Here is a 114,203-nt window from a genome sequence, read left to right as displayed (position 1 = left end):
AATAAATAAAACTTTTAACGTTTTTTTTTTAATTTGTTTTTTTCTTTCTTCAATTTGAATGGTAAAATAAGAACTTATCAAAAACAATTTATTCCATTATAAGTGCATCTTTTATATATTAAAAGTATCAAATTCTTTTTGGAATTAAAAGTTTTGAGACAAATCCGAAACTAAGTTGAACGTTGTCAACTTTGTACACGTATTTGAGTATTGTGCATTTGTTTGTAAGAACTGAATTCCTTACCATGAATAATGGTAACTCTTGAAAAAGAAATTTGTTAAATTTTTTTTATATTGAATTACTCGTGTATGACAATTTGATTTAATATAAAATTTAGTGTGATTTTCAAGTTAAATATAAATTTTGTAATTAATTAATTTGTAGACATATTATATTTGATTCACATAATAACAAAATTTTGTTTCAAATGATAAGATGGTTTTGGAAATATTTAGAAAAGGTAACAAAAATTATATTCTATTATTATATTAGAGGTAATAGAAAGTAAAATTTTATTATAATTATAAATATTTTAGTTTATTTTACTATATTAAAAAACATCATATCATTATTTTGTAAATCATATAAATACATCATATATCATCTATTTTAATTTGAAAAAAAAAATCCAAAACAATGAAGTGCTAACAAAAACTTGATTGTAATAATATCTATGTTTAAGATACACGGTTGAAAGTAAGTATCTCCCGACAATGTACAAAATAACACTCTTTGAAAGTTTGTAATATAATATCTCTCAAATGTACAACACATGTCGAGAGTTTTTAATAACTCCCGACATGGTCCACTATCCAGTCAAGAGATTGTCTTTCGAAGAGTTTTTCCCAATTAATCAAACTAACGATATAAGTTTGAACAATTGGATGCAATTTGACTAAAACTTAGGATGCAATACTAACACATCACTTTTGTTAATTTATGCACATAAAAGGTTCAAAGCCTTCGCAAGTCCAAAATATCATATGAAATGGTTGTTTGGTAAGCAAAAGGGTTATAAAATTGAGGCAGTAACAATCAATTTTGTGAGTTAAGGGATTAAAATCATGCCTTCGCTTACAAACATAGATATATATATATATATTGGAAAGTCATAACTTCTTATACAATTGAAAATTTGAATCTTAAAAAAAGAAAAACTACATAATTAATTTGACAAATATATATATATGATTTAGTAGGTAGAAGGTGAGACAATTTTAAGAAAAGACAAAGCAAACACTTTATTTACTCAAATATGCTTAAGTTTAGAACAACAAATTAAAGTGGATGGAAGAAAAATTCAGAAAAAGAGTTGTAATGTGAAGGGACATCACAACCCTATTAACATCCAATAATAATAAACAATAATATGATCAAGACACCATGTGAGATCAAAGCTTAAATTTAGGTAAACACTAATTAATTCATTTGTCTTTACTTTTTAGTCTCAAACATACACACACATATATACTATTGCAAAATTCAGTGCACCTTAGTTTAAAACACAACAACAATTATAATATGTTCAAAAGTTAATCAAAGATTTTATTGATCACAATTTAGTTTTAATTTTTTTTTCTTTTTTTGCTCCAAAATTTCTAACTTACATAAGCATTTAAACTTGTAATTCAACAACAACAAAAAAAAAGGAAAAAAACAGAAAACATTTTCATTCTTAGTAATATGTAGAACAAAGATTTGTAAGTGCACACTGGTAGAGACTAAAAATTTAAACATATGAAAGTATAAGAATCTATAATCTTAAGACAAAATGTTTCACGTGACGACTTGTGATTGAACACCGAGTAGGGTTAGATTATAGAATAGGTATAGGTCGGAATACATAGTTATTTATTTATATTAAAAAAAAGAAAGGTGGTGGGTTTGAGTTGTATGGGAGTGGGTGTAGCCGTGGGTGTCATTGAAAATAGTTATTTGGTAATGTGTTTCTTTCTTTCTTCTGACTCTTTATTGGCATGCTTCATATATTCCCCAGACCAAACATCCTAAACCCACATTTCCCCATTTCTTTATTCTTTTGTTCATATATTATTCTAAATCATATTCTTTTTTATTATATTATCCAATCTCTTGTCACCTTCTATATATATATATATATATAACATCCCTCTTTGTGTGAATGGTGCAGCTTGTAAAGCCATTTGAAGAAGAAGAAGAAGAAGAAGAACCTGATCAGTTTCTCATTTTCTTTCAGGTTCTTTCCCCCTCTCTCTGTCATTTAATCTTCTTTGCTTCTTTTCCATACAATGTGCTGTTTTTCTCATATATTCATCATGTTATGATAAAAGAAGTTTGTATTTGGAATACACGTGAGGACTGAGGTAGTTTTCTTCTCTATGTTTTAGTCTCTACTTCGTTTTCCATTGTTACTTTGATGTGGAAGCTCTCACAAGAATTTTGGTTCATCTCATGCTTTGCATCATTATGTTATCAATGGTTTGGTCACATTATATGGCTATTTTTTCAAAAAGCCTTTAACCAATTTAAAAAATATTTCAACAATTTACTAATTTGTTTTATATTATTGTTTTGATGTTTAGGGAGGTAGCATAAGTCCACTAAAGTAATGCATGCACATATTCATACCACTTTAACCATGCCACTATATGTTTAATATATAGTACAACTTTTAAAAAATCAAGTAAATTACTATTCTTTTCTAGATCACTGAAAATTAAATAATAGAAACATTTGTTTGTTTTCTTCTTCTGATTTTCCCAATTCTATGATATTTTGGTACCAAAAATTGCTACGTTGTTGTGGACGAAAAGAAATACTAATAATAACATGAAAAAGAAGAGATAGTGTTTGATCGCCACATGAAAACATATGATTGAAGTGTACAAAGACGAGTGCAACTCGAGATCTAGCCAAGTATTTTTAGTTTATAAAAGGGAGAATCCCCACTAATTTAGAGTTAAATTATATGTTTTTGTTAGGCAAAAATCTGAAGATCTAATTGTTAGATTGATTGGATGATCCAAAGCTCCAACATTGTCGGAACCAAGAAAGCAGCAACAAAATTCTGACCATTCCCAAGAAGAAGAAAGAAGAAATTTCCATAACATCTCTCAAATGGCTAACCTGCTGGAGCAATCTTACTCTAAACACAATATGAAGATGGCCATGTTAAATCATGAACAAACTTTTCGTCATCAAGTAAGTGATTTTTTTTCCCTTTTTGTTCTTTTTTTGTTCTTTTTTCTTTTCTTGAATTTTTTTTAGAGATGAACAATGGGTCTTGTTTATAGGTTTATGAACTGCATAGATTATATAGAATTCAGAAGGTTTTGATGAAGAACATAAGAGAAAAAAACAGAGGAAAAACAGAGGAGGAGGAGGAGGAAGAAGGGGAAGAAGAAGGTGATTTTATTGAAGAAAGTGATATTGAATTAACATTGGGGCCTTCAAATTATAATAATCAAACCGGTGGAAGAACAAGAACAAGAACAAGAAGAATGAAGAAATTTGGTGAAGGAAATTCAGATTCTGGGATGAGTTTTTCTGCTTCTTCTTCTTCAACCAATGGATCTGTTCAGAAAATTAAACAGTTTTACAGAGATAATGGTGAATTTGTTAATGGATCTCAAATGGGTTTCTTGGGATTTCTTGATGTTCAAGATGATATCAAGGTTTCTCATCACCATCCTAATCCATGGCTTTATCAAACTGTAAGCCTTAATCTCACTTGATTTTTACTTTCTTTTTTTTTTTCTTCTTATGTTCTTCATCGGGGTTCTTTTTGGTTCTTCACCTTAGTTTTAATTCTCTTATCAATGGCTGATTTAGAGTTTTCTCCATGTACAAGTTTATAACCAAGTTAATATAATTATCACTAGGTCTTTTCGCATCACACGTTGTTAAAGAGTCTCTTTCTTTTCAATCAATTTTGGTTTAGTTACTGTCTCTAATGTTGATTGCTTTGTTCTCCCTTCTGCCATTGTTGAACTTAAAAAGAAACACTTTTAAGGGTCATTCGATATCATATCAAATGCTAATCGTTTGATCGTTTCCTTTGCAATCGTTGAACTTAAAAGAGAAAAACCTTTACGGGTCGTTTGACATCATTTCAAATGTTAGTCATTTGATCCTTACACAATCATTGGACTTGAAAAGAAAAAAGTTTGCTGGTGATCATTTGATATCATCTCGAAAGTTAATCGTTCGATCCTTTCCTCTCTACAATCATTGAACTAAAAAAGAAACTTTTTTGGGTAATTTGATATCATCTCAAACTCTAGTCGTTCAATTCTATCATCTGCGAACGTTGAACTGAAAAGGAAAAGGAAAGACTTTTACAGGTCATTCGATCAAAGTTCTCGAAAATGGATGTGAATGGTTATTTGTTTACAAGCACTTCAGCTTCTTTTTCAAGTCTCAAAATTAAGTGGTGAGTTTATTATAAACAAAAGGAAGTATTTATTTCGTATAAAATTGGCCAAATTAAACTATTCATTCCTCAACTGAGCTAGAAGGAGGTAATATTTCAGTAGGTGTTTGCCAATGCAAGAACAGAAGATTCCTATTTCATAAAAAGGAGGGGAAATGTATAAATGGGCTTTGATTAAGGTATAAACATGTTACAGAACTCAAAAAAGAAAAGTTGAGTTTGAAACATATTCTTTTTTTAGGGTCCATGGAGAATTGCCTCAGAAAACAGACCAAAACCTGCTTGTTTCTGCTGTGTTGTTTTTGTTGGGTGTTGAGTTGGCTGTTTTCTTTGCCTTTTTAATTCAAAAAGCTTTCTGCAGAAAGAGATTTCAATTATTCAGATGCATACCCCACTAACACTCCCTCTTTTCTTTTGTTATGATATCGACAAGTAAAGACAAACAAAATACAAAAAACGTAAAACAATAGAAAATCAACACACAGATTTACTGTTTTTATAAGAGAGAATATTAGATTAAGATGAAAAGTTGCACCAAACTTCAGAGTCAAAATCATACAACATAGATTTACGTCGACCGTTTAGAGCAATAGATAACAAATGGAAGGCATTCCCAAATCTCCCAATTGGATTGGTTTACTTTTTCATATCTCTGCCAATGAAGAAAGTAAGATTTCTTTTATTCTGTTTCTCAACTATTGAACTTATTACAAACACTGAGAAATGTCAATATTATTTACAACATAAGATTAAGATAGATTACAAAAGAACAAGATGGCAGAGGTTTTTGAAAGTTTGCAAATCCTTGGAAGCAAAACAAATAAACAAGAGTCAAACCAAAAAAAAAAAAAAAAAAAAAAAGAGAGAGAAAACCAGACTCTTCAAAATGCTGTATACATCCAAGGCTGCCTTAGGATATCGAATGTCGCCGATCCTTGGCTGGTCTTACTCGGCCTTTCGATGTGACTCCATCGGCACGGACAAAGGGATAGAGCCTACCAAGCCTCTTGGACACTGAGTTTATGAATGATTTCTTGGGCAGTGGAGGCTTCTCAGCATTAGGCTGCAGCTGAGTGTTTGTTTGTGGACTGCTTATGGATGGTTTCTCAAACTCTCTCATTTTCATTTTCATTTTCACAAGCTCTAACTTTAGATCTTGATTCTCTCTTCTTAAAATTGAGAGCTCATCTGAAACTGGGTGTGCAGCTGCTGCTGCTGTTTCAGCTGAGTATATGTTTAATTTAGCAGGAACAGCAGGCACCTCGACTCCGGTGGGACTGCCATTCATAACGTCCCGGAGCCGTTGCTGCTCGTAATATAGCACCTGCACCACCGTTTGAACTGGAAGACGATCGTTCTGTGCGGCGTGTGCACAGGCCTCTCTTGATAGCTTCTGGCAGTCCATTAAACTGCACACTTTCTTCCTTTCCATATCACTCAATGATGGATGAGCCTATTAATAGTCATACAATCTGATTCAGGAAAGGATATACTCATTTTGTTTAATTTCAAATGGAAAGTTGGAGTATGAGAGAGTTTTTTTCACCTTCAAGTAGATGTCTATGGCCCTATACATTCCATCTTCTGTAGCTCTTGATTGTTCAGGAATTAGTTCAGCAAGATTAATGAATTTCGAGACAGATACATTGCGGTCCGAGGCAATTTCAGCTAGATAATTCTCCATTAATTTTCCCACTCTTTCAAAGTCGCCTGATGACGACGATGAAACGTGTTCTTCATTTACAGTGTACCCGAATTGATTCCCATCGACTTCTAATTCAAGATAATTCACCATGATCCGCTGCACGGTGTCAACGTCAAACAATGTATCTCCAGTGAAGGCATATGAAGGAATCAAAAGATCATCCAAAACAGCCTGTCCTAATTGTGCAGCCAATCTCTTCTCCAAATCTAATCGACAAGCAACTGTTGTCTCAAGATAAATCGCTGCACGGAGAAGCATGGAAAGAAAGCTAACTGACAATGCGTTCTTCTCCCTCGGCAAAAGACTCACAATTGTTTCCAATACTACTCTCTTCTCATGCTCTTGTTGTGGCTCAATTTTCTTCCTCCCCTTCCCAAACACCTCCTGCTGCACAAATTTTGTTTAGACAAAAACACAAGAAAGAGCAAAAAAAAGGAAAGAATAGAAGGCATCCTTATTAATCCACTCGTATTCATAACAAAATCTCACCAAGCCACGAAGCGATTTCTGTGCATAGAGCATTAGAACCGGACCAAGAGAGTAATGTTTGTAGCCTCTTGACATCATTGCAACAAGAACTCTTTGAAAGATATCAATTCTTAGAACAGTTAAATCCTCAGCCCACCAATCAACAATAGGCTTAGAAGGCAACCCTTTATTATGATGACCAATATCAGAAGCTCTTCCCAACATACTAAAATGGCTGTCTTTACAAGCAACAAATGCAATAGCATCAATGCAACGACTCACTAATTTAACCTTCTCAGCTGTTGGAAGAAGGCTTTGTGACATATGCAAAACAGACACTGCCCCTGCAAGGCTTTTGAGTGCAACTTCATTTATATAAGCCTCAGTTCTCCCCACAAGGTTTCCGACTGCATATTCCTCCGTCATCTCGAGATACTCTGCGGCACAACGGAGCATCGCAATGTTCTCGGTGCCGATCTCAAAGTTTATCCCGTAACAAAACATGGCAGCTAACTCAAACGCCTCTGCCCCACCGGGACAGTTTGGGAGCTCAACAGTTGCAAGATCAGCATCAGTTGATTCTGATACTAGTTTTCTTATGTGTCCACATTTTGAAACAAGTGGGAACTGAAAATTCATCCAAACAAGAAGAGAAAAAAAAGTACTAATTTGAATTACATTTCATCAAATTCATTTCCCACAACTTAATTATAAGAACATCTTGAACTGTATACCTTATGTAAGGAGAAAGATGCTTCTCCAACATGAACTGTGACATCGCTTGGAATTTCCTGGGAAAAGATCCTAAAGAAGAAAAGAAAAAAAAAACAATCATAAGAGGAACTACAAGACTTCCACTGAAGCTAAGCTTTAATGAAGAAGAAGAAGAAGAAGAGAAACATACCATTCACTTGTTCTTTTCATGGCAGTGGAAAGAAGTTCTTTCTTAGCTGACATGTTAAGAGAAGAAGAGAGTTGAGCTTTTTCTGGTTCAGGATCAGCCATGGGAGAGATTGAAGAAACATAAAATTCATAATCATAAAACAATACAAAACAAATGATAAATCTTCATTTACTTGTAATAACATCAACATATATATCAAAATGTTGCAGGCCTCTCAAATGATCAAAGAGTAGTATAGTATAATGAGCAAGATTTGCACAGTGAAAAGACAGAAATGGGCATGGGAGAAGGGGAAGGAAAGTGAAGGCATTTGAGACAATAAAGAGAGAAAAAGAAGAAGGGTAAAGTTGGGAGCTATGAGAAAAGGGATGGGGTTAAGAGCATGTGGTGTGGGCTTGGGGAAAATTCTGATTTAAGAGATGAGATTGGAAGATGTTGGGTGGAGGCAAACAGAGCAAAATACCAACATGGGAAGTTGCAAAAATTCCCATCCACAAATGTTAACATCTTAATTTTTCTACAAAGGTTGTGTCTTATCTCAAAATACAATGTTACCAAACTTGTAATCTTACCTTTTTAATGTTCTAAACAACAAACAAAAAACCCAACATATTATTCGACTTTATTTTTCATACAATTCTGTCGCATCTGAAGTTTCATGGTCTCGTGTAATTTGTTATATACAGTTGAAAAACAATGTAAGAATGGATGGAGAGAAATTCAAACCAAGAACTACTCCTTCATCGCCCACTAACCCATCTTATATTTTAATCGAACTATTCTTGAATTCAATTAGGAAAAAGAAATAGTATTTCTAGTGATGTGAAACCATCAAAAAAGTCATATCTTTAAAAGTAGTACTTCATTTTTAATTCTTGAACAATTAATTCAAGTCAATCAACAATCGAATTACGTCAATTATCAAAGGTACTAATTTTTCAACTTTAACATAACTAGCTAACATGACTGAAAAAGAAATTATCTTTACTTTAAATGCATAATCGATCCAATCCAATCGAGAAACAAACAACCGTACTTGTGCGTCGTGTTATATCATATGGGTGTTGTGTTATATCATCATATGGTGTATTTAAAGTGGAAATAATGAATAAAATGTTGAAACATATATTGATTGGATGTGAATAATTGGATGTGAAATAGAATAAGAAGAGAAGGGTTTAGAGAGAAAAGTATAAAGAAAAAGTAGGGATATGGTGGAAGGTGTGGGACTGAGTATGAAGGTGATGGGAGTTTGCTCTTCAACTTCAATAAATGAGGGGACCTCTTCATGCAATTTGATAAGAAAGGTTGTATTTATGATCATCACTTCTTTCAATTCTATTCATATACTTCAAACTCAAATCATTATTCTTTTCTTAAATTATGTATATTAAAAAAAGTAAGTGAGTCTGTTTTTGGATTGTTGTCGGCCTCTTTCTATCCATTCCAAAATATTTATAACAAAATTTTGAATTTTATCTACGGTCCATGTATTTTACTTTCATTTTGAAAATATCTCGAATGCTTCTTTCTCGTTTTCAAAGGTAGTTTGATATATGTAAGTAGTAGGTTTTATATAATACTAATCGGACAAAATTTTAACGATGAAGTTTGAAAGATGCACAGTGTTATTTAGGTTTAAATAATAATAATGATAATGAGTGATAATTGATTTTCTAATTGTCTCGTTTATGCTTAGTTATCATTTGCTTTCAAATGTATAGACCATATTAATCAAATGGTCCATTATTCTTCTTATCATTATTATTATTTCCAACCACTATTCACCTAATTTTTGGCTTACATGTTCTTCAACTTTAACCGATTGCTACCCAACTTCTATTTTTTCAAAGTAAATTGTTATTCAATCAACGGTTAATGTTATCATATTATTTTTTTTAGAGTAATGAATGAAAAAATATATTAGATATCATAGTCTATCATTTACGATGGTAATAGAGGAAGATAGAATATTCTATGTGTTTATTTATATCATGATAGATATAAATAATAGTCTATCTTGACTAATTTATCAGGATCCATTATATATATATATAGATATTTTGAAGTTTTATTGCTTAAAAGAATATTTTTCGTTAATCACTCTTGGTTTGATTTCAATTATAATAGTTTCAAATGTTTAAATTGAATTAGTATAAAAATGTCATTTTATTATACTTTCATTTCATAAAATATCATTATATGAATCAGTATAAATTAGATTCATATACTTCCATTTCAAAAGTGTATGAATCTAATTTTGGAGCAAAAAGACTAAAATTAGCATTTTTGTTCTTTTATAAAAAAATAATTGTTTTTCATCCTATCAATTACTAATCTTAATTAACTTTTAATTTTATCAATTTAAATTTTAAAACATGAAAATTCAACGTACGTTCTTAGTATAACCTAGGTCGACCTTTTTTACAAATACGTCATTATAGTTTTAAGAAGGGTAAGTTAATCTCACTCTCAAATTCTAAAGCTCCCAACTTAAACATCAAAGCTTTCTTATTATTTTTCTCCCTCTAAATATATTTTGATATAAATTGTTAGGTGTATTAATATAATTAGATTATTCTTAGGAGATATTATTCTTAGGAGATATTATTCTTAGGAGATATTATTCTGGAGATATTATTTGATATTATTTCCTTAAGTGTATTTCTCTATGGTTATATATAGGCTTGTATCTCTATTAAGTAATTAATGAAATATAGATTAATTCCATAAAATCAACAAGGTGAAGGATAGATTCTTTCCTATCTAGATTTTGGCACTAACAATCTCGATTTAACCTTTGATATTTGACTTAGAGCTCAAGTGTATATTTAAAATCGTAAAAGTAATATACATTAAACATAAATATTTTTGGGTTGCTCGTGTTACTTTGGAATAACTTTTCCTTTAACCTAATAAACTAAATTTCAAACAGATAAAAGTTAGAGAACTGTTTCAATAATAGTAAGTTAAAAGGTTATTTCAACTTTACATCTTTCTCCTCGTCCTCCTCTAGGGTCTATGTTCTAAGGGCACAACTAGGGCATGCTCTTGTCCGAAAATAATTGTCCTATCAAATTACATAATTTGGATTCATCAATTCATTCAATAACAAAATTTCTAAAAAAATCAATCTATTTATGATAGACCAAGATAAACTATGGTAGTCTTTTACGATTCAACGATATTTTGTAAATATTTGGATTTGTTTAGTTATATTATAATAGCAATAATTAATGTGAAGTGTGTATATTTTGTTGGGTCCATGAATTTTGTTAGGGAGAATGTTAGCCACAAATGGAAATGAACATCTCCCAAAAGCAACCAAACCTAAAGGGCAAATTGTCCCCATCCCACATGGGTATGCTTTTAGTTTAATATGAAATTTCATTTGGCCCAACCAACTGGATTATTTTGTTTCTTTGAAGTGATAACTTCAAATGGTATCTTTTTTCTTTTATTTATATTACCAACAATGACAATACTATTCAACATCTTTCTTTTTCTTTTTAAAATTTTGTTTTTCTTGATTTTTCCTATGGATTTTTTATGTATCATTGCATTATTAACATTGTGGGAAACAAATGTGGAAATTTACAAACAAGAAAGCGATATAACAACGAGATCAAACAACCATTTGTTAAGTTTAATTTAACACATTTCTTTTCGCTCGTTTGGAATAGATAACTTTTGCAAATTTTGATGAATCTTCATTATAGCTTAGTTTAACTTTTATTAATTCAACACTATGCAAAGTGGTGGAATCGAAGCTCTAATATCTCGATCGATTATACAGATAGTAAATAATTACAGCCAACTTTGGTGAAATAGTTTGCATTCTGTACACTAAAAAGTTTTTAAATTTGGCAATGTTTTTATTAAGCTCTGATTTTTGCTTCCTTGTTTTAAGAAGAAATAAATTTGTGTCTGATGATTTGTATTTTTTTTTATTGGAAAAGGAAGAGTATGATTTCTACCATTTTTTTCAGTAGTACATTGTATAAGTTCCATTCTCGCTTAGTTTCTAAATTTTATTATATGACGTTTTCATTTTCATCATAAAGTAGTAAGTTTAATTTTCATTTGAACCTAACTATTTACAAATGAAGAAAAAATTCAGTCTTGCACCAATAAACACTAATACATTCTTACTTATCAATATTGATAAAAATCTATTATTGTTAAATAGTAACATTTTGTTATATTTGTCAATCTTTTTAACAATTATATCATTTAAAATACTTCCAAAAGTTAATGAAAATTTGAATAATCATTAAATAAGTATTTAAAAAATGTATATTTTGAAACTTGAAAAAGACCAAATAGTACCTCAAGATAAAAATAAAACATTTGAAAACATAAAGATTAAATTAGCAAAGTGATCTTAGCACAACAGACATACTCTTCTATAAAAAAAAATTAATCATCTGAAAATTAAACACAAACTTTAATGCAAAAGTGTAATATTTAAGGTAAAGATATGAAATAGAAACTCAACAGAGAACCTAAGAGCCAACAAGGTAAATATTTTTCCACTCTAAATTTTCGTTCTATTTGGCATTTGCATGGCAGATTGATTATGAAGATTAACAATGTGCATTGCCATAAATTTTTTCTAAACTTATCTTGTTGAAATTAGGGGGAGCGTTTGTATCACTGGAACTGAATATGGTTATTGAAATTATGATTACGATAGAGATTTGCTATCTAAAATCAAGATTACTTTTCAATGTTGAAGACTATGTTTGAGATGGGTTTGGTAGATTTCTTACGAGTATTTAGATTCACGAAAAAAGGAAAAACAAAGCAACTATCCATTTGACAAATATTTACATACAATGTAAAGAGAAAACAATGAAGGTAAAATGAATGGATATTCAGCATGCCTACCTCGGTTATATGTGCAAACTCAAAATGTTACTACAAAATTTTGCAACTGCACCCAGCCATATGCACTCCGATCCCGAATGCTTTGAATTGTCGTTGCAGCTAACTCGACTACTGGCCGAATACTCGCCATTTCTTTCTCTAATGTTACCCTTGCATGAACCTCCAACTGTAGCAAAAAACCATCATATTAATGCCTCCATCCATAGCTTAGCAAGTGGATAATGGCTACATTGTCTCAACTAATTAAAGAATATAAGAAGCGAATGAAGAGAGTCAAACAACCTTTTCCATACAGCGTTCAGTATCCAAAATGTGACTAAAATATGAAAGCTGCTTGTACAAATCGGCTTCTGTGTACTGATATACAAGAACATTCGTGATTAGAATCGTAACTTAGAGATAAAAATATGTAGGACTAAAGTGCTTCAAAGTTGGATGATGTAATACCTTTCTTACTAGATGCCCATTGCAGTGGGGGTAGTTTGGGCAGATGGTTCCTTTCTCAGAGTCGCCCATAACTCGAAGATTAACGGCACGTGTGGCATATTTGCAGGTTTCATCATCACACTAATATCCAAAAGATTTGTGAGATTTACAAAACTTCACTAGCAGTACAATGTGCCCCACAAAAAAATTCTAGGAGATAGAGTTTACCATCATTAAGCCATTATAATACATTGAAATGAACCTATCTGCTTGCCTTTTCACCTGTGACATTAAAAATTTGTGATATTGTAAAATAGTATATTGAGTTTCTAAATTGAACAATGTCTTCTCAAGGGACACGACAATGTCTAATTTTGGGACCCCATTAACAGGGATTGCAATACCATATTCAATCCAAAATAAATTCAGGAGCCTTCTTGCTGTAAAACCACATATGCATGTTCTAGAAAGAGCAGTACGATTGATTGTTTGTTTGGAAAAAATGGTATCAAATTGCTACTCGTACATACCTGGTTGGCAATCATTCCAGGAGTTATTCTACCCGCATTAGCTTCGTCGGGACATTTTGGACAACGCAAATTATTCCAAAATTTGGTTGTAGGTTCATCAACTAGCCTTTCTTGCTTTCCTTCTGCAGATTTGTATATGGAACTAAAGATAGGAGGACAATTAAAAGTACCAGAACAGCTGGGGCAAGTGAATGTCAGCGGTGTGCATCCCTGATACCTGTAGGTGGTTGACCAAAAGAAGCGTTAAACTTTTAAAATCCATATAAAACTTTTAAGTTCCCAAGAATTTTGGAGAAGAATAAGTGTAGGTTTGACAAGCAAGGAGTGGTTTGAACCTTAGTAGTTTAAATCATTACCTTTCTTCATCATTTACAGAACACAGGAGGGAAGTGGAGATATCACTTCGGGAAACTTCAATTGATCTGTTTTGGAACTGAAGTACAAAGTATGTCAGTGCAAATATAATATTAGAAACTTGGGGAACCTTTATTATTATTATTTCTTTTCTGATGTCGGGATGTATATACCTTTGATGAATCAAGCCCCAGACAATCAGCCAAGCGTTCTGGGCTGGTGCCCTGAATTGAGGCACATAGACGAGAGACCACTGGGTGAATCTGTGAATATATTGAAAGCATCATAGCATTAGAATGACAGTAACAACAGATCATGATCATTTGTTACAAAAGCAATTAAATGCCACAGAATAGGAAGGGGAAAAATACCTGCTGTGAAAGATAGTATTCGATGTCAATCATCCATTTTCCATCCTCTTTTTTCAATTCATCAGGATGTCTAGCCCGCTGAGCAATGCCTGTAGAACCACCAGAAGTAGACTCCTGACCAGAAAAGCAGGGCAAGAAGAAAAAATGAAAAGAGGATCTCATTGATAATATTCTACCAGCTTTCGGTATTCTTCACAAAGTTATAACCACCACCACAGTTCTAGAATTATATATCAGAATAAATATCAAAACACTTCCACAAACCTGCTCACAGCAAATTATATATGGGATCGTGTCACCAACAGAACAGCCAGTAGTATAACCCATTTGTTTTAACCTTTGTGCAACCTACATTGACCACACATCTTCAAGACAAATGTAATGGTTGATCAAACAATTTAGCAGGGGTTTATGGATTTTCTTACTTGAACATGTGGTTGGTTTCTGGCATCAGGATATGCTTCAGGTGGCTTAGTCAATGTCTTCGTGATGATATATTTCTCAAGTGCAACTTGCCCTTTCCTCATATCCTCTTGGATCTGTGAAAAAATTGCACAGTTAAGTCCCAAGTAATTCTCGACAAACAATAGTAATTACAGAGTGCTAAAGGCTTGTTTTTCTATTATTTTTCCTTTCTCGAAGCAGTGACTGTTTTCATCTGTTTTTAGGTTGTTCGGGAGGGGAAGTACAAGTGGAAAGAAAGTTGAGACAAGTTGTCATCAATTTGACATGTCCACATTTTGCAAAGTTGTCTGACAATCATTTTCATTTTAAGCACACATCCCAATTTAAACTTTAGGAACATTCTGAGCATCAACCCATCCTCCATCTTTCTTGATAGTGAAAGAACAAAGTATTCACAAGTCAACATGAAAAGGTACATGTTTTTTACCTTCATAAGTGAGTCATGTATTGATTCAACGACATCCTCGCATGACCTATAAGCATGAAAAAAGATTAATGATCAGGAAAATTTTAATTCAGTTTTTAACAAACAAATTTTTCTAAAGTTTTTAACATATAAGTTTTATTTAGAAAAACTTATTTGTTAAAAGCTGCAGCTATGAAGGTAAAAATACTGCAGCTAAAACAAGCACGCAATGTAACATACCCTCCAGACAATATTTGATTCAAGCAGAAATCACCTAATTCCTTTGACAATAAACTCCAGTCACGCCGAACCATATCAAGACCCTTACGCTCAATAACCTGAATATAAAATCAACTTTGACATTGCTATATCTCCCAATTATTTCCACATAAGATCCAAAGAGTAATACATCATAGTTACCTCGTATGGCATTCCATCCTTAAACTGCAACTTTACAGCAGCATACTTCTTTTTCTTCAGAAGCAACATTCTCTTGTACAAACCATCGAGATCAATTTCTAAGCACTTGTACTTTTTGTTAACCTGGAAAAGAAAAAACATGCAAGAATACCTCACATATGAGACTTGAGAAAATAAGTGGAAATACTTGCCAAGGAAAAGTTCTGTTGTCCTACACTAGTTTTTTGTGGTGACATATAAGCATTTGAGTAGATTATGAATAATTTAGATGGACCTGCAAACTATTTTCGAGCATTTTTCAATAGAAATTTCAAAACAAGGTTAAAGGGTTAATTTTTTTCCTTTTCTTTTTTCCCTTTACTTTATTACCATAAATTTGTGTACATAAGAAGAGTATATGAATACTGAGAACTTTCACAATTTTCAATAATATAATAATGTGATTCTTAAACAATAGATCTGTTCAGTAGGTTAAGGTTAAGGTTCCCTTTACTTTATTACCATGAATTTGTGTACGTAAGAAGAGTATATGAATACTGAGAACTTTCACAATTTTCAATAATATAATAATGTGATTCTTAAACAAGAGAGCTGTTCCGTAGGTTAAGGTTAAGGTTAAGGTTTAGATAATAAATCATGAGATTTCCAAAATAAATAATACCAAAAATACTTGAGATAAATGCAATCAGATCCACAACCTTACCTCTTGTATAACTTTTCCTGCAATTGCTTTTACTTTGCCAACATCATCCAGTCCACTGTGAATCATTATTGAATCTGTATCGCCATAAATTACCTGTCATGTGAAAGATATTCTATTCATGAGACAAGTGGACTCGGTAGTGCATTGAGATTATGCACATGCGTTCAGAAAATATAACTTGTGAGTTTCAGTGTTCAACTATGACCTCTAGGCTTAGATTATTCTTGACAAGATCAACAGTGCTCTGCAGTATTTCTCTTCCCTGCAAAATAAGCAAATAGGTAGTGTAAATGAAAGTTTCTGCTGATTCTTTTTTGTTTCCTTTCTTTTTACTTGTCATTTTTTCGTTTTATTGAAAAATAAAAAGAGGGTGCTGTCTTTGACATAATTGGCAAACACGCAAACTGAAACATAAGCAACCTTTCCCTTACCTGTGAAGTAATAAGCTCTGCTAGTGGTTTTGCATAAAACCTTGAATTAGAAAACCCTAGACATCCATACATACTGCAACCAGATCATGTAAATGCACAATAAAAAAGGATGATTAGAACAAGTCTGGAGTAAAGATGGAAAAAAAATAAGGAGAAAAATACCTGTTTGCAGTGAGCTTTAGTGCCTGCTGCTGAATGTCAAGTTGCTGAAGCTTGAGACCAGAGGCATTCTTCATCCATGACTTCACCATTCTTCTTCTCTGAACCAGATTTTTAAGCAACTGTAGAAATAAGAAGAGGAGTATCATCATTGCCTATTCTTTCTACTGGGAAGTGGAAAAATATAAGAATGTTGCTCAAAACCAAGTTAGTAAACCATGGACATATGTCGCCTGACATGAACCAACCATTCACGAAAGGAACTCTTGTGATTTAAAACAATGACAAAAGGAGATATAATATAGGTATCCGAGCTTGATCTGTTAACCTTATGAAGACAGACATGTCTAGCATACAATTGAAAGTCCTATACATATTAACAATTTATTATATCTTCACATGGAAGAGTCCAGAAGTTCTCATGAAAAATGCTTTCATCAAAGAAGATGATAGCCCAATGAATCACTATTGATTAAATTTAGTTTCTATTCCATCGTGCATTAAGATTGTACCTCAGGAAGAACTCCCGTCACTCTACTAGATGGCAGAGGAGGAATAACACCATCTGGGGATCTTTCAACAGTGGTAAAGCAAATATTATATTCCTGCATGATCAAGATACAAGTGTGGCATACGGATTACAATTTTATCACTGCATCCATGTTTAAAATTCAACTGGAAGAAGTTGATGAACATTTAATGGGACCAACAGACTAACCTGAATGATAGAAGGGTACAGACTGTTAAAGTCCAGGAGCAATACATACTTATCATATAAACCTCGCTTTGGCTCCAAGACTAGCCCACCTAAATAGGAGGGTCCCTTTTTGCCCTTTCCACTGTCAGTATTGGGAGCTTCTACATTTCCATCATCCAAATCAAATTGATCAACATTTTTTTCCTCAGATCCATGATTTGTTCTCTTTTTTACAATCTTTTTATCTTTCACATAAGATGAATTCTTGTCGGGGACAATATATTTTTTGGCATGGAATGCATGAAGTAAGAGATACTCTACTCTCTGGGCTCTAGCACCCTGAAAAAGTATATACATCAAATTAAGACTAGTAAAAGTCTCATTACATTATAACATCATGGTCAAATTGTGGAATGAAATATGCCTATAGGGGTTACCTGTAGACTTCTTCCCCAGAGGTTACCACTGATATTAGTTAACTGTCGAGTAAGGGGAAGAACACTTAAATGAAACATGAGTTCCAATGACAACCATGCATCTGTCTCACCATATTCAATCTGAAATATCAAGACCTCGTGAGAATGAAGCACTTTAAAATAAAACATGAAATCCAAAACCATCATGCACAGTGTCACCATATTCAATCTAAAATATTAAAACATTTTGAGAAACAAAAATTGAAGATTCAATTTTTTTTCTTTGTGGGTAAGAAATCAAACTTTCATTAAGATAAATGAAAGAAATCAAGGAGGATACAAAATCAACCCTTCGAATGGTGCGCAAGTAAACTAACAAAGGACTCCAGTTAAAAATAAAACCGAAAAGATAATTACAAACAATTATAAACATGGAGGCCCAAAGAGAAGTGTGTTTTTCTTTTCTTTTCTTTTTCCTTTCAAGAAATTAAGTTTTCATTGAGAAAAAAAATGGAAATAGAGTAGGCATACAAATAAAACAGCCGGAAAAGAGGGGAGGAGACCTAATTAACTACAAACGAGGCTTCAATCCAACAAAATGATGTCGAGATAAGACTACAAAATAGACACCCACAAAGGGGCATTAAACCAAGCCACCTCCCAAACCTCCTTCCTAGATCTTTAAACCTCTCTAAAAAATCAAATTCTGCCTCCCAACTCAAATACCCCGAGCATCCCAAGGCTTCCCAAGTCCTAATAATTCTGTCGTTTCTTCTCTCCCAAAAACCTCATAAAAATAGCATGAAGGCCAGCAGACCACAAATATTACAAATATTATATTCAAAACAATATAGCTATTACAACTATTATATTCAAATTGTAATAATTGGTAATAACTATGATGATTCTAAGGCCGAGTTGCAGGATATCGAATCCTCTACTCACCAGGTTCATGAGAGACTCGGATGCCTGGTACATTTTTGGAATTTCATGTGAAGTGACTTCCTTGCGGTCCTTATTAAGTTGAGTTTTTGCTAGCTCTGTCAAAGAATAACTTATCTGAAAGAATAAAAGTAAGCTTTAAAACCCAAATAAATAAACACAAATATATTTCCAACATAAATACTGTACCTCCTTCAATAGGTCACGGGAAGACAAGTACGTATCACATAAGAGTCGACCAGCAATGCAAGACATGAGTCCTGGACTTGCTCCAGACCCAAAAATGTTCCCTCCCTTTCCAAGTTTTGGCATTACAGACCGCTTAAGGCGGCCTATTTTGGACCACATGCTGCTTGGTACTCGGCAAAACTGTTATAATAGAAAAACTTGAGTAAAATTGTACTGCTTTCTAGTCATTTAGTCAGCAAGGCAACAAGGAACCACTTCTAGGAAGTAGCTTCCATGAGATCATCTAAGAAACAGTATGACAAAACTATTTTGTATGAATAGTACATGTGCTAATAACATAGGATAAGTAATGGGAGGCATCAACTTGAGCAAAATTTGGGGGTTTTAATGACAGATGAAACACTCACTTTTTTGAATAGTTTCATTTACTACTACAAGTCAGCTGTTAAAACTACGTTTATACTAAGTGAAAGGAAAAAAGAAAAATAAACTACGAACGAACAAAATGTTGAATTGAATCGTACCAGTCTTTACTGGGGGTTATTACTCATTTTTGTACTTGCTGTTTTATTTTCCAATTATTTCTAAAAAGAAAAATAAACTATGTGCATAAATTTCATAAAAGAAAACGAGAGAGAAAACTCTAGATTGCAATAAAAAGAAAAGCTATTAGCTTTTGTTTTGTTATAGAAGCTTTTTGAGAATTCAGATGCATTAAAAACCGATTTTCTGTGATCCAGAGTGTGGAGTGTTTTCCAGAGTTCTATGGTGCTTCTATTTCTTTAAGGTAGACAGCAAGCGTGAGCACTAGGTGTGGTGGAGGGGATGGATTGTCAGTTATGGGGGCTTGGGACGTTTATTTACTCAAGAGGGTTGTAACTATGTAAAGATGGTTGTCACTTAAACAATGTCAATAAAAAGTGTTTCCTAAAAAGATGATAACAATAACAATAATAAATAAATTTTTCATTACTTTGTTCATATTAATTTCTTGATAATTCTACCTGTGCTCGATGGAGAAGAACATCTAAATCAAACCCAGAGATATTGTGTCCAACCAGCACATCACTATCCAATTTGAATAATTCGATCATTAACCTATTCAACAAGGCCCTTTCACTGCAAGAGAAACATTTTAGTTAAAACTTAATACTACCACTACTAACATATAATTTTTCTAGTAAAAGAGAAATCTTCTGCATGAAACAGAATAATATTTAGGCAGTACTAATAAGTAACCCACTTGCCCTCGCAGATCAGAACATTTGATCCAGCCTTCGAATTTCTATCAGTGGACTCTTTAGCAAATCCCATAGGAAATATGCCTCCATCAAGCTTACGGATGACAGTAAAATGCCTTAGCATACCAGGCTTCTTCCATTCTGTGGCCAACATGGGACCGTCAATCTGCAATATCACGCAGTAGTTAATTTGAGTAAGATTTAATAAGGATAAATAATCTCTCTGCACGTCTTAAAATCTCTGTATACGTACGAGAGTAAAACATGCTAATTATTATTTCAATAGAGCAGTCCTTATAATTCCTACAAAGTCTCATTCATCCATAAAACTTGATTGTATGCTTCCATGTACCCAATTCATAACAAATAGAATTTTCACTCTGACATGATCAAAAATTTGAGAAAATTCAACAGTTCTGCCTATGGTTGCATACTTCCGATCAAGTTGATCATATTCCTCTGAGGCCTATAGTAATTGTAACTCATATCATTTATCAAATTCAATAGCATAACCATTAAAGCATCTAACAGCCATCGATGGTCAACATTCCTGTAAGAATGTTGGTGAATCCAATTCGCATTTTCAACCAGAACAGAAAATGATTGTCACATCAGAAGAAACATGAAATCAAAATCAACAACACTGAAAGCCATTCATAATCGACCTTTGCTCTTTGACAGCATATGACAGATGCAGACACAATTTCGTTGACACTCTGCCTTTCATTAATGATGGTCTTTATGTTTATTGCAGTGACAATCATAGGAGGAATCTCCAAATTTTTGCTTGATGACGTTGAAGTTTGCACATCTTTTGGAGAGTCAACTATCACCTCAAACTTGCACCAGCTCACCTTCATAAGAATATCATCATAGAATTAGCCTCTTTTATACGTATAAATATTAAAAAATTATGATAGAATTAAGTAATCTTACTCGTTGAGAAGCAGGACGAGAAGAAAATTTTGAAATTGACAACCAGGAGGGGCCCTTAATTTTCCTTTTAATGAGGAGAAGCTCTAAGGCACTGTATGTATCAACATGTTAATGTCATTAAAGAAGTATACTGAAATGAAAATAGAAAAACTTCACCAGAAATGAAATTTAGAAAAACTTTACCATTGCACAAATAGCTTAAATTATAAATGCCATGACACTTAAAAGGAAGGCAGAAAACTAAAAGGAGAATACAAAGAAAGATGAGAGACATGACAGGAAAGATAACACCAACATTGAAAGATATTAATACCTGCGATGTGTTCCTAAAAGAGCACAGAACAATTCTCCTTTTAGATCAGCGGGAAGTGGGGGGTGCTGCCACAAGTTTAACCATCGTCAGTAATTTCCAAATCGCAGTGATAATAAATATATATAAATAAACAAGAAAATCAAAACTAAGAGATGCCTTCTAAAGGCACCTTTAAGAACTTTAACCTCCGAAATCTAAAATTTTTGGTGTACAATATCTTGTTGTACTAAAAAACCGATATGTTGACATCTTAACTCAAATTACAAATACCGTTCGTGTGTCAAGTATCATACCTTGAATGGGTAATTAATCTTAATCACATAATTCTCCCCTGCAGGTATGTCTTGACGCTCAAATGCATATTTCCTCTGTGATGAAAATTAAAAAGAATACATAATAAACTGGTTTTTTAAAGATAATAAAATTTGGGTCTACATTAATATTTATATGAAATAAACAAAGTTTCATTAGCAAACCTTAACCGGTGTCATGCTAAATGTTGAAACATTGAGGTCTAGCAACTGCTTAGCCATTTCATTTTTTAATCCTGCAGTCACTTCCTACAAGAAGAAAGTAAAAACAAATTAACAGAAGCAAGATAAAAGAAGATGCCTCAATAAGAGAGGCCAGATGATGACAAGCATAACATAAGTTACAAGAGTGGATAATCTTACTTGCAATTTGGCACGCAGGTCTGCAGGAGAAAGCTGAGACTCTTCAGCATCCTTCTGGAGCTCCAACATCTCATCCGAATGGAGAAAAGAAGCACTTGGAATGGCATATATGCATCTTTGCATATTTTTCACCACCACACAACAACTGTGGAACGTATCCCCAGCTTTGACCTAATTACAACGCACTCTTTTCATCTGGATTCATTCACTACTATTGACTTCAAAAGTTTACTGCTAAAATGCAAAATATTTAAATTGATAGGGCAATAAATTAGCCCCCTTAATAGCCATTTGGTAGTTTTTTGAGATTAAGCTTATAAACATTAGCTCTACCCGTAAGTTTCTTTGTTTTGATATTCACTTTCTACTCAGTATTTAACTAACCCATGTTTTGAAAACTACAAAAAAAAAAAAAAAAAAAACTTGATTTTCATTTAGAACTTGACTAAGAAATAAGAATACAAACGTTCTTTAAGAAATGTGAAAACTATATTGAGCCAGCCATACGTTTTCAAAAACAAAAAAAAACATGTAAACAAAAGGTCTTAGTACTACCTTCCCAAATAGATATACAGTGCCCATATTTGCACCGAAGAGCTCCTCATGTGCATCAACGATATAGAAAGGAAGAGAGCCGTCAGTGTCGGTATCAAATTCGGATTTCTCTTCAGCCATCTCTGCTGCAGAATTAACACTTCCACTCCCTTCACTCCTTACTGCCTGCCATTCCGCAGTAGCACTCAAAGCTGGGTCTCTTTCATTGCTAATCTTAGCATTCAAAGTACTCACTGGTTCCTTCTTCACCAACGGTTCTGCCTTTGTTTCAACTTTAATTGGCATAGTGTCTCCACTTACATCTTCCTTGATCAAAGAATTAGGTAATTGCTCAACCGGATCCAAGTTGATTTGAGAATTCAAGTCCTTTGAATCAAATTCCTTAGTTTCACCATTTCCCTGGACCTCCACACCACCTCGTACAGACTCCAAATCACTGTTTGTAACAACCCTGGTCGTTTCCGAGTTCCCATTTTCAGCATCCTTGATGAAGTCAGACTCACCAGTCAAATTAAGACCCCGAGCAGTGAATCCCTCGGACTTCACGGCAGGAACAGACGTAACAGTCCTCAAAATCGGTATAGCTCCAATTTGCCCCTTTCTACGCCTCTCCCTATCAGTCTCATCTGGAGCAAATTCAGCAATCACATCATCCACAATACTATCACAACCCAATCCTTTAGCCTTATCGTCTCTACCCGTTTTCCTGAAGATGGATGAAGTAAACATCGAAGAAAGCTTTTGTTTCCCCATCATCGCTGCCGCCGCCGTTAAAGAAGAAGAAGAGGGCTTCTTCGGTTGCGTCTCTTTCTTCACCACTTTCCTCTTCTTAGGTTTGTCCAGCTCACCATCAGACTCATCTGAAAAACAAACCCCAGCTTTCGACCAATCCTCTTCCTCACCTTCATCTCCATATCCAAGACCGTCGTCATCAACAATAAACCCTCGGACTTCCTCGCGTCGCTTTGCAACGAGAGCATCATACTCATCCTCTGGAATCGTATCGTAGATAGGATTTTCCAACTTCACTTGGAAACCACCGGCTTCCGATCGACGGCCACCGCTGCGGATGGCTTTGAGACGTTCGAGAGCGGTAAGTCGGGCGGCAGCCTCAGATCCTCTGCTCCTCCGACGATTAGAAGCTGAGGGCTGTTCGTCCGCCATAGCTGAAGAGATTGAAGCTGGACGGCGGTGGTGTTAGCTTGGATTTGTTTGGTATGAATTTGGGTATCGGCGATGGCGGGAAGAAGTTGTGTGTTTCGGCGGAAAATGAGTCTAATGTCCTTTAAAATACCATTTTCTAAAAATATCGATATTACTAACTTTTATTATTTAAATCTTTCATTCTTTTAATATTTTCTCTCTCCTTAAAATGCATTTTGAATTTTTTATTTTTTATTCTTTTAAGTTTCACTTTTATTTTATTTTTAGTATAATAACTAAATTGATACCAAATTAACAATACATTTATGTTACTTTTATTTTAGCAAAAATATTTTTAAAATTATTTTAAATTAAGTCGACCTCAACTATTTTGCTCATTTATATTAAGTTGAACTTTTTCTCTCAAATAAGTAAAGACTTGAACCAAGAAAGTAATTGTTATATTTTATTAGCAAAGTGTGATGAGATTAGGAAAAAATAATTATAAAAAAAATGCAAAATTTTATACAAAATCCCAACCTCAATCTGCTCTATGATTTATCATTATACTAATAATTATATACAAAATTACAAAAACTGTCTCACAATCTGAAGCTTTGGAATAAAACATTATCAGCTTCTCATACCAAAATTAATATATATATATATATTTATATACTTTCCTCTCTGAACAAATTAATTAACTAATTTTACTCCCCAAAACTCCATCACCTAACTGTCACCCAACTATCCATGACAGACCAATCCAAAGGCTTCCCCGTCATCAGCTGCCGGACCCTACTCAACACCTCTGGCGACGAACTGGAAGAACAAAAACTCCACTCATCCGAACCTTGCCCGGAACAAACGAATTCCGGGAAATCGAAAGGCCCCGTTGGTGATTCCGTCGCCAATTCTACTTCCTTCAATGTAACAGTGTCACCGGCACCGGCGACGAATGGGTGATTCAAAAGTATCTCCGCCGTCCATCTCTTACTTGGATCCTTTACAAAACACCGCCGGATAAAATCTTTCCCCTCCGCCGATAAATTCTCTGGTACCTCCGGTACTTCATCTCCGACTCCAATCCTCATCATCAAGCCAAACATATCCGTTTCCGGTCCAACCCTCCACGCCGGCTTTCCAACCACCATCTCGACGACGGCGCAACCCAACGCCCAAATATCACACGGCGACTCATACTCACCGTCGTTTACAATCTCCGGCGACATATACATCGGAGTCCCTCTCCACTCAAATCTCTCCTCTGTTTCCACTGCCGCAAATTTTCCAGCCGATTTAGCAAGCCCAAAATCCGCGATCTTAACTTCACCATTCCCGAAAATCAACACATTCGAAAGCTTTAAGTCGCAATGAACAAACCCATTGCCATGAACATGCTGTAGTCCACAAAGAATGGCTCTCGTATACCTTCGAACGTCAAATTCCGACAACCCACCGCCATGGATTCTCAAAGCATCCGCAAGACTTCCGCCATTAGCATACTCCAAGAACAAATTATAACACTTATCCCCATCTTTTTCAACACTGAATCCATCGCCATAACAAGTGATAATCTGTGGGCAAACCCCAATTCGATCAAGAATTTGCTTCTCGTTCTTGAGTGATGAAACAGAGGATAGAGAAGAAACAGAGGATTTGACCGCCATTAATGGCGGGAACTGATCGAACCCTTTAGTTAACTTTGCTAAATTGATTGTAGCAAAATTGCCACGGCCGAGTTGATCCCCTCGAATCCACTCCATTGATGATGAAACTAAGGATGAATCTAAATGATGTTGAATTGAAGAAGGGATTTGAGATTTTGATTTTCTTGGGGAAGAAGGTGAAATTTAGACTTTGAGATGGGAATTTAGAGTTTAAAGATTAAAGATCGTGAAAAAATAATAATTCCATAAAGGAAACGGGAGTGTTAAGACGAAGATCTGTTGATTTTATATGGAAAGAAATAAGAATTTGAACAGAAGTATTTATGGCACATGATCTTCAACCGAGATTTTTGGCTTCTTTATTTATTTTATTTTATTTTTCATTATTTACATTGAATTCGCGATTTTAAGGATAGTTCTCATCATTCAATTTACCAATTTTATTTATTATATTTCTTCTACTTAAATCTTTTCATACTTTTAATATTCTCTCTCTCCTGAAAATGTATTTTGAATTTCTTTTATTTTTATATTTGTTTTAAATTTTAATTTTGATATTTCCAAACCTATTTTATCTCCAAAATTGGATTAATCTTTCCGTTTATTTTTCTATTGAAATCGGATATAATATCTACACTTTCGTGATAGTGTGATTTGGGATATTTTAGTATATCCTATTTTTTTCAAATTTGATCAAACCTCAAATTTATAGTTATTATTTGAACATACAAATAAAAATTTATGTCAACATAAACTTAACTCAACTCCCACTTATATGTATCTTACGACAAAATATAGTAAAATTGTCTATAGAGCATGACATGAACACAATCACATATACAAAGTTGAAAGATACAAAATTTAAAAAAAAATCCTTCCACAGTTAAAACTATATTTATAGTGATAATTATCTCTTTAGTTAATTTTTTTATTATCTAATTGTTTTCAAACTTTTTTTTATTAATATTATTTTGATATTTTTTCTTACTTACAAAAATTGTTGGAGAACTTTTGATTATCCTATTAGTTTTATTTATTTATTAACTTGTTTCAATTAATTGCACGAGTCTTCCTCGTATATTTGAATATCACACTATAAAACACACACGCGGAGTAAGAGAAAACAACGTGTAGATTGATTTTCTAAGTGCTTGAAAACATGTATGAGATGAGAATTCATTTGTTTTGAAGATGTACATATGCATCTATGCGTTTTGTTTTCATGTATTGTTATTGAGGTTTAGTCAATGTCGATCAGAATTTGAAATGTAAGTTCGACAATGCAACTACCTTTGGTGGTGGACTCACGTACAACATGGCAATGGTTTGATTGTTGGTAGATGAGGAGGAGGTGTTGTCCGTTGTAAAATACATGACATACGATATTTTTAGCTTTGAAAGCATGATCATGTGTGATCCAAATCATTCGACATATTTGACGTTCTTGTAACTTGTTGGTTGACGTAGAACGATTTTCCAATTTGAATTCAGTGCTCGGTTGAGATTGATTTTTCCTCAACTACATCTGTAGATGTATGAATTGGAAACTTTTTTTTTTTTTTTACATCAATAAAAACAAACTTTTTAAACACTATGTGCCCTTGAAAGTTAATGTTTGTGAAAATCAGTGCTTTTGGACATATGATATTGACGAGGCTATATGTATATTTGAATTTACAATAATACATATTATTTCCCTTCAAACAATTATAATTTACAAAACACACAAATTGTAGATTAATTGTAAAATAAAATTAATTTACAATACAAAAACAATGTGAAAATACAATAATTTCCCTTCAAAATTACATTTAAATAAAAAAATAGACAATAAAAATTTATTTTTCATTACAAATTTTCTATTGTTGTCACGTGAAGATCATATGAGTCTTTATTTATTCAAAGAAATAAATAAAATATGAAATTGATTAACTATAAGTCGATCATCAAATTAAGGTTATTAGATTAAATATTAAACTAATCTAAATCAATTTCTTTATATAAAAAAAAATCAAATCAATCATGGTAGGAAAACAAACCATTAAAATATAGCTTGAAAATCTATATCATAAATAAACTAATATTACTACATTTATATAAGGGAGATCCCAAACAAGAACCATCCACATTTGTCATGTATATTGATTTGTAAGAACAATGACGTTATTAAATTGTAGGAGACGTAGAAGTCATTAGATATCAAATCAAGTATACCAAATATATATATATAAACCTCAACTAGTTGGACCCTAATGTGAGCAAATATGTTGGCAAAATTTATGTAATCCAATGATAAAATAGGAAACATTTTTCTAGAAAATGTAGACTTTTTTTTGTATAAGATAGTAAGGAATTAGGATAAACATATAATATAAGATATTGAAAAGGCATTTATTCAGAAATTCAGAGTCCATGTTTCCAAGAAAAGAGAGCTAAAGAGATTATCACTGCCCACTGATTTTTTAGCCTTTTTATTCCTTTCTTTATAAACAATCTACCAACAAACCAATCCCTTCTCAATTTTTCCCACCTTCATTTCCTTTTCATATCCTCATACTTCATACTTCTTTTATCATCTTCACCCGGACTTGATATAGAATGACCCTTCTACATACCTTTAGACGATGATACGATATTATCAACTTTGTCTGTGTATATATATAACCTTAATTCATGAATCTACGTACTTTAAAGATATTTTTCCACGTTCAATTCCTAACCATTCTTTCACTGAATCTCTCTTAAATAGTCATCTATATAAAATACAATATTTTACGGATTTTAGATTTTAATCAGGTTCAATTGCTCAATAGAAGACACCACTTTTCTCAAAACTCAAATACGAGGATTCATTATGATTATATCATTGAGTTTCGTTAGTTTATTTGTTCTTGAAAAATTTATTGTTGACACCCTAAGTTAAAGGTATATGCCTTTGATACTACTTGTTAGGTATACATTGATCCTTTAGAATTTAGATGTCTCAACGATTGTATAATAATCAATAATGTTCGTTATTTAGGTATAAGCTCAAGACTTTTGCTTTTGGTTTCACCCAAAAAATGATCTCAAATACTATTAGAGATATAGTTTTTCTTACTTATATATATATGTATATAGCCACGATAATTATCTGATACTTTGGTTGATTTTTAAAATGGTTTGAACATATTTTGTATCATTTCTTTTATACTTTTTTGGTTTATTGTTTTTAAGTCGATCCACTATTTTACAAATTGCAATGCTCTCCTATATGTATTGTCTTTAAAACTTGAAAAAGTACTTCCATTTATTTTCATCATAGAAACTTAGGTAAAATTGATCATAAATCATATATTTAATTTTATTTGAATTATATATATATATATATATATATATATATATATATATATATATATACTTAATCTAGATTATTTAGAAAATGATATATAAACCTCATCCTTCAAAATTAGGTTTACAAAGTTTGTTAGTTAAGACTATGTTTTCCATAATTTGATGTGTGACAGATTATATTATGTTGAATTTAAGAACTTTTTTTTTCATCCATGTCATCAATCATCTAATACTATATAGCTATTGGAAGTACCTAATCAAATTAATTGATTTGGTAGTGTGTTAGGCTTTTGTAGACCAAACAATTTAAAAGTGCTCTAAATTGTATCAATAGATATGTATATCTAAGTATTTGATATGTTTATTTCATCTGCATGGTTTCTAAACAATAAAAATTACATGTAATTTCCCTTTGCATATAACTAAGTCTTTGAATCTTGAACGATCGGATACTTTTTGTAGAGACATAACAACTTTCATTGAAAAAAAATGAAACAATTTAAAGGCATAAAAAAAAAAGTTTACAATAAACACCCCCATCAGGGATTTCGCCTACCCAAAATGTAACCACAATAGTTTACAAAAAAAACTTTCGATTTTGAAGTCCAAAGGGACACATGAAATTTCGCTAATGACCAGAGACTTCACGATGATCTTTTTTCTTACCTCTGAACACCCAGTCGTTTCTCTCATCCTAAATATCCCAAATTACAATATGCACCCTCGCAAACCACGAAAAAACGATCTCACTTTAAAAAGTTGATGTAACATTTAAAAATAATGTTGCTTATAAATTTAAATTCTCGTAATAATGATTCTGCAAGTATTGTAACAAAAAAAAATATTTATAAAATATAACCAAAAAAAACTTAAATAGACTATAATAATAGGATAGATTTTACTTCGTTTGTAAATAGTTTTTTTTTTTTTTTACTATATTTAAAAATATCTATTAAAAAAAATTATCTAAATTAAATAATAAAATTTTACTACCCAATTATTTGATCGTAGTTTAGTGACAAACATAAATTATTATCGCAAAGGTCACTTATTTGATTCTTAATCACTTCTGTAATTGTTAACCTAAAAAACACCCAACCAAGAGATCGAGAAAAAATAGTATGAAACCCGTAGTTGATTAATCGCTATATTTTTGTATGCTTATCCACTTAACCCTAATCTCATGTCAACTCGAATAACATATGATTAGTAATACCAAACATATGGATATTGGATAAAAACTATATAATAAACACTTGAAATGACGTTAATCTAACTATATTCTCTATAAGAATCTAACATATATGTATATATATATTATATTTTTAAGTATATGATTAAAAAAGAGTGACAAACTTTTAATATATGGACTTAAATTCTTATATGACATGTCTAAATAGTTAAATAGGTAGATCTTATCAAATAATTTGTGGTCATGAATTGTACCCCTATTATTTCTTCTACAACCTTAATGCATTTAAAAGATGAATAACAAGAATCAATATATTCACCTATAATTAATACAATGTTCCATAAATATTTTGTGTTTATTGCTTTTTCAATATTTTTATTCCTTCTCTTCCATTTGAAAAAATTAGTTCATCAATTTTGATGAACACGTGCCTTTCATCTTCAGTTTTAAAAATAAACAATTTTATATTTTCAAAAATATTTTTTCTCTCAAACAATTTTTTTTTATCTGTTTTTTTAAATTGTAGATATCATATAATTATTTTTTAAAATGTCAAACATAAAATATTTTTTAAAAACCTTATAAACCTATTTATTTAAAATGAGAAGAAAACTCATCATTTTTTTTTATCTAAATTGATATTTATTATTTAACTAATTTAGATAATAATTAATTTTAACAAGTTAATTATAAATTTATAATTGGTTTCAAATATATCAAAAATAAATCAAAACATTTGTAAATATAACAAAATTTTAGAATCTATTAACATAGACGTTGATGTCTTTCCATGATCGTTTATCTCATATCGATATCTATGTTTTTATTCACTTTTTATTTATTTATAAACTTTGCAAAATAAGAAACTATTATTTGGGAGTAATAAACAATAAGTATAACCCAATAACAATGGGGAAAGAATACAATTCCAAAATCATTTGAATAAAAGCATCCTGTCGGAATTCAATAATATTGAAAAATATTCTCTTCTTAACTTCTAAACTACATTATTTTTTAGAATATTATATACCAATGTTTCTTCTTCTTTTTTTTTTCAATGTAGAAATAAAATTTATTATCAAAACCAACATAACTTAGCTACCATCAAATTGTATTATCAAATAAAAATTAAAAATATTAAAATATTTAACGATATTAAATATTCTAAATAAAAAAACAAAATTATTAAAATAGTACCGATAAAATATAATTTTAAAAGAATTGTTTTATTCTAGTAATGTTTGAATGTGTCATTTCAAATGTTACTTTTAACATATAAATAAACCATCAATCCAAACAAATATATATATTATTAATACAAAACTGTTAGAGAATGTTTGACCTACTAACTTCGTAAACGAGTACTCAAATTACTCAACTTCAACAGCAGTTCGTTCACTACTAGCTATCATTTTCATTTACATTTATCGAGAAATCTCTTTTACTGAAAACACGTAATTCTATGTGTCTAAACTAACTAACTAAATTTTGAAGGGGGAGGAACCAATGAAGAAATAGGGTTTGAATTAGTTTTGAAGACAGAAGAAGATATTTATAGAAAAAGGGATTGTAAGGTAAGGTATTGGGTATTATTATTGGTGGTGGGATGAGGCCATGAGGGGAGGGGGAGATGAGTTGAGTGCAATGAATATGGGAAAGAAAAATGGATTAGAAGTTGAAGAAACCAAAACTGCCAAAGACAGAGAGAAAGAGACTGTCAGTCACATAGTCCCTCCCCCCAATTGCCCACCTTTTACCTACCCATCTCATCACACACCAATTCCCCTTCTCCTCCTCCAATCTTTCCACTTTCTTTTCCTTTTAGTTAACAAACAAACAATTTTATTTATTTGTATTGAGTTTCGAGAAAGTACAGACGAAGGTGTTTGAGGTCAAGGTACAAACAAATACCATTTATAAAGGTGATGAGATAATGACAAAATAAACCAACCACAAGCCCTACATGAATCTTATTAGATGAGATCATATAATCTTGCTTTTACTTATCAACTTTAACCATTTAGGTCTTTCAGTGATTTAAGATGAAAATTAAGAGACTACATACGATCACTAAAAGATGATAAATGATAGCACACTGGACTAGACTACTCTTTCGAATGTATGTCTTCTGTTTAAATAGTTCACAACAAAAAAAATACTTGTCATTTCAAAATGTTTAAATATATAAACTCACTTTACTCGTATATATCAACATCATTGTTTATGACAACATGAATATTTGTGTTTGAAAAGATACACACATCATACGTATCGTAAAAAATAATTTGTCGAAGAAAACAAATTTCAACTTCTACTTAACCCACTTACATCTATTTCTTTATCCATCGTTCTCTTTCCATTATATCAATCTATGGGATCTAAACATATGTTATTAAGGTGCATTTATATATAGATATATATAGATGTAATTACAAGGTTGTATAAATAAGACCCTTCATCCACTACTTCTATTCCATTCAATGATCAACTCCTCAACTTTCTACCAACTCAAGGATCTTACTCCTTTAATTCATCACCACCTTACCAATGAATAAGACCTCTCTCTTTCTCTCTTTCACTCATTCACTTCAATCCCTTTCAATGACATCTCTTCCAAATTCCTACTAGTCACCCACGAGTTATCTATTGATCTTAATATTAATAATACCTTTTGAGTGGATACTATTCATGAATTTCATACTTTTTGTTAATTATTTAAGTTTAATGTTAAAATGCTTTATTCGTGACATTTTAATTAAATGACCAAGCATAAGAGTCTTACTGACCAGTCAATGAATAGAGGTTGAAGGTCAATACGATCTAATGAGGATTATTGCCTCCAACAAACCTTATTTTTGCTTGTGAACATAACCTAACACACTGCTTGTAAATCACTAAATCTTTGTGTGTGATTTTTTTAATGTTTACATTTTCTCACTTTTTTAGTTGTCGATTTTATAATGTTAAATTAAATTAATTTATCAAAATAAGCTAAACTCAACCGTAATTAACTTATATTATTTAAATGAAACTAGAGGTTTGAATTAAATTTTATACCACATATATTATACTAGAAAGAAAAAAAGGAAATTAAATTGCACTAACTTGAGTAAATGGTAAACAAGTCAGTTCCATGATTAATACACCACTTCTTTTATACTTCTTTCTTTTTTCAAAAAAATGGGATTTTGAGATTTAAACATCTATTCTAGATGATAAAAATAAAATAAAAATAAACAATGAAATTAATGGTCTCATTAAAGTTAAATAAATATCCATACACTTTTTTTTAAAAAAATAAAACCATTCACATAAAAATTAATATATCTTGGAGCCTTCATCAAAAACCCATTTAAACAATTTAAACATAAGCTGCTTATTTTAAACAATTTAGTTTTGATAATTATTAGATTTTTTGTTTTTTTTTTTTAAAGTTAATTCTATAGAAATCACACCGTTCAAAGTTATAAATATTTTCAAAATCAAAAACCAAAATTTGAGAAGTAAAAAATTCTCATTTATAATAATTTTATGTTTTTTGGTTTTTGAAAACTAAGTACATATTCTTGATGCTAAAAAAACAAAAATAAATTTTTTAATTTGTTTAAAAAGATTTAAACCAAAATAATAAAAAAATAAATTAGAGGTAGAACGAGAGATTATATGCTCAATTATAAAAAACTAAATCCTAAAAAACCAAATGATTTATCAAATGTGGTATTTATTTTCAAAAACTTCTTTTTTATTTCTTGAGGTAGAAATTCAAGTTCTCAAAACGTTTATATAAAGAATACGAGAGCCAAGAAATGAGTAGAAACCAAACACAAATTTAAAGAAAAAATCAAATGGCTATCAAAAGTATTCGAGAATTGAACTATTGATCTTTGACGAGGGACAGTTAATACCTAATTGTGTACTAAATAATATTTTGAATAAATGAAATTAATCATCCATTATATTACAACTTCCAACGTATACCAAAACTAACTTAAATAATATTGAATGATGTCAAATAAGATAACAAAGGTGGGAAGTCTTGCAATGCCAACTTCCAACTTTACAACTTTACAATAATATTATGTTATTCAAATTACAAACATTGGATTTGGTTCATTGGAAACTTACTATCATGGGTCCCATCCGTTGCCTTCGTCGCTCAACTAACCTCTTTTTCTCTTTTAAATATTTTGAATATTCTTCCTTCATTCTTCCTTACTCCATGCTTTTTCTATATATATATATATACACGATGGTTTTAAGTACAAGCAGGAGGGACTCTCTTAGTCCTCAAGTACATACATATATCAATTGAGTTAAACTATTAATGACAAAAAAGACAATATTACCAATCAAGTAATTTGTAAACGTACTTGACTTAATTTAAAGTAAGATAGAAAAGAAATCTTAAAACTATTTTTTTTCTACTTTTATACGGAAGCATTAATATTTAAAATGCATGAAGCAATATACTAAGATTCTATTAAATATAGATTTATAATGGTGATGGATGAGGAAATAGCCTCATGTTTTTAGTTGAGCCTAAACCCGAGCTCAATTCAAGATCTAAGTCCAAAGTAGCTAGTTCGGTCTAAAGGTCAAGTTCATAAACCAATCGAGTCCAAACATATATATAAAATCCACCGAGAAGCTCTATAGGTTTTATTGGAAGGGAGTAGAAATTTCAGATAAAGAGAATAGAAGACTAGCTCCCTAAAATCCAACATTATTCAAAGACTTTAACTTCAAAAACATCGATGTATTTCGTTTCATAAAATAAAATATAATATGTTATTAATTAAAGAAAAAATAGAACAAAAATAGATAGATTATTTTAAGCTATTTTTCTTCTTCATAATATTTTTTTCTTTTTTACTCCAGCACAAAAAGAATATCAAGATTGCATAGAGAGTATTATGAAAGTACTAGAATGGAATCATAAAAACAAATATTTTATGAAGAAGGCAACATTTTACAACTCTCAATAAAAAGAAAATAGAATAAAATAATAGAATGCTATTTAAAAATAATATCATACATGAAATATCTTTCTTCATGAATATTATTATTCTAGAGGTCACCCATTTCAACTCAAGAAATTAAATGTTATAATAACCATTTTGTTGGGTTCCTATATATTTAGAATTTCTTTCATTTTATTATTTGCATTTTAAATAAAAAAGTGATTTTAAATCCTAAGTTTTGAAGAAATAATTTAAGAAAAGAAAGGAGAGGGCCGCAAAGTGGAATTAAGTAACTTTTGGGGGCGGGAAAGGAAAATAGATTTAAGTAAAGAAAAAAAAGAAAAGAAGAAGTTGGGGCCTGCGGGGGCGATAATGATAAGCTCCACCCGGCGGTGACAGACCAACTTGCCTTTTCCACTCTCTCTATATTTACATTCCCTACATACCAACCTATATCATTTTCCAACAAAATTATTCAAACTTATACTCTTATCTTTTCCATTCTTTTTTCTTTTTTCAATTCAATCTTAAATTTCTATGATTATATCCATTTATATTTCTTATCTTTTTTTATGTATAACAGTATGATTTTTTTTTTAGTACAAGAAGGAATATTATGTTAATTAATGTATAGCATCAAAATTTGTGCTTTTGTTGTGGGCTTTTGATTCTGTGGTTTGTGCTATGAAACCCATTGCCTTTTACACAATCTTGTGCTATAGAATATCATGTCATTATTATATGTGTATATATATATATATATATATTATCACATCTTGCAATAAACAAAACCTTGGACTAAAAAAAATGCATTCAGTGCATTTTGCATTTACCATAGTTCACTCAACAAAAGAGAACATACATTGTTAATTGGAGGTTTCAGGCCGTGTTGATCGTCCACGGTGGTGCCGGGAAGGCGTTGGAGGTTCTTCTCTAATCCCACCACTCTCAACTTCTCCTCTTTCTCCTTTCAGTACTTTCACCATGTTTCAATTTGTGAATTCATTCCTCTCGAACTTGCACTCGATCGGCTGTCGTCGTATTGGCTATCTCGACGTCGTCTCCTTCACTTGCTGTCTCTGGTTTTCTTCTCAAGCTTTCTTTGTTTGGATCTTTTTACGTAGGGGTTTAAGGTTCTCTTCATTCCTTGAGTGTTCTTTCTTGGGAATGAAAGAAGAATAATGCATGGGAACATTCACATTCTATTTTTAATTCACACACTCATATATAATACTACTCCTTAATTCGTTAAGTTAAAAGTACATATATAATCTCTATTCCTTACATTTAGAAACGTCTAACTTAGACCTAACCGTTCTAAATGTGTTCCCTTTTAGCTCAATTTTTATTACGGGTGTTCGATCGAATCTACATTTCTAGTACTTGAGACGACCTACAAAATCATCAAATAAGCATCGTATTAAACTTAATTAAGAACAAATTTGAATTAAACTAAGTTATATAATGCACACTTCAACTTCTATTAGTTTTGTTATGTTAATTTAAAAATATATTGATGCCAAAATTTTTATCTTCAAGTTACAACAAAATGAATCAAAACATGCACTTATCATACCTTGTTCGTTACATAAGAAAGACTCAATCTTTATCTTCACCTACACTCATCTTTGGATGAGGCTAAAGGTGAAGAGAGGTCATTTAGACCGGTAATCGACAGACTATGTATCTTTTAAACCCTAAATCTACAAACAAAAAAAGTATTTCTTTTTTCATCTAAAATTTGAAAGTTGTAAAAATGTATGATATGAAAGCAAAAGGAGGAGGAGGGCAGTGTGAGTGGAAAAAGGAGGCAACTAAATTTATTCCCACTAACATATTTGAGAAAAGAGTGGGAAAGGGATTTAAAGAGATGACATATTTGGTGATGTAATGCTGTGGGGATTCATTCATTCCAATGTCATACCAAGTGCAATTATGTCACTTTTCAGGGACCTGAATGCAAACAAGAATCTCTTCCCCCAATATTTGATAACCTCCACCGCCGGTGACCCACAGACCAAGTCGGCTTTTGCACATCTCCCCATAAAAATGGCGAAACCAAAAGGAATAACATTTTCCAATGCCAAAACCGAAGGAATAACATTTTCCAACTCATCTTTTGGATACCTTTTCTACTCGATTCCATAAGGCTAATCTCACTTCGTTTTTTCTTTCTACAATTACATTTTTACTCTTTCTATTTAGTCAATGCCTCTTAATAATCTTATTGAACTACAAAAAAAACCAAATTGATTAGGTTTAAAATCGTAATGAACCGAACAAGTATTAGTGTCAAATACATCACCCAAGTCAAAGTGAATTACAAATTTGGTCCTTAGAGTTTAGAAGAGAGTTAAGATTTAGTCTATGTCTAGACTATTTATGAGAATTTTATCAAACTATATGAACTATTTTTAAGGTTTTATCAATCAAATTAAAAAAAAGAATTCAATCCCATTCTACAAATAGGAAAAATTGAAACTTAAATTAGGGGATGGTTTAACATTCAAACTATTAACAGTGAAAGTGAAGAGTAGAGTCTAAATCATAAAGGCAAGCCATTGTAATATTTTATTGAGAGTAAAAACTAATAAGCAATTCTCCACAAAGCTAAGTAAAAGCTTGTTTTTTCTTTTTATCTGTATTAGTATAAGAAACAACCAATCTTAGTATGGCCTCTACAGCAATTCAATCATCATTGCAACTCCCCAACAGGTGCCTCATTTAGCCACAAGAAATGAATGAAGTCATATAGTTTTGCACTCACGCTAACCTGCATATAACATATTCTAAATTTGTCAAAACTCATCTCATCAAAGATGGTGAAGGAAGTACCAATGAGATTGAAATATTGTATTGATAGTATACTTTGTAAGGCGTCGGATTAAGTCTTCTCATGTGATCAGGACGCATTTTCTCGAGTTGTTTAATGCAACGGTCCCTTATGTCCTTCAGAGCTGGTAAACATTCTTCTGCTTTACCTTCAGGAGAAAGGTTACGGAAATGAGTTAGTCAATGACTGGATGCTCGAAGAATGAATTTTCGGTGGAAGGGATATGGTTTTCACCTGATTTTCCACTCCGGTAGCACTTGAGAAGCTCCTCTACTTGCTGTGGCACGACATATGCTCTTTTTGATTCGTTAAATGGGTGACGACATAGAATTCTTTCACCTACCTGCAGGTTTCCCATGAAAAGAAACGAAACTATTCAATTTTTGTCATATATAGTTACTGCATGCACAATAAATCTATCTAAAATATAATATAATTCTAGAGCTCTCAATCACCAAAACCATTCCCTGTGTCTATGATAAACATATAGCATTTGTGTGTTGTGTAGCTTCTTTTGTGGCTTACAAGGAGATGGAGTAGAAAAGTAACGAACAAAAAAAAAGGTTCAAAACTATCCATTTGTTCACTCCAATCTAATGGAATAATATAAAAATTGGTCTAACTATGTACTTAAAAGTGTAAAATGAAACAATAACCTGATTTTGCGTGTTTCAGAGTGATTTTGGCACACTGTGTATCATTACATTCCTCTATCCGTTGACATCAATCAAAATTGGTCCAACTATGTACTTTATATTAAAATATTTTACAACGAAGACCTAGCTGAAATATTTAGGAGAATACCTAACGGATTTGAAAAGTAAATATGAAAGATGTAAACTAAAGTCCTTTTATGAACTTTAGCAATCCCCTAAACTAACTTGCATGTACCTCAACTAATCTAACATGACAACATTACTATATTAGAAGGTAGGGAGGATAGTCCTACCAATAATAATACAAGTTAATGACTTACCTTAGGAGGCGGTTCATTCTCTCCTGACATTATGTCTACTAGAGGATAGCCTTCCTTCCCATATAACCTAAAACTACGCTTTTTGCATGGAATTGAAACCTAAAACAATGAAGAAATGGGTACAGAAACGTGAGAGTATAATATATAAACATTAAAACTAAATATCATTTCTGGAATTTATTCACACTTCTCAATTTTACAAGAGATATCGTAAAATCAGAACCTTCGAAACATCTTCAGAAAGTTTAATGCGAGGCTGGTTATTTATTTCAACTAGCTTGAAGACACATCCTAAAGCAGCCTGAGCATAACATGTAACCAAATAGGTCCCAATTCCAAATGCATCAACCTCATGACCCTGCATAGGATGATAAACAATTTATTACATGCAGTACAGACCTTATATTTTATCATTTTAAGAGAATCTACCAGAGGAATGATTCAATTCCTATTCAAAATCACTAAGCTTATCTCAACCGAGAGGGGAGGGAGTGCTACAGTTATATGTTTCAGTAGATAGAAAAATTCACTAACAGGAAAATAGTAAAATACATCTCTAGGATCATTATAAATTCTGAACACAATTCCAAAAATATAAAAAAATTAAGACAATTTGGTCATAAAGATTACCTGCTTGTTTAAAGCATCTAAAGTTTCCTCATTGAGGTCGTTACTAGCAGAAATATTTATTTTTCCAAATCCAGGCACCCCAAACTCCTTTTCAATAGCCTGAAAAAATTTTCGTGCCTCACATGACAAATATGCTAAATCACCAGAGTCCAACCTAATCCCTTTAGCTCGGTACCTACACTAAATAGAATTGAAACTTAGTACTTAAAATGTTAACTAGTACCAAATAATCTGAAATATCACATAATTTACTTTTCCCTTTTATATAAATCAATAAATACGCCCACTTGGCTACCAAATGATATACATAAACCACCATGACAAATATGCTAAATCACCAGAGTCCAACCTAATCCCTTTAGCTTGGTACCTACACTAAATAGAATTGAAACTTAGTGCTCAAAAGTTAAATCATACTCAAAATGTTAACTAGTACCAAATAATCTGAAAAATCACATAATTTACTTTTCCCTTTTATATAAATCAATAAATACGCCTACTTGGCTACCAAATGATATACATAAACCTAATTGGAACTATTTGAATGTAAAATTTAGTGATCAATAGTCTTAGAGACCTGAACTCGACAATAACACTTCGGCCAATGTACATACATGACTATATCAGCTATTACCAATTTTCAGCAACTCTCAATGAACAACAATGCGTTTCTGATTGAACTACAGACCCTGATTATTGTAATGCTAAACTATATCACTTAATGCATCATTTATCAGTCTTAACATTTAACAAAAATTTACCTTTAGCCACACCTATATCTAAAAAAGCATTAACCTACTTAAAGACAGATTTTTTTGACCGCCCTATCTCATTGATCATTTGGGAAAATCTGTTTTCAGCTTTCAATTGGAGTGTGGTTCTCCCCAATGGATCATTGAATGCCTGAGTTTGCTGCTCATCCATCACCCTAAAAGACAGTCCAAGAAGGTTATGTGGCTTCATATTAGAACTCAGAAGATCAACCATTTGGTTGATTTGGAATGAGAGAAACTCGTGTTTTTCAAGGGAAAGATTGAAGGTTGGAAGAAATATTGGATTCTGCTTCTTTTATGGCTCTCTATTGGTGTAAAAACGTTTCCTTTTAGCAATTACAGCTTAAACTCTCTCGTCCAACTAGATAAGCTTTTTACAATTGATATTCTGATTACTCTTAAATAAATTTATACAATAACAGGGTGCCACAGAGACTAGCTAAAGCATTTTTACTAGATTGTAATTGTGACTGACACTTTCTATCCTAAATGTCTTAGCAGCCGGATGAAACTAAAAAATAGTTAACAGCCGAACCGCGCACACACATATCCCAGCCAACTAACAGATTTGCAGATTCAGCGATCAGTTGAGCAAAGCAGTAAAATGGGTGAATTACCGTAAAAAAAATAGAATAAGAACGCAACGTCAGATTTCCATTCAAATTATAAACGTACATGGATGTCTGAAAACAAGAAAATCTAGTAAAAATTGTAAATGTTAAAGTATACTTCAGGCATACCCCAAATCACTAAGTGCCAGAGCAACTGCACAGAAGTTAGGAACTCCACTCCGAATAACCTGGCAAATAAATGTGAATATTACTTTGGCTATAAATGCAGGCATCAACAAGAAATATGAACGGTATGAAATGAAGAATATAGATTACACATTAAAATATATTCATAAGTTTCAAAGTTTCACAAAATAAAATTAACATCTTCCTTTATCACTATTCACAATTACTTTTTGTGACACTGTATTAAATAAAGGATATGAGAAGAGAGGAAGGGAAATATCCTGCAAACCCTAAACCATTAAAGTATTCAAGATCCTCAGTTGGTATTTAAATAATACCTAATGTAAATTTAATTTGAAGGCAGCATAAATATTCCAAAAATAAACATTTTAGCACTTCATTTGGATTCTAAACAATTTCCAGAATTGATCAGTTATCTTAGCCTATATTTAATAGGTTCAAGTTTAGGTTTCCAGTATTTCAACTCATCCAACCCTATACCCTTACAACAAAAGCTCCAGTCTCACTATCTATCTCCTTCCACCTGTCTTCTATGTTTAGCTCGTGATGTTTTTTGATTGCTCGTTCTCAAGCCATTGGTGTTGGAAACTGTTTTCTTACTTCAACCTCCATTGGGTCTTTGGGCATTCTTTCAGGGAGACTATTTCTCAAGTTTTCATTGAACCCTTAGTACCAAGGCCTTGATTGCAGAGATTTGGTTCGAGTGCAATCGACAAATATTTCACTAGAATATTGATTGGTTTACTCGGTTGGGCTTAGCTTAGCTCGTCTTCTAGCCTCTTTATGGTATTCTCAATCTAAATCAATTGGTGATTACTCCATCCAGGATCTTTGTCTAAATTGGAATGCTTTCGTTTCTTTAGTTTAATTTTGGTATCTTCTATTTTTCAATAGTTGTATTTTGTATTAGGATACGATGAGGTCGCTATGGGTGAGCAATCTAGTTGAAATATCTGGATGCGCATGCTGATCTCTGTCTCCTAGTTTCCTTTGCCATGTCTAGTTGTAATTCAAGAATTAAAAAAAAAATCTCATGCAGAAAGAGCAGATAACAATACTGAGATTTTTGCCTAGAATTTAACTGTTTCTCAATGTAGCATTAAAGTATTATTTATTTAAATAGTCAAAATGTGATTGAATAATGTTCTAACTAAACATCAAGACGTGAATCAAAATTGTATATAAATTTAGAACAAAACTTTAACCAATTTTCAATTTGTATAGTGACAAGGTTTTCTCTCTGATTGTTTCGCCAACATTTTGATTGCATTCCTGTACTATAATAGCACATAAATCTTTAAGCAATGATAAGCCAATAAAAGGGAAATTAACTGGATAAGCTAACAAGATCTACAAAGAAAATGCATGAAATAAATAAAAGGAACTATAAAGTACGTATCTTAGCAATTCTTTAACTCACATCATAAGTATCCACAAGAGCAAGGAAGTCAGATGGAAATGCCAAAGCATAGGAAGTGAATGCAGCCAACTCACTTTGGTTGGTCTCACCAAAAGTGCCATGTAATGAAGGTAGCCACTGTCATGTGCAGAAGTTGGGTATGAATTAGCGGAAGGTACAATACAAAAAAAAAAAAAAAAAAAATCATATGCATGCAAAAAGCATAGATATAATCTAGCCTGACACAGTGGGGCAAAGCGATATGGAATAAAAAATTCTTATAGTTTATTATGCACTCATCTTTTCGGCCCAACCACTTTTTATAGCTAACTTTTCTTCCTAATTAACTGCAATTAACTTTACCACATAGCTATTAAAAGCCAAAACCGTTTCCTCATAATGCAGCCTAGCATCTAAATCTCCAAAATAATAAAAATAAATAAATAAACAATGGAAAATAAGTTGTGAATAAACACCCACTCAATTTGTACAAGATACCAACCAAGCCTGATAAAGAATCTAAGTGACAAACAAATTCATTTCTAGTTGATAGGAACCAGAAATCAAAAGATAATTAATAAAAAACCGCATTAATAGAAGTAAAATTATAATAAACCAGACACTCTAAAAATTATAATAATCCAGACACCACAAACTGTTTTCAGAAAACTGCCACTGCCACTGCCTATCTGAAACTCATAAAATCCCTTTTTAGATTTGTACATTAACAGAGAACAAAACCTCAAAAACATAATGGTCGAATACCTGAATCTTGTTTAACCACGTTTGAACTGCACTAAGAAAATCTTCACAAGTGCGTGAGCCATCACTGCTACGAAGTGACTTATCTATGATCTCATCTGGGCTCTGCAAATCAGACATGATCATTGATATTATAAACTGATAAATGCTGCTGACATAATGGTGTTTATGTGACAAGTGAAAAGCCCAAAATATTTCAACTTAAGAGAGTTATTAATTGGCTTGTGATAATATATTATCAAGGTTCTTTGGTCTGTTGCTACCCAATGGCCCACTTAGTTCTGTCCATCTCACTATTGAGGGTCACCCCTCAAAAGGAAAAGAACTTCTTTGGAAACTCGTCATCAGGGCATTTTCTGGTCATCCCTTAGTGTAAACTAACACATGAGGAAACGGTTTTGGCTTTTAGAGTTGGAAAGAGCTTCTGAAAAGATGTGTGTTTGGGCAAGCAAATAAAATTCCCCATTCTTTGCATTTCACAGTTACCACTACATCATAAAAGTTGGGAAAAAAAGCTAGCAAGCGTAATTAGAGAATAACAAACCATAAATGAGCTAACAAATGCATGTGAATGTGTCCCACGCAGTGGTATGCCAAATAACCTCCCAGCTGCAACATTGCTGTGTAAAAGAGAAAAGGAGAATATTTTAGCTTATATTAAAAGTTAGAAGCTGCTGATAGAGATTGCTGATAAATATACTATTTTTTTCTAGTTTCATGACTATCTCGCCAATTTACTGGCACTTTCACTGACTCACAGTATGTGTACCACCATCAAACTCACAAAAAATGGGATCTTTTACATCCTCTAACTTAAGCTAATAAATACAGTAAGAAGCGAAGGAATGGCAGCCAGATGCAAACTATTACTTCCTCTGATATTTGATAGGAAACAATCAGAAGTAACAGATCAACTGAGGCAATCTCTTTCCCCCATAAAAAGCTACTTTTGTTAACTTAAGAGTAACTAGGGAATAAGTTCATAAAGAAATTATAGGACAAAAAGAAACAAAAAAAACCGTCAAAAGATCATTACCAGAAAGGACACGGATGCTATCTTTTAAAATAAAGAAAAAGTATATTATATGGCCCTAGATTATTGCCAGAGATGAAAGGTTGGTTATCTCGTTGCATCAAATGAAATGTTTGTTTCTATCCATAATAATAATAATAAAAATCAACGCAAGATGATTGGTAGAGATGAAAGGTTACCTTGTTGCATCGAATCCTCCAATATAGCAGTACTTTGAGGCGCTAATTCCACCATCAGGTCCCTAAAACCAAGTAAAAAATTCTTTTGGATGAGAATAAACAAAATTCAGCACTAAGAAAGGTAAGCAATGAAAGAAATAGAAACCTGAGCTCGTCGAAGTCCAAACTCGAGAAGAATTTTAGATTTTCCAGCAACAAAACGATGTCTTGCAGCATTTGTGGCAACTAACGATGCATAATTAATAAGATTTACAAATGGAGTTTCAAGTAATTGAACTATCTGAAATGAAAAAAAGGTACAAATGTGAATTAATAAGAATATCTTGGATGAATACGAAGAAATAAAATACATTTCCAAATCCAGTGTTAACTATTTTAGTAGAGGAAAATTTTCTTGACACTTACCGCAACTGGCCCTTCAACCCTCACTAGGGGCACCTTTGGGAAAACAACTGACCCCTCTGAAATAGCATAGACTTCAACATCAGAACAGTCGATTCCTCTAAGATAATTGTAGAACGCATCCTATATTTAATCAACAAAAGTTCTTCAGCATCAGAACAAGTGATTCCTCTAGAAGAATTTATGCATCCTAATTATAACAATAGGAGTTAACTCACCAAACAAGGAGCCTTATGAACATCACCGAATTATCAAAATTGCATTTCAAAGTTACCATGAAATATAACTGATGTTGTTGATAAGTTACTACCATAAGTGTGCTTCATCTAATATAAGGAAGAACATGCAAATCAATTGAGGAATACTTTATTAAGTAAGGTAAGTCCTGCACCTCTTAGGTATATTGAAATGTATTTCTATTTCTGTATATTTAAATATGAAATCTAGCATGCAATATTTTTATAATCTTCTTTTTTCTATATCCACGAGTGTTGGGCTAACTTTCGCGCACATCGACTAATCTCACGGAATAGCTTGTCTGACCATACAACAATTGAGTATAAAAAAACTAGTAAAAAATTAATTTCTAGGTAGGTCGCCACCATAGATTGAACTCATGACCTCTCAGTTAGTTATTGAGACTATGTCTCTGTTTTTACCTTATCTTTATAATCATTAAGGGTTAATGGTGCATGCCCTTGTATCTTGTGTTGAACAAAGGAAGTGACGTGCCAATTTTAATCAAAGATAATGCATGGCCTACCACATAATTGCAACATCTGATGAATTAAAAGACAAAATGGTCTACCACATATACCAAAGTAAAAGTTGAGGTGTATACCAACCATAAAATCAGTGTATAGCGAACACATAATCAGTAAATTTGGTTACCTCACAGGATGAAGGTAAAGACGTCTTGATAAAAGAGATTTCTTCCTCTGTGAATTTGAAATTAGCAATAAGTCTTATGCACTCTTCTAAACCAGCAAAAATTGTATATTCACCACCAAAAGGATTCTTCCGAAAATATAAATCAAACCTGGACCACAAAAATTTAACAAAAAAGGCCTCTAAATAAAAATAAGCATATTTTCTCCCTCAAAGACATCTTCAATCATGACTTACAAGGACTTGGAGAGACGATATGGTTTCTATAGAATGAAAATAAAACAAAGAATTGCCCTGGTAAATCAACCATGTTGGGAAAATCAGACTTTCAACTTCAAGATATTGTCGTAAACGTAATATCCTAGAAAAGGCTGAATTTAATTCTATTTATTAAAAGAAACAAATATAAGATGCAGCCAATGCTCAAACAGTTAATGAAATGCCAAGATTAATTTCCAACCTCCAAACTTTGGATTTGTTTTTGAAGCTTAATATGCTTTTGCAGATTAGCATTACAAAGACACTTCACAAGTTAAAAATAACGAAATTCAAGCCACCAACTAGAGAAAAACTCAATTGGTTAAAACATACCCTTGAGTTCATGACCAAAAGATTAGAGATTCGAATCTCTCACCTCACATAATGTTGAACTATAAAAGGAGGGAAAAAGTCCAAACCAGACTAGTGTATCATCTACAGCATCAAGTAATAAAATAGCTAGAGCAAAAGCTCCAATAAAATTGTTTAACCTCGTAACGGAAGAAGATTTTAGGTTGGTAATTCAAACTAAAGATTCTGTTCATTTAGAAAAATAGAATCAACGTGATTGATTAACCATATTAGTTGTACACAGACACTTCCATTTCAAAATTCAGAAATAAAAACCTCTCTCTCTCTTTTTTTATATATTCAAGAGCACCTACACTAGCTGATACACACCTTGACTATTCTCAAGGAACACAACTGCATTGAGTTACCAAAGAAGTAGGACACTAAATCTTAGGTACATGACCACCATGGGTCGAACTCTTCCCTCAAAGCCTTTAATTGTTTTCATGGCCATTACTGACTAGTAGGCCAATTCATGGTAGCCAGAACTGACAATTTGAAACCCAGATTAATGTATTACCTACCAGCAATAAGTTGTTCTTACACAAAGACAATGCACCAAGAGAGCTAAAGACTATAATCGCATTTGAGGAAAAAGAATTAAGCAATCATATCATATGAAAATAACCAGATTTTTTTAGAAACGATAACTAAATACAGAATTTACTCACTAGCAAATCCCAACGGAGAGCAAAAAAGAATCCAGGTCAAACGTTCAAGGCCATAGAAAGTATTTGGGCAAGTAAGCCGTTCAAGGGATCTTTTAATTAACACAAAGCCTTTTTTTTTTTTTTTTTTTTATGATTACTATTATTTGAAAGTTAGAAACTGTGTTTTCATTGAGAAGGAATGATATAGTTCAAAGGGCATAGAACGCAAAACAGAAACATGGGTTTCACCAGATAGTGAATTATTCTTTTGCAATTCATACAACACCACCAAGTCAGAATCCTAAACTCTTCACGAATGTATATTTAAACACTAATATTCCTAATTCAAACAGTAATAACCTCCCCCCTCGACTCAATTTCACAAGTTCCCAACTCAGCAGCAAACAGTTTGAAAACCAAACACGACAGCCAAAGTAATAAACAAACAAAAAAATAAAGAGAAATACAGCAACCCCAATTGAAAAAAAAAAGATGAAGTTCCATTCCCAACAAAAACAACAAAGGCATTATAGAAAAGAGAGAAGAAGAAGAAGAAGAAGAAGAAGAAGAAGAAGAAGAAGAAGAAGAAGAAGAAGAAGAAGAAGAAGAAGAAGAAGGAGAAGAAAGAACTAACACAGCTCGCTCGTTATGCTTGCCAGCTTTCCAATAAGCATAAGCCATAGTGAACTGATAAAGATCGGTTAACAAAGGAGAAACCATGGGGTTGGTTGGGCCAGGAATAACCCGAGTGGAACAATCTCCATTTCTAGGCCCGTTCGATTTCTCGGCCATGGGGGAAAAAGAAGAAAAGCTCAAGGTTTAGAGAGAATGAATTGAATTTGTAGAGAGAAACAAAAGCTTAGAAAGGAAATTCGCGGGAAGTGTTGAACATGGAGGAAGAAGGAAAGAAGGTGGATATCGGAACTCGATCGTACATCACACAACCGAGAGCGAGAGAGAGAGAAGGAGACCGTTAAAAGGACAGCGAAAAAGAAGAGAGTAACTGACCCCAAAGTTACGAGCTTTCTTTTCTTTTTATACTAATACAGATAAGCGTTTGAATTTAGTTCTTATGATTCTATAATTACTTCTTTGAAAATTTGTTAGAATTAGTACTCTTTTTCTTTTCGTGATTCTCGATCACGGTCAACTATTTAAAATTTTACAACCTATCTATTCTTTTTCAGCTTTTTTGATGCATCTTGGATAGAATGGAGATCGAAATATACATTATTTTTTTAAATCTTACTTATTCTTTTTTGAATTTCCAGTTTATTTCCTGATTAGGTAAGTAATTCTACCCGTTATATATTTTTAATTTCTATCTTTACTCTCAAATTAACATATACATATATATATATATGAAAACATCTCCATTTTATTCATATAATTTTTCATAATTCCTATTTTGCCTTTTGCCATGACTATTAAATAAAAGCGATTACATGCGAAGTAGTATAATCTTGCACGTTCAGTACGATGATCTAAACTATAAACATGAAATATCACAATCTAACCATGCTACATCATTTTTCAATTACAATATTTGGGTCAAAGTGATATGTTTGTCTTTTACCTTTTAAAATTTCACAAATCTCTTTTTTTTTTGTCTTTTTCAAAATTAATGTGTAGGACACGTGCAATGAACTAGTCTTACATAAATGTGAATACCATTTTCAAACTTCTATACTCTACGAACGTGTGTATTACATATTCATTTCAAAGCATTAGAGTGTGAACAAGATAGATTGAAAAAAGGAGCCGATCGACCAAAGTAAAAGACGGTCGATCAGAGATAAGGAGATGTTCGGTCGGTTTTCCAAACCGAAAACATTTTAAGAGAATTTTAAAGGCCTAAATTGATCGTTATAAACCAATCTATCAGAGCTCGATTTGCACTTCTTTGTGGTTAGAATCAGTTAGAACTTTTACTTCAATTGTTCATAGTATATTCGATGTCGATTTGATCGAAGAAACGACAAAAGGTACAAGTGAAGAATGGAAAGTCACCCTAAGTTGTTTGAAGTTGTTGGAGTGACCTTAAGTTTTGGTTTAATGCTACCGTGATCATAACGATCTTAATTATGGACATTTAATCATGGAATATTCTTGGCAAATTCAAGGCAACGCAACATTATCTCTCTCTATTGTATACATATTATATTTGATTTCATCAACTTCAAAAGTAATCACTTATCAAATATATATTCCATTAATTGTGCTTTATTCTATGTTGTCTTAAGCATATTGTAAAATCCCATACCAAAACACTATTTTGGAATTTTACACTTTTGTTTTTATTTGTTTGTTGTTTCATAAATTTTTCTATAAAAAAAGTCATATAATTAACCTTCAAATACTTTGTTTACTTTTATACATTTAAAAACTATATTATAGTTTGTTTCTCCAAAACTTAATAAAGAAGGTGGAAATTTTCATTTTTGGTCCTTCAATTTTTCATATTTTAGTTCTTACATTTGTTGGTCTATTTTGTTTCTAAACTTTAAAATTATTTATTTTAATATTTTGAATTTTCTTTTTTCTTTTTTATTACAAGTTTAGTGATATGACTTTTTAAATAAGTGTGAATTAACGTGTTAACAGGTAGATGATATTTCATTTTCAAACTATATAAAGGTAGAGATGGACATTCAAAAACGGGAATAATAGATGAAAAAAAAAGAGAATATATATAATAAAGACCAAATTGCTATATAGTTTTTTTTTTATAAAAAAAATGGAGTTAAATTAGCTTTTAATATATCTTGAGACCAAAGTAAATAAAAGAAATTTATAGGTCAAAGTTTTAGAAAAAAAGATTGTTTTAAATGACAAAACTAATACTTTTGAATACACTGAACCTTTTTCGCTTTTAAATAAGTTGTTTTGCTATAGATAAAAATAGTCAAAATTTAAAATTATAATGGAACAAAATTAAAACTATAATGGGTATGAACCAAAAAAATATATATATATATATATATTCATTCACCTTTAGAGACTTAAGAGGACATAAGAGTTCAAAAAGTTTCACAGAGAAAAAAGCACTGAAAATTGTTCGAATTTATGAGCGAAATTGTTCACTTCTTGGCCGAAACGAGCATAATGTTTGGTGTTTAGTGTTTTGGAAGAATACATAACATTCAGGTACCAAGGATATTTTGGTTATTTGATATATCATTTATTTTAAATTTTTTAATAAAAGCACAATCTTGGTAACAAACTTGACTTAGAGAAATCACGAAATTTCATTGAAAGCGTTTTAAAATTTTTTTGAAGGATCTCGAGTCTGAGCTTAGTCGATCGAGATTGATCGAGAAAAACAAAATTACGAGTTATTCCAAAGTGTGCTACTTTTAAAATATGAAACTAGTGCTATTTCTCAAAATTTCCCACCTTAACTTTGTTTCAAAAGTGCAACAATGGAGAATAGTTGAAAGATTTAAAACAAAAAGTTCCTTTAATCAACGAAAAGCTCACTTTTTAATAAACAAATATATATTTTTGATATCATTGTGATGAAGAAAGAGAGTATTGGTATATATTTTATCTTCAATAATAATTAAAAAAAAAAGGTAGTATTGGATTTTGATAGTATGTGGTTGGGGCCACCACAATGTGATAGATGTTTTTCTTCTTTTTAATTAAAAAAATAATTTAGTACTCTTTAGCTCGTTTCCTTTCTTAGGTTATCACAACTTTTCAATGAATACGTAAATATTTTATTTGTTAAAATATAATAATACAAGTGAACAATGGTGTGATTTCGTTGTTCTCTAAGATATCTATGCAAGTATCAGATCTCACTGTTGTCCGACAGATTTAGTGTAGGTCCAGAAGTCCATCTCAACTTTTTGCTCTTTACGTATGTATATATTAGTTGATCTAGTGGTAAAAAAGGTCTTTCAATCCCTAGATTCAAAATTTACGCATCTATCACTGTCAGGGAGCTGCTTTCTAGTGAAGGTTGAAATTTTTGTTACTTGTGATTTTGGTTATAGAGTTTAAAGGAGTTCGTATACGATAAATTCTCTAACCCTAAAGATGCATCTATCCGTGGTTTGTCCAATTATTAAATTGCTCTCTCCCCTTTGCATGTTGATGTGGTAATTAACACATTGTTTGTGAACCGTGTCGATTTATTGGATGTTTATGTTTTCTATTTTCCTTAATTGTTTGATTTCATAATACTATAATTTGTTCAAATCGACATTGAGAAAAAAAAGTTAAATTCAATTTAAGAACAAATATAAATCAAAGAGAAAATCTTGAGAGGCACTTCGAAGAGCTCATGTCAAAGTTTTTTCCAGTATTTTTTTTTGTAGTCAGAGTTAAAGTATTAGGTCAAATCCATGATCAAGAAAAGGGAAATTCATCCCAAATTGTACTTTCAATGTTATTGGTGATATTTAGTTTGTTTATAGGGACATTTTCATAAATATAACATAATGAATTAAAATCTTTACAAAATAGAAAAAAAAATCAAATTCTATCAAATGATCGACACTGGTTTGAGTCACTATAGATGAGCCTATGAACCAACCCAACTCATAAAATTTTCATTTATTTGAACCGAAACGAGTTAATAACTCAATCTAAACTGCACATGTTATGATGTGACAAAAACCTAAGATTTGAAAATTTAAACTGCACATGTTATGATGTGACAAAAACCTAAGATTTGAAAATTGGAATCCCAATTTGGTAAAGTCTAACATCAAAATCTAAAACCGAGGACACAATTTTTTAAAGGAAAGTATTAGATTTGGATTACCCTCTGATTGAAGACCAATAGATAAGGTGAACTAGTTCCTTGCTCCAAGTTCAAATATTTTATAGTGATCAAACTTAATTGAATGCTTTTGACATGTAACCCTGAATAAAAATTACAAGATATTGGTGATGAGACTTTGTCATCTACGAGATAGTTTTCATTGATTAAAAACCCTAAATCTATATATATATATATAAACATAAATACTAATGTGTTGTATTTTGTTTTCCTACTTTAAACCCAACCTACTACACTAAAGGGACTTAAAAAATCCAATTTACCCACGAAACAAACTAAATATCCAAATAAACATTTATGGGTTCCAATGTTAAAATAAACTAAAAATTAATGTATGTTTTTGCAAAATAAAATAAATTACAAAGTTCAATTGATTTCATCATGTAGCATCAACTTAAACAAATTATAAAGTTTCTAAGCAACTGATTCTGCTTGAATATTCTCAATTGAGTTCACATCCTTTTAAATGTAAGAATTCAATATTAACTGTAGCTTATTGGCTCTTGAACGTGTGATTGGTTTCGAAGGTAATACAATAACATCTTAGTTCATATCAGACGAAGTTGAGTTGATAATTCACTACAAGAAAAGAAGTATTTTTCGACGCACAACACAGACATCGGGATAAAAGAAGTCGAAAGAAAATGTTTCTTCCAACATTGTAGAAACTCCGTCAGAAAAGGTTGACAATTTCGACGACATGCATAACGGCGTCGGGAAACGTTTAAAATAAAATAAATTAAACTTTTTCCGACGTCGTTATGCATGGTGTCGGGAGAAGTTTAAAAATTAAAAGAAAAATTAAATTTTCTTCGACGCCGTTATGCATGGTGTTGTACTTTACAGCGCCAGGAATAGGTGGATCACCTGACGTTCACGAAGTGCATCGGAAGATCCCCTACATATTTGAGTTTTTTATTCACATAACACATAACTAAAATTGAAAGAAAAAGAGGAAAAGGTTGCAAGAGAGAGATCGTCGTCAGCTCTGTCCGTCGCACCACTCCCTCTGCCTTCGTCTCTTTCACAACTTCTTGATTGGAGGTAATTCAAAATTCAAAATCCTAAATATAAACCATTTGAATTTGTTCTTAATTTCCTTTTCTATTATTGGGTTTCTTTTATTCTATGTAACATAATATTTCTTATTAACTTCTGTTTTTGTTATATTCAACCGTTTGGAATATGTTAATCGCTCTTTATGTTCTTGGCAACCATGGTAAATTTAGAAGGTAAAGTATGATTTTATTTTTCTTGTTGTTTACTTACTGCTTATAGTGTGTCTTCGTGGTTTGAATTTTTTGCATATATTTGTTTGCACACAACAGCTGCAAAAGAGGAGGAAGTTGAAGAAGAAGATGATCAAATGGATGGTTAACCAAGCATGAAGATGATGACAATGAGAATGTATTTTTATTTTTCTCCCGATAGATCATTTTTCCCGACTTCGATCCTAACACGAACTTATGCATCAAAAAATCAATTTCCAACGTTTTTTCTATTTCTTTCAAAGCTTTTATGCATCAGAAGATCTCCATGTTCATGTAGTGGTTTTTTCGAATCTATCAAATTTTTTGAACAAACAAAGAACAAACCAAATGACTTAAATTTGAGCAATAATGGTCTTTGCAAACTTAAACAAAAACCAATTTAAATATAATGATTTTTTTTTTTTATTGACAGTGTACGTTAAGAAAAGGTTATGGAACATTTTTCACTATCTTAGGAGTCATGATCCCAATTGGGCCTAAATCCACCTAAATGGACCTTTAAGCCTAACAGATCCTACGAGTCCATACATTATTCAAAGTTAGGCCTATTAAGAACCAAGTCCAACTCCCTTTTTCTCACAAAACAGGTAATCGGGTTAAGTCGAGTTGATTGCCACCTTGACAGAGTTTTTCATGTTGATATTCGTAATAGTGCACGAGCTAGAGTATATGCGTTGGGGTAGTCGACCTCAACGTAACGAATAAAAACAACATGGAGATGGGTGTGTAGTCAATGCTATATATCCAAGTATTTTAAAGTTTTCTTTTTCTTTTTCTTTTTAAAGCAATACAAATAAAATTTATATGGTGAGAATGGTTACGAAGATTGCTTAAGAGAACGAGAACGAGAACGAGAACGATTGGATGATGGCTGAGGTCCTCATGAAGTGATTCCATGGACCCATCTCAAACTTGAGGCTCAAAATGAGTTTGAGAAATTACTAATATAATTGAGCTTTTTTTAAAAATGGACAGTTACTACTTTTTCTTCTTTTAATTTATTAATTTATTTATATTAACTAAACATTACATTTTATTTGATATACACCCAACACTACTTTTAAACTTGAGTAAATTAATTTAGATACTCAATTATTACTGAAAAAATTATAAAAAATAACAAATTTAACAAAATATTTACTAGCTAAAAAACCTCGATTTTGAGACATGACAAATTTCATCTTCTCCCTCTAGGACTCAACAATTAACCCCCGAAATGCTATTATAATCTATGAACTATAATGCTCGAAATGCCTACCAAAGTCCTCGTTGAAATGTGGCCCCATAAATGTTTAAGACCATGAAAAGCTATCATATGTATTTCCATTTTTGTGTGGATATCTTTGGAGCTCATAATCTTCAAACAACGTTGATAGAGCAATATGAAAATGATGTCAAATCATGGTTTATAAATGCTTTTTTTTCTCAACTCCTTTTCTTTGCTTCAAAGAAAATATACGATCAAGTGAATAACAACACCAGAGAGGAGAAGAGATGGAGTCGGCGGTGGAGATTGATCGGTTACCGATTGATCTATTGGCTCATATTTTTGCGATGATAACATACTTCAGCGATTTGGCTCAGTAACTTTTGTTTTTTTTTCTTTTCTTCTTTTCTCCTACTTATTCTTTATGAATGCGTAATTTTGATTTTCTTGGATTGGTCTGTTAGGGCGAGGGGAGTGTGTAGAAGATGGAAAGATGGAGTTAAAATGTCAATTGGTAGAAGAAAGAGTTTGAGCTTTGCTGGTTGGAAATTGGAGGATGATTCCACTGCTCATCTTATTCGCCATGAACACAGTCTTCGAGAGCTTGATTTGTAATCATTCTCTTACTATCTTTGTATTCATTACAAAATGGCTGAAATCACTTTTTTTTTTCTTCGTTCTTAATAGAAATCGGTTAAATTTTGTGTTGGATTGAGTTAGAAAATTTAATAAAAAAAAGTTGAACGAAGGAGGTGAATTGTGCAAGTAAGGGGTTGGGGACTCGAGTTGACTCGGCCCAACCCAAATATGTATACAATATATAACTATACCTAGTTATATAATTTTTAGGTGATTTTAGGTTTTAGGTTTGAATGTTAACGTGCATTTACATATAGAGGAATCGTAAAAAAGAGCAAATTTGACAAAATATTTACAATATATAACAAAATTTCAAATTTAATAGACACTAGTATGTTTCTATTAATAACAGTGATAGAAGTTTATATATATATATCACCTTACACCTTGAATTACCATTTGTTCACATTTCATATTCAAAAATAAATTTTCAATGATTTTTTTGGTTGGTTGGTTGGGTTGGGTTGATCGTTACCTATTGAATCGATATATATATTGTGATAGTTTGTATTGATTCATAATTTTTTTTCACCCTTAATGTTTAATCGATTCGGATGCATGGATGACCAAAAAATTAGAGAAGTAAAAAAACAAAAATATGTTAGAATAGCCGTAAGAGGAAAAAAAAAAAAAACAAACTTATGTGATTCTCTAAGTATAATATCTATATCTTTTTTTGTTTTCCAGCTCGAGAAGCGATTGGGGTTGCCAAATAACAGATCATGGATTGAACCAAATCTCTATTGCGAAGTGTGTTCCTAATCTTAAGTCCATTTCTCTTTGGGGTATGGTAAGGATCACCGACAAGGGCGTTGTGCAGCTGGTAACGTTATTGTCTTACCCTTTCTATTTCGATTAATCATCATTCTCATCTACATTAGTTATTCAGACAATTAGAAAAGATTTTTATCCGTTTTCTAGATTCTTTATCTTTGTCTTGGATCGATCATTGGGTTTAGACATATTGCTTCCTTGATGTATAATTGTTTCAAGATGATTTAGGTTTTTTAAAATTTTGTTTTTATTTTTAGAATTCAACTCTCAACAACTCTCAACTGTTTAGCTTATGAAAATTGTAATCATCGTGAGAAATTGAGTAGAAGTGATTTAATTTTCAAAAACAAAACAGTTACCGAGTAGTCTTAAGTTCTATAAATTTTACTTGTTATACAATATTTATTGTTCATATCTTCATTTCTCTCTGTCAATAAGTTCTCTAACCTAATCACAATAATCCTATATGCTTCACTTGACTTTAACTGTTTTAAAATGTAGAAAACTAAGGAGTTATTGGTTGATCTAGTTATAATAATCTTATGTCGAGTTTAGAGTGGAGACTTTTTAAATTTGTATATGAAGTGCAAGTTGTTTCAACCTATGTTTAAAGGTGTAAAGCATCTTAGTTCGAGTTTATAGTTTTAGCGATGTATACTTATGTTGATATCCCCTTTGTATATATTTGATGTCCTTTCACAACTCATTAGCATTATTTCCACTTCCTTTTTGGTAACACTCCATTTTTGGTTGTGTTCAAAGATTTCAAGAGCCAACTCCTTGCAAAACCTAAACATTGGTGGCACCTATATAACAGATATATCATTGCTTGCAATAGCAGACAATTGTCCAAATTTAAAGGTGATTAATTATACTTCTCAATAATCTCTTTCAATTAATTAACCATTAGGGTTTTGCACAATCTTTAATGATCAGTTGCATAATTTCTTTTCTTAATTCTGCAGACCATTGTCCTGTGGTGCTGTCGCCTTGTAACCGAGAGCGGACTTCTAATTCTCGTACGTAATTGTCACCAACTCGAGTCAATCAATGTTTGGGCAATGAGGGTTCCTATCGACTGTTTCGTCGGTTTGGTTGCGATAAGTCCATCACTTCAAATCAAATCAAGAAGTGTTCTTGATTCTACATGGGTGTAAAATATAATAATATGTCACTTCAAATATAACCAAGAAATAACCAAGAAGTACGTTCACGATTCTATATACATATATATATGTGGACTCCAAGTGGATATAAGTAAAGTATGTATTGCAATTTTTAAATTGTCACACACGATAATTACAATAAGTACAAAGGTACATAAAAACCAAGCTCGCTAACTACGGACCAACATGTCCTTTTTATCCAAGTCATCATGAGAATGACCTCTCATAAATACTTTTCAAAGATGATTAAGTAATGAAATAAATAATCTATTTCATATAAGTTTCTCTTAATTAGTATAACTATTATAATCTATCTAGTACATAATTTGGTTGTATACCAAACACTTTGGCACTAGTGCCATTTAGTTGGTCCAAAAAGTGAGGTCATAAGTGGTTTGATCTTGATGAAAAAGTTTTAGAAACAATAAAAGAACGCATATATTATTAGAATAGGTTTGTTTGAGGGTGTTGTATAATAAGTGAATTGCTTATGCACTTGATCCAAGGCACCTATAGTGATGCACTTGTCTCTTTGTGCAAATCTTGTTGCACTCAATGAAAAGTTGTCATGTGTCAACTTTTCATTCTTTAAAAAAAATGATTAGAAATTAAAAAAGTTAAAGGTGTTTAAAGGTTGGAATGTAATAGGAATGACTTCAAATTGGAATTGAATGAATGTTGGAAGAGTCGTAAAATGAATTTAGTACTAAAAATATGATGGAAAACATGAATTTTGAATTGTATTGTGGTTTATTCGTTTGCGAACAGCTACTTATTACTCAAACTTAAAATTAACAATAAACTAATGGCAAGAACTAAATTCAATATTTGTTGGGACTAAATTTATACATTTGGAAGTAAATTGTAACGAAATTCGTCGGATGAATTCAAATACAGCGAAGCTTTTGCGAGAGAATGAGACAATATGAGTGATTCCATCATGGGGATTTACTAAATTCATGAAAAAACCGAACAAAATGTTCGTTCGTATCATATAATTTGGATAAATTTTGGAGCTCAGATTCTTGAAATGGTGGCGAAATTATGTCAACATCTTCTCCTTCTCTCTCTTCTTTGAATATTCCGTTTGCTTTTTTATGCTTATCTTTTGCCAAAAGTAACGAATTCAACTCGTGAATTTCCTCGTTTTTCAACGCCGCAAACTTCTTCTTCTTCTTCTTCCAAATTGGTATATGGCTAGAATGGATTCTGCTGTTGTGTGGTCGGTAGAGATGGAGTTGGAACCGGAGATTGATCGATTGCCGATTGACCTATTGGCTCATATTTTTGCTATGATCACCTCCTTCACCGATTTGGCTCAGTAATTCATTTTCAATTTCGGTTTTGTTTAATTTTTTCCCCTTCAGTTGCTATTGTTATTTCCCTCTAATTTTGAGGGTTTATGTGACTGTGGGAAAACGCAGGGCGTGCGGCGTATGTAGAAAATGGAAGGAAGGAGTTAAACTGTCTCTCGGTAGGAGGAAGAGTTTGAGTTTCGCTGGTTGGAAGATGGATGATAACTCCACTGCTCGCCTTATTCGCCATGCCTACAGTCTTCGGGAGCTCGACATGTAATCTCTCTCTCTCTCTTGAAATTTCAGTGAAATTTTCGTCAGTTTGCTTTTCTTCGAGTAGTTTCTAATTACAGATAGTTACTGGTGTTGTGTGTTGTGAGATGAAACTAGCTTTTCAAATTCGCTAGGTTAATCGATTCAATTGGCTTTACGATTACGAACCACAAAAACAGAGGTTTATCTTAAGAGATTGTGATGTTGTTTGGGAATAATATAGGGAGAAAGTTCTTTGAAATTGGTTTGTAAATCTGGTGTTATATTCTTGATGTTTATGGTTCGTGTTCTTCAGCTCAAGAAGCCGCTGGGGTTGCCATATAACAGACCATGGATTGTATGAAATCTCTCTTGCAAAATGCATTCCCAACCTCAAGTCCATTTCGCTTTGGGGTATGGCAGGGATCACCGACAAGGGTGTTGTGCAACTGGTATGAATTTGATATTATCTTAGAATGAAATAAACCTTGATTTGTTATTGGAGTATGAGTTTAGGTGGAGTTTTGAACTATTGGGATTTCTCTAAATTGTTCATCGTCTAGAATATCTGTTGTTTGTAGTTTTGGATATTCTAGAGCCCATCCAAAAGTAAACACCAGTTTGAGAAATTCTCTTTGTCCTGAAATTTCATGTTCTTTACAGGACTTTAGGAGGAAGTTTTTGACAACATTTTCTTGTTCTCTCTACTTCAGAAATTTTGGAAATGCATGATTTTTGGAAGTAAGGTTCCACTTGTTCTTAAAAATAAATCTTCATAAGAGAAAAAACAAGAAACTACTTTCAAAACATGGTAATTCATAGGTGGAAATTAACTCACCCAAAGTATGTATTCTCAATCAAAATGTCATAGACCCAATTCCCTAAAATCATAAATAAAAGACTTGAATTCGATAAAAGGCCAAAAGAGAACAAGCATAATCCGTGATTTAATATTTTACAAATTTTCTTGCCAATCAAACGTCGTAGGTTTAACCAAACTATCTTGTATGATTAGTTGAAGTTCTTGTGAGCTAATCCATTCATTTGTAGATATTAAAAAAGGGAAAAAAAACTCAAATCCCTCCACCCACGTATAAAAAATTTGTATTTCACATGTGCTTTCACTCTACTTTTGTTCTAAAATAGACTTTTTTTTTCCACATTTTGGTATCTTACATAGTGATATCACTTCCTTTTCCTAAAACTATATTTTCTTGTGTTCCAAGATTTCCAGAGCCAACTCTTTGCAAAACTTGAACATTGGTGGAACCTTTGTCACAGACGTATCTCTATATGCTATTGCAGATAGCTGCCCAAATTTGAAGGTGATTATTCCAAGCATCTCCTTAACTCCCTGTATAATACCTACATGGTCTTCCACACAATCTTTAATCAAGTCCATTTCTTTCTTAATTCTGTAGACCATTGTCCTTTGGAGCTGTCGCCATGTAACAGAGACCGGACTTCTTATTCTTGTAAGTAAATGCCGTAAACTCGAGTCGATAAATGTTTGGGGAATGAGGGTTCCTGTAGACTGCTTCATTGGTTTGGTTGCGATAAGTCCATCCCTTCAAATAAAATCAAGAAGTCTGCTTAATTCTATGTGGTCTGTTGTGTGAAATATGCTATAAAATATTCTTCATATAACCTGTAAAGCTTCTATTGTATGTATATGTCTTCATCTTTGCGTTCTTCATCATCAAAAGTAAAATATTAGATTTGTTTATCTTTCCCCCAATAAAGCTGATTATGTTACTTTCAGTTGTTCATTCAAAACTAAATTATACTCTCCTAGTGTAAATATAATTGTATGTAAAAACTAAGCTCGCTTATTTTCGAGCTAAATATGTTTATATTCCTATTGTTCTATAAATACATTTCTTTGAGACCTAAAAATCATGATTCATCTATGATTTTCATTTGTTATCCAAGTTAGATATATAGTAAAATTTAAATCATGAAACATTTGAGGCAAGACATAAGTTGCTATAGTCTTAGATTATTATAATTTGATTACACAATAGTTTGTATTTGAGGGATAGATTATTTTAGCTTAGATTATAATAATATTTTTATAGTAAAAACTATTTTAGTTTAATCGAGAGATAGTAAATTGAAGAAAATGATAAAGTAAAATAGGAAAAATTACAACAAATAAAAGTTTTGAAGAATTATTGTAATCTTAGATAGTCTGCTCCAAACTGTCCCTCCAAGTCTAATTTAGTCTAATTTTTTGTTATATTTAGACTCTTAACAAATGCTGTTATAATTAAAACTTTTGCTGTTATTGATAATTCTTGCCATATTTTTTTAGCCACTAGATGTAAATGTTTATGGATTTAAATCATTTGTATTACATTTTATAAAAATTATACAAATGATTTATTTTGATTTATTTAGAAGGATGGTTACATGACTAAAATGCTTAGGTTGATTATACAATCATTTGCTAGAGCATGTAAATGAAACTTTTTCCTCTTCGAATTCGTTAAGAATATCAAAGTCGTAATAATATGTGTATAAAGTCTAATTTAATTTAAGAGAATGACTTTGATATTTTCCATCCCTTTCAAACTAAGTTTGAATGGTAAGGGCATTAGGCAAAGATGAATGGTGGTATAATGAATTGAGTGAGACAATTATCCAATGTAGATAGGAAGCAAATCAGAACAAACAAAAGGATATAAAGAAGTCTTCAATATAATCCATAAGAGAGATGATTGCATTACACCCACTCATTGTTTCACTTTTCCCTCCAAGGAAACCTGCAATATAGAGTGATTCAAAATCAATAACAAAAACAAAACAGTAATATTTCCATGGTGTTCACATTACACCGATCTCCATGCATCTCAATAAATTAATCATAGAACGTAACTTAGATGGATGAGAAAAATATAGGTACATATATACGTATAAACCCGGATACATCCAAGTATTTTTCAGAACTTCTTAATTTACGTGGTAGTGGATGGTTTGATCTCTCCCATCAACTTTAGAAAACTAAGACTTGTAAAATATAGAATAGAATAACCTTTAGTAATCTAATCTTCTTTCTCATCTCTCATATCCAAAAAGGATCTTAATACAAAATGTTTAATTTGAATAAGTAAAAATTTTCCTTTTCTCCAATAAGAAAGAACATTTTGTCAACAATTCTATAAAATTCAAATATTCCAAATGTCACTTCTAGTTCCAAGAAAAATTTGTCAATCTTCTTGTGTTTATAGAACTGCCTAACAAGGTTGAGAAGCTTAAACACTTTTGAGAAACCATATGAAACGCTAACACAAATTTAAGAAACAAATTTCAGAAGAGAGAACAAAGCTTAATAAACACAAATCCTAATGAAAATTGCATTACATCCTAGAACAATGATAAAGCAAATGTGACATGGTGAAGCATTTTGCACACCTGAACTACCTCGTGTCATATGCTGGATCTATTTCGGTTTTGGATCCTCCTGTACCTCTGCAACAACTTACCTTCCCTGGATGAAAATCTCAAAATATGTTTCCTTTAATGTTAGAGTCTATCACTCTAATAATCTCTATAGGATGGCCGGGATGCACATCAGGTATGACTCAATCTTTACATACAATATACTAGATTAACCTCCCATGAATACTTGCTCAAAATCCAATTAGATGAGTGTTGATTGTGGTTTTTAAGAGTGCCAGCAATGGTAAGTAGAAAAACCAGAGGACCAAGAGGTTCGGTGAATGGACTCTCGAAGCTGATGATTTCGAGAATTGAACAGACCCGGTAAAACTGCCAGAGGTACTGCTCATTGAGCCAGTGTTGGGTGCTGGAATACTCTTGCAAGTACCAGGAGGAGCTCCAGCCTGGAAAATCACCAATAAGATGTCATGGTAAATGAATATTTAAGGGGATGTCAATGTCGCATTAATATAAACTTTGCAGAATCACAATTCAATATACCAAACCACCAAGCATCTTGTGGATAATTCCCCAAAATGGAACCTAAATTGGTTCAATTATGGGTTCAAAGGATGTTGTGGCAAGGACAAAAACAACTGTCAACTTGTAACAGCTGAGCTGACATGTTTTGGAAAGTGTTATAAGAAAGGCGCCTTGTGTTTTTAAAAATAAAACATAATTTTTTCTTTCATGAATGGCTTGATAAAAATATTTCTCGAATTGGTTTTTATACTAGAAGGTAGAAGCAAAATAATGAATAATTGCTGCTTTTGATGTCCCCAAAACAGATTTTTCACTGTTATTCAAATATATAATGTCTTGCAATTATTGTAAAAATAAACTATAAAAGGAAAGGATAGAAGAATCACAAATATATTTGCAAATACTATTTGGGGTAAACAATGAAAAACAATTTTTTTGGAATAAGCAGTGACCTGTATTTCGATCAAGTTAAAAATAAAAGCCTTTCTATTTGAGAAACAAAAAAAATCAGGAGTGATTGACCAAATGTAAACTAATTCATATTAATAAACTTCAACATAGTGAGCAATTTGAAAACTTGTCTGGACAAACCTGGCAGGCAGCAAGTGTGCTACACCCACATAGCGTCTGGCCACTGATCTTATCCAAAGCATCGAAGACTCCTCCGCCTTCACTTCTCTGCATCATTTTCATCATGATATGTTACTCATTGTAAATTTCAGTTGATACTCGTTGTTAAGTGAACTAAACTCGTACCATGTAAAAATTAACAGCCAAAAAGTTTGGCAAGATCCCAGATGCTTTATAGCATGTGGAGATCATATTAAAAAGTGGATTGGCATGCTCCTTGCAAGCCTCAGCTTCCACTGGATATGTAGGGAAGTAATTCTGAAGGAACAGAGAAGAACTTCTTGATCTCAGTGGTTTCGATTCTCTTCGGTTTGGGCATGAACCAGGTACAACTCCAGGATCGCCGGCTGAAATCCAAACATTATGAACTTATTCATCATCAAGATTCAAGACAAAACTCAAAGTCATGAATAATATTGCATTCAATTTACGCTTACGTTCGTTTTCCAACATGTACTTCCACTGGTAAGCAATTCCTTCCTCGGCTTCCTTTGATGCGATGGATGTGAAAACAAGAAGCCGATGATTCTGTTGCACCATTTCAGTGACTGTAGGCCAATCTTCTCCCTTCTTTGGCATCTTGGATACTGGAAACCAGTATTTGTCCAGCCCAGCATTGGTGAATAAATTTATCAACCCCTTTGGAGTATGAACATAGTCTTCAATTATAATGGTCACAATTTCAGTTGGGTTCTCAGTTAAGAATGCTTCCACTTCTCTTAATGTGTTAATTGCTGGTTGCTGAGAACACCCAAATATCAATAGTCACAAATTCACAATCTTGCTTACAGAACCAAAAGGGCCAAACAAAATTTTCATTTTTCAACATCATAAATTGGAAAAAAATGGAAGATGGAAGAAGAAGATCGATTACAAAAGCAGTGAAGTTGAAACATTGTCCCCTGAATGAATGGCAGAGCCAGATATCGTTTTGGAAATCATACATATCCAGCATCAGTCCCCTCACTCCATTCTGAAGAGAAAGTGAAATCGAGAAACATAAAAGATCAACAATGCTTACTAGTAAAAGAACTGAATACAGCAAACAGAGAGTAAAATGAAACATTTATGTCAAATAACTTATCGACCCAAAAACTTAAGCTAACGAGTGGAGACGAATTTAATATTATGTCATTTAACATTCTCAACGTGAAAAAGACCCAACAAGTAGAAATCCATATTAATTAGAGAGTAAATATAACATTGGAGGGGTTTGAACACGTGACCTCCTAGATCACTTACTCTGATTCTATATTAAATCATTGGTGGACTAAAAACCTTAAATTAGAAGGTAAATTTAATATTATATCATACAACAATATCTAAAACACAAACAAATTTATAACGTAAAAGACGAGATGCATAATTTGTCTTCCAAAATCCAAGAAAAATACAGATCAAAATAGCAATAAACAACAAGCTTGAAATCACATACTCTTAATTGATTAGTTACAGTATCCTCTTGATTGTAAAACGTCAATCTCTGAACTCCATCCAATTGCGGAGCATCAACAATACTGAACGAGTTATGAGTCACTAACCAAGTGTACTTGTTGAATGGCAACCCATTAATCTAAATCTCAGAGAGAGAAAAAAAAATCAAAATCAAACAAAATCGCATACAATCATTCAATTAATCCACCATTCTAAAGCAATCTATCAACTAAAAAACGTACAACAGAAGTGGGAACGATAGCTTGGCCTCTGGTACAAACAGGTTGGTTCTTGCCAGAAGCAGGGCAATTCCCACAATAGAGACCTGACCCACAATCCGTAGCATCCGTACAAGCTTCCAAAACCTGAAGATTCTCAAAGTTCAATGAAAACCCAGAAAGGAAAAAGGGAAAAAAAAAAAAAAGAAGACCCACATCGAGATTCAGTAGAAAATGAAGCAAGAACCTGGCAATTTCCATTAAAGCAAGCGAATGAAATGGAAATAAGGAATGAGAACAGAGTCAGAAAGATGTACAAAATGGCAGACGAAGAAGGAATTTCCCATAAACTGGTTGATAACATTGCAGAGCTCAGGCAGTAGAGAGAAGAAGATCGAGCAAAGCAAAAGGGAAGATGACAAATTTTGGGTATCAAACGCGGGATTTTCTTCTTCCTTCCCTTAGCTTTAATTCTTCTCTTATTTTAAGACAAACTTAAACCACTTTATATTTCTTTTCATTGCTCTCTTTCATACTTTATTTATTTCATTTAAGGATCTTGAAACTATGTCGTTTTGTACCATATCTCCTTTTTGCATCTTCTTGGACTTCTAAATTCCTTCTTCTCAATACCCTTATCTTACTTTATTCTACTCTCCATCAGTATCGTTTTAGGGTTCGTCAAGAATGACTTTTTCGGTTATTAGAAGAAACACTTTCTTGCACTTCAATGATTTTTTAGCAGCAAAAAAGCCTATTCAAAACAATTCTTATATTCAAACCTTCATATGAAATCATGGAAGTAATAGTAGAATATTTTAAAAGTTATGTTAGTTGGACTAAAGTTGTATCTAAAATTGCTTTCATTACCTCTTATTTGGTTTGGGTGTTTAGTAAGATTGAATTTGTTAAAATCACTTTTTTAGTCACATGTTGTATTTTTTATAAATTAAAATTTATGTATTAAACCTATTTCTTTTTAAATAAGCTTATAATTTAAAGAAAACTATTAGATGCAAATTTTGATAGGAAGTCTATTGAGTCAAAATTGTTAATCACAACAATTTAGTATAATCTTTCTAATGTTATGACTTACTTTATCACGTTTAAAATAGAAGTATTCATATTTTTTACATTTAAAACTAAAGTTTACCCAACACTAATTTAACTCATTTTTCAGTTGATTTTTTATAGAAACACAATTGTCTTCAAAGTCAAAAGTAAAACTAGTTGAAATCGGTAAAAATGTCACTTCTATGTTCTTCCTCATTAAGAAATGAAAAGGATTGAAATGATAAGGTAATGAATGAATGAGAGGGGTTGAAGTTGAAATTTGGGGACAGCTTTTGAATGCTTTTAACTTTGAGAAGTACTTTTTCAATTGAGTGCTCATCACATGGTAGGCCATCTTCCCTTCTGCATTCTGCAGATTGCCTTCATAATATATTACTCACAATTCATGCCATTTTTAAATCTATCTTCTTCGATGCATTGGTTTCGGTTGTTTGTTGCAAAATTTTTAATACTATCCTAGTATATACTATCCGAATAATTTTAAAATGATGTGTTAATTTATTTTATACTCTTCATTATTTTTATATGAAGAGTATAAAGAAATGAAAAGGATTGGATTTTTTCTGTTCGTGTTTGCAAATCTAGTTTAATTGTAATAGGTGTGTGATAAGAAAAAAAAAGTATATATTGCAAAAAGCAAAACACGCAAAAGTAGCTCGGTTTGAATTGTTAGATATGGCTTCGAATGATAAACAAATATAGCCTCTTGCAAGTCAATCAAGTGAATTCAAGATCATACAAGGGATATAGTAATTTGGCAATTCAAAGAAGAAAAGGATGAAATTCTTGGCTTTGAATTCTCTCCCATCTGTTCTTTAAACAATGAACCAATCAGAGTGTCAGTTTGAATCATAAACGTCTGTTGTATCCTCTCCACCCCCAACACTCAAGCTTTTCACTTCAATGTGGCCAAATCTCAAAGGGGGATCGTAAGTAAAAATCGAGTCTAAATTTTCCTATGGAAGTAAGTAATGATCTTTCTCTACAAATTGATCCAAGAATAACACCTATCATCTACCATCAATGAGGACTGCTTCTTTTGTCTAAAAGAATAACAATAATTTTCAACTTACCACGTCTCGAATGAATCGTTAAATTATGCGAGTTTCTTTGCTCGACCGCTCGATGGAGCACCATCATCCTTTTTTGATCCTGATGCCTCAGGCTTCCTAGCCCAAGCCGGGGCTCGATCAGGCTCGTATCTATAATCATAAAAGAGTTCCTCCCCAGCACTGATTCTTTCCTTGGCAAATATACCAACCCGGTGATCTCCTGCCACCATGATGACCTGCAATAGATGATTAGAAGTTGAATGGAGGCGTTATGGAATTGTTAGCAGATTTCGACAAAAAGATGCATAGAGTGTACATGTACCTTGGCGTAGCAGTTTGGATCTGGAGAATGATTAGCAAATTTTAGTTTATCGCCCTTTCGATACGCATCAAGAACAAACTAAAGAAACCATACAAAATCATGTCAGAACTTGCATTAGGAGTCCACAAATTATTACCAAAATGAATTAAAGTGTAGACAATGCTAGTGTTTCCAGATATGTAAGAACAGAAACATGCCTGGTCATTCAAATTGAACAGAAACGACGAGTTTTCACGATCATATATTTTGCCTCGCTTATCAGCCTCCCTATGTGAAATTAACTCCCCAGTATACTCGCCAAGATATTCGTGTTTGCCAACGCTATTCTGGAGGTGGCGACACAATTTAGCAAGGCAGGCAGCATTAGAAGATAAGTTTACCGTAGATTGAACTTGACGTTACCTTTAGAAATGCTCCCCAACCAGATATATCAGATCTTCCGAGTAACACCTAACAAATCGGAACCAAACAGGAATCAAGAAACTATCACAGTAAACTCCCATCAATAACAAACTGTAACCGAATCCCTCCTGGAATACAAAAAGATGTTCCAGTCTCAAAGCCATGAACGTCACGACAAACTTTCCCAATTATAATTAGTTACAGAGAAGAAATAAAAAGACAATGTGTGGGGTGGGAGATTGAACCTAAAACCTTAGATTGATAGTATAATTTCATACTAGTTGAGAAAGAAGTGAAAAGAAAATGCCTTTTCCTATAGAAACCCAAAAGAATGGCTGATCTGAAATTTCTTGATTTTTCCTTCGAAATAGGATTGTTTATGGGTTGATTTGGATGCTATTAGCTCTACAAGATCCCTTCTAGGGCACCCCCTCCCCGCCCCCCAAATCCTAAACCCTTTCGGTTAGAAGAACCCACAAGCCTTCCAAAGCACACATATACGAAAGAATTAAATTTTAACTTGACTTATCAAAACTTGCCTGTAGCTTCTTCGTACATAATCAGCCAGGATAAGGAAAAAAAATTACTAAGATCACCAAGTTCAATTAAAAAACACTGATACAACCACTTTAAGGTACATGGCCAAAGGCCTAAAAGATGTCATCGAGTTAGAATCTACCTTGATAACTTTTGTTAATAATTGCACAAAAAAACATCCAAACAGAACATGCTGTTTCCTACCAAGAACAATTTATAATGTATACAGCATTAAAGTTATTGTAGTCATGAGCCAGTTATGCTTCAACATAATGCAATAAAACTAACAACAAAAGCCTTACACTAAGTTTGAAAAACTAAGAAATAACTGAAAAGAAACAGTAAAGATGTGATTACTCTTTGTTGTTGTTTGAGAAGAAGCTTCATGTTCCTGCACTCATAATTATCACCTCTTTGGTTGGGAACCCCAAGAGTACCATCACCACAGCTACAAAGACAAGTTGCACAGTAAGTCAATGTGCACAGCGAAATGCACTCGGGAAAAAGCAAAAAGGTAAAATCTAATAACTGATTGATCCATGACATGTACAACCATGCACACAAGTACACAAATCAAATAATGGACAAAATGCACTTTTGGTACCTTGGACTTGAAGTTGATGTCTATTTGGTCCCCGAGGTTTCAAAAGATACACTTTGCTTTGGTCCCTCATATCAAAATAGTTCTAAATGGTCCCTGATTTAACTTTGAACTAATGGAATGATGACTAGATCGTTAAATGCAGACATGGATGTTCTTATCTAAAACCAGCTATCCTTTTTTTTTTTTTTGATAACAACAAACGGCTTTCAGCAATAAACATTTTTTAAATGAAAACAGCTACCAAAGTTAAAAGTACCATCTGCCAGTAAGCATATTTAGAACAGAATTTTATAAATAGGAAACATGCAATGACATGAGGAATGTAAAAGATTCTAGATTTCCTGAAAATCTTGCTTATTTGTTGATTCTCACCAGATGTACAGTTTATGAAAAACAACTAAATAAAAGATCGAAAAGATTGGCAGACATTCATGAGCTTATCATACTCACATACATAGTCCCTTATCATTCCTATTCTAAATAACATCTCAACAAACGATTGAAAATAAATAAAATGAACTCACCTGACCCAACAATTCCTACAGACATCTGGATCACATTCTCTATCTGCTGCAAAACAAGGACATTGACGACTACGACATTGACTTTTGGCACAGTGGCATCCTCTAAAACGATTCTTGCAACTCTTGGGGCACCTTTAAATGTCAATTGAAAGATTAAAATATAAATGGATCATTAATATTTTCTACAAAAATGATGCATATAAAAAAATTAAAATAATAAAGATTAAGATAAACCAAATGAGTCTCAAAGCCAATAATCATGAAAGAGGTCGTAAAATATATGAATAACACTATGCGAACAAAGAAAAACGAAATTCAAATGCCATCCCCATTCTATGATGAGAAACCATAAAATAATTGATTTCTGAATCTAAGGACTCACCCACAGTACTTCTCACAGCAGGTGCCATTTAAAAGACAGGCACACTGCTTTCCACAGGCAGTTTGGCAACCACATGGATTATATTGTCTGCACGGCTGATCTTTCCTTTCAGTTATTCGTTTCCGAATTGAATGGTAAGCAGCTGATTTCCAAGTATATTTTAGTCGACGAACTCTACCCCTTCTACGTAAGAATCTCGACCTTCTTCTCACCTCATTACTACCCTGAAAATTTCATCATTGAACTTAGTACTAAAGGGGAAAAAAATGCAGACGGTGATAAAAATGGAACACGAGAGAGGCAAACTGGAAGCATATTGATCATGATTCCAAAATCTAACCTTTGTTTCTCTGGAAAAAGATACCACAGTTTTTATTAAGAAGACGAAAAAGAGAAATATTCCAAAATGTAATACACAAGGAGAAAAAGAAGCCTAAAAGTCAAAAAGGTAACAACAAAATAAGCATAAAGTATAGTAAATGAAACTATCAAAAAGGAACAACGAAACTCTCCTAACTACAGTCAATATCTTGAATAGAAAAACTTTTAAAAAATCCCAACCTTGGTGTAACCTTCAAGATGAGGATTTGATCCATCACCCACTTGGCTGCAATTCTTGTTTTCAGAGTAATTCATGTATTGAAAAATTTCCCAACAGGTCTTCATCCCATTTAGTAAATTCCTTGCTATTAAGCAGCTATATGAAAGATGAAAACCATAAAAATTATAATGTGCACAAACTCCAACAACAATGTTCGAATCTACATATAGCAAATCCTATCACTATATGTATAAAACTGTTGGTCTTAACTATATCCAATTTACCAAATTAATACTTTGTGTTCCAAATTCAAGATGCTAACAAATTTCCCAGAGAAAAATGAGAAATTTACAATATACCATAAGCCTATAACTCCAAAGATCAGACAAGATATGCAGTAGGCAAATGGAAACAACAAAAACTGTAGTAATGCCTAGAAGCCTGTATGATGTAGGATTAAATAATTTCTCCATTGCTGTTTCACAGGATACAAAACCATTGGAAAGAATCAAATTTGCTAAATCATAGAATCAAGCTTACATGGAATAACATCGGTAAGATATGCTAAAGTTAAACAAGAAAACGTAACAGTATGCACAGACCTGTTCCTACCAAAAATCTCAATACCCTTCTCATAGAGACCTTTTTCAATAGGCTTCCAAGATTTATCATCGGCCAAGTCCTGCTTCCATAAGTTTTCATCCACACACTCTTCTTTCCTTGAGTTGTCATCACAACTGTCGGCTGGTAGATGAGTAATAATCTCATTTAATGAATTATTGAGTGTTTCATTCTGCTCAAATTTGTTGCATTTCTGAGTCAGGGATTCCCTCCTCCTAGGTCTTCCAGGTGTAGGAGATCTAATATTCTTACGTGAAGAAGAACTAGTATCGTCATTTTCTTTACATGAGTTAGATTTTAATTTCACGTCATTTGGACAATGACCTACACTGGCTAGAGATTCTGACTCGGAAGCAGCCATTTTCTTCTGCCGTTTCTGCATGCAAATGAGAACACGCTCAGCAACACGCTTGCTGTTTCTTTTTCGAACTCCACCCACTGCTGTTATCTTAGAATTTGGTGGAGGTGATTGATGAATAGTATTCCCATCCTGCCTGGGTCCATTCTCTGACTCACTGCTTTCTGATATGTTCTTTGCATTTGATGAGGCACTTTCACTTTGATAAGACTTTGCTCTTCTTCGACCAGCTTTACAAGAAGATTTCTTCTTTGTGGAGATTTGAGCTCCAGTACCATCAGATGACATGGGATGTTTTTCTTCCAAGTCACTGCGAAGTGGAGAACCCCCTATACCATTTTTGTCTGATTTCAGTACCTGTGAACAAATATACAAGGTTTTGACTATTGATATGCATAACACAAATATTGTTCAATAATCAAACCAACGAAATCATAATAGTAGAAAAAACCAACACATACTGATCGATAGCAGAGTGGACCACAGGGTACATTTTCCTCACCTACGGTGCCCCATTTAGGTTGTTTCTCAGCCTGAGTTTTATTTTAGAACAATAATTTCAATCAATGACAACATAACATTTATTCATAAGATAGATACAACAAAATACATACATACAATCACGTATATACAAGATTATCTTTTAGCATAAACTTACAGGAAAAACAAGATCTTGGGAACAACCATGTAGTCTACAATCAAAGACCTGTAGCAAGAAAACGTATCAAATATTGAGTAAAATATTATAAATACAACTCAGAGAAGAGCAATTACAGAAAACTTACAAGGCAACGACGGCAAAATAGATTGTCAAAAGAATCAAGAGCTGCATCAAGATCTTTATCAAGAAGAGTACTTCCAATATGTGAGATCTCCTCATTGATCCTATTATTGAAATACCCTATAGCCTTTTCTCCCTGGGTAAGCACTTCATATCTGGCCTGTATAAGATGTTTGATGGTGTTTCATATCTCTGTAAAGCCAGCACAAAGCAAATGGGAAACAGCTGGACCAAAGCTTACACTCTATGACCAGTTTTAATCAGATGAAGCAGAGAAGAAAAGCTCATCTAAATTTTATATTATGCGATATAGAATTCCATACCTTTATTTCACCGGGACTTCTAGAGAAACAACTGGCAAGTGACTCTAGCACCAGATCTGATGAACCAATTTCTTTCATAGTCATCCTGTCAAGACAAAAAATAGCTAGTTATTTCATAGTTTTTGCAACAAGGGAAAAAGAAAAGAGAACTTGTCCATCATACATCCAATTGAAATGTTAAACTAACGATGATCAGAGATAACATTTAGCATATGAAAAAAAAGTCAACATTAATTGGAAAATCTGTCTGATGATTCTCAAACGACTTCAAAGAAGAAATAAAATTTTATGATGTCTGAATTTGAGATAAGTAATTCTCAAACAACGTATTGCACAGAAATCATAGGGCTTGGAGGAGGAAGAAAAGTGCTATAACCTAAAAAAGGATCTGGAGCAGGCATGTGATAAAGGAGTTAGTGTTATTGAGAATTTGAGATGCTATCATGAAATTAGAAAGTTGTGATTCTACAGAAGATCAAAAGGTGACAAATAAAGTTCTTTGCGCATGAGAATGAGAAGAAGAGACCAACTTGAAGTAAAAAAGAGGGCAGTAGCCAACTGGCTAGGAGTCAAGACCTTAAGAGCCATGAAAAGGGAAAGGGAACAGGCTTCAATAGATAGGAGATAAGAAAAAGAGAGGTGATTATGATTCAATGAGAGAGGAGAGAGAAGGGGAGGAGCAAACCTAGCGTGTGCAATGTGCATGTTAGCCAACATTGAAGGAGAAAAAGATGAGAGCAGTACAAAGAGGCAAAATTAGCGGCTATCACCAGATTTCCTTAAACTACTCAACTACTTGTGTTAATATAAGTATGTCAGCTGATCATTTGGGAAATACTTATTCAAGCATGCTGGCCTTTCTATTATTGATACTGCAACAAGTTTCATTGAGTAAAAATGGAAGAATATATGGCCATACAAAAAACCAAATCCACAAGCATGTTGATCTTTTTCTTCAAGTATGTTGGTCTACCAACATGTCCCATGTAGGTTTTGCATAGTAGACACTTATGCTTTTTTCACTATCTTCAGCTTCATAACCATCCTGGTTTTTTCTCTGTCTTTTCCTACATTTCTTGTAAAAAATAGCTTATGGACAACAACTAACAGTGAAACTTGAATATATCATTCATCATTAGTATATGTCTGAATACAATTGATTTGGTTGTACCAACCGAAGTATATAATCTTCAGAATCCACAAAATCTCTCTTTTCCTCTTCATCATCAATTACTTCTTCCTCGCTGTCACTGCAAATGAGGGCTTCGCCTCCACTTTGACCATAATAAATTCTCCTTCGACCCACTACAGATTGATCTTCAGTCATTCTCTGATTTCTGTACCAAAATCATAACTATTAATGAAATAAGTAATTCTTCTGATTGAGTTCTACACATAAGCAGAAATGATTGGCTTAACATATATCAAAGATATTGTAAGGCAAAGAGTAAAGACAGACTAATAAGAAGTGAATTAATAATATAGTTTCATTTGACCACCAAACATTGGCCTACTAATTAAAAGCGCAAACAGTAAATTACAAACCTTTCAAGTCACAGATAAGCTAGGATTTCCTCATACCTAAGATACTATCTATCCTAAAGGCTTCACATAGTTCAATGCCCCATCACTTATTGGTGTTCTCTCTAGTAGTTCTTCAGTCATTTGTCAAAGTTGGGATGCTTTTATTTCAAAATTTAAAGTGTATCGTACTTTTTTGTTACTTATTTCCTACCCTTCGGTTTGTTTTAGGTTTTTATCTTGCACTGAAGTTTTCAGTTATGGTATATTTGATACTTTTATTTTATCTCTAAGCATTAGTTTGTTTTCATTTTCTTGATGAAAATTTTTATATATTGTTTTACAAAAACAAAAACAAAAAATTCAAGTTTTTATTTCATTCCCCTAGAGTTTCTATTACTTATTTTTGTGTTTTTCTAAAGCTCAAGGCACAACATTGTCTTCTGGGGTTTAAGCAGAAGGCGCAAACAAAAGTGCAGATCTTTTTTCTGTGAGGCACACTATGTATAAATGTCCTACATTACAAAGTTGAAGTGGAAATATGGAGAGAGAAAGATTCCTAATTATTACTATTTTTAAACAAATGAAAAAACCCAAGGGGCAGGACTGTAGCCTTGACCTTTAACAAACCTGTCCAAAAATATCCATGTAGTATAAGGAGGCAATCTTTTAACTTCAGGAAGCTTAATAGGTCGTACAGCATTTCTTACTGCAACATTAGATCCAAGAAGAACTGCAGAAGATGCATGGCCATCTTCTTGAGATCGGTCATTTTCGCCATCACTTACGTCTATACCATTCTGCATATCAAGTGCATCTTTCTGCCTCTTCGTCAATAGATCCACCCCCTTATCTGAATCACTTAGCCTTCTTATCCTTCTTTCTGTAGATGATTTCAACAAGTGAGTGGTGATGCCAGCCAACTTCTGCTTGTTTTCCTCCATTCTTTTCTAAAGAGCAATGAAGATCCAATAGAAATCAACAATTTGATACAATATGAACGCAGAACTCAACTAAGTTAGCCAATGAAATTAGAAATTTGGGCGACTGTGATTTAAGCACCTGTACAGAGTTACAACGTTCCCCAGCAACTTGCTTCTTTAGAAATTCAATGACTGATAAGATTTCCTTAGAAGCAGGATCTTGTCCTCGTGGTTTCAGCTGCATTATAAGAGTCAAGAAAAATGTTGGAGGTTAAATATATGATAAACTCTCCAAAGAGGAAGAGAAGCTTAGATATTAACAAAAGTTTTGCTGTTTTTTTTTTAAGAAAACATGTATTTTATTGATGTATGAAATATTATGAGTTGAAGGAAAGGCGAGGGAATAAATGGAGTTATAGAAAGGTCGTCCATTTGGCCAAAGTAAAGAGAGACTACACTCAGAACAAGATGCAGCCATTTACACCAACAAAGAGCAGAAAAACAACAAACAATAAAGTTTATCCATTTGGCCAAAGTACATTCCCAAGCAACAAAACACACACATACACAATGACACAACCCCAGGATTTAATGCTAAAACTTCCGAATGTCGTTGGAAAGTTATCAAGGCACCAATGGATCAAGCATCTCATCAAAATGTAAACAAACTTAAACACGATGATGAAACGACAACTATTTCTGACAATGCCGTCGTCAAAATGGACAAGTTTAATAAAAAAAACAATACTCGTAAATGATATCCAGAAAACAAAATTTATAACAGATTCTCGCCCGCAGTTACGTTTTAAATTCTGGGTAATAGAGGAAAATGAAAGGGAAGAAAATCTAATTACCTGGGTGTCATCGGGCAGGTCCGATCTATCTGCCGAAGGTGAAGGCAAAGAAGCCTTCGACGCCATTGACTTTGGCGAAACTGCCGATGAAAACTCAAACCCAAATCCACAATGGGGGTTCGGATCAGGGTCCAATTCATACAGTGGGAAACCAAAATCCAAAAACACACACACACACACACACACACACACACACAAAGCAAAAAAGTAAAAACTGAGATGGGTTATCGGCTGGAAACCCTAAAGTCAGCAAAATCAGGCATCTTGAATTGAAAATGGAATTGGGTTAATCCAAATTTGGGGTGCGGCCATGATGGGCATTTTGGATTACAAGAATATATAAACCGGAGAATATGAACTGTTCAGAAATCAAAGTAAAATTAAAAAAAAAAAAAAAAAGGGAAATTGGGATAGAAACGTGTTGGTTTGGTGCAACGATCGAGAGAAAATTTTGGTGGGAAAAGGAAAGTGAGGTTGTGTTTTTGAATTTATACACTGTAACAAAGTGTAGAGCTTTGAGGTTCTCGTCCAATGGTGGAATGTATAGCCACTCTGGATGAACCAAAAGCTGAGATTTTTCAGAGATGATAGAGAAAAGTGATTAGAAATTTTAGAGCGTAATGGCAAATCAAAGGCTTTGGATTCACAAAAATGATTACCATTACAATCAGTCCTTTAATCAACATTATAAGTTTGTTCCTTTCCTATTCCTCAAATTCTCAACTCTACGCCAATACTTTGTCAATCGTTTTCTTAAATGAGCTAAGAAATTTCATCTTTTCTCTAAATAAATCAGGTGTGAAATTGCCAAAAATAACTCAGTTTTTTTTTTCATCTTTCAAAATTAATTAAAATAAATGTTTCTCGAATCAACAAAGATCTCGGAATTGCGATAAAAATATGACTTTGTAATATCTAGTTTTCCTCAAACTTGAAGGTATTTCATGATTTTTAACCATTGATGATTGATTTAATATTTATAGTTAATTGACTCTTATCGATGATTTTTTAAAAATATACAATATTGTTACTTTTTAAAATCACTTTGATGATTTTTTAAAAATATACAATATTGTTACTTTTTAAAATCACTTTCCAAACATATATTTCCACAAATCACTAAGACGTTATATAATGCACCAATTTTTTCTTTTTTTTAATTAAGTTCTGTTAAATATTAGAATGATTTGCATCTAAACTTTAATAAAATGGTTGAAATCTTAGTCGAATTTTAAAAACAAAAACAACTTTTTGAAAGTTTTTTTTTACTTAATGGTGCTCAAGTATGGTCTAGTTAATTACTAACAGTTTAAATTCTTATGTATTTCGTATTTTTATTTTTTGAGTAGTAACCTTTTTTTTTCTTGTTTGGTTTTTGATCTTATGAAATTAAGCCCAGATTTTGTCTATGAAATTAACCAATTATTGTTTATTTAGGCCAACTAACCAAGCTATCTTGGTTACAATGCAGCAAAAAACTTTCTTAAATCACCGTATCTCATTCTCTCCAAAAAGTGAACGTAAATTTATGTTCATCATTCGTTGTTTGTCGATCCTTTCTACTATCATTTAATCTTATTCAGTCATGTGTAGAAAGAAAAAGTGTAAATGCTTGAGATTCATTTTGAAAGTGATTAAAATCAAACTTATAAACAAATAGCACACAAAATTTGCTATGTGTTTTCTCCAAATGATGCATACATTTTGCAAGTAAAGGGAGAATAATAATATTGAAAATAGAAACACAAGTCTTAAATGATGAAGTATTTACAAGAAACTCAAAAGCTTCCATGACTATTCTCTTACATACAATTGTTAAATAATAATACACATTAACAATCTCCCACAAAATTTGCTCCAAGAAACAAATTACTAAACATACCTATCTAGACATCTAACTCCAACAACATACCCATAACCAAAGGTAGAAAGAACAATTTGTTCATCAATCTAAATAGTAAAACATTTTGTTTTCTTCTTCCAAACCTATTTATGAATGAGTTTGAAATGACCATTTAGTTGTATTAGCACTTTAACAACAACAAAAATCACTACCTCCTCAATTACTTATTCTACAAGGAAGTAGTTTTCAAAATTTTCTTCCACCATGTACCAAAACAACAATATTCAAATCTTGGAAAGTGATTTGAATATATCATCAACTAAAATCACCATTTCATCAAATCACAACAAAAAGAAAGTTGAATTAAGTTTTTAAGTGGATTGAAAATTCAAGGGTCTCCTATAACATTTCAACAAGAGAGAAGAACATACAACACTAAGAGAGGAAGCAGCCATGCAGGCACCAGCAAGCCACGGTGGCAATCGGATTCCAAAGAAGGGATATAGGATTCCGGCAGCGATAGGCATGCCGATGATATTATAGCCAAGAGCCCAGATGTAGTTAAGCCATATACGATAAACCGTTTGTCTTGAGAGATCTATGGCAGTAACCACATCTTCTAAATTGCTTCGCATTAGAACAATATCAGCTGCTTCTATAGCAATATTGGTTCCAGCACCAATTGCAATACCAACATCAGCTGCAGCTAAGGCATGTGAGTCGTTTACTCCATCTCCCACCATTGCCACAATATTGCCTCTCGTCTGTGTTCAACTCAACAGACCCACAAGTCATTTCATAAACATATTGCGTAGTCTTGATAACTCAAGAAAAAGTAGTTTTTGAAAACTTGGTTTTCTTTTTAGATTTTGAGTCAGAATTCAAAAGTTTTACCTTTAAGGATTTAATCTGGTTAGCCTTTTCAATTGGATCCATCTCTGCAAAGACTTTATTAATCCCAACTCCTCTTGCAACCGCAAAGGCTGTGGCCAAGTTATCTCCAGTGATCATTATGGTTGAGATGCCAATGGAGCGAAGAAATGATATGATAGCTTTAGTACCCGGCTTTGGTGTATCCAAAACGCCAAAACCTCCAGCTATCTTGCCATTAATAGCTACCAAGACACATGTTTGAGCCAGCCGCTCGTTTTCTATGGTATACCGATCAACTTGAGGAGTAATATCAACGTTGTGAACTCGCATTAGCCTTTTGTTTCCTACTAAAACTGTCTTTCTATCAATTTTTCCTCCAACCCCTCCTCCCGGGAACACCTCAAAGTTCTGGACGCGTTTGCAACATTCGCTTCGGGCCCCGAACTTCCTTCTCATTTTCTTTGCATGCTCCACTACAGGTTTTGCAAAAGGGTGATCGCTGTTTGACTATACTCAAGGGTTAAACAAAAGTAAGATCTCAATTATAACTCTTAATGTCAAAGTGTGTACTACATGCTACTAGCATTACTATATTGTTTTCTTCTAACACAAATTTTCATTCATTTAAAATGAAAAAAGTACACAAGAATATCTTCAATTTTAATAAGGAATTACAAATGCACTCGCCTCAATTGCTATTGCTGCATCACAAACCTCCTGCATTGGAAATGTAGAAAAAAGCACAACACTAACTACCTCTGGCCTTCCAACTGTTAGAGTTCCAGTCTTGTCAAAAACTACCGTTTTCACCTAGTTGAAAGAAGAAAAAAATGTAATTCTTTCAAACTCGAGGACACAGTTGTACAACCTATAGAACATATCATATTATATTAAAGTAAGATTAGAGAAAAAAAGGAAGAAGAAGAAGAAGTAATTCAGTATTCACCCGACTAAGAAGTTGATCAATTCCATAATCTAGAGTCAGCACTCTTCAAATTGTTTTTCTAAGTGTTTCTTGTGAGTCAGTGACATATTTAGCTAAAAATACTCCACAAATATTGTTGGTCTAAATAACTTTAGTTTCTTTACTTTCAATTTTAGTTCACTTTGATTTTTGTACTTTCAACTCTGATGTATTAATTTTAACATCTTAACATTGAAATAGAAATGAAAACGAATGAGTTAAAGTGGACATTCTTTAAAAGCACACGGAGAAAAGTAAGTATTTAGAACAATACTTTGCTTACCATCTTTTAAGGCATTTTAAGTTCTAACAAAATGGACTCTCAAAACGAAGACAAAGAGAACCTTGTATGCATTTTGAAGTGCACTTGCCCCTTTAATGAGCACGCCTAAAGAAGCACCCTTTCCTGATGCAACCATGATCGCAGTTGGCGTTGCTAAGCCAAGGGCACAAGGGCATGCAATCACCAGCACTGAAATGCTAAACTGCAGTGCAAGTTCAAACTCATCCATGCCTTTTGGTATCCAATGTTTGGGGTATAAACCAATTTCTCCACAAATTAACCATCCAAGCCATGTCACAAATGCTGCCACAACAACCTAAATGAGAGAAAAAAAAGAAAGAAAGAGACAAAACCTGAAAATCATTCTTGGTAAAGAGAGATTAAGTTGTATTAGGCAGTAATATGAAGCAAGCATGAAGAAACAGCAAGTAGAAAAATCATTAAACTCACAACAGGAACAAAGAACTTTGATATCTGATCTGCTAATTTTTGAGCCGGTGCTCGTGATAGCTGCGCTGATTCCACGAGTTGTACAATTCGAGAAAGTGTAGTATCAGTTCCAACATGAGTGGTCTTAACAAATAAGATTCCATTCTCATTGACAGTTCCTCCAATAACCTGTTGGTACCACATTTCTTGTTAATTTAGCTTTGTTTCTTAACCATCTGGTCTTTAGTGTTTGAAAATTAAGCCTATAAACACCCCTTCCACCTCTAAATTTATTGCTTTTTACTTACTTCTTATAAATGATCTCAAAAGTAGTTTTGAGAACTAAAAAAGTAGATTATTTTTGGAATTTGGCCATGAATTCAACACTTTTACTTAAGAAAGTTCAGTCCATTGAGGATTTAATAATTGAGAGAGAGAGAGAGAAATCTCCAAAAATCCAATTAAGCTATACAGGAAGACAATTTCTCATTTTACAAAGATCTGGAAAGAAAACTAATCCTAATACCAATTAATCAAATAAACGAATCATAATAGAAAACTAATCCTAATCATATTCAATCAAGTATTTAACCAAAATAGCCCTATTTGCCATAATCGCTACAACATCAAAGATGCAAACCATGGTAAGAGATTAAGAAAAATGGACTTATACATATGGAGAAGGAAAGGAAAACAAAAGCACCTTATCACCAGTTGATTTGCAAATGGATCTTGCTTCTCCTGTAATTGTACTCTCATTCACATTACTTTCACCACCAATAACAATCCCATCAACAGGAACTTTTGCCCCTGGAACAATCTTAATTATGTCATTTCTCTGTATCAGTTGGGTATCAATCTCCACCTCAGATAGCAAACTTCCATTATCATCAAAGTTCATCAAACAAGCCGTGTCCGGAGCAAGATGAGCAAGCTTTCCTAAAGCATCTGATGATTTGCCTTTGGCCATGACCTCTAAATATTTTCCAAGTAGAATGAAGGAGATCAACATGGAGCTAGTCTCAAAGAAATCCTTCCCCCTAAAAGAGTTGGAAGTGGATGCTTTAAATACTATGTATACCGAGTAAAAGTAAGCTGCATTGGTGCCTACAGCAACCAAAACATCCATATTTGCAGATTTCCGTTGTAATGCACGGTACGATCCTACATAAAATCTGTTAAAAGTTATCCAAAGAGAACCTTTAAACTATCCAAAACACATTTTTTCTATTTCAAGAAAAATCATGTCTTCTGTTTTTCATAAGAAAGCAAAAGTTTGTCCTTAGTTCTTGCATTTCTTACCCCCTATTGAAACATAAGATAAGCTCATAAATGTGATCAGCAGCAGCTGGATAGTTTCTAATATCTTTAGCTTAACCAAGCATAGTAAATTAAAATTTTATCAAAAGTTGAAGTTTTACTTTCAACCAAAATTTTCAACGACTAAATTTATAGTTTTGAAAAATAGATGCAAACAACTATGACTAAATAAACGGGTAGTCTTTTGAGAATATAACAATCTTTAAAATATTTTCTATTTGTTATTATTTCCAAACTACCATTCAATAATTTATTTATTTTTTCCTCTTTTTGATGCTCCAATTATTTCTTATTTCTTCTCCTTTTTTAAGACTAAAATCATTCTTTTTTTTTAAAGTCCTAATCATCTTTTCGAGGAAAATGATTTGTCTGTCCTATTTTAATTTCAATTTTAGGATATCAATGGTATATTATTTACAATGTGAATTATAATGGTTGTTGGTCGGAGTAATTTAATTTCGTTTGTGGTTTTTCTCTACTTTCTTAGATGTGTATTTTGAGTTAAATTTGATTTCAAAGGATTTTGTTTTATTTTTTTACGTTGGTTTGGTTTTGGTTTTACTTGGTATTGATTTTGTATATCAATATTGTTGTAATGTACTTATATTATATGTATAAGTTTGTTGAAATACTTACTATATCAACATATTAGTAGAGTGAATCATTATCAAGTATATCAATCAAATTTACAACTGTATATCAATAATATATCAAATGTACAAGTAGGACTTCAAACATATCAAATGTATTTAATATATATCAACCAAGTTTATCATTTTAAAATATTATTAGTGTATCTATAGTACATCATGTGTACCAAACATATCACGTGTATCAAAGCATATCAAATTTTTTAATGTATCAATAAGGCATAACAAGTATTAGCTGTGCATCCAATGTATCAAACTTGTAGTGAAGCATTTAAGTGTATCTAGTGTATTAAGAAGAATTAAGTGTCATTTTTACAAACAATAAATATGTGTGCTATAGACTTAATTATTATAACATTTTGTTTTTTTTTTGCAAGTGCCCATTTTCTTTTATTAATTAGGATTAGGATTAATTTGCTTTTTAATTATAAATAAAGTATTTGTCTTCTTAATTTCACAACTTTTAAATCATTAATAAAATTCTCTCATTTGGTATACATCAACTTTCTTAATTTCACAACTTTTAAATCATTAATAAAATTCTCTCATTTGGTATACATCAACTTTGGTACCGGATCAATAATCTTGCCAACGTTGATTATCCCCGTTGGAAGACTGAAAAACTCTTCGTGAGGCCAATCACAAGAGGGAGTTTTTTGAGTTGTGTTCGTTGTTGAACAACACAAAAATAGGGGGAACCCTTAAAATTTCAAAAACAAAAAACAAAAAGTTCACCAACTATTTCAAGACGAAGAAGAAAAGATATAGCCATTGGTATAGGCAAGAAAGTCAATTTCCTCTCAAAAGTTCTAATTCAAGTAATAGGAAGAATTCCAACATAATAATTTTACTCGTGCTCGATTTTCTTAATGAACATACATTATCGACATTTGAAATTTGATTATTGTGATTCTAGCGATTTCGATTAAAATTCTAATGTTTTGGAGTGAAATAACAAGAGAAAATTATCAACAAAGAGCCCGACGATCCAATCAAACCGGTTTCTCAAGAAATCGATTTAAGAATTGGGAGCTAGATGATTCAGAAAACTGTTCAGAGTATAAAAGAAATTATTATCACCAACCTCGAAGAACACTCATGAATCATTCCAATACAGATTTAGAGGTCAAAACATTTTAAGAAAACAAAAATATTAAACTAAAAACATCTATCAAGAGAACTTTCGAAAGAGAGTGAATGAAATTCAAATTCTTTTAGACAAAAATCAAGAAAGACATAATTTTAACCTTCAAAGTTTTTTCAAGAAACCGTCAAAGAATCATATTTAGTCACTCAAAAAGATGAAACACTCAATCCAAATGGGCTGTGAAATTGCAGAAAAAAATGAATGGAGTAGAAAATTGAACAACAAAGGTAGAAAGATGGAATAGGAGCTTGCGGTAGAAGAAGAAAATGGCCACAAACAACATTATTTTGAAGAAAAGTGAAAACCTAATTCAAGTCGACTACCAAATGACAAGGGAGATGCCATATATCGAATCAAACACTTTTGGATACTTCATTGACAAAGCAAAAGAAACCCAACAAAAAAAATTAACTAAGAAGGAAGATGAAGATGAAGATTGCTCCACTGACAAAGGAAATAATTGGAAGATAGCTGATATCTCATTCACAAGATAGATATAATTTTTTGAAACAATTTTCACGAAGTCCTTCATCTCCTATCCAAAAAGATGCAGTGCTTTTTGCTCCATCTCTTTCATGTTCTTCGGCAGTTCATATTTCTTTTTCGTGTTCTATACTCTGCTTCATTACCATTCTATATATGTATCTTTTTTAATGATTATTAATATGAATTTTTAGGCTTTTCAATTGGTAAAGATTAATTTTTGTGATTTTGAGAGGAATATATTTTCAATTTATAATGATTATATTACATCAAATTTTCAATGGTATTCATATATTTAAGGATTCTTTCATAATTTTAAGCCATTTATAAATTTGGGGTCGACTTACCTATTTGGTTTTTCTTATATACGAGGGATATTATGGATCAATTTACGTGTTTTTTTTGTTACATACGGAGGGATACTATTGTATGGGATTAATTGGGTCTTCTTTTATATAGAACATTATTACGGTTGTTTATTATATATAATTATGAGGTGTATATATGCAAAATAATTAAACATACATGTATTAAACCTAGTATATCCTGAAGACCCAATTATTTGTATATATAATTACCATATTAGTTCCATCGATTGATGAAAATCATAAATTTGGGATATTATTGATGTTTTATATTCCAAGATGTCTCCATTCGAATGACTTACATTTTTATTTTTACCATCATTTTCGTTTTAAAATTTGAGGACAAGTTTTTGTAGGGATATAATGATGTAGTAAAAATATGGTATTATGGTATAATCCTTAATTTATTAGAATTATGATTAGTTTATCTGGTCTATTAGGATTATGATTAGCTTCCGTTATTAATTAAGATTAGTTTACTTTTCAAACTATAAATAGAGTATTTGTTTCTTGTTTTACAAGTTTACTTCTCTCATTTGGTATACACAAATAACCCTAACATGATAGCGTAATAAAAACACGAGCACGGCAGCATACATCAAAAGTTTAGATTTCATACGTTTGTAAATTTGAACTTAATAATAACAATAACAATAAAATTACCTGCCACCAGCAAGGAACTGGACTGGAGTGCAGAAGATCCATTTAAGAACCATCCCAATAGTGAGCATCTTGCAAACCCTAAAATTCAACCAATCTCCGTATGGAGGAAGCATTGGAAGCACCATTGCGAAAGCCACCACCGGAACAGAAAACAAGCAGCTAAACAAGAACAAATTCCTATAAGCACAAGCTTCTTGATGCTGCTCCAATTCTCTTCTCTTTGGAGGCACGTACAACCTTGCTCCATACTTCTCCAAGAATTGCAAGATCGATCTTGGACCCGTCCGATCAGGTTCATACCCCACCGTCACCATCCGCTCTACCACTTCCATTTCAACATAAGTTACTCCGACAGCTTGCTCCAGAGAGGACTTTATGGCGCCCATGTCTCCAGAGCTAGCTCGGTCGAGTTTTAAATGAACTTCGTAGGCTTCGTCTCCCACGGAGATGAGATCTGCTTCAAAGCCGATATCCGCGATTGCTTTGAGGATTAGGGTTTCTGTGGTTAAATTTGGATCAAACAAGACTTTGGCTTCTTTGAATTCGAGATGTACGGTTGCTCGTTTTACGCCGTGCACCATGGCTAGGCCTTTTTGAAGAGATCGGAGTTTTGCTGGATAGGTGATTTGCGAGATTCTTAGACGACACGTTGATGTAATGGCTTGGTTGAAAAATTCGTCAGTGAGGAATCCTCCGGCTTCTATGGTATCTATTGTTCTGTGTTCCTGTGAATATTTGGATGACATATTTAAAATTTAGAAAATATTTACAATTATATTAGGACTTATTTGAGGAAACTTCTCGTGTCATTATCATTATGGAGTAAAATTACAAACAACCAAATATGGATTGACTTTTAAATTCTTCATCTCACTCCTTACTCTACTTCATTCTCAATTTGTTTTTTCTAAGCACATAAAATATTTCTGCTCCTCTCATACCAGCTCTTCGATTCTCACCTCTACATTTGATCTCACTCTTCCTCTCCATACTTCTCCGTAGAAAAACAAATTTGCACGATCCTTCTCCAAGTTCTGCTCGAGAAAAAAAAAAAGAAATTGTCGATTGAAGAAGTTGCAAACATTTTTTTAATAATAAAAGGAAGTTGCATATTGATAAAAGAATAATGGAGGAAAATGGTGTGAAGAAGGAAAGCTTCAAAATTTTCTCTTTTAACATGTCTTGTTTTGCAAATTGAAGAAAGGAGAAGGAAGAAGCTGAAGCGAGGAGCAAGAGCCGAGAAACAAAGCTCATCACGCTTGCATGTTTATGAAAGTTGAGTGAGTCTTTTCACCTTTCTAGAGACTCTAAATTCTAATAATAATAAAGTTTATGAATGTTAAGTCTATCAATACTTAGGAGTACTCTAATAGTAATAGATAATATAGAATTATCGACCATAGATTCCTAACTATCATATTATAGTGAACGGCATAAGAGGACAAAATAATAAATTTTTAGAGTTCTTACCTAAGGTTGGAGTTAGATTTTTCTTTATAATTGGCAAATAGTTTTGGATGCAACCAAATATATTTTTAATCAATTCAAACAACAACTCCACACAAAAAAAAAAAAAAACAGGCCGGGTAGATATACGCACATATGCGTATACATCTAGAAAAAATTAGAAGGATGACTACAATATTCGTTTCACGAATGTCTTAAATTCTCAATTATTTTTATTAATAAGATTTAACAATTTTTTAAGACGAATTTGACCTTATCATTGAGTTAAAATAAAAGATTTATAAGAAATTATTATATTTATTTACCATAAATATTTTAGATTGCATTTATTATAGATATTAAAAATATATTTGAACTATTAATTATTTAATATGTTTTTATATTTAATTTGTTTATTTAAAAGACTTTTAAAAATAGCAAAATAAATTAAAATATTTACCAGCTATAGCAAGATTTTGAATTATATATGTTAGTGATTATAGTATATCAATGACTATCAATGTATTTGCTATAAGTTGTAAATATTCGGTAAAATTTGCTATTTTTGAAAATTCTCCTTTATTTAATATATTTTTATATTTAATTTGTTTGATTGCATTTATGATTTATCTTAACTAATTATGGTATATATATGCCATACAATTAGGAAAAGTTATTAATTGAATTTAATTAACAAATATTTATCTACCATCTTTCAACAAAAGAGTATTGCCATCAATTTATTGTTTTTCATTTCGATGTTATTCATATATTTAAAGATTATTTCATAATTTTACATAGTATATAAAGTTGGGATCGATTTACATATTTATTCGTTACATACTCAAACATATTATAGATCTGTTTACATGTTGTTTTGTTATATATTAGGTTTTATATAAAACACTATTACAACTGTTTATTATATATACATACATACATACATATGTATGTATATGTATAGATACATATACATACATATGTATGTATATGTATGCATATGTAAAATAATTAAATATACATATATATATATGTAAAATAATTAAAAATATATATATATATATATATATATGTATACATATGAGAAAGTACGTAAAATATATATTCTATTGTTATGTAAATTACACAAAATCTATAATTGTTGTAATTACATATGATATAAACATGATATACATTTGTACAAAACTCCATAAATATAAAAACATAGGAATGAAAAATAAGGAAAAAGGTCCGATAAAAAATCATATAATAATGACAAAAAAAAAAGATAAAATATAATTTATATGAGAAAGAAAAAATAAACTAAATATTTATAATTTTAAAAAATAAATACGTATTCTCACGTTAAATTAACCGAATCTCATACAATTAAAGAAATATATATGTATTATCTCAAATTAAATACTTCAAACTAAAAATATTCTCGGTCTTAATTTTGTGTAAATTTGAGGCTCAATGTGCATTTTAAGACTTAAAAAATAATTACTTATTTGTACCATATCACCGTCATTTTTATACGAAGCTCACGGTTTAGCTCGTTGTGAAACTTCTAAGAGCTTTCGTTCTTATATTTTCAATTTTTTAAGTGATATATTTTCAAATTATATGATCATCGTAATTATATTATAAGGTTAATCCTTTAATTTATTATGTAACAAAATCCAAAGATATTTACGATCAGTTTATTGTTTTTTAATATTGCAAGATCATTCTTTACTTCACTTCTTTTTTTTCTTCTTCGGTGCTATTTATTCTTCTCCTATTCATATTATTAGTTTCTTAATATTATTCATTTTTCACTTTTCCTTCTTTATATTCATACTTCTTCTTGTTTGTGATCCGTTCATTTCCTCTTCCATAATGTCTTTCTTCTTCATCATCTCTCATCTTTTTTTTCTTATTGGTACAGGATCTAATACCAATATTTAAAAGATCAATTGTTTATCTCAAATAGACCACTATCACTAATTGATAGTTTAAATTTGATATAAGATCATTTAGACGGGGTATAAGGGTACAAGATCGTTTACACTGGGTACAAGATCATTCAAACTGGATACAAGATTTGTTTAGACTCGATACGAGGGGTACAAGATCGTTTAGACGAAGTACAAAATCATTTTTTTCACACGGGTGACCGATTAATCGAGGGGTATTTTTGTTATTTCATGTTATGGACATGTAAACTTTTTTCTTTTTCAAAATTGTCCTATACAATGTAAATATTTTTTCGCTCTGTTCTATCTTTGAAAAAACCCTTCAAATTTCATTTTAAAAGGTAGTATTATCCTTTAATCAAGCAAATGAAAATTTTAAATGAAGCAAGTAAAACGAATTAATTAAGGCTAATGACTTACATAATCGAGGTCCCTTGAATTTAGAGGCACCTTAAGATCATAAATATTAGCTTCCATCTTGCCCTACCCTGCCACAATAGTTAATATTTATTAATTTGGAATACACATTATTTTCAATTCATAAATTTATAAATTTAAGCCAACCGTCACATTTTAAAAAAATTACAAAAGATCTACTCTACATTTTTTAAATTTTGGGTATTTGTTATTTCTTTGAGTGAATAACCTATATATCTGGTAAAGAGGGTGAGTTCTCTGTATTTTTCTGATGTGAGATGTTCTAACATGTTATCTCAAAATCATTGGATCACAACTTTGTTTTTTTTTTTTTGACAACATGACTAATTGAGCTTTATGGTTCCATTTTCAAACCCAAGTGGCAACGGAGGGAATTAATCCATGTATCATTTGAAAATTGTGATTAGTCTATTTAGAAGAAGGCTCTTTGGCAAATTCTCTAGATCTTGGCATAGTCTCACTCACTAAGGAGAGTTGTAGATTTATAAGATCTTGATAAAATTTCTTTAACTTGTCGATACTATTAGTCAAGCGCGGGAGCGCTCCAATTAGCATAGCAGCCTTCGGTCGGAAAAAGGCTCTAAAGCCCCTACTCCCAAGTTGGAGCAATAAGCAACTGACTGAGTGCAATAAATCAAGCAAGCAGAGGTCGTCTTGCTTAGAGTATTTTCTAACGGAAAAGGTGATGCCAAAGTTTGATTAGGATTAGGATTAGTTATATATAGATAGATTAGAATTAGTTCCCGAGGTTTATTATGATTATGATTAGTTACTTTGATTAGTTTGCTTTCTAATTCTCTATAAATAGAGAAATTAGCTTCTTGTATTGATAATTTTTTATTCATAATAAAAAAAATGGTTTATCATTGGAGTTTTCTCTCCATCTTTTATGAGATCACTTTTAATTGAGAATATTGTCAAATTTGACATGAAATAGTGTGTATAATTGGACATTAAAATCAAGTGTTGAATTATTATTGATTACCAAGAAGTAAATTGAAAAGAAATTATTGACCTTTTTGAGATTGAAAATGTTTTTTAGCACATAAATAAAGTGGAAGAACTTGAACGACACAAATGGTCAATCATTTATTATTTTCTAAAAAGACTATGGCTACTAAGGTAGTTCAAATAAATGGGACAACTAACAAGTTAGTAGAGGATTATCGGTTTTTAAATTTGCTACTTTTGCAATTTAGAAAAGGTAGCAACATAAACTCTATTATCATATTTTTGTTTTGCTATTTTTACAAGCGTCCCAATAATGTGTATAGATCTCTTCCCTTCCCACCTAATGTTTGACTTTTTTTCATATAATCTTTTTATTCCTTGTGGGTGTCTCTTCACCAGGCTCAAGGCTTGCAATGGTCATCTCGAGTCTAGGCGGTGCACAAAAAGGTCATAAAGTTACTTTTCTACCAAAAACAAAAAACACGGCATAAAATATTAGAAAATTTAGAAAACCTATATAAGAATTTTTTTTGGGAAATTGCAATGGACGACTATTTTAGCAATATTAATTAAAGATATAGCAACATTTTAAAAAAATTGCAAATATAGCAAAACTATCACTGATAGACTTGTATTGCTTATAGATTTCATATGGTATATTAGTGATAGACTAATATTTGCAACATGATCTATCAGTGATAGACTTATATCATTGATAGAATTTGATAAGTTTTGAAAAGTTTTGCTATATTTGCAAATTTTTTAGAATTGTGCTGTATACATAATTAATTTGAATTTAATTGCTAAATTTGCAACTATCCCTAATTTTTTTTATTAAAACCCAACCCATCAATTATAAAGAAGCCCACCCTTCGACTTTAATGAAAAGTCCTCCCTTCCTCACAAATAAGGAGGCTTTTAAAAAACTGCTCCCATAGATTAAAGATGACCTATCGACCCTTTTATCAAGGTCACTTAGTTTATACTAAGCATAATTTTGATATAAGCGAATTAGTCTGAATTAGTCTAATTCAAGGATTAGGGCATCAATAGTTTTTTCCTAATTTTTTTGGTAAAGATCTGGTTTTTAATCACTATATATTTGAGATAGTAAAAGAAAAGGGTCGGAACAAATCAAAATACAAAGACTACTACACACCATGGGATCCCTTATAGCTAAGAGATGTTCTATTCGAAGAGCTCCAATACCCCATTTTCACCGTTGTTGTACTCAAGAAGGCTAATTTAAAACTATTTACTGCCAGATTTGTATTTGTCAGACAACATATACTCCATGTCTAATAAAATCACATCAAACTTACTCCTATCTCCAAAGTTGATATTCACTCCTCGATCTGTATCTCAATCAACATATAATCGTTATTCCTTATTCATGAATGGCTTTTTTTTTTAAACCACACAAGGGGAGTTTCCAAAGCATAATCAAAGCAATAAATACTAAAAACAAATAATGCATATAAAAATTGGCAACAGAAAATTAAAGGGAAACGTATAACACAAAATGAAGAAGAAAGAAAGAACATTGTTAACATTACCCGGTTGCCGTATGTCCGGTGGGTGATGGGAGCGGCCGTCACCGTGGAAACTGCATACCGGAAAAAAAAAATCCGCCGATTACTGGTCGCCGGAAAACAGAGAGAAAAGGAAAGCGATTAAGGAAAAGGGTTGAAGTGACGATCTGAAATGGCACAAAAGGGAGAGAGCGTGAGGAACGAGTCAAGAGGTTTGATAAAATTGGCTCAAAATAGATTTGAGGGATAAACTCTTACTTTTTAAAACTTGAGTGGTTTATATTGCAAAATTTTTCTTTATTCTTTTTGGCCCTTTTGCTAACTTTCAATTTCACTTTTTCTTTTTCTTCTTTTTGATTTTGTTATATCTAATGTATAATTAAAAATATATTAAAAGAAAAAACTAATACATCCAAAATCTCATACACACATTTATTAGTTGTAGATTTCATGAATTTATAAATAGTTAAATTCATTACCACGGAAACAAGTAGTCATTTAGATAAAAACAAAACCGTATCAAAGAAGATATAACCTAAATAAAATTAGTGTTTGCATAGCTAAACATATACAAACTCGAACCTCATGCCACGACTACTTAGATTTTGTTTTGGTTATATCTTCGGTACAGCTTCGTTCTAATTAAATAAACTCTTGTTTTCATAGTTTTTTTTTAAAAAAATTTCGTTCTAACCGTGTTTGTAAATCAAGCAAAAATAATAATGTATCAAAATGAGGGGTAATTTTTAATCTAACAAAAAGTGAGAACTTGTCTACAACTACGCACTCTTTCAAATGTGTGAATGCTTTTTTTATTTTGGTCATATCATTGTCGATATATCTCTCTTTTAATTAAATGACTACTTGTTTTTCATAAAATTGATCTTGTTCTTTCCAACCGTGCTTACAACGAGCAAAATGTTAAAGTATCTTTACTTCTAAATGACTTCACAAAGTTTAAACTTAGATCATCGATATTATTTTTGGTGTATTTGGTAATATAAGAATAAACACAAATAAAATTGAGGGTAAATGGACATTTCAAACATTCAAAAGGTAATAAATAATGTTTTTGAAAAAAATTAGTTTGGGAAATTTTCCAAAAGAAAAAAAAAAGAAAAGAAAATTGAGATCTCAATTTTTGGTTCATATTTTTATTCTAAAAAAGAAAGAGAAGAAGAAGAGATAAAAGCCGTTACCGACGAAGCACACATCTAAACTAACGGCTGCGTTTATCCATCGTAATCGGAAAGTTAGCAAAAGAAAATGAAAATTGGTGGTGGAGTGGTCTGTGGAAGTCCACGCGCCGCCGCTCTTCCTTCACTTCTTCTCCGCCGTCGTGGAGTCACCGTTCGTTGCTCTACTTCTTCCTCTACTTCCGGTTAGTTCATCTCATGTTTTTTTTATAGCACATTTCCTAAAAGATTTTCATTATCTCAATGCCTTTTTGTACCATCGCCTTATCACAGACCATGTATCATTCATCAAGGATGTTGCTGCTACTGAACCTCCTCAGCATCTGTTTCATTTGCTCAAAATGCTTAAGACTAGAGGTCCGTTGCTGCTCTAGCGCTCCAATCATTCACATTATGAATCTTATACTAATTCCTGATTGAATCTATATATTTCTTACCAGGTTTTTGTTGTTCTTTGTCTTTTGAAGTTGTTGGTTATGAAATTTATGACCAATAGTGTGAAGAAGCCTAGCATTCGAATTAGAAGTGAAAGAATAATCTCTTGGTGAATAGATTTTGTTTTGGAAATTTGTAGACCTATATCGCAACATTCTTGTTAAAGAGTTGATAATCTAGGGTTTTAGCTTAGTTATAGTTTGTGACATATGTTTTTAGTATTGTACGCTTGATGTGTGGTTTTGTATCCGTTTTCTGCAATGTAATGGGTCATGTTTATCTTTTTTTTTTTTTTTTTTTTCATATATTGAAATTCATTTCATATTCCATTTTCTGCAAACTAGATGCTGAATAAATTTTGCCGATTTGCTTTCCTGTCTTCAAAAGAATATGTGGTTTTCCATAGTCTCCATCAATTTCTTTCCGTTTTCATCTGCTACCTGTGCTCTTTTGTGTTATCTTTCGAAAGAAAGAAACAGTAGGATGTTTGAAGATAAGTTTGCTTCTTTTGATTCTTTTTGTACCTTTGTTTAGCATACAACCTCAAAGTATACTAAATTCTTTTGTAATTATACCCTTCTAATTATTAACAACTGGAAGGCTCTTCTTTACTAGTTTTGTGGAATGGGGTTCCCTCAACCCCCTTAGGCTGTCTCTTTTATGTCTCAATATTCATGTTCTTACTAGGAAAAAGTAGTGGTTTTGATATGCTTCTTTTAAGAAGTAAATGCTCAAGATAACACTAGAACTTAAAAACCAATTATAGGCCTGAACAACCACATGATATGAACCTGCAGACATATTTTTATCTACATGGGAATCCCCTGTAAAATTGCTGGTTTTGAGCAGGTGCATCCATAATTTCTCCTGGAGCCAAACAAGGGATTATTCCTCTCGTTGTTCCACTGGCAAAAAACAGCTCAGGTACATGTTAAAATTTTCGACTCGCTTTCTAGGTGTATGATATCTCAATCTATCCTATGTTTTTGTTCCAAGGTACTATAACTGCACTGCTGCGCTGGCCTACAGCACCTGCTGGGTAAGCAGAACTTACTTTCTATATTTTTAACGCATGGTTCCCTCCAACTTGATAAACGACTCTCCTCAGGATGGAGATGCCAGTAGTGGACGTCAATAGGAATGGAGTGTGGCTTCTAGCCAAGAACGTAAGTGAAGTATCTATTATACAGTTGTTTCGTGCTATTTCATTTTTTCTCTATGGAATTTGTTATTTTAAAAAATGATGGGAAAATATTTCCTTAGAAATTCTTATATAAATTTTAGTCATTGATGTGCAGGTTGATCAATTTATTCACAGACTTCTAGTTGAAGAAGATGCCAGAGGAAGTGGAGAGCAAAATGATGAGCTATTTCTTGCAGCAGCTGATGCTGGGCAAAAACTTTATGGGAGGGGTGATTTTTCTGAATCTCAGATCACAAACTTAGATGGATATCTGCTGAAAAAGGTGCGTGTATAATTTTTCGTGGTAATTTTGTTGATTCTTCTCGTCAATGAGGAAACCTATATGCAATTGTTGTCTTCATCTCCATGTGGTGACATGCAAGACTAGTGAGCTCCCTGACCTCGCTTGCCTTGATCATCACCTTATTGGGTGTCAGCTAAGACACACAATGCTCAATTTTCTTATATCTTTTTGACGTCAAAGTCTTCCACATTACTTTTCAATATGAAAGGGAATGGTTTAAGTAATTGTTTATATAGAAATATATTTATGCATAAAAAGGTATCTTTTAAAGTATATGTAATCGATTTTGGGCTAAATTATTGAAAATACCCCTTTGAAGTCCAAAAGTTTCAATAATACATGTAGATGTTTCTTAAAAAGAGCCCAAAAATACCCTTACTATTATATTTTTTATGAAAGCATTTCGTCACTCTTGAACATTTTACTTTGTTTAAGGATTCATTTCCATCCTCTAACTTGAAATTTTATTTTCTTTTCCTTGTTTTCTAGTCTCACTTCGCTCAAGTAGTACTTTTTAGTCACCTTTTGCTTTAGGATTGGACAATGAAAAAATGTCTCAACCATATATTGTATCTTGCAGTGCAAGTTCTGACAATCTTTCGATCTCAGGTTGGGTTGTTTCCAGATATCATAGAGCGGAAAATATTACGCCATTTTGAGGAAGGCGACCTTGTAAGGCTGCTATACTTTAGATACTGCAATTCAACAACAAAGCTTTGCTCCAATTTACATTCTTAAATATTCATTACCGTTGTAGGTTTCAGCTCTAGTAACTGGAGAGTTCTATACAAAGAAGGAACACTTCCCAGGATTTGCAAGACCATATGTATTTAATGCAGAGGTTCTGCTGAAGTACGTGGGAAATGTTTTTCACTGCTCCCGAATGCTTTAGCTGAGTTTATGCAATTATTCCTAAAGAATCTTGGGTTCCTTGATATTTAGGGTGGGGCGAAAAACTGAAGCTAAGGATGCTGCGAGAGGAGCATTAAAATCACCATGGTGGACCCTAGGCTGTAAATATGAGGTATTGACTGTTGATTTTATGGAATAAATCTATATTTCATTTCTTATTTAGTAGAGATACAAGCCTATATATAACCATAGAGAAATACACTTAAGGAAATAATATCAAATAATATCTCTAGAATTATATCTCCTAATAATAATCTAATTATATTAATACCCTCCCTCAAACTCAAGGTTGAAATCACAAACTTGAGTTTGCTAAGAACTAAGAAAAGAAACAATATATCTAGAATAGAATAAAAAACCCGAAGAACAAACACACAAAGAACTTCTAGGTTAGAACAAACCCACGAAAAACTTCTGGGATAGAAACATAGATCCTCGTATAGAGATCTATAACAGAACCTAGGAAGAACGAAACAAGAACTTCGAGGGGCAAAATGAAAGAGCAAAACTGAAGCAAAGTAGAATCAAAGCTGGACGAAAACAAGGTCGGAATTGGACAGAAGTGTTTTGTCGGATCAGATGGAACTGAACGAACTAAACTAGAGCAAGTCAGAATCAGATTAAACGGGAAATCTGGGGCGAACAGAACGGAAACTGAACTGAATGGAGCAGAGAGGCTTAGCGGATCTGAACAAAAACAGAATGGAGGCGTCGTTGGATCTGGGCTTCGATCTAAACTTCAAAGGCAGACATGAAGAATGGGTCTGAACGAAATCAGACAGGTCTGGAACAAATTGGAGGCGGATGCGAGGATCTGAGGACATGGGGTTTCATGGGTTTTGTCGAGACAACATAAAAAGATGGAGCAACGACAACGAAACACAGCGGCGAGCGGAGCTTCTTGGACGATGGACAAAACCGAAACTCTTCGGCTGGGCGTTCGGCTTCAACTGGCAGAGGCGTTCGGCTTCAACTGGCAGAGGTTCAATCGGCTGCTTGGCTAACAGAAAAACAAGAGGTCGGACGAAGAACTATGAAGGAGATGGCCGCCGCGGACGCTAGTGAAAAACTAATGGGGTTTCTGGGGTTTGGATAGTGGCAGATTTGAACAGCAATGAGTGGCAAAGGGAAGGTGCAACGACAACGGCAGATTTGCAGATCTAAGGGGTGGCTTCGGCTAATGGGAGATGATTTTGCCTCCGTTGATGGCTAATGAGAGATGATTCTGCCTCCGTTGATGAATGATCAACGGAGGCAGAGATCAAACGGGATGTGGAGGCTAGAATTCAATAAGGCGAAAACCCTAGAGCTCTGATACCATGTTGATTTTATGGAATAAATCTATATTTCATTTCTTATTTAGTAGAGATACAAGCCTATATATAACCATAGAGAAATACACTTAAGGAAATAATATCAAATAATATCTCTAGAATTATATCTCCTAATAATAATCTAATTATATTAATATTGACTTTATCATAGATCACTTTTGCGTTGTTTTTATTCTCTCTCTTTCTCTGTTTTAGACCCCTTGCGAGGTGTAGGGGGAATGAGAATGAGAGAATAATAATTGAAAAAATGAAACCTGTATTGGTTGTGGCACATTTCCAGGAAGTTGCTAATATTGCACAATGGGAAGATGAGCAAATTGAATATTTCAAAGAAAAGGTCACAGAAGAAGGAAAGCAAGAGGATCTCAAAAAGGGAAAGGCTCCTGCGCAGGTTTTTTACTGTTCTTTATGGAATACCATGAAATTATCAAACAGAAAAAATAACACAGCATTTTTCTCAAAATTATCCCTTTCATTTGAACGTTTCATATTCTCCCTTAAAACAAGAAACAACTTCTCATTGAAAAGGATTAATATTTAGGAGGTACAACCTATCATAAGGAGAGAAAAAGAAAAAGATAAGATCAACATCTCCATAAACTTTTGAACAGCTTCGAACATCAAGCCACTTTCAGCTTCTAAAAAATCAAAAGCTACTACAAATCTACCAAAGAAACCCCAAAAACAACCACCAACCAATAAAAGACAAAAATGAACAAAGAAAAACTGAAAACTCTTTTAACGATGCACAACCTAAAAATCCGATTAAAGACACTTTTGATGAACCAGCACCAAGAATCTTGAATGAGAACGAAACAGAGCCCAACAAGTAAATTATAAACCACCACCACATAAAACTTCCAAAAACAACAAACAAGAAACCAGCCACCCTTTATCAAAGAAAGTAGATCCCAACGATCTCTATTGTCTTTTCAAAGCTTAATTATGTTCAGGTTTAAGATTGAAAAGACTTTTGGATTAATTTATGGTTAATACTGGTTGTGGAGGTTGCCTTGGACCAAGCTGCATTTTTGTTGGATCTTGCTTCTGTTGATGGGACTTGGGACAACTATGTGGAACGTATTGCTCAATGTTATGAAGAGGCAGGCCTCCTTGAGATTGCAACATTCGTACTTTACAGAGACTAAACACACATACAAAGCCATTTTTCACATGTAATTATATCTGTATTTCTTCTTTATATAAACATCCATTCTTTTTCCACTCCCCAATGGATGAGATTTTGATCATTTCACTACAAAATTGTTGGAGAAATAAAAAACTCACAAGTTGAAAATGTTGGAGGAATATGTCTAAGCATTTTGTTTCCTCTATTTAATTAATAACTTCAATAATGTGATTAATTTAATTTTCCCCCCTTTTTGTGATTCATGATATCCATTATTGAAAATCAAGTTATATAAAACTTTACATCATTTGGTGGAATTAGTCACTTACGTTCGAAGAGTTTATTGAGTGTATTGGATGTAAAACTGAGTGTATTGGGTATAAAGAAGTGCTAGCGATCTAAGAAGCTTCTACACTTTCTAGAAGTATTTGATTTATTTATTAAATACAACAATAGATCTTAAAATCGATGTCGATGAAAATGTTGAAAGAATTATAAAAAATTAAGTTTAAATTAACAAATAAACCTTTTACTTTTTTAAATCGGTTCTAATACTTGTTACTCATTCACTTTAATAACAAACATTTTTTCATGATGTGATCCACTACTTAGGTCGATGTCGAACCCATAGACATGTCAAAAGAAATTTGTCAATAGAATGTTATTAATATCTAATGTAAGATTTGCATGAGTGAAAAACATAAATTCAAAACTTTTTTTCCATTTTCAAATATAGTAAAACATAACCTGAGCAAAATATCAAATTCTATCGGCTATTAGTGTTTATCATTAATAAAATCTAAATTTTCACCATATTTTGTAAATATCTCAATTAGATTGTCATTTCACAATCATTTCTATTTGAAAATATTTTTCAAATTTTCAAGACCCAATAATATATTAATTATCGATATCGTATATCTTTATTTTCTAAAAACAAATAACAAAAAAAAAAAAAAAGCTTCCGAGAAAAAGAAAGAAAAGGAAATGGTTAATAATTATTTGTGTTATTGTTAAGCAGCAAGCAAATTAATGTGAATGTATGAGCCTAGGCTCATACATTTGTCTCTCAATCATCTTCTCATGAAATTAAACATCTTCTAAGTTTATATTAAGTTCAGTAGATCATCATATACACGAAATTGAGGCGGAAGATGTAGAATACAAAATTCATGTCACATGGTGAGTATCCTTGTTATAGATTTACAAAATGTCAGCAACTCAGCATAAGGTTATATGTTCATCAAATGGATACAAAAGTGCAATGCAGCTTAGGCAAGTGTTTACATATGTACAGTAGAAATTCACTCAAGCATTACAAAACCTGGAAAATTAGCAATCATCCAACCCCTTATTGTCTACCTTTCCTAATTGTGCATCAAACCAAACAACAATCACCAGTGAAAACAAACCAAAAACCATAAGTCAGAGAAGTAATCTTGGCTCCCAATCTTCTCATATTAACTTGTTATACAGTTCACTGCTTCCTTCTCCTCATGCTGCTGCAAATAGAAGTGTCTTTTTCTGGCTCCTCACTTTCTTCTTTCTCCATAAGAGTTTTCTCCACAACGCACCCTCTCCTCGCTTTCTGCTCGGCACAATAGCCAAATTACTAACCGTGTCTTTGTTGACTACACTTTTATGTCCATTCCATATGAGGATTGCTTTTTGTGGATCAATTGATTTATCGATATCTGATGTCGAACTGTGGATGGCATCGACTTCTACAGCCTTCGAAATTTTATAGTCTCTAGGGAAGGCATCGTCCTCTGCTAGCATTTGATCTAGCAGAGAGAATCGGTTATTTGTTGTCTTTGTATTGGATGTAGTTGGGGTTGAGGTCGTATCTGTCACCGGGGTGGTTGTGGTGTTCGACACACTAGAAGTTTGTGTTTCATCATTTGGAGTGGGGATGACTTTGTCTAAAATTGCAGCTTCCTTGGGTGTAGCTAGGGCCTTCAACTGCTTCCCGAGGTTAAGAATCGTCTCTTGGCACTCTGCTAACTTTTCTGAAGCAGTTGTTATCTCCCATTCCTGCAAAATCGTTGAAAAAATTACTCCATGATTAAATCAAATGCAAAATTTTAACCATCCTAGCCATCAGATCATGAGATTGAAGTAGAATATACTTCTTCGGTTGATTTGCTTATGTAGACTTCAAAATTTTGCAATTTTATAATTCTCTTCAAATGATCGGAAAATTCTAAATCTCTAAACCAGGAAAGATAAACTACTAGGGAACAGCCATATATTTGATTGTTCATCCAAATTCCAAATTATATTATAGGTCAAAATGTACTTACAGTGCGAAGTTGCTTCTCTTCCTGACCCGAATCTGTGCTTGACGTTTGTTTCCGTGTGCTGAATAAAAAACAGATCATCTTTAAATAAACAACTTATAAGATCACTAATGACATTCAATAAAAGACAATCTGATTAACCTCATGTGTTATAACCTATCTAATGACATAGACATGCATTGTATGAAATCATAATATGATTTAGCAGTTTATGAATGAGTGAAGACCATCATGCAATTTACTTGAGCTAAGAATTAAAACCAGAAAATGCCCAATAGTAAAATATTTCTAGAGAAATAAATCATAGAGAATTGAGAACCTTTCCAGCTGAAGTTGCAGTTCAAGACATGTGGCCTCCAATTCTTCAAAGCAACTGTTTTTATTGTCCAATTCAACTTCTAGAGCCGCAAATTTTCTGTGATTCTCATTTAGGTCATTTCTAGCAGCCGTAAGCTCTGTTTCTAGATCTTGATTCACCAACCGCTGATTGGCAATTTGACCTTCAATTGTTCCCTTCAATTCTTTAAGGCTTTCTAACTCCTTTTGCAAGCTGACAATTTTCTTCTCAGATTCTTCAAGTTGATTTATTAACGTTTCACTTGAACCCGTAGTAGACTGAAACTTTGTTTCAGGATCTTTCTTTGCAGATTCTACACTCGTTAGCTCTTCTTCCAGTTTACCATTTTCTTCAGACAACGTAGATTGCAGCTCTCCAGTTGGTGCATTATGGTTATTTGAACTGATATCCTTTTTCAACCGTAAAATCTGTTCTCTGGGAACACGGGATTTATCAACTTCTGAAACATGAACATTTGTCCCGGTTTCCAGTTCACAGTCACTTCGTGATTCATCCCAATTGAAATGCTTCTTTATGGAGTCTCTCATGCTAGAAACGTCTTGAAGTGAAAAACAGTGGTTCACAATCCAATCCAAAGTGGAATTTAATTCTTGCACAAAGTTACCAATATTTGCCTTTCCACTCAACATTTCATAGCAGTTGTGTATAAACTGCTTCAAAATAGCGTTTAGTTCAGATGTTTTCCATTGGAAAACTCGAACCATATAGCCTGTAGGTGTTTCAGAATAGACACTGCCATCCTTTCTTGAGGAAGAGTTGTCATCATCTGAAGATGTCACACTAATCCCTTCTACAAGCTCAATCAATCTCAATATTGAACCATGTAGATCTACCTCCTGCTTGTCACGCTTCTCCATTGATGTGATGTCAGTGTCATTTGCTTTACACACTGAATCTATCCCCAACGGCTTTTCTGACATCCGGACATTATTACAAGCGATATCACCACAATGGTTTCCATCCTCTTTTGTGTTAATAGAATTTCCAGGATTCTGACATTTCATCGCTGCTTGAATATCCTCCAGTATCCGTTCAGGGGCTCTTTTGGAAAAGTTACTCTGATCAAAGACCGTTTTCAAGATATTTTGAAGCCAATCGGGGTATGTTAAACAGGAGCCCAGATTACTACAAGGTTTAGGGACCATCTCCTTAGATACTGCTTCAGGATAAAATCCATTTAGCTCCGTTTCCAATGACTTGGGTTTTCCATTAACTTCATTTGAAAGACTTCGAGAATTTGAGGGAGACTTTTCAACAGAGACAATAGCCAATTTTTCCATTTCAACAAAGTCATCCATCAGATCCAAGTCTGTAGAACCAACTATTTTGCATGTTGTTGACGACCCCTTCTGCTTACCATTTTTGAAGTGTTCCAATTCAGAAATCAATGGAGAAGCCCATGATTCAGCAGAGCTAACCTTGTCATCACTCCCAGCATCAGACATTGAAGCATGATGGAACTCAGGTAATGCCAGACTACCCTTTCCTGATTCCATGATTTTATGACCATTTGATAATTTGTGGGGTGATTCAACTTGTAACGGTTTTGGAGATGCGCGGGCATGCATGATTTTTGCAACTTGAAGTTCATTGTTCATTTTGCTGAGAGCTTCCTTGAGGTTGTTGTTCTCTTCTTCCAAAGCTGACACTGCGGAGGTTAGCACACTAATACGTCTGCTAGGAGTCTCTGGAGAGTTCTCTAGTGAAGAGTCCAACGAACCTGTTGAATTTTTCTGCCGTCTCCTGATCTCGAATGAATCCCTTCCTAGCATTTCAACTTCATTTTTCATCTTTACTAAGGCTGCAGGACCTGGCAACCTCTTCCGGACAAGAAGGCGCAGCCTTTGACACTCGGATTCTAGTTTTGCAATTTTTTTCACACTATCCAAGTGTTGCTTATGTGATGCATCTGCAGTTCGTCGATTAAATTCTCTCTCCTCATTCCGAATTTCGACCTCCTTCTCAAGCACTCTAACTTCATATTTTAGGGTGCCATTTTCTCTCTCCATGGATTCTAATCTAGATACCAATGCATTAAGATCAGCCTCCATACCAGCCAACTGTCTATTTACATCTTCAATCATTTTTTCCTTCACCAACAAAGCCTTGCTAAGTTGAGTGTTCTCTCCCCCCAATTTTGAGAGCCTTTTACCAGTATCAGCCAACTTCTCCTCCAAAATCTTTTGGGATTTTTCAAATTCATTTGACGTCTTTGAGACGGCATCGTGAATCCTTCGCTCCTGCTCCTCTCGAACAAAACGTAGCTGCTGCATGCATTCCTTTAGTGCCGCATCTAAATGAATCACTCTCTCTTCACCGGCAAGCCTCTTCTGTACAGCATCATTTAGTTCTTGCTTTAAGGTTGCTGCTTCAGATTTTGACTTCTCCCATCCTATATTAGAAGCAAATGCGTGCATTAGTCATTTGAACCATGAATGAATGCTATACTTGCACGCCGTGAAAAATAAAACCTTTAGAAACTTGTAAGCCAAGCTTGGCAGAAAAAGAAAGAACAAAGAATTACTAGCAATGGCTTCTTGTTCCATGTTTGTAAGTTTCTTCACAAGTTCATCTTTTGTCTTACACTCTGAGAGGGCTGCAGAAAGTTTATCATTTGCAATCTCAAGATCTTTCTCCAACCGAGCTTTGTCAATAAGAAGTGTCTGCAAAAGGATTTTAAATAAATTAAATTATTGAGAATACCTTATAGTGTTCCTAAAAGTGAATTTAAATTAAAAGCCTTCAGTAGAAACACCAGCAAATAAATAAATAAGACAAAAGGTTGTTGAGAAATTTTAATTTGATATGGTAGCTACAGTAATCACTACTTGACCAAGAAATCACATAGTAAATGGAATCTTAACCAAAGCCATTGCTCGCAAGAGAGATGAAAACAATGAAACGGGACACCTGATACGAATAAGCCAATGCCCGCAACAGGACTTACAGGTAAGTCATCCAGAAATTCATTATATAGATCCAATTGATAAAAATATTATAATTATATTGAAATTAATCTTAAAGCTGCGTTAAGAAAAAAGCTTCCCAGATCCTGGAATTGTGAATATGGAATCTTATGGTCAAACTTCAAAGGAACAGTCCTTTGAGAGTGAGAGAAGAAAGCAGATATTTTATATATTACTTTGTATTAAAACAAGCAACACTCCTTTATAACTTTTCAGCCTAAATGAAGGAACATATTAATATCACAAGCTTTATTGTCAGAAGCTTTACTTGAACAGTTGACTTTTATCATATAAGCAAACTATAAAAAAAACCTCAAAAAGAAAAATCATATAATAAGTTCTTCTTTAAAGATCTCTTCAAATAATTAAGGTACTGAGAAAATATAAAAAAGATTACCTCTTCTTCATTCTTATTCACAGAGAGATTTACTTTATCACTTGAAACAGTAATCTTCTCTGATGATTTCTTCCTCCAAAGCCAAGTCTTCTGGTCCATCACTTTACTCACTAAATTTCAAGTCCCAATGGAAATATCTGCAGCCACCAATTAAACAAAGATGAACCACCACAAGTCTATAACAAAACCTTCAGCTTCTAAAAATAATTGAACAAACTCACGGCGTATATCCATCAGCAAGTGACAATGTAGAAAAACAGACAAAAAACCCACATGACCCTTTTCCACAAGAAACAAGAGAAAGACTTTCCATTTAGTCAAGAAACAAAACCCCTCAAAAAAAGGAAATCCAAAGCTGTAGAACTTCAGTGGGTAGTCAAATAAGTAAACAAAAAAGCTCACATTCCAGCGAGGTAAGTGAAAAAAAAGAGACTACAAAAACCTGCAAGAATTCAATCTATTCAAACATTTCCACTCTCTTTCTCTATCTCCTTTATCCCCCCCTTTTCCCTTTCACTGAAAACAAACAATAGAACAGAGAAGCAAAGAGAGGAAAAGAAAGAGGGGGGAAATTAAAAGTATACCTCAAAAGAGAAACCCAGATGAAAAATGTAGCAAAATCAAAACCCCAGAAGAAAAATGCAGCAAAATCACTAAACCCATTACAGTAAAACCAAAAAATCACTCATCCACTGGCCTCAAATCAAAAAACCCACATTCAGAAAACAAAAATGCATGAGAAGAAGAAGCAACTGAGGTTCATGAAGCTCACCACATTCCAATATGGGGGAAAGTCCCAAAACCGGAAGAATGGCTATGGATGTGCCGACACAAAAGCCCTTTAAAGGGCAAAAAGAGAAGAGGGGAAACACCAGAAATGGACAGAGAACAGAGGAGAAAAAACGAAATGATAAGTGAAGAAAGAGTAAACGAAAAAAAGTGAAATAAAAAAAAATTGTAAAGGAGAGAGAGAGAGAGAAAGTAGAGAGAGAAATGGAGGGTTAGGCAAAGTGTCGGCTGTGATCTGACAGAGAGGAGGTGGAAGCGGAGGAGGAGAGTCGTTAGAAGGAAGATTGGTGGTCGTTGATGGGATTCATTTTTCGCGGGGTCGCTTTTGCTTTGATCCAACGGACCGTAAGAGCGGATGTCGTAATCTTAGCCGTCTATTTTCATTTTACGCTATAAAAATGATGAAATTTGATTGTGATCTCAATGCTCTAAACTCAACTATCAATGTCAATACATTTTGTGATAAAAATATTTTCTTACATTTGTTCCTTTTCCATTTGCAATTTTTTTCTTTTAAAAAAAAATAACACTTTTATTCTTACAATTCTTTTTTCCCTAGTTTCCTATATTTTTAATTATCTAATTTTAATTCATGTTCGATTTACATCAATCAATGATATTATCAACACGAAAGATGAATCAATATTTTTTAAAAATATATATATATATATAAGATTAGAAAAATTAAAAAATAAAAATGTTTGTAGTGTGTATATTATAAATTTATATTATAGTTGAAGTTGTATTGAGATTCTCTAGGATCCCTTGTATTTTGTGTCAAATCTCTATACTCAATTTTATATACATATATGTGCACATGTCTATACACATATATATTTACGAGATTAAAAATTAAATTTCATTTAAAGTTATGTTTAATAGCTCACCAAAAATAAAGCTTATAGGGTTTAATAGCATTTTTTACTTTAGTATTTAATAGCCTTTATCCTTTATTAGTTTAGATCCTATAACATTTACATTTCTTTTGTGTTTAGTATTTAATAGCGTTTATTCTTAATTGTGTCTATTAATTGTTTGTATTATAAAATAATTAACCTTATTTAGTTGGACCAACAACAAAAGGTTAAAAAAGGTCCATCAAAATGTACTAATGATGATCAATATTAGAAAAGGATAGCTAAGCTAAGCACTTCTCTAGTGTTTTCTTTTGGTGTCAAATTATTTTCTTTTTTAATTTGTAATAGTATAGTCCTTTATCAGTTCGAATGTAACGTAAAACATTTGTAATAACTTAACGTATGAGAAGAAATTTCCTCAAAATCAATTGTCAATTTTTATTTTACAATGACATATGTCTTAAGCACGTTGGTCCCCAGCCAACTTACTCATATGCATACCCAAGAAATATTATTAAGTTTAACATCATTTTCAAGGTAAAGACAAAATTGTTATAGATTTTAAAGTTGATGAATTAAAACTTTCTTTTTTCCTTTTCCAAAGATATTTAGTTGCATTAAAGAGAATTGCATCTCATATCACGAGGTTAAGGCACGTCAACTAAATATATATATATATATATATATATATAAACATCACAATAAGATAGTCATTTGAAGCTCGTTAATAGAAGTAACAAAAGTAAAACACCTCGTATCGTACAATATAACTAATCACTCAAGAAATCACACTAAATATGACAGATAACAATATAGTATACCAAACAATTCTCTAAACCTTACACCTCAAAATGATAAATTCAATTTAGTTCTATATCGAGTAAGCAACACGTATTAAAAATCTATCACGTGACAATTTTTATTTACTATACATAAAAAATTGAAGCATGCATGAAATTAGGCTACACCTAAATCGTTACTCTAGTCTAGTCAGGGTTAATTATACAAAAGTGAATAGTCACGATATTATGTTTACTTTTTTGAGAATCTATATGTATAGAAAGAAAATGATATTTTGAGTGAGACATAAGATGGGACGTTTTTGCATTCTTATGTTTAGACATTGTCCCCCTGATTCATTCTACAATATCACAATTCTTGTTATTGTTATTTTTCTTTGCTTTCATCATAATATTAAATCTATTTCATAAAAGTAGAAATTTACAATGAAAAATAATAGCATATAATAAATATACTATAAACTCATAAATATAATCTATCTTTAATCTATACTATAGACTACTATATATTTTGATTCTTATTGTTATATTAAAAATAACCCTTTAATTATTGGGAACACTTTCTACCTAAAAGTGTTTTTTTTTTAATCTTCCATATGAAGGAGGGTTTCTTGTTTGACATTATGGTATGAACCTTCTTTTTAGTTTTGTTTAATACAAGTGCTTTGGTCTTTAAACTATCATCTATCTAACTTTTCCTTTTCTTTTTTTTTTTTTCTTCATTTTCTAAATATTGTATGCACTTTAACCACACCCTCAATTGATTATTTCAAGTTAATTGGTAATTAATAATTCAAATTATCTCTCTATTATTATTAACACATTTGATTAAAATTTGAAGTGTGTGCCTAGAAGTGCAATACACATCATACTTACAAATTTTGAGTTTCTAATTAGGGGCTTCATAATATAGTAAATAATTGAATCAATTAGCTTAAGAAATAAAGTAATAAATTTTCTAATCATTATAAAATGTAAATTAAAAAAGACAAAATAGACACACAATAAAAGCATATGAAGAATTGAATGAAGGAAAAAAAAAATAGAAAAGAAAAAGAAAAAGTAGAGGTCTTTAACAAAAGTGAGAAAAAGGAAAAAAGAAAGAAAAGAAAAAGAGAAGAGAATACGTGGGGATTTGGTGAGTAGTGATTGGTTAATATTTGTGGCATTTATAGCTTTCCTTTTTAGTCATAATATATATTATGAGAATAATGATATTAAGATAATTAGGGTTTAGTTTAATTAAGATTATATATATAGTTAATTAATTAATAATAATGGTGGACCCTCATTTTCGTTGGATTAATTAATTCAATGGGTTGTTTAGCTTAAAGTGTCACCTAAATCCCCATTAACACCCATTATTCTCTATTCTTGTCTTTCATTATACTCTTTCTATGTGCTTTTCTTTAATTAATCACTAATCAAAGTTCTTGGTCCCTCCTTCCCTTTCCAACTTTCACAATTAGGGCATCCTTTTCAAACACAATTAAAGTGGACGATGATAATCGACTATGAACTTACTCCATACGAGTTTCAACCACTCGAGAGTACATTTCGTATTTGTTCATTTGATTAACATCATTTGATATATAAGTTTTCTCATGTTAATTTTGTTACACCCTAAATTTAGAAGGGAAACATAAACGAAGGTTCATTATCGCATAAGTATGATACAGTTAATAAAAACTTAAAAACAATTGAAAGTAACTATCTTTCGGTGACTCACTTATAGGCACTTTGTAGTTGGGTGGCGGCCTCTTGAGATTTTTTTTAAGAAATGTGTGAGATAGTATAAAACGTGTTGAAAATATATGTGTTAGTTTGTGAGAACAAATTTTCCAATTCTTGGTGGTAGGACGTTACATGTTTTGTTATCTACATTCCACTAATATTTATTTAAAATTAAACCGTAAAAACAATTTTTTGAAAACACTTGCAATGCTATTTATAACCAGACTAAAAATTTGTGTTATTTTGTATAGAAAATTGAAAATCATAGAGTATTAAAATGAGAAAAACAAGTATGAACATAAAAAACAAAAAACAAAAAATGAAATTGTGATCGAAACAGAGTTTATGGTAACCATATAATTTCTTTTTGTTTTTAATGTTTGAAATTAAGTCTATAAATTTTTCTTTCACCTCTGAATTCACTGTTTTGATATTTCATTTCTCTACCAATGCTTTAAAAAGCAAAACAAAAAAATTATAGTTTTTAAAAATCTTGTTTTTGTTTTTAAAATTTAGTTAAAAACTCAACCTTTACATTATGAAAGATAAAAATCATTGTAAATATTTGAGATAAAAAGACATTAATTTCTTTGTCACCTTTTTTTCTCTTCATATTAATAGAGTTTCTAAAGTCCAAAATTGTAAAAAGATATTTTCAAAAATAATCAAATTATTTATAAAATTTATGTATATATATTAATAAACAGGAATGAAAATGAATGTTATAAAATTATGCCATATTTTATAAATATTTTTAACAATTTATTATATAATAATTTAAAATCAGTTTATGAAAAAGTAGATTTGTAGTTTTGAGAACGTGGTAATATTAGTAATATTAAGTAATTCAAACGTTTATTAAGGCAATTATGAAAATCACAATTTAAAAAGTTGTGAGAAAACCAAAATATATCTCGATCTTAATTAGGAAGAAAAATTTAATGCATGATTTTAAATCTTTAATTTTGAAAATTGCTAGTAGAAGTACTAAAATAAGAAAATGTCACTCATGAAAACCCTTCAAATATCTCAACAATTGTATGATGTTATCAACTTTTAAACATAAATTCTTATGAGATTTTACGTTTGTTACTCCAAAAGACTTATACCCAATGATATTATCGTGTCACGTATATACTCTATGATCAAATTTCATTCGCATTCTTAACAAAATGAACAAGAAAAAAAGAAAAGAAAAGATGAATTGGGTAAAAAAAATAAAATGAAAGAGGACCCCATGGTTGAAAAGTTGAGAAGGTGTGGGTTTGGGAATGGTAGGGTTGAAGAAATTAGCAAGGAAAGAGCCATGCGGTGGCATTTATAGCAATTGGACAATAATGATTTGATTTATGACATTGCGTGCGTCCACTTGATCCCATTGATTAATAATATAACAACTTCCATTTCTTACAACTCTTTTTTGCTTATATATTATTCATATATTTTCATCACCATTGCCCTTTATTTCTTTCGTTTTAACTAGACATTAAATTGATTATTATCGTTAGTGTCTAACCATTTTAGTTTGAATAAAGTTGAAACTCAAAATATGAGTACATTACAATGAAGAGATAAATAGAGAAAAAAACTAAGAAACAATACGTCAAAAAAGATTGGAAATAGTAATACACTAGTTAAATTGTAGGTTATAATAGTTTGCCGGATCAAATGACCAAACGATCCTAAAAGGATGTTTAGGTGTCAAAGTTGTATAGTTTTGATCACTTGCAAAATAGATCAAGTATTGAAGTATTAGGTGTGATATATATAGGACGTGCTAGTAAATGAGTAGATAATAACATCATTTTAGCTAGTAAGGAAAGATGGTGATATGCCATCAAATGGTTATGATAGATTCAATTAAGCTATTTATTTTTTGTAGGGCCACTTTTAGAAATGAAGAATATTTTTCCTTACTCTTTTTTTAGAGTTTCTTTTTCGAAAGAGAAATTGTTGAGTTAGGGTCCGACTCAATAAAATTTAGAGTGATATGTATATAAAAAGTAGCTGATCAACCACAATAATCCACACATTTTAGGGAAAAGTACAGACGTCTACATATCTGTACAATGATTGAAACTCTTATACCAATTGCATAAATCATCGTGACTTTACTTTTAGCTTCACACTAAAAGGCCTCATACTAATAAAGATAATTGTCCTTACTTATACGCACATGATCACTTTTCTTTTTAACCCAATTTTGTTTGCACTTCTAATCTAAACAATAATTAGACTATCATTTACATACACAAGCTATAGTCTAAATTTTGGTAATAGATGGGAAACCTTTCAAGTTTATAGCGAGACATGATTGAATTTGAAACTCCTTAATTGCGCTAATTTTTGTCAATTAGTTAAGTTATTCTTTCTCACCCACTTATATTTTTGTTTATTTTGTAGTGATCAAGCAATTCAAAATTGTTCTACTTTGGTAAAAATGGATCAAACTAAACCTAAATATATTGAGCAATCGAGTCATGAAATCAAGGTCAAACCCAATACACTTGAGGATGTAGTCGATACATTAATTTGGGGGCCAAATGTTGGTATAGATATAGTTAAGAAAGAAGCCAACAAAAATTGAGACAATAGTGTCTCAACCCTACTCATGCACGTCTTAATGCTACCGAGAGCTCCACGATACGAGGTTTGGAAAAACATAAAAAAACAAGCACACACTTCTACCTTTGACCATACACATCACCTATATGTTGATAAGCTCAAATCCCAACCTACTTTTTCCTCGACTCTTTGAAGCTTAGTTGGATCTTAAACTAATTTTTTTTTATCCTCAACTAAACTAATTAGCTCATTGGAAACTAACTTATTCATTCGACCATACTCGCTGCTCTTACATATATTTTTCCCTATGTGCGACTTTAACTGACTTGTCTATATTCTAGGCCAAGTTTTGAGGCTATACATTTTCTATATACTAGGACCAAAGTCATTACAATAAAATGTCGTATCTCTTTTCATCATCTTGGATTGAAATGAGACAATCTCATGCTTCTACTAAACTTCATCATAAATGCATTTTCTAACCCTTCATGGAATGAAAATAGGCTTAAACGATTTAGACACTAGCTATATTAAAGATTAAAAAATGTAACAAAATAATTAAATTCTCCTGACAATACCGATTCACAATTGGATTTGATAAAACTAAAATTTTAACTTGTAAAATAACTCAAAAAGAAAAGAAAGGTTGTCTTTGTCTCATCCCTCAAAATCACACACCAATCTCTTCTTTTTTTCACTTTACAATCTAGCTAACATTACACATAAATATATATCTCTTTTTGTCACACTTAAAAAGAAACCCATAGATCCTTCCAAAAAAGTAGGTCCTTTTTTCTAAATACATTAATGTTTTGGACTACTTGTATAAAACAAATCACTCTCTCACACTCTCTCTTTGTAGGCCAAACTTGAAATGCAAGTTTTTGCAATGCAATGAACTTACCAAAGAAAATGATCATAAAACTTATCCTATTGTCTTTAGGGGCCAACTTTGAGTGGCAATAAACAATCAACCCTACAAAAAAGATGGCAAGGGATATAATTAATGATATCATAATATCTCATGACTCTCTTTTTCCTTTTTTCTCCCACAAAGTCATCACCATATGCTTTTAATGTTATGGTGTGTATATATATATATATATTTAATTCTCTTAATTTTTACTCTATTTTGTGATGTTTTAATTTATGTCAAAAAAATTCAATGGCATTTATAGTTAATAAATATTGCTGAATTAAATCTTTTACATGTGGCAAGACTAAGAACAATATATGAAAAATGGAGAGCCTTGCTATGCATACTCTGTTCATCTAAATATATTTTTAGTTAATTTTTGGTTTTTTTTATATATTTTTCTTGTTATATTAAATTCACGACCCTATTTTTTTTCTTAATCTTATACGTTACGACTCCTAAACAAATTAAAGAATGAGGTACCGACATGAAGATAGCTAAAAATCTAAACAAAATGTTGAAACTGGAAAAAAAAAATAGAGATAGAGGCTAAATAATGAAATACTTTGACCTAAAGGATCGATGAAATGAGCTAGAGATATTCATAGCAACATGTGAGAGCGTTTGCAATATTTTTTTACATTAAATGATACGTCTAGCAACATTGCACAAGACTTCTATTGCTTAATTTTCTTGACCTTGTAATGTCTTGATGCGAGCATGTAAATGTTGAGACACTTAGTTAATTACTTTCTTAATGAAGCATCTTTAAACAATTTGAGAGATTATTGAGACACTTAATAAGGGCATAATTATGGTTTTTTTCTTCGGTCTTCTTATTGATTCGATTAACTTTTTAAAAACTTATATCTTTATTTAAAAAAAGTTTTGGTCGATACAATGACTCAATCTACCTCTTCATCAATTGATTTATACAAAACAACTATTCAAACCTAACTCAAGAGTATATAGTATATTTACAGTATCATCAAATCACGTGCCAATTTTGGTTTTACTAATCTTCAAGCAACGTAGATAAATTAAACAAAAACAAATGATAGTTTGCAAGAATGAAACACAAGTATTAGTCCTTGACACATGCATATAACATAGCATCTATATGTAAATTTTTCAAAGAAAAATGACAAAAAAAATTGTCCCTCTCAAATTTAATGTTGAATACAAATTAAATTTGTTAATTGATTTTTGGTTGGTGAGAGGGGACATTGGATTCCATAGCAATGAAATTACTTTTTGGGACAACATTGACTGTGTTTTGGGGGAAAGTGTTTGAAAAAAGATGAAACATTTGAAGCTCACAAAGAACCTCATGGAACAAATCCAATCTATTCTTTCCCATCCAAACCAAAAACATTGTTAATCATATAACTCATAGTCTATGATTGCCAATTTTCACAACTTTGGCCTCAGTAAGAATGAGAATGAAAAAAAAGGAATGAAATTAGTGTACGAAAATCTGGAGAAAGTCAAGCATTTAACCTTCTTGATCACTTAAATGTTTTAACGTATTGAGAGTTATGGTCATCAAGTTGGTTTTCTTTTTATATTGTATTTTCTATAGTAGTTAAAATATGGGTTTGTCACAATTAATTTGTTTACTATAGTTTCTATTTACAATCAATTTGATCAATATACTTCAATACATTAAGAATTTGAAGGTTCAAATTCTCACATCTCAAACCAAATCGAGCGTAGCTCAAAGGGTATATACAAGTGTATTAGTAACCCTTCAAGATCAATATTATGTGTTGATGCTAATGTTTGAATAAGGAAAAGTGTTTAACGTTTATGTAAGAACAATAGTTAGTTTTAAATTGAGTGGGGAGGAATGACGCAAACTACAAAAAGAAAAAAAGTTTTAGATCTCGTAATTGTGCTTCTCACACATACTCATTTCTAAAGTCAAGAACCAGAGATGATCAAGTACTTAAAATTGAAAGTTTGGGAATAAGAGTGGACATACTTTTGTTGAAGCTATAACGATATTTTTACCATAACAATTGACTACTAATCCAAACATATAATTTTGGAGTCACTGGCTATATCCCTTGAACAAGTTGTGTTGGACCATGCACAAGGTAAGGTGCATGCCTCATGTAATATGTTAGGTTGGGTTGGTTTGAGCTTGCTCATCCTTAGGCGACACATTTCAATCTTAGGGTGTTATTTTTATAGAACTTGTTCTTTTGTTGCTTTTAGATCATCATACCCTTCAGTCTAAAATCACCACCACTAATATGACGTAATCTATATCATCTGCAGAAAGTTTAGTTGAGACTTGTAACAAAAGTAGCTAAAAGTTAACACATGAATTTTTTTAGAGAATATAACCATAATTATACATATAGTAGTAGATGGATATTCTAACCAAATTTCAATCATTTTAGAGACCATGAATTTTAAATTTGATTAATTCCTACTTTAGACTTAGATAGGTTTCACAACTTTTGCCTAACAATTAGTTTGAAATAAAATCCACATGACTCACGAAATACGCGATGCAACAACTGCAACTGAACACATGATAACCTCAACACTGATCTTCAAAGTTGAACAATAACAATAACAAGCTCTACTTATTCAAATCTCAAAATTAAAACTGTATCCATTTAAAAAGAACCTACTCATCTAATTTTGGCTTGAGCTCAAGAATTGAATTAGCAGTGGATGGTAAAAATGGTAAAAATGGATACACATTTAAATCATGGGGTAGTCTTCATCTTCAATTTGAGTGGTCCTTTTTTCTCTCTCTCTTTTTCTTCTTCTTATTAATATATATAATTTCTTTTTCTCCAATATTTGAATAAAATAAAAATTAATTGAAGGTGAGTCTGATTTGACAGGATAGCAGTGGTCCGTGACTGTCAGGTGACTTTAATATATCTCTTTTTCTTTGATTTTCTTTTGGAACTCTTTACACTTTATGTTGCTATTCATTCAACCATAAAAACACAATTTGGGTATTTTCATCACATCAACATAAAAACCCAAATCTATCACAAGCAGTGAATTGATATTTTTATTATATCGATAAAAAATTCATCAAATATAATAATTAAACGATAAAACATCACTAATATAAGTATGTAATTCAGATAATAAATACGTTGGCTAGTTTTCAAATCCTACAGTATTTATTTACTAATTTAAATTTAGTTTGTGAATTTTTAGTTTTTATAAATTTTCATGACATGTTCACCGAAATTGAAATCTTAGGGATATTTTCATCCAAATTTTGATAAAATTGAGATATCGATATTTTCGTTTACATCGATACTTTAAACTAAAATTTGGTTGTATTTTCAATTATAGTAAAATAAACTAAAATACTTATAAAATATAACAAAATTTTAAATTTTATCAATGATAGACATTGATATACTTCTATTATTGTCTATCAATGTAATTGATAAATGCATATTAGGAAATATCATGATTAGAATATAAAATTTTGTTATATTTTA

General features: G+C 32.2%; 12 protein-coding genes across 24 annotated transcripts; 4 read left to right on the top strand and 8 right to left on the bottom strand.

The window, feature by feature from the left end:
• The first annotated feature begins 2,065 nt into the window (after positions 1–2,065).
• Positions 2,066–3,923, top strand: LOC105434616. Its single transcript, XM_011651016.2, has 3 exons — positions 2,066–2,216; positions 2,962–3,181; positions 3,274–3,923. The coding sequence occupies exons 2-3, from the start codon at positions 3,098–3,100 to the stop codon at positions 3,712–3,714; spliced, it is 525 nt and encodes a 174-aa protein (XP_011649318.1). The 5' UTR covers positions 2,066–2,216; positions 2,962–3,097; the 3' UTR covers positions 3,715–3,923.
• A 645-nt stretch (positions 3,924–4,568) lies between these two features.
• Positions 4,569–7,936, bottom strand: LOC101211453 (BTB/POZ domain-containing protein SR1IP1). Of its 3 annotated transcripts, XM_031881139.1 has the most exons (6): positions 7,490–7,936; positions 7,320–7,389; positions 6,607–7,212; positions 5,959–6,504; positions 5,291–5,865; positions 4,569–4,767 (listed from the first exon to the last, which is right to left on the bottom strand). In XM_031881139.1, exons 1-5 carry the CDS (start codon positions 7,588–7,590, stop codon positions 5,323–5,325), a joined length of 1,866 nt encoding a protein of 621 aa, XP_031736999.1. In that variant the 5' UTR covers positions 7,591–7,936; the 3' UTR covers positions 4,569–4,767; positions 5,291–5,322. The 3 variants fall into 3 exon arrangements, with proteins under 3 accessions (XP_031736999.1, XP_011649319.1, XP_011649320.1); XM_011651017.2 differs by lacking the exon at positions 4,569–4,767 and having other exon boundaries at positions 5,031–5,865; XM_011651018.2 differs by lacking the exon at positions 4,569–4,767 and having other exon boundaries at positions 5,031–5,865; positions 5,959–6,501; positions 7,490–7,924.
• A 4,252-nt stretch (positions 7,937–12,188) lies between these two features.
• Positions 12,189–23,888, bottom strand: LOC101211201 (DNA polymerase alpha catalytic subunit). Its single transcript, XM_011651019.2, has 31 exons — positions 22,608–23,888; positions 22,053–22,223; positions 21,855–21,938; positions 21,672–21,746; positions 21,379–21,443; positions 21,066–21,156; positions 20,795–20,983; positions 20,132–20,295; positions 19,893–20,007; positions 18,889–19,068; positions 18,703–18,816; positions 17,779–17,898; positions 17,363–17,680; positions 17,157–17,249; positions 16,648–16,766; positions 16,486–16,558; positions 16,260–16,316; positions 16,055–16,147; positions 15,352–15,474; positions 15,172–15,269; positions 14,953–14,998; positions 14,486–14,599; positions 14,325–14,408; positions 14,061–14,174; positions 13,863–13,952; positions 13,692–13,768; positions 13,336–13,552; positions 13,034–13,087; positions 12,827–12,946; positions 12,662–12,736; positions 12,189–12,545 (listed from the first exon to the last, which is right to left on the bottom strand). Exons 1-31 carry the CDS (start codon positions 23,769–23,771, stop codon positions 12,399–12,401), a joined length of 4,644 nt encoding a protein of 1,547 aa, XP_011649321.1. The 5' UTR covers positions 23,772–23,888; the 3' UTR covers positions 12,189–12,398.
• A 364-nt stretch (positions 23,889–24,252) lies between these two features.
• LOC101214756 (mitogen-activated protein kinase kinase kinase 17) lies at positions 24,253–25,815 on the bottom strand. Its single transcript, XM_004149663.3, has one exon. It carries the CDS (start codon positions 25,514–25,516, stop codon positions 24,479–24,481), a length of 1,038 nt encoding a protein of 345 aa, XP_004149711.1. The 5' UTR covers positions 25,517–25,815; the 3' UTR covers positions 24,253–24,478.
• Positions 25,816–37,420: 11,605 nt separating this feature from the next.
• Positions 37,421–47,811, bottom strand: LOC101210953 (nicotinate phosphoribosyltransferase 2). Of its 2 annotated transcripts, XM_031881123.1 has the most exons (16): positions 47,433–47,811; positions 45,543–45,690; positions 44,655–44,774; positions 44,395–44,529; positions 44,250–44,311; positions 43,582–43,657; positions 43,041–43,142; positions 42,297–42,413; positions 40,859–40,917; positions 39,695–39,715; positions 39,346–39,520; positions 38,939–39,073; positions 38,716–38,814; positions 37,974–38,082; positions 37,775–37,887; positions 37,421–37,679 (listed from the first exon to the last, which is right to left on the bottom strand). In XM_031881123.1, exons 1-16 carry the CDS (start codon positions 47,588–47,590, stop codon positions 37,602–37,604), a joined length of 1,707 nt encoding a protein of 568 aa, XP_031736983.1. In that variant the 5' UTR covers positions 47,591–47,811; the 3' UTR covers positions 37,421–37,601. The 2 variants fall into 2 exon arrangements, with proteins under 2 accessions (XP_031736983.1, XP_004149696.2); XM_004149648.3 differs by lacking the exon at positions 39,695–39,715 and having other exon boundaries at positions 47,433–47,810.
• A 6,388-nt stretch (positions 47,812–54,199) lies between these two features.
• Positions 54,200–56,764, top strand: LOC101214514 (F-box protein At5g67140). The gene is made up of 5 exons (XM_004149662.3): positions 54,200–54,444; positions 54,533–54,679; positions 55,395–55,530; positions 56,244–56,342; positions 56,447–56,764. Exons 1-5 carry the CDS (start codon positions 54,356–54,358, stop codon positions 56,636–56,638), a joined length of 663 nt encoding a protein of 220 aa, XP_004149710.1. The 5' UTR covers positions 54,200–54,355; the 3' UTR covers positions 56,639–56,764.
• A 782-nt stretch (positions 56,765–57,546) lies between these two features.
• LOC101210709 (F-box protein At5g67140) lies at positions 57,547–60,090 on the top strand. Its single transcript, XM_004149647.3, has 5 exons — positions 57,547–57,968; positions 58,072–58,218; positions 58,511–58,646; positions 59,421–59,519; positions 59,616–60,090. Exons 1-5 carry the CDS (start codon positions 57,841–57,843, stop codon positions 59,811–59,813), a joined length of 708 nt encoding a protein of 235 aa, XP_004149695.1. The 5' UTR covers positions 57,547–57,840; the 3' UTR covers positions 59,814–60,090.
• Positions 60,091–60,653: 563 nt separating this feature from the next.
• On the bottom strand, positions 60,654–65,078 carry LOC101210303 (PI-PLC X domain-containing protein At5g67130). Of its 5 annotated transcripts, none has more exons than XR_004214499.1 (9): positions 64,648–65,078; positions 64,425–64,547; positions 64,184–64,321; positions 63,623–63,721; positions 63,186–63,489; positions 62,875–63,095; positions 62,710–62,796; positions 61,618–62,039; positions 60,654–60,959 (listed from the first exon to the last, which is right to left on the bottom strand). XR_004214499.1 is itself a non-coding variant. In XM_011651022.2 (8 exons), the coding sequence occupies exons 1-8, from the start codon at positions 64,762–64,764 to the stop codon at positions 61,827–61,829; spliced, it is 1,302 nt and encodes a 433-aa protein (XP_011649324.1). In that variant the 5' UTR covers positions 64,765–65,078; the 3' UTR covers positions 61,317–61,826. The 5 variants fall into 5 exon arrangements, 1 of the variants encoding a protein (XP_011649324.1); XR_968720.2 differs by having other exon boundaries at positions 61,609–62,039; positions 64,648–65,076; XR_968722.2 differs by having other exon boundaries at positions 61,609–62,039; positions 64,718–65,074.
• A 1,062-nt stretch (positions 65,079–66,140) lies between these two features.
• On the bottom strand, positions 66,141–75,867 carry LOC101210052 (histone-lysine N-methyltransferase CLF). The gene is made up of 17 exons (XM_011651023.2): positions 75,220–75,867; positions 74,505–74,603; positions 74,073–74,392; positions 73,097–73,258; positions 71,922–72,006; positions 71,603–71,758; positions 71,476–71,523; positions 71,279–71,350; positions 70,441–71,174; positions 69,859–69,994; positions 69,298–69,521; positions 68,916–69,047; positions 68,145–68,235; positions 67,251–67,298; positions 67,046–67,174; positions 66,849–66,926; positions 66,141–66,762 (listed from the first exon to the last, which is right to left on the bottom strand). The coding sequence occupies exons 1-17, from the start codon at positions 75,283–75,285 to the stop codon at positions 66,571–66,573; spliced, it is 2,772 nt and encodes a 923-aa protein (XP_011649325.1). The 5' UTR covers positions 75,286–75,867; the 3' UTR covers positions 66,141–66,570.
• Positions 75,868–77,170: 1,303 nt separating this feature from the next.
• LOC101214276 (copper-transporting ATPase HMA4) lies at positions 77,171–90,815 on the bottom strand. Of its 4 annotated transcripts, XM_011651027.2 has the most exons (11): positions 90,568–90,815; positions 88,043–88,110; positions 85,199–85,273; positions 84,240–84,964; positions 80,693–80,775; positions 80,315–80,586; positions 79,633–79,800; positions 79,244–79,498; positions 78,623–78,745; positions 77,957–78,442; positions 77,171–77,826 (listed from the first exon to the last, which is right to left on the bottom strand). In XM_011651027.2, the coding sequence occupies exons 2-11, from the start codon at positions 88,097–88,099 to the stop codon at positions 77,434–77,436; spliced, it is 2,637 nt and encodes an 878-aa protein (XP_011649329.1). In that variant the 5' UTR covers positions 88,100–88,110; positions 90,568–90,815; the 3' UTR covers positions 77,171–77,433. The 4 variants fall into 4 exon arrangements, with proteins under 4 accessions (XP_011649329.1, XP_011649326.1, XP_011649330.1 ...); XM_011651024.2 differs by having other exon boundaries at positions 80,315–80,786; XM_011651028.2 differs by lacking the exon at positions 80,693–80,775 and having other exon boundaries at positions 80,315–80,651.
• Positions 90,816–91,722: 907 nt separating this feature from the next.
• LOC101209805 (protein IN CHLOROPLAST ATPASE BIOGENESIS, chloroplastic) lies at positions 91,723–97,295 on the top strand. Of its 2 annotated transcripts, XM_004149643.3 has the most exons (11): positions 91,724–91,924; positions 92,013–92,096; positions 93,024–93,098; positions 93,171–93,213; positions 93,283–93,340; positions 93,473–93,640; positions 94,271–94,333; positions 94,419–94,513; positions 94,604–94,685; positions 96,188–96,298; positions 96,915–97,295. In XM_004149643.3, the coding sequence occupies exons 1-11, from the start codon at positions 91,810–91,812 to the stop codon at positions 97,053–97,055; spliced, it is 1,035 nt and encodes a 344-aa protein (XP_004149691.1). In that variant the 5' UTR covers positions 91,724–91,809; the 3' UTR covers positions 97,056–97,295. The 2 variants fall into 2 exon arrangements, with proteins under 2 accessions (XP_011649331.1, XP_004149691.1); XM_011651029.2 differs by lacking the exon at positions 96,188–96,298 and having other exon boundaries at positions 91,723–91,924.
• An 898-nt stretch (positions 97,296–98,193) lies between these two features.
• On the bottom strand, positions 98,194–104,096 carry LOC101209560 (filament-like plant protein 7). Of its 2 annotated transcripts, none has more exons than XM_004149642.3 (6): positions 103,830–104,096; positions 103,058–103,194; positions 102,219–102,357; positions 99,656–102,086; positions 99,340–99,397; positions 98,194–99,070 (listed from the first exon to the last, which is right to left on the bottom strand). In XM_004149642.3, the coding sequence occupies exons 2-6, from the start codon at positions 103,154–103,156 to the stop codon at positions 98,531–98,533; spliced, it is 3,267 nt and encodes a 1,088-aa protein (XP_004149690.1). In that variant the 5' UTR covers positions 103,157–103,194; positions 103,830–104,096; the 3' UTR covers positions 98,194–98,530. The 2 variants fall into 2 exon arrangements, with proteins under 2 accessions (XP_004149690.1, XP_011649334.1); XM_011651032.2 differs by lacking the exon at positions 103,830–104,096 and adding an exon at positions 103,642–103,778.
• Positions 104,097–114,203: the final 10,107 nt, after the last annotated feature.

The sequence above is a fragment of the Cucumis sativus genome, chromosome 2 (assembly GCF_000004075.3).
Source record: "Cucumis sativus cultivar 9930 chromosome 2, Cucumber_9930_V3, whole genome shotgun sequence".
Taxonomy (NCBI): Eukaryota; Viridiplantae; Streptophyta; class Magnoliopsida; order Cucurbitales; family Cucurbitaceae; genus Cucumis; species Cucumis sativus.
The sequence above is the reverse complement of the archived record's forward strand: the minus strand, read 5'-3'. Positions and strand labels throughout refer to the sequence as shown.

What these genes read in the sequence shown, in the direction of transcription:
- LOC101214276 (XM_011651024.2), bottom strand. Translation starts at nt 88,099, where the DNA reads ATGGAAGCTAATATTTATGATCTTAAGGTGCCTCTAAATTCAAGGGAC. An exon ending in ATGCAGCAATAGCAATTGAG is followed by an intron (nt 78,443 to 78,622) that starts GCGAGTGCATTT and finishes CCTTGAGTATAG; the next exon opens with TCAAACAGCGATCACCCTTT. An exon ending in ACCAGATTAAATCCTTAAAG is followed by an intron (nt 77,827 to 77,956) that starts GTAAAACTTTTG and finishes AGTTGAACACAG; the next exon opens with ACGAGAGGCAATATTGTGGC.
- LOC101211201 (XM_011651019.2), bottom strand. Translation starts at nt 23,771, where the DNA reads ATGGCGGACGAACAGCCCTCAGCTTCTAATCGTCGGAGGAGCAGAGGA. An exon ending in CCGAGTCTCTCATGAACCTG is followed by an intron (nt 17,899 to 18,702) that starts GTGAGTAGAGGA and finishes TTGATATTTCAG; the next exon opens with ATTGAATATGGTGAGACAGA. An exon ending in AGGATGGAATGCCATACGAG is followed by an intron (nt 15,270 to 15,351) that starts GTAACTATGATG and finishes TTTTATATTCAG; the next exon opens with GTTATTGAGCGTAAGGGTCT.
- LOC105434616 (XM_011651016.2), top strand. Translation starts at nt 3,098, where the DNA reads ATGGCTAACCTGCTGGAGCAATCTTACTCTAAACACAATATGAAGATG. An exon ending in AACAAACTTTTCGTCATCAA is followed by an intron (nt 3,182 to 3,273) that starts GTAAGTGATTTT and finishes TCTTGTTTATAG; the next exon opens with GTTTATGAACTGCATAGATT.
- LOC101210052 (XM_011651023.2), bottom strand. Translation starts at nt 75,285, where the DNA reads ATGGCGTCGAAGGCTTCTTTGCCTTCACCTTCGGCAGATAGATCGGAC. An exon ending in TGCTGTGAGAAGTACTGTGG is followed by an intron (nt 69,048 to 69,297) that starts GTGAGTCCTTAG and finishes TGACATTTAAAG; the next exon opens with GTGCCCCAAGAGTTGCAAGA. An exon ending in TGTAGGAATTGTTGGGTCAG is followed by an intron (nt 68,236 to 68,915) that starts GTGAGTTCATTT and finishes TTGTCTTTGTAG; the next exon opens with CTGTGGTGATGGTACTCTTG.
- LOC101214514 (XM_004149662.3), top strand. Translation starts at nt 54,356, where the DNA reads ATGGAGTCGGCGGTGGAGATTGATCGGTTACCGATTGATCTATTGGCT. An exon ending in TACTTCAGCGATTTGGCTCA is followed by an intron (nt 54,445 to 54,532) that starts GTAACTTTTGTT and finishes TTGGTCTGTTAG; the next exon opens with GGCGAGGGGAGTGTGTAGAA. An exon ending in ACAAGGGCGTTGTGCAGCTG is followed by an intron (nt 55,531 to 56,243) that starts GTAACGTTATTG and finishes TTGTGTTCAAAG; the next exon opens with ATTTCAAGAGCCAACTCCTT.
- LOC101210303 (XM_011651022.2), bottom strand. Translation starts at nt 64,764, where the DNA reads ATGTTATCAACCAGTTTATGGGAAATTCCTTCTTCGTCTGCCATTTTG. An exon ending in GTTTCAACTTCACTGCTTTT is followed by an intron (nt 63,490 to 63,622) that starts GTAATCGATCTT and finishes GGGTGTTCTCAG; the next exon opens with CAACCAGCAATTAACACATT. An exon ending in TGGCTGTTAATTTTTACATG is followed by an intron (nt 62,797 to 62,874) that starts GTACGAGTTTAG and finishes AAAATGATGCAG; the next exon opens with AGAAGTGAAGGCGGAGGAGT.
- LOC101214756 (XM_004149663.3), bottom strand. Translation starts at nt 25,516, where the DNA reads ATGGAGTGGATTCGAGGGGATCAACTCGGCCGTGGCAATTTTGCTACA.
- LOC101209560 (XM_004149642.3), bottom strand. Translation starts at nt 103,156, where the DNA reads ATGGACCAGAAGACTTGGCTTTGGAGGAAGAAATCATCAGAGAAGATT. An exon ending in TGAATAAGAATGAAGAAGAG is followed by an intron (nt 102,358 to 103,057) that starts GTAATCTTTTTT and finishes ATCCTTTTGCAG; the next exon opens with ACACTTCTTATTGACAAAGC. An exon ending in GGAACAAGAAGCCATTGCTA is followed by an intron (nt 102,087 to 102,218) that starts GTAATTCTTTGT and finishes CTTCTAATATAG; the next exon opens with GATGGGAGAAGTCAAAATCT.
- LOC101210953 (XM_031881123.1), bottom strand. Translation starts at nt 47,590, where the DNA reads ATGGCCGAGAAATCGAACGGGCCTAGAAATGGAGATTGTTCCACTCGG. An exon ending in CTTTACCTTCATCCTGTGAG is followed by an intron (nt 44,775 to 45,542) that starts GTAACCAAATTT and finishes GATTAAATATAG; the next exon opens with GATGCGTTCTACAATTATCT. An exon ending in CATTTGTTAGCTCATTTATG is followed by an intron (nt 43,143 to 43,581) that starts GTTTGTTATTCT and finishes TCTGATTTGCAG; the next exon opens with AGCCCAGATGAGATCATAGA.
- LOC101209805 (XM_004149643.3), top strand. Translation starts at nt 91,810, where the DNA reads ATGAAAATTGGTGGTGGAGTGGTCTGTGGAAGTCCACGCGCCGCCGCT. An exon ending in AATGCAGAGGTTCTGCTGAA is followed by an intron (nt 94,514 to 94,603) that starts GTACGTGGGAAA and finishes CTTGATATTTAG; the next exon opens with GGTGGGGCGAAAAACTGAAG. An exon ending in AGGGAAAGGCTCCTGCGCAG is followed by an intron (nt 96,299 to 96,914) that starts GTTTTTTACTGT and finishes CTGGTTGTGGAG; the next exon opens with GTTGCCTTGGACCAAGCTGC.
- LOC101210709 (XM_004149647.3), top strand. Translation starts at nt 57,841, where the DNA reads ATGGCTAGAATGGATTCTGCTGTTGTGTGGTCGGTAGAGATGGAGTTG. An exon ending in ACAAGGGTGTTGTGCAACTG is followed by an intron (nt 58,647 to 59,420) that starts GTATGAATTTGA and finishes TTGTGTTCCAAG; the next exon opens with ATTTCCAGAGCCAACTCTTT. An exon ending in ATAGCTGCCCAAATTTGAAG is followed by an intron (nt 59,520 to 59,615) that starts GTGATTATTCCA and finishes TTAATTCTGTAG; the next exon opens with ACCATTGTCCTTTGGAGCTG.
- LOC101211453 (XM_031881139.1), bottom strand. Translation starts at nt 7,590, where the DNA reads ATGGCTGATCCTGAACCAGAAAAAGCTCAACTCTCTTCTTCTCTTAAC. An exon ending in CATCTTTCTCCTTACATAAG is followed by an intron (nt 7,213 to 7,319) that starts GTATACAGTTCA and finishes ATGAATTTTCAG; the next exon opens with TTCCCACTTGTTTCAAAATG. An exon ending in CCATAGACATCTACTTGAAG is followed by an intron (nt 5,866 to 5,958) that starts GTGAAAAAAACT and finishes GACTATTAATAG; the next exon opens with GCTCATCCATCATTGAGTGA.